Below are 123952 nucleotides of genomic sequence, written 5' to 3'. Positions count from 1 at the left end.
GTGTGACAGAGCTGGCTGCTCTCGCCTTTGCTTCATTTTCAGTTTCTCTAAAGAATTTTTTCCCCTGTTGGGGAAAATGCAGAGCTTAAAAGCTGCTCTTCCTCAGATTTCTCTGAAATTGGATGAATGCTGTTTAGCTAGCATTTTTTAAAGATGCTGGAAACTACAGGGCCCAGGAGACTATAGTGAGCCTTGAATTCAGAATCATTTGGAAGGCTTGCAATTTCTTAGAGCTCATTCTGATTTAAACAAATGAGTCAGTTTTATTCATAGGTCATGATTTTAGTAAAGTATGATGCATATTAGAAATTGTTTTACAGAGATATAAAAATTCAGGTATGGGAATATATCTTCATTTTTGAAATAGTGGAAATACAATAATTAGATTATTTTGTAAGAATAAATGTGTGATATTGTCCAAACCAATTGACTTTTGTGCCACTTGGGTAAAGATTATGAGATTAAATCCATTCTTACAAGATCAGTTTTAGAGATCTGTAAATACATACTAGGTGAGATTTTTTCTCTCTCCAAACATTTCTTTAAATTCATTGTTCAGGCAAGTGAATGAAACACTAGAGAATTTTAATTGTTTAGTCAAATTAAGGGTAGCTCAAGGGTTAAAAAATGCCTTATAAATTATTAATTAAGTGCCCTATTTATGCTAGGAATTACTCTGGTGTGCTATTTAAGCATTCTGTTATCTCTATCTGAATTTTCACATTTTAATGGAAGAGCTCTACAAGGGGGGACCAGTGAGAATCCACAGGGTGGCAGAGAGAGAATAAAGCTCCTCTTGAGGTAACAAGGGCTGGGACAAAAGTTCTGGGCCTCTGTGTTTTGTCTTCTGCAAAGTTGAACTTATCAAAGAGATAAAAGGTAGAACCAAACAAGGCTGTTCTTGTTCTTCCTCCTACTTTTGAGATTATTCATTGCAAGAATTACATGAACGTACTTTTTTTTTTTTACATTTTTTATTTTTTAGGAAACATGTAGAAATAGTGAAAGAGACCATTAGGTAAAGTTTACTGTGTTTTAGTACTGATGCAGGTGACACAACCCTCTCTCCAGCCATGTAGCATTCTTTGGGCTTTGCTGCAGAGCTCAGAGGCAGCAGGACCTGCAGTGTCAGCCCAAGATGAGTTTCATAACCCTCTGTAACAGTGCCACCACACAGCAACTCGACTGCCAGGAAGATAATTTCACAAAATACAGAAAATTGCACAGAAATAGGGCATGATTGTCATTTAAGGGAAATGGTGCAGATAAATCCACTTTAATGGATCTGTTTAGTGTATGCAGAACCTATGTACTTCATTATTTATTCTTTTTGGCTGGCTGATCTTTGGAAGAAGAAATGCAGGACTCTGGTTTTGTGGTTCAGCAACGTCGGATGCACAATCTCTCAGTTTCTTTTAAAGGTAAATAATTGCAGTCTTGGAAAAGTCAGGTCTTATTAATAAACAAGGCAATTCAGACTCTCAGTGCATCTTGGATTTGAGTTAGCTAAATTGTCTGAGCTGTATGAAGTCCCCAGGGGGATTTTCATTTACAGAAAACTGTGCCAGCACATGTAGGGGAAAAAGCTGATGAGGCAGAAATGATCATCACCTGCTGATGGCGAGTGGATGGAAACCAGACTGGCCTCTCAAGAGCTTCAGCAAGATTGTTCTTTTGAAATAAGGCATTCCTTCTAAGAGAAATTATAGAACTGGTCACAAGCCAACATGACATTGGAAAAAACCCGCCAAACAAACCAGCGTGGGCTCTCCCCTGGGCTGCATCTGCTCCATGGGTCTGCTGGAACCAGCTGAGCCCTGCCCCAAGGAGGGCACCCCTGCAGCCCTCCCCTACTGACACCTTCCCTCCTGCACCCAGCACAGAACAGTTCATGTAAAAGCAGGGCTTAGCAAAGATACAATATTCCCAAAATCCACATTTCTTAGCTTTGCTTTTGAATATTTTGTTGCCATTCTGTATCTTACCTGTAGAAAATCAGTCATGTAAGATGCTGTAGATATAGGCAGCTGTAGTACTAAAAGGTCTCTAGTACTCTTTTTTTGTTCCGTTAGGTGAGAAGCTTCATATAATCTTGGGTCATAGCTGCTAACAGAGCATTATCAAAGGGTTATGGGTCTGGAAAAGACTATTAGAAATTCCCACTTTGTATAAGGTGAATTAATTTTTGTGATTCCTGGTGCATGTTTTGCCTGGTTTGTTCTTTAAAAACATTCAGTACTTATAAAAACCTTGCTTTCTTTTGGACTTCTTTCCCATACCAGTGATATGATCACACTCAGGACCTGATGTATTCAGTAGATGCTGCAATGCAAACACAGAGTGGTAAATGTTTAATATTAGCCATTAATAAAGCAGCTTTCTTGCCTGGATTCTTCTTTGACAAGATTGAAGGTGTGTAAAATTCTTCCCTAATGTTTCATCTCTGTTACTGTGATGCAAGTGTTCTGTCCTTTATCCTGTGTGTATTGCTCACATCACTGACATGGGGAAGGGTTTAATCATCCACTTTGTAGCAAGTACCTGAAACAGTTGAGATTCATCATCATTTAACACTATAATTCTACTTGTACTAAATAAATGTCATTCTCGCACTCCTTTTAATAATTCCCTGGTGGTTAGACTTGTGATCAGTGCCATGTGCTCATCTCTCTTTGATGCCCCAAATGACAGTGTTTGTCAGTGACAAGGGATGGAACTGGAGCAGAGTAGCACTGACCATGGGTGCAGGGTGGCAGATGAACTTCTCAGTGTATTGTTTGTTTTCAGCAAAATTGTCCTGAAGTTGTTGTGTTTTTCCATCTTGCCCAGGTTGGCTTCAACAGCAAAGTTACCCAGAAGGGCCTCCCTCTTCTATCACTAATAGTCACCAATGAATCCATTGTCACTGCTGCAGGAATGACCCAAGGGAAATCTCTGGCATGCCTTGTTTGGCTCTTAATGCACTTTGATTATGGCTTTACAACTATCTGGGCAGAGGTGTTACAAAAATTTAATAATTTCTATCTTCAGATAGTATCACAAGAAGGACTCAGAGCAGGTGTGTCCTGTGTCCACATTCCCACATTACCAAGGCACATAACCTATTCTAAAGGAATATTAAGTTGTTTTCTTGTGGCAAAGATGGAGCAGTAATCAAAAGGCAATATTGTTCTCTTCCAGAAGCCGAGGGTCAAAGAAAGTCAATGAAAGCTGCAGGGATGCTGTGAAGACAGCAGGTCTGCTTTCTGGCTGAGGGAGAGATGATGCAGTGCTTCCTCTCTGTAGGTCACTGGGGAAAAGGGGAACAACTTCCCTTTCTGCACCCAGGCATGACTGGAGTTGTTAGCTGGGCAGGGAAGGGGGGAACAGAAAAGGGGAACCTTCAGCTGCAGGAGTCAAGGCTGCTGTGGATGTGATTTGGGTGTCATTATAACCACAAAGCCCACGGGTGCAGCTGAGGTGGTCTCCCAGATTCCCAAACAGCTCCCTAAGCCCAGGAGAGCCCTTCTATTTGAGCTGGGTTGGTTTGCAGTGGTCAGGGTAGGGGGGCATCCTGTGCTCAGTCACACCCCTGATCTTATCACATCCTCCTTTGGCTGCAGCTAATCAAACACAGCCAGGCTGCTCTGAGGCTTTTCAGCAAAGCCACATGAGGAAAGCTCCCAGGAGCTCAGGCTTTCCCTAAACTGTGCTGAGAGAGCATTCCAGTTTCAGATTAGTTTACCTGGTTTGGGAACTGGCATGCTGCATTCTGAAATTCTGTCTGGGTTTTGAAAATGGAAACACCTGAGCACTATGGATTAAATGATGGCCAGCCTGCTGATACATTGCTCTGAAAGACTGTCTGGAACAATTGTGGGTTCATAGAGGAAAAAAAAAATAAGCTGGCATTTTTCTTTTCAGAAGTAGATCACAAAATTCTGGCCAGTGGCTTGTGAAAATTCCTACCCAATTCTTACAGTTTTTGAGTTCTGTACTATGGGTTAAAATATAATAAGATTAAATTTCATAGGTTTCTGGTTTTAAATTTAGAGGGTTTTTTATGATTTTCGATTACTGGTGTTAGTAATACTCTACAACTTTTTGCCTACATCCAAAGGCAAGTGTGTCTCTGCCAGCTGGGGCAGCTCCACCTAAGCCTGTTGTGCAGGATCATATCGATTAATAAATGTCTCCAGTGCAAATATTCCTCAGTGGTGGTGCAGACCTACAAGTCTGTTTTCTCCTTTCACAAATGAGTCAGATTTTATTTTGTGACACTTGAAACTAGTGACTGCTTCTCCTTGCTGATCTGATGTAACCAGTGAGATTTCTTACAAGAGTTGTTCTGAAATGGCTCATGCTCACATACTTAATTCAATATTCTGAAGAATGAGAACTTATTTGACCTATGGATTTTTTTTTTTTTAAATCAAGTATGGAAAGAAAAATCAAGAGGAGTAAATAGTTACATAGGGAGCTTGAATTCACTTGATATATTGTGTTTTATCACACGAATTATTTGCACTTCAGAATGGATGTAGATCTGGTATAGTGAAGGGTATAGCCATATACATAGCATTTTAGAATCTCCTGTTTTTTCTTAAGTGATGGACAATTATTTTCCAGAGAGGGCATGAACTCTGAAAGCTGGTGTCTGCAAAGTATTCTGGTGTCAGCTTCTCTTAATAAAAAGAGAGAAAATTCAAACAGAATCAAAAATGGAAAAGTACTGTGGGTGGGGAGATGGATTACACATAAATTAATGTGTACTTTCAGGCTGTTTTGTCATTGATGAGATATTTTTCAATACCTGTCGATGGCTTAATATCATATAAAAACATACATTTAATGGTGATGGGATAAAACAGGAAAAGAAAACTCCACTTTCAGGAAGGTCACAGAACCTCTGGGCTGGCACAGTAACACCTGGAGAGAAGGGAGAAGCTTGCAGTGACAATTCTGTAATCAGTTCATTATTTTCTGAACATACATTGTGATTTTTTTTCAGTGATTTTAAGGCTAAATTTAAAAGGTTCTACCCTGCTTAATGTGGTGCCTTATTGTCATATGACAGTGAGTCTGAGAGCTGACTGAAAAAAATTAAATGTGATAATTAAAACATTGTGATATAAAGTCATTCCAAAACCAGAAGTTTTGCATCAAAGAAACAGAAGATCAATTTTTCAGAAACTTTTGCTGTCATCTGCTGAAAATACACACTAACACTCTGTCTGTAAATGTCTCAGAAGGGACAAGGCTGAGCATGCTGGGGACTGCTCCATTGTGGTTTCATTCTTGAAAACTATTTGTCGTGTGACTGCAACTCACACTTCTAGTCATCCCAGAGTAGGGGAATTCATGCCAGGGAATGTTACCTTTTGTCTGTAGAACAATTCTGTTAAAAAAAAAAAAAATCCATGTTTTAAGAGTCTTTGTTGCCCCTGGAGCAGTTGAAAAGTGATGCTGCCTTATTTATGTCACTCTTATTTATGCCACTCTTATTTATGTCATTCTTATTTATGCCACTCTTATTTATGTCACTCTTTTCCAGGGAGGGGAACACAGCTCTAGTGTTTGTGTTGAGTGAGTTTTTTTTTGTAGCCTGCCACCAGATGGAGTTATTTTCCTAAAGAAGTTCGTCCTATCTCTTAAGGAAAGCCCGAGGGTAGTCAGTATTGCTTCCTTGTTTTGTCACTTAAAATCATCTATTGTCAATGACCTGTTACTGGACTTTTATTAATTATTGTATTTGTTTGTTTTGCTTTGTTTTTTCTTTTTCTTGTGTTTGTTTTGTTTTGTTTTTTGTTTGTTCGTGTGCTTGTTGGTTTTTGTTTTTTTTTTTTGGGGGGGGGTGAACTTCGATTTTTAAAATTCTTTTGAGGGAGCTGCAAAAGCCAGGCTGACACTTACATAACTTCCTATATAACAAAGCTAGGATTTTAAAAGATTAATTTTACTTCGTGTCTCAGTTCAACTGGGAAAAAGAGGGGAAAGTCCGTGTAAAGTGCATTTGTATTTAAGCTGATCCTTGATCCTGGAAATTTTAATGACAGAAAAAGTGAGCAGATAGAAGCAGTCTCCCAGGCTGAAATGCATTGAAATGTAGATACACAACAGGTAACAGGAAGTGAGTCCGGTTGACCAAGTCTCCATTCATTCGGGTTTTGGTGGACAGTGAGCAGCATGTGCCGCTCTGCTGGCAGTGTCTCGGGTCACAGCCTGGGCAGTGTCGCCAGGGTCCAGCAGCCGCGCCCAGCCCAGCAGAGCCGTGCTGGCGGCCCCGCAGCATTCCCGGCACCTGGCTGAGGGGTTAAAGCTCGGCTCATCCTCTGCCAGCCTTGGGCCCAGCTCTCTGGGCACAGAGCCCGCTGTGCGGAGCTTTTGTGGCTGAAGAAACCACCGGGCTGATTTCTCTGAGGAAATAATTCTCTGGAGCCGCTGAAGGCTCCCGGCCCTTGAGCAGGTTTGGAGGGAATATCGCTGATGCCATCCACGATCTCTGATCGAGGACATTAAACCCGGCGTGCATTCAGATGGCTGATGCTGCTCCATCTCCCTGAGTCCTGCAGTTTCTCACTTCCCTGCTTTGAGGGTCAGATGCTCTGAAGCCAATTTACATCAATTCCTGGCACTGTTTTTAAAGGAAGCAAGAGGGAACAGCGTGGAGTCTCACTTTCTGCCAACAACAGGAAGCTCACGCTCTTTGTCAGGGAGTTTGCTCCAGCCATCCCTTCTCTTGGGCCAACACATTTCTGGAGCGCGGGTTTGGTTTTCCACAGAGCCCCGCTCAGCAAATCCGTGGAAAGGCGGCGCGGACGGGCGGGGCAGAGCCCGATGCCGCTGCTGCAATTCCCTTCTCCCAAGGGAGGGTTTGGCACAGAGCCCGAGGAGAGGGAAATGGTGACAACACCCTGTCTGTCTGTCTGTCCCGCGGGCCTGAGCGCTGGAATCCCGCTCAGGGTGGTGGACATGGGGAACACACGGGGAAGAGCTGCACTCTTGGATCATGTACTGAATATTCCTGCCTAAAGCAGGCCAAGGTACCCCGGGGGATCCAGAAATTTGTTGTGTAGATTTCCGAGATGATCACAGAACAATCCAAAATCCCTATTTCATTTCTTTCTCCTAATACACAATTAAAATTGAAACTGATATAAGACTACCATAAAAAAAAACAAACCTTAAATCCCTTCTCTGTAATATTCATCTTTGGGGCAGCTCTTTCCAGGCTCACTTTTTGTGATTGCATGTGATGATTGTACTATTATTTATATTGTTTTTTTTTCCTTATCACTGCTGCAAAACTTTTTAGAAAGCTCACTGCAGAAGCCATACCTGCCTTCATCCCTCCCTGTGTTTTCCTGCTGCAGAGGCAGGCTTAGTCTAAACACAAGAAGTGCAATTTCCTGAAGAATTATTTTTTAAATTTTAATACCTCCCCCCCAAAGTACATTTTTTATCTTGTGTAAATTTCTCTCCATCTCTCTGCTGCCACCAAACCTCCTGGCATTTGTTTCTTCTAGTCTTTTTCTTTCTAACTTCATGCTAGCAGACTTGTCAGGGCATCCTGTGGGGCTGGGTGTCTCCAGCCTCTCCCTCTTCCCCCTGCCCTGGAAGCTTTAACTTGCTTAGCACCGATGCAGCCCTGGGCTGGAGAAGAACCACGGTCCTGCTACAATATTCATGACACAAAATTATGGAAGTAGCACCAGACTTTGTAGCAAAAGCACACAGCAGAGATAGATGTGGAAACGAGGGGGTTTGAGTCGAATATTTCCCTGATTGCAAAGGAAATTAGGCAAGCAGTTTATACAGGAGAAGCAGAACCAAAAGGAAAGCTCTTTGCTTTCCCCCTCGGCACACAGTGTTTCTTCAGAGAAGCTGCGGTGATCCTGCAGAATTAGACAAGGAGGGTGTAACAAGTTCTTCCCTATTTTCTGGAAATCCTACCCTCTTTCCACAGCTTATCTGAAGTTTCTATTTTGCACGTTCCTATTTGTGCAAAGTTTGGGCGAGCCTCATCTTTTCAGTTGCAAATGAGTCTCTAACTAAAGCCCTCATAGGCTGACTTTCAAATTTTTTTTTTTAATTTTTTAAATTTTGTTGTTGTTGTTGTTTATTTTTTGTTTCTTCCGTGGCATTGGGAGGGCAAATGGGGTAATTTTGTGTTGTGTTTTTGAAGGCTTAGAAAAGCATCCCAACTTGTTAAATCAGTTGGTCACCATAAAAGAGGTGTTTGAGAACATTACATATCTGTAGAAAAACTGAGAGAGGGCCCACAGGGCTGTACACCAGACAGAGAGCCCCTGTCCCAGCATTATTTTCCATTTTTATCTGCATCATTTAAAGACATTTGCAAAGCAAAAGCTAACTTCAACAACTAATCATGGAACAGGTTACGTGTCTTGGTATGTTTGGTCAAAATATTCAGTGAATTTAGGCAATTTAAGATGTTTTCATTAACAAATAAGTGGAAGGAAAACTGGCAGCTCTTGTTTAAATAACATAAATTATTGAATATTTTGAATGAGACACATATGTAGTATTGACACATATAGTACATGTGCACAAACACACATTCTTTAATGTAATGTAAAGCCTGACTTCTTAGTCTTGTGGCCTTTTTTCAATTCTTATCTGTTAGTGTAAGGGTCTACAAGTGGGGTTTACTGTTCACCTAAGAGGAAGCCTAATCTGTGGCTGGAGAATACACAAGTATTAGGAGACCTGTTTCCCAATCCCAATGTTGTCAAAACCCTATTGCACGAGCTTGCATAAGGAATTCAGGGAGCACTTTGTCCTTCAATTTCACTTCAGGGAAGGGATGGATATAGTTGCTTCACACTGGTGCTGCTGTTTACAACCTTTCAGAAAAAGTATCTTGAATTTTGGAAACTATAGAATAAATTTGAAGATAACAGGAAGAAATTGTATCAACTTTTGGTTCAAAGTAATTTCCATTCCATAATCTTAGGCACACAGACATGCACTCATCTCAAAGTCAACAGAGCTACACACCTGCTGTATTGGAAACAAAAATGGATATTCTTCAGAACTCTGTATCTCCAGAGAACAGGATAGTAATAAAATATTTTTTTAAAATTAATGACAGCATCAAGTGAATTATTTAAAAGGACTTAAGCCACACAATTATCTTTTTTTCAGGTATTGAAGACAAAAAGGAAGTGTGAATGTATGGTGGGAACACCTGTGGTGGCTGCCTGGATTTGGCAGGGGTGGGGGGTAGGGAGTTGTCACTAAGATACAAATGGAAGAATAGTTTTAGTTCAAAAATTGATTTCAGGTTTAAGGATAATCAGGAGAAGAGGACAACTCTCCCATAGTATAGTAGGCACTATAATAGGCATGCAGCCATTAAGAAAAGTGGATTTTTTTTTCCCCTGAAATGCACTAGCTTTGGCTTTTCTTAATTCTGTGGTAATAACCCTTATGGTAGAGAGTAATTTCTTCAATGCTGAACTTGATATGTTAATTTTTCCACCCAATCTTCTACTACCCTTCATTTCCCTTCTGGTCTGCCTATCACTTCTGGTACATTTCCTCCTACCTTCAGTGACCAATGAGCTATCAAGAAGTATTATTGAAACTCAGGCAGATGCCTGTAGTCTCCTTCTCCTGGCTTGGACTTTGGAATTTTGTTGAAAATTATTAATTTTAGATGACTTGTTCTATTAACACATGCATTTCATTGTTTTCCTAAAACCATTACAGTTTTTCTTTCTCTTCTCTTTCTGCTGATCAGGATCCCAGCTTTGTTTAAAGGTCAATTAAATGTGATGGAGCTGTGGCTCAGGGAGAAGCAGCTGCAGGGTCTGTTGGTGCTGGGTGATCCTCAGGAATCTGAGTATTCTCACTTACTCAGTTTTACCCAGGTCCCTGCAGAAGAAATTCTCTTGTCAGGTACTATCATGATATCATAATATAATTACAATATACCCTACAAAACTGGCTGATGTCTCAGCCTCGATTACAGAGAGGTGGCAAGACAGATGTTTCCAAAGCAGAAGTAACCATTCTAATTTGTACCAATACTTAATGAGTCCAAAAACCCCCTCCGTACATGTGAGTGCTCAGCACAATTCCCATGTGCATTTGCTAGACTATGCAAATAAAACACCATCTCTATTATTAGCTAGGAACTAAGTGACTGAATGCAAAGCAAAAATATAGAGTTTGTGAATGTTTCAGAGCTGGACTCGGGGAGTAAATCACTTATGTGCTGTGCTAAAACAAAACAAAACAAAAAAGTAAAATTTATGTAACAGGGCTTTGGTTATTGCTCAGAAATAAGTTTTTGGCAAGTATTTGCACCCTCTTCTTTTTCTTCAACACAATGGAGAGTACGTCTATATTCTCTCCAATGGCTGCACTGAAGAATCTCTATAAGGTGATAAAGGTATATTTTTGTACACTGCAACTATCAGGGAAATAAACCTGGAGTGTTTGAATCCAGATTTGAACAACTCTTAACATTAAGAGCTCTGTGGTTCTTCCTTCTGATTTATATGACATATTAAGACTGTAGTTTCTTTAATCCTTGTCAATGCAACAGGGACGCAATGAAGTAAAAGCTGTAATCAAATTGCTATTACTATCTCCTTTGAAAAGAAAATAGGGAGGAATAGAAAAAGAAAACTCCCTCTTTTACTTGTAGTATGCATTCATCTATGTTTTAAACTGGTCCCTCAATACTCAGGTTATTTTCCCAGTTGTTTTGGTAAAGTGCATGCAGGGCTGGCAGTTGCAAAGGCTCTGATGTGTTGGTGAGGCTTTGCAGACAGAGGGTCTCCTATCCCTGCTCCCCCAGGCACATGATCTTTCCCCAGGAAGGGATGCCAGACTCCTCTGGGACCCTTGGCTCTGTTCTTAGTGATAAGGAGATTACAGGAGATGTTAGCCCAGGTTTGTGGTATCCTGTATTCAGGCTCTATGAGTTTTGGTGCATGAAAATAGAGGAGATGAGCTCAAGGTCAGTTCTGCTGCTTGTTGAAATGTTCATGGACTTCAGATTGAAGAATCAGAGCATGCTGAAACTGGTCACTAAAATGTCAACTGATTGAGCAGAGATCAGGGTTTTAGCCCTGAAAGCTTCAGTGGAGACCTGAGGACTCCCACCAGAGGTATCCCTAGAAGAGAGCTGAGAGCAAACCCCAGGCAAGCAGTAGGGTCACATTTAAGATTTAATCTGGTTGAACCTTGAGTGGGAAACAAGAAGTGAAAACTGTCAACTGTGCCCAGATCCATTCAGATCACTTCTAGGGACAGTTTTGATACCAAATTATCCTTGTTATGCAAAGTTCCTCACCAACCGGCTGGTTCCCAGTTATGCATGGGGAGAAGCAGTGGCCACATCTGCTTCCCGTTTTGCCGTTTCGGAGACGAGCCATCTGTTTGGCCTCATCCCGAACAGCCTGCTTGGGGCTGATTAACTTCCTCACCCCCACCAGCTCCTGGCTCACTGTCTGCTGCAAGGTGTAGATTTTTTTTCTACTTTTTTGCTTTTTTTTCTTCTCTAACTGCTCATAAACCAGAACCTTCACTTCTCTCCCTAGGGACAGGAAGGCGTTGGTTTGTGTGATTTGCAGCCGCACCAGCGGCAGGAACAGCAGCAGCTGCTCTCTGTCATTCACGTTTCATACGTGTGGTCAGGACAGACAAAACCAGGAATTGTTCCATGTCCTGGGATGGCTTTAAAGCAGTGAGACCTTTCTCTATATGAAAAGTAAAAATTAAAAACAAAAAGAAAATAATAATAAATGCAGCAGAAATCTTGCTGCAGTTAACAGGGATCTGTTCATTTGGCAAGAGTGGAGTTTAAGTCATACTTGTGCAGCCTTTTATGTTTAAGTGTGATTGACTCCTGCTGTCTGAAGACCAGCATTGGATTTCTCACTTCCATCTATCCTATTTTCAGTGAAACTTTGCAAATTTTTGTCCCTTCCTGTTTTCTGCATGCCCATCTTCTGGCCATTACAGCAGGATTTCAGAAATGCAGCATGTCTGCTGCTGCCAGTGGCTGCAGTTCAGCAGCCCTGAAAAGTCAAAGTCTGTGTGGCCAAAATAAACAAGTATCAAAATTTAGAAATTGGGATAATGGATGTCTTGTTAAGATTAAGCATTCTATTGCCTTCTACAGGCCAGGCCTGAGGAATTTTTGTCTTTCATGATATGTTTTGGCCAGCATTTGTTCTCACATACAATTTTCCTTCCAGACAAGAAGCTTCCTGTGTTTCATGCTGGTGGACACAGCCTGGCTGGCCCATAGCAGGGAAGGATGTCCTGGAGATCTGACCCACAAGACAGGCATGAACAGTTTGTTCAGAAATCAAATATTTTGATTTTCCAGCTGCAACATTTTCAGTTTCCAAATTGTCGGTGCTGCTGAAACATGAAGCTTTCAGTGAAACCTTTTCCTTTCTTTTTGACCATCTCACAAGCTGACAAAAGCAGTGTGATATCCTCAGTGTATTGGCAAAGTCAGGAGCATTTCTAACTCCTTTTTCCCAAGTAAGATGTTGAGTGATTCACACACACACAGACACACACACAAACACACACACAGTATCAAAAAGTCAGAAAATTGTTACATTATCAGATCCACGTGCTCCGGGTCTGGCTCTGAGTTCTCATTTTGGTATCTCTAAAATATTTGTGTGTCTTTTAGTGTATTTCTTGATTTAAAAAACATTGCTTGTTGAGCAGAGGTTAATGCTGTTTTGGTGTTTTGATGCCAATGTATGGATTGGGAAGTCGCTTTGGGCACTTGAGGCTGGAAATAATCACCCGTGGTAGGTGCAGGTTTTGTCTCTGTGACAATTTGTATCTTGGCAGCTGCCACAGTTTCTGATGTAAGTTAATCAAGCTATGGGAGTAGGAAAAAATATAAATGTGTTGATTTGAAGGAAGTCTTTGAAATGTAACAGATAAGAGACCCAGAACAGATTTTTAGGTACACAAACTTGCATTTAAATCTGTGGATGTCTCTAGCTCAAGGATTTAATAACACTGATTGAGAATATTAAATTTGGTCTAATTTTGTGTTTATTATTATTATTATTAAACAGATCATATTTGTTTTGGAGAAAAGTCACCAGCTGAAACAGAAGTCTGTAGTTTGTTTCATTTGCTGAGAACCAGCTATGATGGGGAACAAAGAAATTAGTATGCTAGTTCCTTCTTATATTATGTAGTCATAGTTTATGATGAAACTATACCACAAAAACTTAAGGAACTTAGGGAATATTTAGATTTTGGGAACCTGTAAAAGAATTAATTGTAATACTACTAGGATTTGTTTTGGGGTTGTTTTTCATTTTTTAAAAATCTCATTTTGTTCATAGTAATAGAGTTTAACAAATGGAAATATTTCTGAAATTTTATAAATGGTTCTTTTTCTGAGCAAAACACTGATTCTTGTTTGCATTAAATATGTGATGTGAAATTTACTGTGCTGGAATCCGAAGGAAACAGGAACACCCACAGAGAAATCACCTTTGTTATGGCAATAGTAGAAATAATTTCTCAGTGTTTTATTTTGAATTACCATGGCTCTACATGCAGAAGTAATTGTGTTCTGTAATGACTCCATCTGGTTGGTGGGAGGGAAGGGTGCAAGGAGAGGGCTGGAGGGGAAACACTTCTAGAAGTCAGCTGCTTGCAGGACCTGCGTGTTTGGGATGGGCAGGGACACTCTGGATAGCAGCAGCCAGCTCAGGGCCTGATCCTCACTGGAGCTGGCTGAGCAAGGCTGCCTCACCTAGGGCACAGCCTGGCTGTTTTGGCCGTGGAGTTTGGGTTGCAAGGCCAGCATGCATGGACTCTCCCTGGTGTGGGGACAGCACAGATGGGCTCCTCATGGGGCTCTACCTGCACCTCTCACTCTGTGTCCCCTCCCGCACTGTCACCACCCACAGACACAGAGCCGTGCCCAACGCCTCCTTCACCCACGAGTGACAAAAATATTTTGGGGCTTGGGGTTTTTATCTTGTTCTCTTGTCTCAAAAGATACATCTCAGCTTGCAGACATAATTCAATAACATTTCCAATTTTTATGAAATTGCTTTTTTTTTAAATACAATATTCTCAAAGAAAATGAAGTTACAATATAAAACCACAGAAAAAAAAAAAGTGTAAATACAACTTTTTCTATTCAAAAAGGCAGTGTCTGGGGAAGGAATGGGAAGCAATTATTTTTTACTTTTAAAAAACAGATATAAACTTAAAACCACTTACATATTTACTCCTTTTAAAGGTCAACTAAGCCATATCAGGGTATTGCACCATAGCAAAAAAGAGAAAAAAGAAGATTACACTAAACTTTTCTGAGGGCACAGTTTGTTTCAATGCACACATACACAACATTCTATTTTCATGCCATCCTTGCATATGTTCATAAATAAAATTACTGAAACACTTGTTTCTAAACAAAATGAAGATGACTTTGTGCAAAAGAGAAAAAACACTGGAAAAAGAAAACCTAAAAAAGCCCTTAGTGAACAGGGAATGCCATTTGCTCTGCCTTTAGACTATGCCCTGATACACTGTGTCTTAATATACTTACTTATACTACTGTACTTTTTATTATACAACATCAACATATTCTGTTATAGTATAAATAAGAAAACTCCAGAGCCAGGAAACAAACCCACTGTGAGTGACAGTGCATCAATGTCATACAAACCATTTTAGATATATATACACATACAAATGTATATAAAATATTAATGATGCACAAAGCCGCAGAGAGGGCATGTGCACGTCAACAAGAGGAGAGACACAGGGACTCAGACACGTGTGTGTGTGTGTGCACAGAGATGTGGTGAAGGTAGCAAATCTACCCAGGAATCAGAAATCACCTTTCAAAGCTGTGTTTGAGGCACACTCGAACTCTGCTGGAGCTGTGCTTGTTTACACGGTTTGTGAATGTGGCTTTACTTGTGTTGGTAAAAGCAAAGAAACAAAATCACCTGAGTGAGCTGCTGTCTCCCTCCCCTCTATAGCTGGGACAGCCTTAAAATCAAGGGTGGAAAAAATTTTGACATGGGGTGCATAGTGACCCAAACCTAAGAAGAACAGGAAGGAGCTCTAAGAGCAATAAAAGCAGAACATTTCTGTAAAGCCAATGTCTGATCTCACACAGGACATTGCAGCAGGGCTGGGAAATTACTTTGTCCCCTCTTGTTTGGCATCAGTTAAAATAGGATATGGGTAAGAACAACTCAATGTATCCCTACCAGCTGTGAAAAATGAACCCATTCCAACTGTACTTAAAGGTAAAAAAATTAAAGGAAACTCATCCAAGTTACCCCCTACAAAGTCCTTTTCAGATCAATCCTATACAAAATATTTGGCAACACCTTGTTGCCAGGTATAGTCTGTCTTGAAGCTGAGTGTGTAGCAGGCATTGATGATGAGACCATGGCTGGGACATGAAAGTGGCCAGGGATTCCTTGTGCCCACCCCTCGTGCAGCCTCTTGGGCTGGGAGGTAACAAGCAGTAACTCTCAGCTGAGTTATAATGCAGGAGTAGAGGGCATCAATAAAGACCCTCGAGGCAACTGAGTTCTGATGTGGGAATAGATCACCTTGGGGTCTGTAGTTCACGTTGCTCATTTTTGGGGATAACTTGTACTACTAATGTGTGTGTTTTCCCTGCTGTGGATGCGTGCACTGGTCTGTGGGCATTCCTACACAGCATTCACCTCTGCTGACAAAGTCACTGCATTGCCAGGCTCTCCTGCATGTTCAGTGTAAAAACACCACCATGCCCACGTGTCCAGTGAAGCAAGAGCCTCACAGCTGGCAGGAACCTCAAGCCAAGGCTTGAGGCTGTGCAAGCACACATTTGTGATTCATTTTTTCATCAGTGTCCTTCCTCAGCTTCAATGTTGTTGCTCCTGACCTACACCTGCAAAAGTGAAAGCAGAAGAAGGAACTCGGCATGCCTGTAACAGTATGTGTATATGGGAAATGCTTATCAAATATAGCTGCAAAAGTAGTATCAGGCCACACTGGCCCAGGGACCAGCACTTCATGGTCCCATCTAACCTGTTTTATAGTAAATACGTGTGCTTGCATGCACCTGTGAGTGGAAAATGTGTAAATGTATGACAAGACTGCTAGTCTTGTTGGGTATTTGACTGTGTTTTCTGCAAAATATCCATCCTTATATAGAGTGGAAGCATTCATATATTAAGTTAATAAGATGGGTTATTTTTATGAATGTTGCCCAGGATATATTGCAGCACCAATAACAGGTTTTTATGCAGCTGCAAAAATTTTATTTTTGCTCAGTCTTAAAGCATGAGGGTGTTCAGGGACAAAAATGAAATATTTGGAAGAGAAAGCTAAGTAGAAGTTTAAAATAGAGATTTTTTTTTAATTTTTTTTTTTTTATCAGATGTGTTTGGAGTTAAAATCTATTTGTCATAGAAGTTTGGATTCTAATTGAAGCTACAGCACCTGCAGCAAAACCCACCATGGAAAAAGATTTTGGTGGACTTTTCTGTAGTCTGCAAAGTGCTGTAACCTCTGATCTCCATTCTGCAAAACCCAACATTTTTATATCTTAAGAGCAGTTCCACTGAAGTAAAAGCAACTCAAAGCACTTAGTGAAATGACTGGTTGGATAGGAAGTAAAGGCTCTCCACACTTTTGTGGGCCTTGGTCCCTCATTAAATGGCAAATGCCAGGAAAAAAGAAGACGGCTGCAAATTTTGACTGGCTGGTTTAATTAATCTCAGTGATTTAAAAATAATCAAGTGCAACACTTATGAGTAGAGCCACAAAATTTACAAGAGGATATCTTCTGTGTAAGCAAAATGGGATTTTTTTTGTATCTAGGAGAGGGACATTTGGATATTTTCCAGACAGTTTGAAAAGATAAAAAATGTGTTTAAGGAGACTCCCCACACATATACTTATCTACTTTCTCAACTGTACATCATACTTTTCTAAATAACTAAAGCTTTAAAGAGAAAGAAAAATTAAATACATTGTAACTTTTATATGCAGAGAAAGGAGGGGTTGCTTAACAAAAAGTGGGGTTTATTGGATAGGAAGAGAAAATGTTTATTCAAAGAAAAGCCAACAATACCCTGTTTCTATACATTAAATGCAATTCATACTTCACAGAATATATTACAAGGGTGTTTCTTCTATCTTTTGCATTTCTGCTTACCTGCCTAGTGACATAAACAAGGCATGCTGTGCTATCAATAGCAGTAGTACCCTTGCAGGTGGAAATGTTCTAATTCTTACCACCAAAGCAACTCAGAACCCTCTGGCTGAGGGGGGAACCTCATCCCACCCTAGCTCTCCATGAAGTTCTCTGAGATGGGTCCCTCCATCTTTAGTTGAGTTCAATGTTCTCAAAAGAGTCAAATAATTCCAGAAATCAAAAAACCACACATCTGGTAGAAGAGCCCTATGCTCAAGGTGTTAAGAGAGAAAGCCTGGCCACTGCTGCCTATTGTGTCCTCGTTGTGTGGAGCATTCTGCACGTGGTTAAGAGTTCTGGCAAGGGGGGCTTGCAAGAAGCATCAATTCAGGGAAGGGCTTTCAGCTATGTGACTACAAAAGCTCTACTTACATTACTAAAGGATTTTGGTGATCAAACATTTTCAGTAAAAACTCATTTTAGAAAACTGAGTTGCAATGCATGCTACCAAAACAAAATCCCTGTTCTTGTGGGAGAACATTGCTGAACTTCTGATTCTCGTGTGACTTTTACTGTCCAGCTGACTTTTGCTTTGTTGCTTTCACGGCTCGTGCAGCTTCAATAATGCAGCCATTGAAGCTTGGTATGTGGCAGTGTTTTAACCCATGTGGAAACGGTGCTCCCCTCGAGTTATGTGGGAAGAGAATTCGTACCTGTCCTGGCTGTGGTAGCCACACATGTTGCATTCAAAAGGATCACGGAACCCGTGGCAGCCCATATGGATTGTATACATCACATGATCCAAGAAAAGGACTCGACAGTGTTCACACTTGTAAACTCTTACTTGCTCCCCGTTGCTGCTGATCACTTTGAAAGCATCCTGGGAATTGTCAGTACCTGCTCTCAAGACATCGTATTGCCTGTTTTCTTCTTTTATAGAGATGCCGTTTCTTGCATGGGCACCTATGTGGTTTGTCAGGTAGATCAAACCACTGCGCTCCTCATTATTGCTCTCTGTATCTGTTGAGTCTTGGCAGCTGTTGCTGGGAGAGACATCTCGTTCAGAGGAGACAGACTTGGCTTTGGAAAGCAGCAATAAGTTTTCCACTGCACTGTCCTGAGGGAGGTTGGAGCGAATCTGATTGTCCCCGAGAGGTTTGTGGAGCTGATACATGGGGCTGATGACAGGCACCACCTCAGAGCCACCCGGAGGAGTCTGGACGAGGGGACGCAGGGACTCTGCCCCCAGGTAACTGATGGCATTGTTGATGGCCTGGTCGATCACGTGTGTCTGCATGAGTTCGTTCTCCTTCTCGTAGTTGAGGCTGGCATCGTATGGAAGATCCGGCAAACATTTGTCACCTGCAGTGAAACACAGTGAGGGGTTAGAGGGCCAATTTCTACATGATTAAGGAAATGAATTACGTGGATTAATAAAACAGAGAAGAAGGGAGTTGAATGAATCCACCTCTGAAATCCACCTAAGGTATTTACAGTTCTCTAATACAGCTGCTCAGAAAAGTGGTAGGTTGACAGTCTGTTAGTATGCACTAGACTCACGGGAGCTACAGATCCAGTGCTTTGTCATGCCTTTCTCATTTCTCACTGGTGTCCCCTCATCTGCCTCCTACAGTGAGCAGAGGCACTGCCTCTGTGGCTGGTGAAGCCGGTGTGCCCGCACAGCCACAGCGAGCTTGGTCTGATGCTTCAGAGCATGAAGCACATTATCAATATTTTTACCTAAAGTATTACATTCTTCTACTGGAAATTTTATGGTTTATGGTTTAGTTTCAGACCTTCAGTTTCTTAGAAATAATCCACATCAGCAATGTGGTCATATATATGGCATTTTGGAGAAAAATCAACAAAAACTTTATTTTTCGTATTGCTACCATCACCACACACCTACCGTAAGCCATGTCAGACACATTACCAATAGCTACCCATATTCCTAAATATTTTGTGTCAAAGAGTTGTGTGTACAGGAGCAATCTAGAATCACATTAAAAAATTTAAGTACATTTGTAGTTGGAGCATATTTTTCCTACAAGGTAGAAGGCCCTATCTAGAGAAAGATTACTTGTTAATTGTAAGTTTGATTGTGACGGGATGCCAAAAGTAAGGGGTAAATCTATACATTTCTTCTGTTAATCACTGCACTAATGTATATTTAGATAGATACCCCAGTACTGAATGCTGAGTTTCACTATAATTTTGTCCAAATTACTGGACAGATAGCAAAACATAGAAGGCAAAAGTTAGGAGTGGAAAAAAACTATTTAAATGCACAGATGCTGATTTTATGAACTTGAGAAGTCTTCTCTAACAATGTAAACCATCAAAGTTATTACCAGGGGCTTAATAAATTCACGTAAATCTAAAGAGGTAAAAGATTTTCACAGGCTCCTATGGTCTACCAATAATATATTGTTGATAGTCTGGATGGATTTTCTAGCTCTTCAGATCTTGGGAAACACTAAAAGCCACAAACATTTCTGTGAGATGCTGTCACCATTTCCTGAACAACATGAAATTTACTGGAAGGTCTTGGAAAGTCCTAATTTGTAGGAAGAAATGATAACAGAAGCATGAAAATTTTACCAGAAGATCTGCACATTAATTTATCAACAATTTGCCCCCCAGTTTCTATTCAAATTGACCATTCAAAGTCAGTGAGGAGACCAAAAACCTTCTAGCATGACACTTTTGCAATGATGGAGGCTAAAGTGTAGGAAATCTTGCGGTCTACATTTCCCACAAGATATGGTTTCATACCAGTTCCATGCTCTGCAAGCAGAGAAAGAAATACCCTGATCATTGCATAAGTTCCTATGGGAGATGTAGGGTACAGACACCTTCTAGCTGCTATGCTACACAAGCTTCCAGTTCCTCTTGTTGTCTTACCCAATCATTCTGCCAATTCAAGCTGCATTCTTTTTTTATCCTTTAGAATGTTATACTTTTCAGGCAGAATTGCCTAAGATTCAAAATAGGCATTGTAAAAGACTCTTGAATTAAATACAGAAAATCTCTCCTAACATGAATGCATGCACTTTATTCAAGGACAAAAAAAATGAAACAAATATCATTCATATTCCATGGACACTGCACACAATTGAAAAATGGGACTGGTCTTCAATATAAGCAAATTTTGGGCATCAAGAAGGCATGATTTAAATATGTTTTTTGGGTAGTATCTGCTTTATGTAGCATAACTAGTTGGTAGTTGTGCTGAGAGGATCAAGTGTTCATAAGAAAAATTTGTTTCCAAGCAAAGTGTCTGAATCAGACACAAAGTTAGGGTAGGCAGGTACCATTTCTATACCTGAGCAATGCAGTAATACTTGCACTCATTAAAAATAATAGCTCATTTCTGTGCTTATTAGAGCATAAGTAAATTAAACTCCTAATGGTTTGATGCACTTCAAGGTTTGCACTACTCAGAATTCTGCAGCAGGTACTTAAACAGTAAAAATTCACTCAGTGCATGTGGGCATCTTTCCTCTTAGTATTTTTTAATCCCATTCTTGGCTGCCTATTCTTTTAAACATTAGAACCATATGTCAACTTTTCATGCAGTTCTCACTATCTGGTTTGGATGGCCCAGTTCTTTTGGGTTTGGAACTATTCCAGTTTGGAATACAGAGAGAATTTTACAGGTAACTGGATGTATTTGTTGAACAACATAATTTTTGAAAAGTAATTAATTTAGTCTTGAGAAAAACTAGTGAAGCAGAAGACTCTCCATGCCTTAGGTGAAGGATGCCATTTGCTCCTTCGTCCTGTATTTCAGCACAGGTTTTGGGATGACATGATAATCTACAGGAACAATAAACATGTTTTAGCATCCAAGAGCTCTTCTCACCAGTCAGCACAGCCTTGCATTAATCAGCATTGTATGAAGCAGCAGATGAGGATTGGAAAGGAAAGGATTTGGGAGCATTTTCTTGTTAGAGAAGTTATTCCTTTTGAAGATTAACAAATTTCTAGAAATATATGCTGTCAGTAGGTTGTCTTCTACACTGTACCCTGAAAAACTGACAGGAAACTCAGCCCTCCTAAAACTCATAGTTAAACTGGCTGTCTTTACCATTTCTCAGGGTGAACAAAGAAAAAGAGAGTGAAATAGCCAGTCCACACCCAAGGATACTTGCTACTACCTTTTAAATTTTAGCACTTCTGGTCTTCCTGGAACTTTCATAGAATTAGTATCATGCCTAATGCAAGCAGTTACTAGAATGTCTAAACTAGTCTGGTTGGCCTTACATATATATTATAGTTGATATACTTTTGGTATCTATTTCTACTACTGCCCTTTAATTAGGATAAGCATTTCTTATCTTTGACTACCTCCCAGAATTGTTGTATTTGGACTTGAAAAAAGCCTTGGAATTTAATTTAAAACCTTTTGGTACACCTCCTGGCATAGATGAAACTCCCCTTTCCTCATATAGGAAATACTAATTTTACTTTCACCCCTGTGTCCTTGTTGAAGAAAGTATATTTACATTTTCTGGCAAATATAAACTGGTCCTTTTTTTGTCTCAACTTTTGACTGAATGTGCATTTTGCTTAAGAGACTTTATTCTAATTGTCTCATATAGAATTACATTTTTTTAAATGCATAGAGAATTAAAAAAAGAACCTAACTAAATATAGGTACATGCTGTCCTCTGATCTCCCATATTTTTATTTATTGAAGACTAAACTTACATAGCTGACAAAATATTGTCTGTGGATCTCACAAAACTGATGTAATCTCTACTTAGCATGGGCCTAATAAGCAGAAAAATATGGGTAGCCTACATTTTTATAGGCTTAATGTAAAATGTTTCATTGTTAAGAGAAGAACTGCTATGTGCAAATAGGCATTAAGTTTTTGCATTGTTCATAGAATATACACAAAGGGCCCTTCACTTAGGTACTGTTTTCAGACATATCAATCTGGGCTGTAAAAATGAACAGATTTTATCAAAGGGTGAAAAATATTACCCAGTCTATGTTAAACTATTCACAAATGCTTTGAGAAACACCAATATGCCCAGATCTGAATGTCATTCAAGAATTCAATAAAATAACTCTGAAAGTGGTCAAATGCTATCCCAACAGAAACATCTATTCCTATCTTCAGGTTCTTAAGGCAACTTGAAAAACTTGTCCAGATTTTGTAATGATCTGGTCCATAAGCTTTTAAAAAGGCAGGAAAAATACTTAAAACTGATCTCCAGATGTGAAAAATTAAACATGCAGAAATTTATGCTGGAGATGTTTAGTTATTTTTTCTCCCAATACATCTCTGTATCTGCTTCTATAGAGATACACATTGTTAATTTAACAACACAAGTAAAATGGTAAAAGTTATTAGCAAAAAGTAAAAATGCTGTAATTTTTTTAGGGAGCTTTGTGTTATTTTATTTTTAGGAGACAGCAAACGTTTAACTCTTACCAACAAATTTCTGAGGCATAGAGCTCTTACGTTTGGCGACGTTACTTGCTAGTCTATCCAGCACGAGGGCTCTTTCTGACCCTATCTTGCACAGGTCTTCAGCCATTTCACTCTGGTTATTTTCATCTTTTATGACTGAAATCAAATGACATCAGAAGGGTTAGGCAGGTTCCATTTTAATGGAACTGTTGTCTTAGGTTATTGTTTGTCAGTCAATGTCTTTTAGCTCCCAAGCAGCTGGATGCAGGAGCTCAGCATATGAGACACAGGACAGTTCTGACTCTCCGTAACAAATTCCCTCACACTGATTAATCTATGTACATGCTCATGTTTTCCTCATTTAGGACACAAAAATGTGATAGCAACTGCAAGGTTTCTGCCTGTAAGTCACATAATCACTCCACCCTTGTTCTACAGCCACTCTGCATTTCTGTGAATAAATGAGGTCCTAATTTCATTCTGGACACAAAGCAGTTCATCTTTCCACTGTCCCACTAAAACCCCCCTCAATGTCCTTCTGCCCCTCTCCCAGTGAAACCCCCTGTATGATAATTGCTTCCTCAGCAGGAAAAATGGATAAACTTCTCAATAACAGAAGTGGAAGATGTATTTGCAAGCTACACCAACCCTTGTTTCCAGCCCCTTCTATCCCATAGAAAATATTTCAATACTTCCTTGATGCTATTCTAAACTTTAACAATTTTAATTGATAAAATCACACCTTCAGTGGAACACTGATTTCCAATACTCAAACCTGTTTCCCAACCTCCTGCTGCTGCTGAGAGTCTGTAGAATTAGGAGCTTAACTGTGAGGCTCTAGGGAAAGGAGACTATTTCACTTTCAGTATATTTTACTTCAGTACTTTCCTGCAGAAACAAAAGGGATGTATGAAAATGCACTGTCAAAACAATGACTGTGAAAATGGTATGGAAAGGTATTTCTGACTTCCAGCATTTAAGAGGAAAGTGAATGCACAGATAATAGTACAACTGTTTTGCTGGGGGCAGGGGGGGGGGGGTTCTTTGTGGGGTTTGGGGTTTTTTGTTTGTTTGTCAAGGGAGATAAAGGGGTTAATTTTATTTTTATCTGCTACCAAGATATGGACATTTTCCCTGAACTGTTGAGTTGCTATTAAAGGAAGACGCAAAAGATTATTTTTATACTTTGATTCTTTGAGCTGCTTCAATTGAGTGCCCCACTCTGCTATATTTTTCCTTCTGTGCCTGCTGAGAATTTGTTTTATCACTGGATTTACTGGTTTACAGGATCCATTACTCTGGTAACTGGGTGTTTCTCAATAGCTGAGAACACATTGTTGTGATCCAATGTTATTCTGACAATATTCCACAGCCATAAAAGTATGATTGTGAAAATTTTGTTTTTCCTGAAATATATGGAATCAGGCCTGATGGATAACTGTGAGGAGTAAGTCAAATGCCCTATTCAACTGCGCCCTGCAACTTAACTGAGAAGTATACAACTGGTTCTTGATCCTGCTGCAGCAGTGCATACTGCAGTGACAATGATAATGACAATGAAAATGTCAATGCCAGTTACATGGAGTTTCATGGAATTATGTTCCAGCCCCATAAGACACTAAAAACCGTGACTAATGCAGGAAAAGAGAAGAATTTAGTCATGAGGGTGCAGAGTAAAGAGTGTTTATGGTACACAGCCACCACTGAACAAGCACACCACCAGCATCTTGTGCTGACCAAGGTTTCCAGGTACCACCTCAGGAAGAGAATTACAGAGAATGTTTTAAAGCAGACATTCAACAGGGACACAAAAGACTGAATATTTAGTGAAATTTGAAATGATCAAGAAATACATGTTTAGGATATAATAACATCCTTTTCTCATCAGTTCAAGTGAGGGTGAGTCATGTATTCAACAGTTAAACTTTCAAACTTCTAAAACTGTTATTGAAAAAGAGGGTAAATTGAATCATGTACTAATCTCCAGTGCTTGCAACTGAAACCTTCTGAAGTTTGCAACCAAATGAGTAACCGTGTCTCTAAAATTTGGTGTCTGAGAACTTAAAAAAAAAAAAAATTTACAATTTCAAACAAAAATTCCCAGTGACTGAAGGACTATAATTGACCCTTTAAAAACTTTGTAAACTAATTCTCCTTCTGTTTTATTTAAGCCTCTAAGACTTCAGCATACTTCCACTCAACTCAGATGCAAAACTCCAGGTAATATTTCTGAGAAGAACTTCACATGGACAGTGAGATTATAGTCCTCTAAAATAAGAATTTTACTATTAAATTCATCAGGTTCCAATTTCATGTAATATTTCCTTCTCTTAAAGAGAGAAAACAAAAGTTAAAATGTAAGTACAATCTCCTGCTCCTTGTCATACTCCCTTTTACTCTCTTTCCCTTATTTCTTTCTCAATTACATTAGTTAGATTTACAAGCTGATGGAAAGCTTCTACAAGCTTAGGTTCTTTCTAATGACATTTTTCTATGCATACTGCCAAAAGTATTTTAAAAATACTGTAAAAAGCAATCTTGCAGTGGTAGAATGTAAAATCAGATACTCTAGCAGACATCTTTGTACCAGCTTTTTTGAGGCTGGGGGGAAAAGGGGTCCAAATAATGGCTCTAACAGATCCACATCACACCTTGAAATAGTTTAAGAACAGTGATATTATAGCTACTTGCATTTCTAGATATCACAGAATACAGTAAAATTCACAGGACATCCACTCATTCTCAACTGTTCTTTCTACATTTTCATAATGCAAAATACTAGGAAAAATGCAAGAAATTTTCATTTTTTAAGAATTGTATAGAATTGATTTGTTAACTGGGGACTGAATTTCTTTAAGAGTGAAGTCTTTGGCTGAATATGAGCTTTAAACACTTCAGTTAATTAAATTTTTTTCTAATTTGCAAAAGCAGTCCTATTATGTTAAATGTGGAATATACAATTCAAGAAGAATATACAAGAAGAAATATATATATTTTAATGTACATACAAGAAGTGATTCTTTCAAAGCATTAATTAATTCCTCATGTTTTAATCCCACTGAGTTATTAGATATTTAGTTGTAAGCTAGCACAAGCTCTCCTGTGAGGATTTGATGTAAACAAGGGTCAGTCTCTAAAACAGTTTCATTTTCTATTAAAGTTTATGATTCCTGACTTGAGTTTCATCTTATTAAGACTTTCATAGTAGCTCAGCTACTCATTCACATAGATTTTCAAATTCAATGTGCAGGCACTTAAATCCATGTGCCAGACACTGAAGACTGAAATCTCAAACCAGAATACTTGCTTCTAAATCCTGTCACCTCTTTGAGAATTAAGTATTGCTGCCTACTGTATATTATTACATTGAGGTTTTCTATTCATGTATTCTGCAGCCCCTCAATAAAATTAGAAGGGGCACTGCTCTAACATGCTGACTGCAGAAGCATCTCAGTTGTATTCACTGCTATCATTATGTGCATATACTTTACATTATTTGATAGCATGTAAAAACATATCAGGCTCTGTACAGATATAAAATATTAAATGAAGCATCATTGCAAAGAGGGCAGAGAGAACTTTCCATTTTTGCCATTTGACAAGCTAAATACACTGACAGGATTAAAAAGAAATTGAACTTACTGGCTGTGTTTAAACTCCATCAGAGAAGCTGGATCTTCTCCATCTAAAACTGCACGTGCAAGAGGACTTTGTATGGCTAATTACTGTGTTCAATCCAATACAGATCTTCTGGATCTTTGTTAAAACAAATAATCCAAGCCCCAATGTCTGCTTGCTTTCTTTCTGGGCATTTTGACATTCTCCAATAAATGGACTTTACCTTCATCATTACACTAATCTCAGCACAGGTCTTTACCTCCCACCCCCCAGTTTTCTTTCAAGGGAAAGCTTGGGAAGAAAGTTGTCAACAAATTTTTAGCTGTTCTGGATTGTCTCAAGTCAAACTTCCTAAATTAAGTATCTCTGGCTTTATGTCCTCTTGCTTGGCAGAGATCAAAGCCAGATAGCTCATCCTTTTTAGATTAGTTAGTCCCAGTGGTCAAGTAAGCCCTTTAAGCCATGCCTGGGAAGGGGAGAAGATGTGCAGCCCTATCTAGAACACTGGAATTAACTCTTTATTAAAAATGCATCCAGAAATGTATTGCAATACAGGCCTCCAAGAGAAGGCAGAGAGGTGATGTAGCCATATTGTATTGAGATGACAAACTGATGTTTTCCAGGCCTTGCAAATGTTTTTTTCTGCATGTTTGAATTGCACTTTGGCTTTTTATTGGCGGTAAACAAAGTGAAAAAACCAGCAAAATATTTATCAAATAAAGACTTAATCCAGACACAGTATCATATGTATAGGAGATACGTGTGATTCTCCAAAGCAAAAGTTGCCACAAATGGTACTACTGATTCTTTTGCACTCCATTTTCTGCATTTATGACAAGGCAGCTGTATTCCCCATATGGACACTTTTATTACCTGGATAGATGCTGCTTGAGAGATTCATGGTTTGAAGGTAGTTATGGCAGCGTTCTTTATGTTCTTCCAAAGAGCTGCGCTGCTTGTAACTGCGACCACAGTATCCACACTTATGGGGCTTGCCAACTGGAGAAAAAACAATTTATTATGAGATTTAGATGAAAGCATTCAACAGCATATTGACAATGATAAGGACAGGAGACAAAAAGACCGTCCCAAAAATAAAGCCATGCTGTGGTGAAGGAAGATGTCAATTTCAAAATCTAAATGAAAAACAACTAATGGAAAATTGGTTGTATATCTTTACATCAACAGGCCAATTCTATGGGTGCTGCAAACTGATTTTAGTTGATTCAGATCAGATAAAGACTGTGACATTAAATCTTTAAAAACAACATCTACACAGGTTATAAACTGAGACACCCTCAAAAGTCTGGGAGCAGTTTCTTTAGTGTCCAGTCTCACAGAGACTGCCAGTGGATGAACTGGTGGTGTAGGTAGAGACTTGCATGGCTGGAGGTCAATTCTGGTGTAAAGAGAACCAGCTCAACTCTTTTAAGACAATCTTAGATTTTGCATGTTTTCTGCTTCTGGAAATTCAAGATAAATAGCACGAAAATTTATTTTCTATATTATACCAATTCAGATCTAGCCAGTTATAGGAATTTTTCATCAACAATACTTTTCTGTGTAATGGACATGAATTTTGACAAGACTATCATTTTATATGTGATTTCACAATTTTAGGTAGTTACACAGTTTAATTTTTGAATTTTATTTACAAATTCTTAGGTGAAAATCAGATTCAGAAATCCAATTAGTTTTTTAATGTATCGGTATCAATTAGCCAATTGCTTGAACTAACCATTATAATTTGGGCATTGTGCCTTTAACTATGGAATCCTCACAGTTTGCTGAGAGTGTCTAGGTGAGATTTCATATACATATACATATATATATATATATATATATATATACACATGAAAAGATATATTTCAAATTGTCCATCCATGAAAATCAATAACAAGGGAGAGGGAGGAAAAATACTATTTAAAATATGTGTCTTCCTCAATCAGGCTGGGAAAAAACAGGACAAACGGAATTACTTTCAAAATCTGGGATCAACTCTAAGGATCTTATTATTCAATACATGTGGTAGACAGGAATTTCCCTAATTTTTTGGAGCACAAAAAGATCATTTTCAGAGCTCTCCTTCCGCCACTCAGAACCCAAAACCAACTTTCCCAAGTAATGTTACCAGTGTCAATTCCAGCAACGTGTATGGGAGGTCTCCCATCCAAATAGCAATTTGCATTTGCAGCTTAGCTTGGGAAACTAGATGAGATGGCACTCTGCTTTTAAAGGCACTTTAAATGTGCTAAATTGGTTTTATTTCACAGAAGGAATGCGACTATGGCTTCTGTCAAACAATGAGAGGTTCATGGTAATGGGAAAGAGCAGCTATTCAAAAGTATGTATTCATATCTCCATATTACTGTTGAGACAGATACTGAAAAACTCCATGAGAGACTTCTTTTTGTGGAAGATTATTATCTTTCTTTCTCTCACCCTCTGCCTTCTCCCCACTCTCTCTTTCAAAGTGCTTGTTATAACAAAGTACAACAAATAACTCTTGCTAAATGCTGTAGGCAGTGTTCACTCCTTAGGCTGAAGATGAATACAAGACTGTGTTTCAACTTTATATTATCTCTAACCCTAAAACATTCATCAACTTAAGTCATGTTCGTACTTCCATGAAATGTATTACTCACACGAGGCTTGTAAGAAACTCTAATACAGAAACTTTGAATCAGCCAAGAAGTATGGGAAAAAAACTCAGCTCTTCTGGTGAAAGGTCGTGAGTGTGATGTGTGTTTAGTCATTTCTTTGCTGCTAACACACTGTGGCCAGCTCACAGCTTGGTTAACCCCAAGATGGGGCTACTCAGCTCCTCAGGGTGAGAAGAGCTCTCAGGATTGGTGGCCACCCCCATCTCCTCAGTGGGTTTGGTGATAAGCAGCCCTGGTTATTCCCAAACCTTCACTTACCTGAGTGAGTCCTCAGGTGTCCCGTGAGGGCATCCCTGCGGCGGCAAGCGTAGTTACACAGGTGACACTTGAAGGGCTTTTCACCTGAGTGCAGCTTTATGTGGCGCAGGAGGTTGCCCTTCTGGGTAAAGGAGGCTCCACATTGATTGCACTGGAAAGGGCGTTCTCCTTTGGGAAGAAGGAGAAAATATGTGAGAACAAAAAAATCTTATGCAGTAACAAGAGAAAGATTTCAGGGAGAAAGTTGTTTTCTTACTGCTGCTCTGTGACTTCCACCAGCTGCAGGTTTGATATAACATGAGGCTTTCAGACTAAACCTGCCAGTTTCTTAATGCTTCACTGGCTGGGTCAATTTGATCTGAAAATCTAATTTTTTTTTTCTAAATCAGAATGGCACATCACAATGCAAATTCAAACTCATTTAAATAAAGTGACTGCAACATTTTGTGTTGAAGAGCCACTCTTCCTGATCAGCAGTTTTGGAATAAACCAATATCCAATTTTGCATGTTGTGGCATTTGGTGGGGTTTTTAATGTGGCTTTTTTCAAAGGGTCTTTAAAATATGCCACTGAAGCAGCAAAATAAAAAGGAAACTCATTAAAAATGCATTTCAGGATCACAAGTTCATTTCAGCGTTACATTCTTATATTTAAATGAAAGGCACTTCATTATAACAGTTATAATAACTTCTTTTCATTTACATTTTCCCTGTATTTTCCCTTTCAATTTCTTCTCCATTACCTGTCTGTCCCTAAGCAGCCAAATCAGGAAAGAGACAGAGAAAAGAGAGAAAGCTAGAGAGTAAAATCACAGAAGTTAAGACAGTGCAAAGGAAGCCCTGCACTTCCATGCCTAAGTCCCAGCCCTTTTCTGGGTAAGGTACAAACAGAGGAGCTGCACAAACAGGCTCTGATCGTTTACACTTTGGACAGACGTAGAAAAACTTGAAGAGAAATGGCCTTGATTTGTCAAAACTGTGCTTGTTATCAAGGAAGTGAATCAAAGCCTTTGCAAAAATTAATATGCCCGTTGTTTTGCTTTTTAGTGTTGTTTAAAATCAATATGATATTTTATTAGTTTGGGATTTTTTTTGTTTTGTTTGTTTTGTTTTGTTTTTAAATTTAAATGGATGAGGCCTTTTCTGAAATCCATGGGAAACAAAATACATTTCCAGTTGTACCAGATAGGAATAAAAGAAAAATTATACATAAGAACATTCTATCAGCAAGAACTGCTTCTGCATGCCTGTTTCAGCCCTCAGCTAAGTCAGACTAGCCTTTAAAATGCATTTGCTAAATTTTAGTTCTCTTAGGCATCAGCTCAATCTATTGTAGCAATTATAGTGCATCAACATTAGAAAAAGCCCAAAGATGACCCATTCAAAGTTTTGCTTTTTCTGGTGTAACAGTAAGATTGTGTTGAAGATTTCAGTGCTGAAGTTAAGATACTGTAAGAAAAAAAAAATTTTCTTCCTTCTCTCTCACTTAAACATCATTTTGCACGCTTACTATGACCTTTTATGTGCATATATGTGCAGCATGATCATTTTTGACTTTTGGGTAATGCAGCAGGACAGCTGAGGATCAATTAGACAGCAGCACTGTCACAACCCAAAAATATGAAAACTCTTCTCTCAGGGCTGACAGCTTTAGTGTTCAGCAAACAGCAAAATGGATGCTCTTTATGAAAATACATTTTCTTTGGTCAGTTTCAAGAAGAGCAGCACAGTGCCTGTCAGTCCAAAAGAGCTCACTTTCTTTGTCCATCAAGTAGCTCCATTCATCTAAACTATACCCACATCTGGTTCAGCTGGGGTGGTGTCCAAAAATGCCAGCATAAGCCCTACAGGAACTGGCAATGTACTTCATAAGCTATGCATGGAATGGTTTAGGGAGAAAAGAAAACAGGTGAGTGTCTCTCTACGTAACTTCTTAGTCTTTCTAAATCTTTGGGGTTACTCAGTGCAGAAAGTGTTTTTCAGAAATGGACTGAAACAGTAAATGGAAGAAGTCAGTTCAGCAAGAGTGACACATTCAGAAGAAATAGTTAATTCTTACTAAACAGACTTTCTAGCATTCATTGCTGTTCTTTTTACTCGGAGGACTATAAGAAGACAAGACAAGAATGATAAAAGTACTCCAGGAATGAAATGTAAAGCAAAGTAAGAATGCAATGTATCTCTAACCTACAGTTCTCCCAATTATAGAGAAATTTTGCACTGGGTGGAAAAGACAGATGGAACATTTCAAATGAGACTGCTGCATACCAAATACTTCTACAGAACTTAGAGTGGGATCAGATGATTCAGGGAAGCCTGAACCCATGTTGCTGTAGAAGGGAAACAACATCACCAAAAGACCCTGAAGCTACGTCTAGCTTGGGCTGGCCCTTAGGAATTCCTCCTTTATGAGCCCAGCAAAACTCCCAGACCTGCCAGGATGCACACAGACATTGATGGAAGGTTACTGGATGTGGTGATACCTCCAAAAATGACTATGGAACAGGAAGGAAAGAAAAAATACATAATGACTCTTTTTCTAAACAGTCTAAACAGTGCTATTTTCTCCATGTCTCCATGTAGCCATGGCCAAATATAGGACCAGGAACAAAAACTGCAATGGGACCCTGAATTCAATCAACTATTATCATTGCAGTGATTTGAAATGGAGAAGCTTGGACCCTGGACCACTTATTTAGTGAAGAATACTTATCATCTTAATTCAAATATTTCCAATTTCTGAAACAATGGCAAGATCACCTAACACTCAGAGACCTGGAGAGCTCTCTTTCTAAACAAATTTAAGACATTCCAAGTAACAAGACGTGAGTGAACTAACTGGTGACTTAACTTAGTGTACATATAAGGAGAAATATATACACCTATGCACACACATACATAGATATGCATGTATATGCAGATACATTCACAGTGAACAAGAGAAGCCTGAATATACCCTGGGGTTTCAACACCAGGGAGCAGAAATTTCTTTCTCCTTTCAAGATCTCCTTTTTTTTAAACGCCAAACAAGACAGTGGCAAGCTGGAAAAAATGAATGTGCTGAAAGGGGAGTGAGAAGAATTGGGTATCTGCGAGTTGGGATTTGCTCTGCAGATTTAAGCAACAGGTGAGGTGCTAAGAAGCAGTAAGTGCTGTACAGCTGCCTGCAGACAGAAGAGGGCAGAAATATCAGGTGCTGCTCTGCATATCTGCTCTTGGCAGGTGTATTCATTAAAACAATTACGTCTTTTATCAGGTCAGGCAGTCATTTTATTTTGGCACTTTAGTGTGCTAGAGTTTTGTTCACTTATCAAATATTTATTTAAGAAAACCTCACTGCATATGCAGGTTTTACATGAATTAGCAGCAAAGTAATTAATTTGTGAGGCTTATTCCTTCACCAGGCATTTATTGAAATGGGCTTCGGTATAGTCAGTTAAATGTCTGTAATAGTATATCCACTTCAACTTTAATTTTCACAGCACAGCTGAAAGGAAAAGCAGTCACCACTGTTTCCCCATGATGTCCCTTTAATTTAAACTACCAGCTCTGAACTTCCACTCTTTGGCCAGCCCCTGAAAACCCACCTGAGCTCATTCAAAGAGGCTGCTCAGGAGAGGAACTGAGGATGAGGAAGGAGGGAAGGCAAAGGCATTCTTCCCATGGAAGGAACAAAACTTCATACCTTTTAGTTTTATTGAGTGTAAAAGAAGGGGGACATCCTGAACAGAGAGTCTCTTTGTGAGGTGCTTCCACTGTAGGTTTGAACCACATTCCCTTATTAAAAAGAGGGTCTAGCTGGCTAAGGAAGAACTCTGCAAAGGGTGGAGAAATCTTCAAGTGACAATCCTTGTGTGGTAGCACCCCAAAGACCCTTGCAAGCAAATTGGTCCCTCTGCCAGGCACAAGGTTCAGGAAGCTGAAGGTCTGTGCTGGAGAAACAACCTGGCATGCAGTGAGGTGGCCCCTGGGGATATTGTCATAGGGACCAGGCTCATGCTCCAAGACAGCAGGCTGGGTACCAAGGAGTTCATGAGAAAATGAGGCAGCTGTGCCCACCACCTCCCTTAAAGTCAGGTGTGTCCTCACCCAGGCCATTCAGCCCTGATGCAAACACTGCCATGGACCCTTAGGGATCTGAAAAAGCTCCTCTGATTCAGCAACAGTGGGGCAGTTTTCAACAAAAGAGCAGTCTGCTTAAACAAGCACAAAGACTTCTACCTCTAATTGCATTTCAAGTTGCAACATACTGCTTCAACCACTACAGCATCCTCTTCAGCCCATGGGTCTGTTTAAAAGGCCTCATGAACAAGTAATTTTACATGTTCATTTTATCAATTTTTAAAGGACCATTAAGAAAGGAAAAGGAAAAAGGAAAAGAAAAGAAAAGAAAAGAAAAGAAAAGAAAAGAAAAGAAAAGAAAAGAAAAGAAAAGAAAAGAAAAGAAAAGAAAAGAAAAGAAAAGAAAAGAAAAGAAAAGAAAAGAAAAGAAAAGAAAAGAAAAGAGAAAACAAAATCAACAAGCACTTTGTTATATCTAGAAAGTAGGCTACAGCCTCTCTTCTGAGTACTAGTTGTGGCTTTTCCAATAATGATCTGCTCTTCCCTGAAAGAGGGATTTATCACATAGAATTGAAGAGTATTTTGAATGTAACAGCATTGTTTCTGAACGTGACTAGCCCATGTTACACTAATAGATCACACCCTTCCATAGCTTGAACAGTCACAGTTACTGTGACAGAAAGTAACACTAAGGGCAATGGAGCACACTCTGGGGTTTTTAATGGATCTTCTCCATTGAACTCTGAAAGCACTTTGTTAATCTTACTCCATTTAGTAATTCTGGGAAAGTTATTTAAGCAAGACTGTGAGGATATGGAGGAAGTATGTATTTATGTGTTTATTGACACAATTATTTCAGTCAAATGTAACTATATGACAAATCATTATTACCTTAAAATATTTTAAAATTCCCTGTCATTGAAATATTCACGTAAAAATGCCAAATTCCCAATTTATTTTCAAAGCAACCTTTGTGAAGCAACAGTACAGTTCAGTTTTTCTCTTTTAACTATGAATGACATTAGATTGGAAGCCTAATTTTTAGACATCTTATATGAAGTAAGGTGAGACTCACTCTTTACTTTTTCATTTCTTTCAGCCTCTTCATTTTTGGCCCTCTTTGACTCTAATCAGAATTATAAAATTGAGGCAAGAACATTCACAGCACTGTATAATGAAATCCCTATGGAACACATAATCCTTAAATGTCTCTTGTAGTGTCCTGGTGGAAATACTTTAGTGCACATTTGACTTGTGACAATACTTCTTTTTACTTCATGAAACTCTTGACATGAAATGTAAGTATTTTTTGACTAAGTCTGTCAATACAGTTCTCTTAATATGTATTTTTCCAATCACTTTCATATTCACTAATCCATAATCAGCTTCGCTGTTTTGTTGGAAATGCTACAACTGGGTTAATTTCAGAGTTAGCTACAAATGTTTTTTTTATCTGCAGTTCTTAAAAATTTATTGGAAATTAAACTATACTTCTTTACTTTTCTTTTAAATTTGATTTTTCAAATTTTTTTTTTTTTCCAAACCAAATGAACAGCACAATTTCTAGCCCAATAGATGGACTTCCATGAAGAAGCCGCAATTCCTGTGCAGGCCAAAAGGATGTACCAAAATAACTGAGTTCCAAAGGCTCACCAATGCTGCATTACCTTACAAGAGGCACATGTGCATGATATAGAAAATAAATCTTAGTTATTAATATGTGGCCAGTTCTTGTCAACTACAGGAAAAACTATGGCAGGCCTTACCAGTGTGGCTTCGTTTGTGAACCATGAGCACATTGGGACCGATGCAAATTATCCCACAGATATCACATTTTAGCTTTCCGTTAGGAAGTCGAATGCCTCCAACTCCTGACAAAGCCTTGCTGCCTGGGCCATTGTGTGAGCCATTCATTTTCTCTCCTGTGGCATCAAGCATTCGTAAATCCTCTGCACATTCTTCCCCATTCATTTCACAGGCACGCCCATTCTCTTCATCACTCTGAGTCTCTATTTTAATATTACCAGCTGAAAGAAACAATACAGGATGCCACTCAGTTTGGTTACAGAACAAATAATGTGGCAAAGAAACAATCACATGAAAGGGGTTAACTTCTAAACAGCAGGTACAGTATCACTAAATAACAAATGCTACAACCTTAACTACAATTCTATGGGCAATATGATGAGTTTGTAACACATGGAGCAATGAACAGTGAATATCAGTAGAACAAATACAAGGCATCCAGGGAGCTGGGAACCCAAATAATGTTACAAGTCTGTTTCTAGGTCGCTTTGAGAGTTTTGTGTTTATAGCTTTCATTCTGACAATCAGGCTAATTTGAACGAAACTTAAAATAAATCCACTTCATATGGATTTGTCCAAAACAATTGTGAAAGCAAGTAATTCCACTCAATGGATAAAAATGAACAGAAAATGCAACATTCTCCACTAGGCAGGAAGATTCCAAGCACTGTACTGAATCCAAATTTTTGGTTTGTAGTTCTAATAGGTAAGCAACAACAATGGGAAAGCAGAGTACAAACACTGATAAAGAAAGCAGGGTAGGGAAGGATAGAAGGAAGAATTTAAAGAAATTATAAGAGTGACAGTTGTGTTTCTAGGACAGCAGGATTGGGATTGCTGAGCAATAGGATATGATTAGAATCAGAAGCTATGATTAAAAATCATTCAAATAACAAAACTGGGAAAACTGTTATGACTTTATTGGATAAATAATTTTCATTTTAATCCCATAGATTACAGCTGCTTGCAGCCAGAAGAAGAATTTAGGTGTAAATTTGCCATAACCTCACAACATAGAGGCTAGCAAATTTCATCTGACATGCACACAGCAAACTTTAAGGAAAAGGGTCAAGATTCAGACAAGTTCATGCCAGTATTCATTCCTCTTCTCTCCCTAAAATTGAATTGCGTTTTGTGTAGGAAAAAAATATCTTTGCTCTTATTTCCCTCTTTTCTAATCTGGTGATTTTGGTGAAAAAATACTTCGTCATTAGGCTGAAAAAGAGAATTTCATTGCTCAAAATCTTACTTTCCATACAGCAAAAATCCCTCTACTTTTATCTGACCCCATCCCATAAAAAGAAGGAATTTACTTCAGTGGCTAGCTAAGAATATGAGGGATCTGTTTCATCCAATAAAGTCCAGGTCTTTTCCTTCTGTGTAACAACATTTTTGTGGTAGCGTCATTCAAAAGTGATGGTGTAGCAATGTGATAACAATAAGCTACTGGCAGTAATTACCTCAAGAGACCAAAAGACATTGATACGCCTTTGAAATGGAGAGGATTGACAAGCTCTTGTCTGATACATTCTGCAACCTCACAAGTGTCTCAAAAGGACTGCATGGATGTAACTGACAAGAGTATCTGACTCAAAATTCTACTGGGAAACATAAGCCTAAAGGTGTCAACATTTATGAATACAGCTTGACTGGACACCTCTTAAAAAGTCTAGCAATCAATGTATTTTAATGATTTTTCCATTATTGCACTTTTAATAGAAATCATATGCAAAACAGAAAAAAAGCATATCACAAATAGCAGTTATCTTTTAAAATGCATGTTTTAAAAAGGGGAATAATTTAGTGATAGACAAAAAAAGTCAATGACCAAACCATGACTTAAAAAGATGGCATGAAAGGTTAAACAGAAGTGAATCTGCAAATGTAATAGGTACAACCTCATACTGCTGTTTTCACATGGCAAATGGAAGCAATAGAATATTTGGCTTGAGTATATGACAAGATTTTCCACAATTTATGGGTAATTTTCTTCCTTTCAGTTATTTTTTATTTATTTATTTATTTATTTATTTATTTATACTAAACAGTGAAAACAGTGATAGGTTCCTTGCCTGCCAGGGATTTGGAGAAGGTGGCTTTTGAAGCAGATTTTCTGTTATTTTAAAACAAAATACAAAAGAACATAACAAAAATAGCAGACTACTTAAGTGCATGCAAACACATTACTGAGAAATGAAATGACACAAACAAAAATCATAAAAGTAGGAACTAGATGGAAATGCTCTTTAGTGAACTGAGTTTCAGTATACTTACTGGAAAAGGATTTGGGAATTATTGCATGAAAGTCCCTAAAGCCTTCCGCCTCGTATGCAGCTGCAATAAAGAAGGCAAACAGGATGCTGGTTTGTGGTACTGCTAGCAGTAAATGTAAAAGAAGATGGCACTATTGCTATAAGAAAAATACCTAGGAGAAAGACAAAACTATCATCACAGAAGCAACATAAGCAGTTTAGGTTGAAGGAGGAACAGGAGAAGGACAGCTGGCAGGGGAATCCTGACTTGTCTAGAACAATTCCCATTTGCGAAAATGCCCTTTTCTTCCAAAGCAGCCAACAAGTTTTATCATGTTATCTGGAAGCATAATGTGCTCTTGGGTATTCCCCTTGCTTAAGCATTAATTCCTGCTGAAGTCAAGAGGAACTTTTGCCTATGTGTCTCAAAAGGGTCAATGCAGGCTCCTACAGTGCAGCTTCCTCCAAAATTTTTTAGTCAATATGCCCCCTTTCTGTGATAGAAATTGTCACAGAAAAATTGCACATCCCTGTTTCTAGTCTCTGCATTTATAAAAAGTGAAATTGTGTTGTCTTCTTCTCATGCCTGATGGTTTTATGCAATGGAAGAAGAGGGAGATCAGGTTTACATGTATATGCATTTATTATTGTGTATATTGGCATATTTTTGGTTTGTATTTCTAAGGGCTGTTCTCAAATTGTGTTTACAAAAAACAGATGCTGATACAGGTAATGCTGGAGTTCATTACTTGACATAAGCAATGACAGGGATATTGATCCAGTCAGTATTCACTGAAGCTCTCTATAGCTGTGTCCTGGACTGCTGCAGCTGTACTGCTCAATGAATGTTCCCGTGCAGACCAGGTAGTATTTCTTGCAAATCTGTCTGCAATATGAGAACTAGTGGAAAGGGCCCCACTGATACAGGAACACAACAGAGAAATCACTTCAGTAGAAATGCTAAGGATTTTTATTAAATCTGAATAATAGGGAAGGCAGGGTATACTTTTTTTCTTTTTTTTTTTTCCCCCCACATGGAGACTTCAACTGGAAATAAGACTTCTACTTTTGTGAGAGTGATTCTTGTCCAACTCTTGTTATAGTAGAGAAATCACTTATGGAGCAACAATGATGTGAAAAATACCTGTAAACAGAATTTTTAATGTGCACTGATTAAGAATATACTCAGATTTTGTACCAGTTTCTGAAACTGTTACCCAATACAGTTTTTGTAGAAATAATTTCTGTGGACATCCATAGTTATGTGCACACATATGCAGACATTAATTAGCTTTAAAATAACTCATGGTATTAATTTCTCATTGGCCTTGTAACACCACTAGGAAATTTCTCATTAATTAATTTACTTCACTTTGGTTGGAGGTGACCTTAAAAGGCTCTGTATTTTATTCCCTTTGTACACATTATCCCAATTCAGGGGTGTTTAATACAAACTCTTTTTTCTATGGAAGGAGTGTAGAGTTCTTTGATGTCACTGAACTGACAACTTTCCCCCACTCTTTTTTTACCTTTCCAGAGTGTGGAAAAAGTACCCAAAAGCAGGACACTGGCTGAGTCTCTTGTGCTCTCTTATGTTTGCTGGGAATTTCACTTGGGATTTTCTGAAGAGCATTTAAAATTAATGTTAAAACATCTGTTCAGTATTCTATGGCTAAAGGTGATTTACGCAAGTCTTATAAAAAAAATTGGTATGTCGAAGTGGAGAGAGGTGATGATATAGTTTATCACTGAAGAGCAGCATTGCTGGCTCCACATCAGACTTGGGCTGGGGCAGTCAGGAAAGCAGGTATGAGAGCACACAATGTCATACTTCCCTGGAAAGAGCTGAGCAACATGGACATGGAAGGGAGGTGTTTTGCAATGAGTGAAAGTGTTAACAGTAAGCAGAAAGGAGAAAACACACAGACCTCCTGGGAAACTGGACGTAGAAGGTGGCTTTCGAAGGACAGAGAAATAGGCAGCTGGAAAAAAGATGCATGGGAACAGTTAGTAACTTGCTTTCAATCCACTGCCAATTTACCTTCACTTTTAACCATGGGACTCCCTCCCATCGGTAAAATCCTTTCAGTTTTGTGAGACTTTGGCAATGGCATAGGTCTAAGTACCTGGGCCATAATTCCATTTGGAAAGGGGCATTCACCTCCCAAGACACATTGTTCTCCAGTGGGATTTTTGAGGAAGTAAAATGAATAAGACCTGGCTGTCAAAGGTATTTAAAAAGTAAAAGATAAAGACAAATCACACTGCTTCTGAGACAAACAATAGTTCCCTTAATCCCTTTGATTTTTAATGGGATTTGACCTTTTATCCCAGTAAGTACTAAACCGTATCTTGTGGCATATACCTGCCTTTAAAACCTTATCCTTTACACTTTCTTTGAAAATAACATTGATAATTTAGTTTTGTGTCATGCAATGTCTTGTTTGTACTTTGCAGCCCAGAGCAGAGAAAGATCTCTCTTAAAGTGTCTACAAACAGTTTGGGTGCATGTAATTTTTTGTTTTCATGTCTCACTTGTTATTCCAAGACAAGTCAAAAGTATTTTGTTGACCTTAGTTGATGCTTAAATGATAGCTTTAAAATCCAAGAGTTTTCATAAAGGCACCATAACTATTCAACCAGCAATCATATCTGACTGATTTGAACAGTACCTTATCACTGTAACGGTGAGAAGAAAAGCTTTAACACCATCCTTTTTAACAAATGATAGAAAATGTTTCAAAAAAAGGTAGAATAAGATGAAGAAACCCTACTGATCAAAATAAATCACCTCAGCATATCAACACATGTCAACAAATGCAGACAGGATCTCCTCTTGTTTACATAGGTACTCATAAAACAGAATATTGTCAGCAACTCCACCTGTTATTTCTGATACAAGACATAACAGCTATTCTGTTTTGTAACAGCATTTGAAAATTTTAGCACTTGGCTTTATGCACTGCACTGAAACCCTTCCCCCCATCCTTTTTACATCATGGTCATTTACTGTGGTGTCAGTTCTGTTCTCACCCCACAAAGAGCACTGCAGGTGGAGGATACCATTCTCAGAAATGAAAGTTGTTTTTCCACAGAATATTGAAGGAGTCATTATACACCAGCCAGACTTGACAACAAACAACGCAGACCAATTCTTTAACTTAAATTATGTTTCCATTAATAGTATATTTCCCTTATGAGCTCTGAAGTGACAAGAAGAATTGTGTGGGTGTGAAAAATGACAACAAAAGATCTGAGCAGAGGAACCATAATGCAATGCCTTGAGCTCTTCTTCAGTATCATTCAGATGACACAATAAAACACAGATGGGATCGATCAAACTAACTGGTTATTTAGCTACAGAAAAAGCAGATGCACCCAAGTGCCCTTCAAAATTACTTTTCTGCTCTCTCCTTTCTACATATAGTACTGCATTGGTCAGTTAATCAATTGTCTATGGTGTCTCTCTGTGTAAAATGCTGAAAGTTAGAGGGCATTTTCAAAGAGAAACAAAAATAACAGGAGGAAGAGTAGTGGCAGGAACTGCTGGGACACACCTGCAGGTAGAGAGGCTGGTGCTGACGGATAAGGAGATCCTCCCTGCAGGGTCCATGCTGCTTCCTTTGACTCCAAGTGCCAATCAGCCCTTGGCAGCCAATTTCTTCCCTACTCTAATTCTGGCTTTCAATCAAATGGATATTATTCCAGAAAACCAGGCGTTCACAGATAAGCTATCTCCCATGGGACAACTGGTGTGAGGAGCTCCACCCGTGTCATCACCCATGACTGCTACTTCTCCCTGCTGCTGTCTGGGGGAGGTGCCCAACCCATGTGCCAGCACACACACACACACACAGCACACACAGCCTGTCCTCAGCAGAGGCAAGCAGGGAACTGTGCATCACTGCATTGCAAAGCACATCAACATGTTTTTCTAGGAGCTGCGATGAAATCAAACTGTAGGAAATCAAACAAGTGAACAAAACAGCCAACAAAGTATGTCCTTTCTAGGTACAAAAAGAGACTTTTCCTCCATTGTGCATTCTCCCACTAGTGCCCTGTTAGTTACCTACAGGAATTTTCTAAAGGACCAGTAAAGACACATTGGTTAAAGACAGATTCAAACACTACCCACAAATATACTCTTCAAGATATGTGCCTTTTATATACCTTTCTAAATTTATGTTTCAGTAGGAAATGATCTGTAACCAAACCAAGGGGCTGGTCTAGTTCATATTTCTTGTCTTTGTTGTGACACTTCCTGGTACATTTTGTACTGGATTCAAGTTGTTTTTCCAAAGACAGTTAACTACCTGGATGCTCAGAGTTCATCATCTGATCTACACGTAAAATTAAATTTTAAATGCAAGAGAAAGAGCACTGTAAGAAAATGCCGTACTAAACTCTCAAGTTCTACATGTATGTGTAATCCATGCTTCCTATATTGGAAATGCACTGCATCTTTTACTGGCTGCATGATGGAAAAACAAAGGGAACTGAAGAAGGTTTGCTGGTTCCAGACTTTATTGACACTTATCTGCTTTGAGAACTAAGCTGGGAACACTTTCAAACTGGAGACAAAAATTTGCTGACAAATGATAGTAAGAACAGCACTTTTCATCCTCAATTTTTTTGTCTCTTCTGCTTTCAGCAGATTTTTTTTAATATGGGCTTTAAATGATGAGGGAGTAGTAAGTGGGCCCTTAGCAGGAATTTTTTAAAAAGCAAAGTAACCTCAAGTAACAACACACAACAGTGAGATAAAAGCACTACCTTACTTGAAAGCATTCTCAACTCACAGGTGTGTCTGTGAATATACATACTTATGTGCTGAGACTGGAACCTCTGAAGCTGCATAGTTTCCAAAAAGAATACAGCTGCAGTTATTGTGGCTTATGCTCTTCCCCACACAGCAACAGCTATCCAAGAAAAGCAAAGCCTCAGATATATACATTTACAAGACATTTGCCTTCTCTAATCCTTCCACAAAGCATGCTTTAGTGAAAGACATGAGTGTTAACCAATCCTCAACTAATGCAACAAAATTCTAGCTAAAGGCCACCACACGTGACAGCTGGGAGAACACAGAGTATGCACCTGCAAAGATTAGTGTTTTGGAGAAGATGAATGACTACATTGAGATTCAACAGACAGATCAGAAGCTCCACAAAGTGGAAGAGATAGCCAGGCTCTCCTTTGAAGCCATGCTGTCAATGGCTGGAAGTTGTCCTTATCTGGGAGTTATTGTGGGCATCCCTTAACAAGGTAAAGGGCTTAAAAAGTGCAGAAACACTATTAAAACCAGACAAGGTGATCAGTTACATACAAATAATGTGAACTGAAATTAGAGGGGGAATTTTAAGCTGGCTTGACCAAGAGAAAAGACTGTGAAATCTGAACATGCACAGAGGGTATTGGTCAGGTATCAGATGAAGGCAAGAGTCATTGCCCTGAAGAACAAAACTACCACTTGGGAGCAATGAAGTGCCCTTGGTTCTGTGGTTCAGGGAAAGGCAGGGAGGTGAGCTATTTTGTATATTGCTTCAGAGAACCTAAATTTGCTTTGCCCTGCATGCAAAGTTAGCCCTTCTTTGCAAACCCTCCCCTTTCCATGTACCAGATCAGTGAGCTGCTTCCACATCCTTATTTTTGTGCCTGGAGTGGCACAGAGCTACCCTGGCTCAGGGTCAGACCCTTGCAAGTCCATCCATGTTAGCAAGTCCGTGCTGTGCCTTCACTGTCAGTGAACAGACCAAGGACTTTTCTAGGGACCATTCAGCTGCCATGATGATGCCTTGAGCAACACTTTACCCAAATGCACATAGTTCCCCATAGCTGTCAAAGGGTCAGTCGATCTAAATTTAGATCAAGCAGCTGTGTTTAGGTTTGGGGAGGTGCCTTTGGGTGCCGTGCCAAAGCTGTGCACTGTCAATGTCCTCTTTTGAGAAGAGGTCAGAGGATGAAATGGAGAGGAACCCAGTTATTTCAGCACTTCGGAGGGAATATACAAAGAAAATTTTATTATCTTGCCTACTCTAATTGCTGAGCAGAGTCTTCTGTGCCCTCCTTATCTGTCACAGGGGGAAAAACCCCAGGGATATTGAAAGTTTATTTTAGACTAAAGCAAATAAAATACAGTCATCACTTTATGAGTGATAAAGTAGATGTTCTCTCTGAGAATCATGCAAACAAGTTGATGCTGAGCTTGAGTTGAAGACTGCTTTAGCTTTGTTAACCCTCAGTTATTGTTCCAGATACTATTGAAGATTCTTCTTTTTTGTTTTCAGAAATTTTATGAGAAAGTCTTGCAATCTAAACTGCTGTATATTTGATTAGAGTGTGCTCAACATTCCAGAAAAAGGAAATCCTAATCTACATCTTCTGGGGAAAAGGAAAAAAAAAAAATTCTGCAGAAATTTAAAATAAATTCTCTGAATATGGACATACCTGATAGCTCCTGAGGGAAAAAAATGCCAGGACAATTTAAATTCTTTCCCACTGTGTATCACAGACAATACTTTGCTACAGGGACCAGTGTTCTCTCTCCGGCAATCAGTCCTCTATGTTGAAATGGCAAGAAACCCCAAATGATCCTGGCAGACTCTCAAGTACTCAGAGATTTGGATTATTCTGAAAGTCTACAAACTCAGTTTAGTACACATTTTTAAGAGACTTCTTGTCTTTCCTTACTTGACCATTTTTCATGCTTGCAGTTTTCTTGCTTTTATGTCAGGAAAAGCACACCTACTCCTTCATGAACAGAATCTATCCTTAACCACATATGATAAGTCACCCCTGACATTGCAGGCCTCCTCTGTGAGGCACACAACAATTGCAAAGTTGCATAGTGTTTTCTTGGGTCTTTGAGGGCAGTGCTAAGAGAAAAACATGTATTTCACTAGCTTTCTGCAAAAGCTGAAGGAGATAATATTTTTAAAAGACCTGTTTCTCAGAAAGATATAGAGAGTCAGAAGTTAAGACAAAATAATTTTATATATAAAAGATATTACAGCATCCTATCTAAAATTCCTAACTCTGATCTGCAATCACACCTCAGCTGTGATTTGAAACCACTGAATTTAGGAATCCCTATTACTGTCCTGAAGCATGTCTCCAAAACCAGAATGCTGCAGAGTTGAAGTTTAGCTGAGTTTCTGGTGCAGGTATCACCATGCTTCCAGAAGAGAGAGGCAATCCACTCAGTTGTAACTTCTTAAACATCTGAACAATTCTTCAGCAATATCTAAGGCTAGTGACTGTGAAAGGTGTTTTAAAATTATTTTACCTCTGTTGAATTAGTAATCTGACATTTGAAACTCACTGGAAACACAGTAAAGATCACAATCTTCAGACAGTCACAATCAGCATGCTGGGTATCTTACATGAAAACACATTTTCTTAACTTGGATAGAACAAAAATTCCAAGCCAACACCTTGCTGGCAGAACTTCAAGGGACAAGTCTTTCAAAAATAGTGTTTAAACTTAATAGTCTTCAATGGCTCCAATCACTCAACTAAACTGTGACAATGACCCCAAAACTATTATGAACAGCAGAAACTTATGTAACTCAGACCACAGAAATTATCCCATCAAACCCCCTATTTCTGGATGAGGTATAGAACAGAATAATCCATGATGGTCAAAGTAGTGTTCAAACACTCTTCCAGTAATTTCAATAGGCCTACCAATTATATTTGTCTATCAGCAAAAGATTTTTACAAAAAGCAACTAATGTTTTGAGGCACCCCAACTTCAGATACTAATGAAACTAGATTATCAGAAAACAGATCACCCTGGAAATGGCCGATCCACTAAGAAAATAGACCACTGTCTCAAGCTCCGTGTCTGAATCTTGGGCTTCCATTTATCTCAGAAAATTCCTCTGTTTAGCATGCAGGCAGGCATTGGTTACCTCCTCACAAACTGCTTGTTATAACCTGTAAGTTGATCAGTGGTGCAGTAGTTAACAAAAAGGACATATATTGGCATTTAAAATTCCAGAGATGGTTCAACTATTGCTTTCCAATCTGTAGCAGAGGGAGACTATGAAATCCTTGGTCCACTGCAGCATCACACAGACTGGAAGCAACTGTATGGTAGAGGAGAGCAATTTTGAAGTATCAGAATTATCTGGGACCTCAAAACTCTTTGACTTTAATGATATTCAGATTTTTAAAACAACCTGAGCTTACTGTGGTGGGGGCTGGGGGGAGTGGAAAAAGTAAACCCACAGTGAGAATGCTGTGGAATTTGAGTCCAATTGCCATAGCTGAGAAGCTATTACAGCTTCCCCTATGTCTCCTTGGCTTAAAACAGGAAACCTTTACCTACTGTTCCTCTAACTCCTGCCACAAAGAGCAGCCTGGACATATTTCCTCCCTACCCACAGTTGTTTATCTCCTTAGCATCTGTCCTACACAAGTTGCTATAATGTCATTTTAAATCACCCAAGTTGGAAGGTTTCTAGGAGACCACAGACATTAAAAAGGGAAGGGAAGGGAAGGGAAGGGAAGGGAAGGGAAGGGAAGGGAAGGGAAGGGAAGGGAAGGGAAGGGAAGGGAAGGGAAGGGAAGGGAAGGGAAGGGAAGGGAAGGGAAGGGAAGGGAAGGGAAGGGAAGGGAAGGGAAGGGAAGGGAAGGGAAGGGAAGGGAAGGGAAGGGAAGGGAAGGGAAGGGAAGGGAAGGGAAGGGAAGGGAAGGGAAGGGAAGGGAAGGAGGAAGGGAAGGGAAGGGAAGGGAAGGGAAGGGAAGGGAAGGGAAGGGAAGGGAAGGGAAGCTCTTACTAATGGGTGCCCTAGGAAACAGATAGAGAAAGTCCCTGGAAGTCCTTGGGAGTGAGTTTTTCCAGCTGCCTGATATCTGAAGAGAGCTACAGTACTTCATTTTCAACCACGTTATCTTCCAAAGGTTTACTTCACATATAGACATGGACCCTAAGAGTAGTTTTTCTTTTGAGGTTCTATTATTTATTGTTGTTTTGAAAGGACAGCTTTAAGAACTGTGCACAATACAGGTCTAGATCTTCCAACTCCTCTGTTGCAGCAGTACTGGGGAGGCCCCTACACTGGTACTGCCTGCATCTCTCCTGTGCATTCAAGGACACGGTAATGATTTAGTTTGGGATTATCTTTAACTGTGTGCAAAGCTATTATCTCAAATTACCAAGCTGAAAACTTTCTTTTTTGTCATTTCTCTTCCCTATTTATAAATCTCTCCCTTCCTTCACCAGCTACCAACTCCTGCCTCTCCACTCAGATCCGTTTCTTTGCGTTCCTGGAGGTGAAACAAAAGAGATGCAGTTGTGACACTGCAGTTTATGTCACATTGTAACATTTCCACATCCTCCTCACTCTGTTATAAAAGTATTCTAAGAGGAAGAAGGGTAAATAATGAAATATAGGAAAACAGGAAAAGAGGAAGCAGCCAAGAGACAGCAGCCCAACTGAAATGCTAAGAATTATGGAGAAGTGACAGAAAGGGAAGCATAGACCAGGAATTATACTTAGTGGCTTAGCAGAAAAAAAAAAAACAAAAAAAAAAGCAAAAACAACAAAAAAAAACTAGCATAAAAAAATAGAGAGATTTAGCCCTTTTTGCTTCTCCACTAATCTTCCAGGTTACTATTTCTCTCTGACATTCACCCACATGGCTTGAAGACTGGCACCAAACTGTGGTGCTCTTGTGCAGCTGGACTCCTCCAAACCTGAACTAACTAGCAGGCAATTTCTTACCTTCATAAGAAAAGCACTATTAGGCAATGGTCTTCTTTGCTGAAGGGGAGACAGAGTGATGGAAGAATACAGAAGGAAATTGACTAAAGCAAAGTAGGGATTGCCTAACTAGGCAATCCTGCCTGGCTGGCAGTGGATGGAGCAGACAACTTAGGAAGTCCTTCCACTGAGATCATGTGCCCCACTTGCTCAGAATGAAACTTGGCTGGAGCAGAAAGCTCCAGATTCACATGAAGGATTTTCTCTTCTTCTTTTCCAGGCAAAATCGATACAAAACAGAACATGGACTGCTTTAAGAACAGAGTAGCAACACCAGCTTTTTACACTCTTCAATTTCTTGGGGACTTTTCAGCAAGAATTTGTCTGATAAAGAGCTAAGTAGAAAGCAAAAATGTGAAAAATGATCCTCTATAAATGTCACAACACTAATAGTTATGCACCATTTTTGAGTCAAGCTCCAGTTTTTGTCTTATCTGGAATCTCTGTTGGAGACCTGCACTGCTTATCCTGTCCTCCAGCTGTGGCTGCTCTCCCAGTTCCCCACAGCTACAGCATCTGTGCCTCCAGTCTACAAGGGCAGAGGTTATACAGAGGTTATACAGCAAGGGCTGACAGTGGCCAAGCTGTGCAATGCCCAGTCCATTCATGTGAGAGGAACTAGGACCACTGTGAAAGTTTCGCCTAGCTTGTCATATCCTACCTACTATAGAGATGGGCTTCTGTTTATTTCAGATTTGAGGGACATGACTTGCTTTCTTCTGGCTTTACTGGTCCTGGTCTGGTTTTGACTTCAATGGAGCCCCTCCTGATATGGTTCAGCATTTTCAAGGATAAAATTCAGTCATTCAGCAGTTCCAGAAAAATAATATTTTGTTAAATCAAATGAGAATTGTAAAAGAGAACATAGATATGGATGTTCTCCATGGAAATGGATGTAATTTTTCTATTTGACTTTGGATGAGAAATGTAGAACAAGAGAGACATAAATGGAATAATTTCTATGCCAATCTAGTCATAATATTACTTACTGTTAAACCAGAACAGTTGGAAACAGCTAAGCATTGTTCTCCACTGCAACCCTAGCCACAGGGAAAGGCACAAGTAGTTTGGTTAAGGAACAATACCACAAGGGGATTTTTATGCTGATGTCAACATGGAAAAAAGAGAACCTTAAATAGCAATAGAAATGGGCAATACTTGATCCAGAACTATTCTCAGTTTCTCACCAATTATTAATAGTATCTATTCTCTAATATTCCTCATTCTCACACTCAGTGTTCTAATGCTTCAACCTACAGGGTATTTGATAACAAACAAAATGTAACAGCCTGAAATGAGGGCAAGGCACTGGATGCAGACTGAGGAAATCTAGGCTTAATTCCTAGCTTAGCCACAGACTTCCTGTGTGGCCATGGGAAAGGCATTTAATCCATCATGTGCCCTTACTTCCCTATCTGCACATTTTTCAATTCTTTTTAAATGGGGATAAGACAGTTGGGGTTTTTCCATTTTTTTTTTTTTTTTTTTTTTTTTAATGGGGAATTCAAAAGCCATTTTGCTGCTTAGAGTGATTCCTATACTCAGGTACATGCCTCTTAAGTGTCCTAACACATAAAGCTGAAATCTGACCACCCTCCTGGTATGTGTTCCACAGAAGACTCAGGACCATAGAGCAGGCAGAAGTTGTAGCTCAAAAATATGTGTAACTTAGGTATTTGTGAAAATGTTATTCATAGTCTGTGATGCATCCTACAGAATTATACAAAGGTAAAATTACTGTCCAGTCTTATAAACCTTGGTTCTACCCACAAAATACTGGATATCAAATGCTTGGAGCCTTCAGCCAGCTCCCTCTTATCCAGGATTGTTCAAGGCCAGAAAGCAAACTTGTTCCTCAGACTGATGCAGAAGGAGGAAAGAAATTTATTTTTCCTCAGCTGACCTTTTCCCATGCTATCACTGTGTAACAAAGATGAAAAATCCCAAAGGCAACTACCTCAAGGAGAGAAAAAAGTATAAGTTATTTATTAGCCAAAGCAGTTTTTAATTATCCTCCACACTGAAGCCAGCATGGAAAATAATCAGTGGTCTGAGAAAGGAGAGAAGAGAGGGGCTCAGCCTGTACCTCTGGTGTGGGAAATGACCTAAAACTGAAAACTGTGTCATCTTCAGTTCAGCTACATAGCTCTTCTTATACATGTTCAGTTATGAGGTGCGAAATCTCACTCCAAAACCAAATTGCTAGAGTACTTTTTCTTAAACGCAAAGGATCTTTAGAAACATCATAAAGAAAAGTCTGGGCCAGAGTATGGATTTGATATCCTGAAATTTGGGCTTATGTCCCTACTTTATCTTCAGCTGCCCAGCCTCACAAGAGCAGCCTCACTCACTTCTGTCACATCAGCACCAGGCTGGAATTTCATTCGTTGTGGTGGTACAACCCAGGATTTCTGCCTTTCAAAATCAGAGCTTGGAATCAGCTCTCCCCTTTTTCCAGAAGTCCAAGCGATACAGTAGATTGCTCCTCTGTACTAAGATTTAGACTAATTAGAAGTCAGGAAACTAATTCTTTTCTGATTCCCTGAGTGACTTAATAATTCATTGACAATATTTATTTCATTCCCTCATGTGTGATCACCAAATCCTTAATTTATTTACTTTTACATGCTTTATATTTGTCATTCTTATTTTTCAAGCTAAAGAGATGCGGTTTAAAACAAAGTTGAGTACTTTGAACCAAACCAATCCCACTGTACCCTGGAGAAGAACACACAAGAACACTGTTTAGCTGCATCTGTTACACAAACAAATTTGCTTTCTGATCTCCAGAATACTGTATATGGTTTAGCTTGCACAGCACAATTGATTACATTTCATTCTGCCCTACCTTACCTTGGCTAAGAATTGTAAAGCTTAATTAATCAATTATGTATATATATAGCCTTAATGAGACTGTAAACTCTATGGGGTGTTCTGTTGGTGTTTGTGCAGTGTTTAGAGTAACAGAGGTTCTTTTCCAGGAGCCCTGTGCCACAGCGTAAAACCAGAGACAAAAAACTCCCAAATTGGAAAAAAATGGCAGTAGAAAAACCCCAAGCTTAATTCACTCTCTTTCTCAGTCTTACACCAACAGCAAGAGCTAGCGGACACACAAATATATGCAAGTAGCACAAGATCTGTGCTGTGAAAACTGATGCCAGGCATTCAGAGGGTGATCAACGCTTGGTCTCCTGTAAGGGTTAATGATCTATTTAGACTATCATTGTTGGCATTTCCTGCCATCTCAGCATTTATGGAATATTTGAAAGTGTCTAGCAGGCAAAGTTTCTGTCAAACTTCCTCTCTGCTCCTAGTTGCATGCCCTAACCAGCATTCTTGGAAGAATCCTTTTAAAAGCATCTGCCTAGTTTATGTTTAAAGTGCTTTTCAAATATTCCAAAGAAAAAGATATTGCATTGCATTTTTACCAAATCTGATGGATGCTCAGGGTAGAAACACACAAATGCATGTCCTAATGTGCTGTAATATATTAGGAAACCTTCTTTCCCTTGAACTACCAAGTTGCAGCTCCTTGTTGCTACCAAGCCAGAGAGAGTACATCAGGAGTGCCCAACCCAGGATCCATAAAGCACCTAAATTTCATATTAACACCCAGAAAGTGTGGTAGGACTAAGTGTGAGGCAAATGGAAAGCTTGAAAAACCTTCCTAATTAAAAAGCAAAACAGTTTTACAGAAGTTGATACTTCTTATTAGCTAAAATAAACTTTGGTATCTACCATGGCTGTGTTGCACTGGGGAGCATAGTGAGGTGGAGAAAGGAAATTAAATCCTGCTAACTTCATCATCTAAAACACATATATCCAGAAATAGACTTTAGTCATACAGGCTGAGCCAGGTAAGTCTGTCAGAGGCTGAGGAAAGTGTGCAGATTTGGTTTTCAGAAAATCAGCCTTTACCTGGTAAACTGGTCAGCAGCTGGAGACAAAAATCTGGCACTGATGAAAGATACTTTATCCATTTAGAAGAAAGAAAAAGTCAAATTTGAGTCCAAAGTGACTTGTCCAACACAAAACCACAAAATTGTAATGGCTGATTATTTCTGAGCACATAAAACACTCAAATCCCAATATACTACTTGAAGGCCTTTGGACTCCTGGAAACTGTTAGTCATCAGGATTGTCACTTGTATTAGAGTAGTTCTAAGAGCTCTCCTTGCCACCTGGATAAATGAAGTACGGCTCATCCATAGCTTCAAATTCCTTTACCTCAAAGTCATCCTGGAGTCCCAGGAAAGCTGATGTGAATCACAGGTTCACACCTTCAGGATAAGGGGCTTCTCGAGAAGAGAAGAAGAAGAGAACGTTAGAAGTTTCATTTTCTATTGTTGTCTGTTTTATCAAATGAACATGCAGTGCCTGTCAGTAGGGCAGGATGGTGGCATGCTGCAGCAAACCTTCCCAGCAAGTCTGCTGAAACTAGCTTCTGCTGATGCAAATGTGCTATTTGCTAGAGCTGCCCATGGCTATCTGATTAACTCCCATCCTATGCCTGAACGTGAAAAACACAACCCACAGCCCAGAATGTGAGGATCACTCTGTTCTCAGGAAGTAGGCAACTATTTGTGCTCTGTCTCACTGAAGGCAAAAAAGAGGGGTGAAAAAAACCACCATTGCAGAGAAAACATGAGTTCTCACACAGGAAGGCAGGGGACTGCATTGTGCTCAACTAGCCTGGTCTTTGCGAGGAGTTATACTTTGAACTTACCTGAAGCTCCCCAAGATGTGCATAAGAAGTTTCCCTGAATACAAATTGCTTTCTGGGACAGAAGAGAAGAGAGGCCCATCACTACCTTTATTACAGTAGCAGTTTTAACTGTGCTTTTGTATTTGTTAGCTTAGTTAGCTACTGAAACATCTCTAAGAAAATTATCAAGTTATGCATGCATAAGCTTTTAGTGGAAAGCTGTATCTCAAATGAAAGATACAAGATACTATATCTTCATTTTCCATTAGATTATTTCAATATGTAACCATCTGTCCCTCTGCTGTATTATATGCCCCCTGAAGTTTCACTATGCAGTACTCAATTTGGTACAGGACTGCAAAAGAATCTTCTGGAGAAAAACATTCTACGAATGTTTCCCTGTCTGTCCATTACAGACTTTACTTATATGACACTGCAAGGAACTACGTTAACACAACAGCTGAATGCAAGGAGGAATAGCACTTATAGCCAGAGGAGAGAATCCTGAGGACCCATGTACCCCTCACTGCTAAGCCAGTAGGGGCAGGCAGGAGAGCCTTTTCAGGCAAAAAATGCTGTCAGGAAGATTTGGGGCTGTTTCTCTGTGTGTTTCTCTCTCTCCTTTCTCTATCTCCCTCTATCTTCATTAACTCCTTGGTGGATCTTCTAGTACCATGACATTCACAGCTGCCTTGGCCCAGCAGCTTTATGCAGCTACAAAAGCCACAATGGGTACAAACGGATCTTCCTCAGCTGTTACCCACTTCCCAAATGGAATTTACAGTTAAGTTTCTTATAGGGATACAGACAAGCTAGCAGGAACTAACCTTTTCCTCTTTTAGGTTTGAAGAAAATATTTTTATGGCATGTGTTTATGTTGCAGAGTGTGTGTTTGCTCTGTCTTAAGAAGAAGGAAAAGCTCAGATTTCAAGATAAATGTTCTTTTGCATATGTGTACTGTTTTTACAGAGACATAAACATAGAGGAACTTGGTTTTGCAGGCACATAATTTTGTGTGTTGACAGACATATTTGTATGTACATATGTGTATATGTGTACATAAAGACATTCTAAAAGAGAGAATATGGAACAAATGGCTCCCGATGGCTGGAAAAGACATTGCCATTTCAAATTTCAAAGGCAGTATTAAAGAGAAAAATGTATTATAAAAAGCTTTAGAAATAACAAAACATATTTGCATTGTCTTCTAAACATCAAGATCTGTATCATGCACGGTATAAATTTGTCTCTTGCTTTCAACACAGGAAAGAGCATTATTATTAATGCTTATACTGTACAGCAAATGTACAGACTCATTAATGTGTAATTACAGAATAAATAATATCAGACTTCTCTAGTCTGTTTTGCAAGGAGAAAAAGAATTCCACTTAGCACATAATAAGCCCATGATAGGATACCAATTTTACTAGGATCTACTAGCAATGTAGTAGCAAGATAAAACAAATGTGATACTACAACAGAGGTAATGCCTCATTACCATTATTTCTCCCTCATATATATAATGTGTTGGGCTCCAAAGCCACTGAAGCCTTTTGCTAGCACAATTATCATTTCTCATTTTTACTTCTACTTGCCATTATGTGGACAAATGGGCAGGAAACTCAACCCCTCCCCAGAAAAGCCTAGTTCCCATTTGACTTCTTGATAAATTGTTGTAGATCCACACCTGCAGCAGACAAAGTGTCATTGGGGCTTCCCCACCTCCCCTCCACTGTCCAGTCACAAGAGGTGCCAGTTACAAAATTAGTTGGATTCTGGGAGGAGGAAGCACCCCTGACTCAGAAAGGGGTGACTTCAGAAAGGAAGGTGCCATATCAATGCAGAGGAGATGTTCTCACCTCTTTGCTCATGGCTTCAATCTGGGAAAACTGAGAGGAGTGCTCTGCTTTGGAAAGACAGAGACATTCACAGCCTGAATTGTGAGTAACAGCCAGCTGGAGGTCAGAGTGCAGAGGGTTCATGAACAGTTTGACACTTCCTCAGTCTCATTGCTGCTTTTGCTTTGCAAACCTGGACACAAAGCCCAACAACCCCTCAATAAGGCAAACATATTTTTCATAGTGAATTCTATAGGTGCACGTGCTGTTTTCCCCTGAAAATAAATTTTCATATGGAAAGATGTATCTGAAATGCAGATGCAGCATGTGTTCCCCTGCTTGCAGTCCCCATTTTGGTGCTAGTGAAACCATCCCACTTCAATGCCAACCACTGCCACCACTTCCGAGCATTGCAACACATATTCACAGCAGGAAAAAACAGGTTCCATAACTTGGCCCATTTAATGCTGAGGTGCTCAGTACTGCAAATGAGAAGGGATGGATCTCCCTCCAAAACCCCCTAAGCCACTATTAAAAATCAGAACACAAAACTCTTAGCGTAGACAAAAACCCCCAAAACTCAAAAACCACCAAAGATTTGGGAAGTTCAAATCCATAGCAGGGATGTTGGCTGATCACAGCTTCTTACAAACACAGGATGCTTTTAAATGATGAAATATGAAGAATGAATATTTCCTCTTCTATTAATTGCAACACAAGCTGAACGTGTCACCAACTTTAGTTTAAACTCACCTTTTCATTGCATTAAACATTTCTGTTGTTACTTAATCAACAGGGAAGGCAAAATAATGTGCAGATACTCTGCTATATGAAGGAATTAGCAATTTATTCTAAAAATTTCAATTATTATTTATTTTTTTAAGGAAGTGTCAGGGAACAAGCAAGTTTCATATTGTTCCATGAAATAATCTAGAAGTTACTGAAAACTCTGGTAAGAGCCACTTCCTTAGAAGTAACATTTCCAGGGTAAAAAAAATGGTTCATGTGAAAGTTCTCCTTACACTTCAGTTTCTTCTCCTTTTTTCCCCTCTTCTTTTTTTTTTTTTCTTTTTTTTTTTCTTTTCCCTTTTCTTTTTTCTTTTTTTTTTTTTTTTTTTTTTTTTCTGTCTTTAAACTCTGATATGTGGCTTCGGAGAGTGGAAGTCAATTCATGCCATCATATTTTTCCATTTTTCCTACAATTATTGCACTTTCCAAGCAAGATAATTTCAGACTATCTTTTGGGGAGGAGAAACAAGGGAAAGGAATGTGGAAAACAAAGAGAAAAACATGTGCCTTAGCATTTTTCTTGGATCAGGCCGTTTTGGTTGAAATTGAGAAAAATTCTTTGCTTGCTCTGCCATTTTTTTTTTTTTGCAATCCTTCAATCAGGTTATTAATCCAATTTTTAAGTATATGTTAGGATTGGCATCTCATTTACATCAATAGAGTGCCAGTTTCTCACTTCCAAATATCCTATTTGGTGCCTGTGGTGTCACTATGGCTAATGGTGAAATGATAACTTAGATACCTTTTGGGATCTTTTTATGTAGGTAATATAGACACCTAAATGTTTCTGAGAAACATGACCCTAAACTGCAATACAAGAACTGGGCATTTTTCCTAACTTCAAAATGTGTAAAAAACAAAGAAAGAAGCACACACCAGGGTTAATTTACTAGGAATTATGTTCCTGCGTGTGCACCTTTACAATACAGAATCCATCTATGGGTGAGGGGGGAAGCGAGGGAGGGAGGGAGGCAGTGGCAGGATGTCTCACATTGCAGATTGAGGTCTAGCCTGCTTTTGGGCTGCTGCTCTGCTCACTTGTTCAGGGAGGCAGCTGGATGAAGCATGGCAGCTTGCAATAAGCTGTCTCTGGAAGCCAAAATCCTGGGATGTAGCTGATCCACCTTCACAAGTTAACTGCTTGTTGTGGTCCCACACCTTCACCATAAATGACATGCTGAGGGTAAGCCTGTGCTGGTGGCTATGTCACACCTACCTACTGCCTGGCAGGCAAAGCCTTTTCCTGAGAGATCCTCTGAAGCTTCAAGAAACCTCACATAGTGAAGCTCAAAGGAAAATGTTTGGGAGCAAAGCTCTGTCCTGCTGCAATGAGTGGTGTTCACTCCTGGCTTTAGAACTACAGCTCTAAAAAGGAGCTTTTCCATCCCCTCTGTTTATCATAAAGGGCTTATTTTACTTTGGGGAAAACTGTGGAGGCATGGCCACACTGCAGGTCCTTCCTTGCAAATCTCAAGTGTGGTGGATCAAGCCAGAGTGACACTGTGTTTGCACATTTTACTGTAGGACAGAGCCTGGGAAGGTCATGTCTGAGGGGAGAGCATAGCTGCAGCTTCCCTGCAGCCAGAAATCATCAGGGAGACACTGTAGCAGGAGTTGAAATTACAGACATTTGAGGAGTGGCTGAACAAAACCAAGAGAGCAGCTGGTTCTTAAAGAGCACCTCTGTAGAGGCAAGCAGTTCCAGCACTGTGCCTCAGTCTAACGATCAAGTTTTCTGTAAGGGTCCAGTCCTGAAGAGCAATCGGGATGAAAAAAAACTTGCATGAGGTAAAAAGAAAGCCTATAAGAAGCAGCAAGCAAAAATTAACACAGAACAGAGGGGTGGCAAGTGTGGACAGGCCAATCCAACCTTTTGATGAAGAAATCATTCCCTTAAAAAAACCTGAATTTTTGCAAGCTGCAGTTACAGATGTCCTCCCCAGCTTAAAATATGCCCATCTTCCACCCAGAGTGTTTCTGAGTTGAGCTGCAGCCACTACTGAGATCCTGCTAGATAAATTTAACTCCCCAGCTAGAATGGGGCTTATCTCTGAGGCACATCTCTCCTGCTCAGATAGAGAACTTCCTCTCACTGCAGTTTAGATCAGCAGACTCAACCTCTGTACCTAAAGCCATGAAGCTAAACACACTGCAGCTCTCCCTATTCAAGCAATGCTCATCACTCTCAAACACTAAAGAAACAATACTTGCACAATTCCCAGGCTTTTCCCAACTTTTGTACTGATGTTCTCTTCTGAAAACACAGCTTTACCCAGCAGGTGCTCATGAAATAGGCTGCAGCTCCACAAGCTGCACAACTCCGGACAAATTGGAGGAAAATCCCATAGCCCCCTCATCTCCTGCGATTCATATTGCCACACAGTGGCAACACAAATCATACTGTTGTTATACTTCTGAGTAAAAAAAAAAATCACCAAAAAACTAAATAAAAATCATTGTAAAAGTACAACTCTTTTTAGGATCAGTTCTGTTCTCAAGGATCTGATTTTGTCATGTGCATCAAGAGGGCAGATTTTTGTCTGATCTGGCCTTGCATGGGTTGAGCGAACTGAGCTCATACTGTAACACAGTCTAGGCTGGGGCTGTGGCAGCTGTTTTCCAGGCTGGGTCACTCTTACCTCCACAAATTTTTTACAAGTTTATTCTGAAAATGTTCACCCTCCATTACTTGCAGCAAGTGTTTTAAAATTTCATAGAGGAATTCACCTTCAGTAATAGGGCATTTTTCCATTTGCCTTAGTGCACATTTTTCTGAGTCCTAAGTCATTACATAGACCAGAGCTTGTCCCTGGCACAACAGGAAATTCCCAATGGCTCCATATACCTGGCTCTTCTGCACCTTACTCTAGCACACCGTTTCACACTATGCCCATGCAAACCACACCTTTGAAGACTAGAATACCACTTATATCATGTATGGCATATTTAAGGGCATTCATGAAATTTGCACATGCCTTCTTCAACTAAACCACTCCCATGCCCCTCTATACAAATCCCCATAAGAGTTTTGCAGACAAAATTAAAATAATCCTGATAAAAATATCTCCTGCATTCTCCTTAAAAGAAAATATACATCATACTGGCAGGCTCTCAGAGCATACACTACCAGTGCATACTGGGGAATGTTACTTTGGGGTTAGAAACAGGGGCTTCAGACCAAACAAGAGGGGAGATTCCTGACTTCCCTATTTTTAAAAGTTCCTAAAATATTTCAGCTTCAAGTTTTTCAATTCCTTCAGAAGCCTCCTCAGTTGGACTTTCAAGCTTTGTTTCATTGTGGAGGGTTGAAGATAATTTTTAAAGCTCCATAGATCATCTCAAAACAAATTTTCTCTCATCTCTCATTAGGACTACATCAGGTGAGACAGTGATTATCACCAATTATTTATAGAGGCTCATCAGCTTCTACACACTTCCATACCTATGAGCAGCAGAGATGTCCATCTGAACCTGAGCAAATAAAACATATTACACAGCCCTCTAGGTTACTTCAGGTATCAGAATTTAGTTCTCTGAATGTCCAAATGCCACATTTTAATATTCATTCACAAGACACTGCCTTCCTAGCCACTGAACACCCACAAGGAGAAGTGTACAAAGATGTTTATAACTCCAGCATTCTTTTTCTTCAGCCCCTTTCCCTGGCCATCAGAATTACCAGGGCAGCAGTGAGCTGGACCTGTCTGAACCACAGGAACGATTTTGCAAGCTGGGGTGGGGCACTTCCCCTTTTGTCTTTCCTCGCTTTTCCACTCTGTCTGCAGCCTTTCCACACTTTTACTCTGTCTCCACCCAACTGTGTGTGAGTTGCAGTAGATTTATGTAATGGCAATGGTTGTGGTTGCCTGGTGGCCCCTCAGCAATGCTTGTGCCCATGTTCTCAAGTGGTTGAGCTCCTTTTAAGGAAATAAAGCAAGAAAGCTGCTCTAAGAGGGGACACTTGCCTGCATCAGTAAGTAGCTTTTCATGCAGGTTACAACCTCTGAATGCTCATGGCTGGGAGGGAAGACCCCAGGGTGATAAGGTTGTGCCGGGGTCCCAGTGATGCCAGGCACTGAAGCCTGCAACTACACAGGCTTCTGCTTCCATTAACTGAGTTGTGGGAGGGATGCAATGTCATCACTTGGTATTTCCCACTGGGAGAGAAAAATGTAAAAAAAAAATATTCCTTTTAGTCTCTCTTCCCATACTTATTTATTTTAAACAAGTAGACTTTATAACTTCATATGAATCTTGTCTGTTTTCTACTGATGTCTATGAACAACCTGACTGGTTACTTTGGGTATACTCTGTCATTTGAATGACGGTTTCAACCCAATTTAGTGATGAATTCTCCCACCTCTTAAAAAGAAGAAGATCTCTCTATATAGTATTTATTCCAGGCCCAGACTGTAATCTGTGATTCCAGTGGTAACATTTGACTTCTGTCTTAGAAGTTCATGGTCTTCTGCAGCACCAGACAGCTGTGCAGAAATGGTGAGCCCACAGCCTCTTTCTGAGGCTACTAACACTGTGAGATGGCTTTTTTTTTAATCTAGTGATGGCCATGTATGGAATGGGCAATTATGGATAAAGGAAGGCACTCCCTATATTTATAGACAAATGCCGCCACAGCAACAAATGGCTCTTTCTCCATGAAGTAGGGTCTGATCTACATCTCACTGAGTCATTACCTTCCCACACATGGCTTGAATTAGGATAAAGTCTCAGAGCACAAGCAGGCCTAAATTGCAACTGTTTGCCAGACCCAGGATGTTCAGTACGGATCATCTCCAAAAGGTGCACACAACGTTTAACCTGAAACTTACAGAGACTGAGAATTTCCAATGATATTCCCAATGGGGTACCATGGGAACTAGGGCCATTCAAAGCAGGCTGCAAAGCACTAATTCTTAATGGAATGGACTTTCAGTGGAATTTGTATTTCTAAATAACTCACACCGAGATTTCAAAAGGATTTGTAGGAGAGATGATAAAACAGAGACTCTAGAGCTTAAACAGGTGTGAAAATCTCACATTTTGCTGAAAATGTTCACTGTATTTTTCATAGAGAAACTATCTGTAGAGCACATGGATGAAAAGAATAAGAATATAATAAAATGTTTTAGGTGCCAGACCAGCCTCAGAAGTAAATTTGGGGTGAAGAACAGGACAAGGAAGGAAGACGATCTAGTGAACAGAGCAGCAGAAATTAAGTATGCAGAAGGAAGCTGCTCAACACATAGTGGCTTTCTAGGGGTTGCAACATTAAAATCATAGTAAGCTCATCAAGGAAATAAAGAACATTGATGGTGACCAGAACATCACTTCCAATATGTTTCTGCTTTGCTGTGCTGCTTGGGGTTATTACTAGAAGCTGTTGATGACTTTACTTCTGTAAATTACCATGAAATAACCTTTCACACCCATTGATCAATTTTGCATTTGTCAGAAGAAACACATATTTTGGGCATCCCCCCTGCCTGGGGACACAATTCAAAACATACATTTCACAATCCCCTAGTTACCTCCTTTATGAAATTCGCACCCTCTCTATTTAAAATTGTCCTTTTAAATGATAATTCAAAAACTGAAGACATCCAATAAAATCTGGCAAACACCTTCCTTCTCAGTGCAGGAGAAATATTTCAAATGTTTCTATTAGCTCTGTGGCACCACATTAAAGTCTCAGTACAGGTTTGGGAGAAGCACAATAGGAAGATTTTAGAAAACACATGGAGGAGTAAAGCCTATATTTTTTTTTTCTAAAAATAACTTATTTCCTATAATATTTGACCTTTGAAATGCTAAACTGATGAAAAAGTTAATTAAACTTTTGACTCTGGGGTTAAAAATTATTTCATTAAATGTTGCCACAAATCCAAACTTTCTATCTCCCAGGCTGATTAAAATTAAAGACAGATTTCTCACCTAATTTCACTAGAATGAGGTAAATATGTATTCTTTTTATTTAAAAAACTTGCAATTACCATTGTTATCTCTATAACTCTACATGTACAAAAATGTCTTCAGAATGTAGAGACCCTCTTCATTAAATGTCTGACTCAAGTTCCTTGGTGTTTGCTGTATGGATAGCTGATCTCTCAGAGTGTTACAGGTTAAGCGGAATGTACTGTAAATCCTATGTTGAAATAAATCCAAATGCTAGGGGATTCCCTTTTGATGAAGAGAACAGATAGGACATTAGGAAAGTCACACAGAGAGACATTGTTGCCTAGCCATATCTGCTTCTGCAGGGCCTGTTGGTTACCACAGGCCACAGTCCAGCTCCCACCTGCCAGATGCACACAGATAATGTCAGTGGCTCTTTACAATGCTCTCCTCTCTGTCTTTCAATCTTCAAAATACTTTTTCAGATCATTCTTGTCTACCTAAGTTTAGTGATAAATAGCAGTGAGAAACAGATCTTGGGACTTGGCAATGACAGCGTTGTACTCAACACCAAGCCTATCCACACTGCTATGCCACTCCCTACGTAGGAAGACAGCCCCCTTCACCCCTAATATACTTATAGGATCATATAGGCCAAACACCACTCCTAAGGTGTTATTTTATTCCTAAGAGATTTTCTTTTGATGAAGATCCAGAATGTGCACAGCAATCATAGGGCTCCTGATATACCTGGGGCATGTGTTGATATCCTCTTTGCAAAAAGGGAGAATTAGTTTTTTTAGTATACTATTTTCAGAGAGCTAGCAAAAAGGAGCAATAGAAGAGGTAAAGGTATATGCAGCTTTATAGAAAAGACAAACATTGCAAGCACTGGCATTGATACCTACAGATCATCCATAAAGCATAGTATTGTGAATTGCCTTTGTTTCTTGTTGACTATGTGAATGTCTTACTAGAAGATGTAACCCTTATAAACAAAAGAACTGTGGGTAGAGAAAGTGCTGTAGAAAAATTGGTAAGGTCATAGAAAAACAAATTTATTGATGAGTAATGAGAATAACAGATGGAACTTATCATATTTAGAATATGTGTACATATTGATATATGACTGAGCTGTTGGCAGAATCATTACATCATCAGCGAATATAAAGTTCAAATTTGCTGGATCTGCACAGTATTTGTGTGTATATTAAAGAAAATTCAACACAATTAAAAATCTTGTTTGAGTTTGAACAATTAAAAATTTTAATTTTTGACTCAAGGCTTAAATATTCTGTAAGGTTAGTTACTGTGTGAGGAAGGAGACACAACTCTTTTACTGAGTTGATGGACAAGCAGTTAATGAAAGACTTTTTCCAAAGATCTTTGAACTGAAAAATAAAGCCCTTAGTAAGTGATTAGATTACTAAAAAAGCATTTTAAATACATTTTTTAAAATTAAGTATGTCAATATGCACGTAGGTGCTGAAATTTTTGCCCACATTTTTGATAAGAGGGGATCAAATGATAAATAAAATGAAGATACATAAGATGATGCACTCACTGCTAACTAGTGCTGGAGTTTGGGAGAAGGTTCTATTTCTAATGTTGACACCATCCTGCTTTATTATGTCAAATTAGTTCTGTCCCTCCCTTTCCACCTAGTGTCCTTCACTGGATTTCCTTAAACAATAAATTTTTAAAGGGACTTGCAATCTTTCTGTAAATCGTCCCCCCCGACCATTAATAATGCAAGAATGTAAGAGTAATGAGCAATACTTTTATTTGTGAGTAAATATTTGTACTTTGATAGTCATCCCTTTACAGTAATATTTTCATCATATAGGGCATCAATCACAGCATTCTGGGAGTCAGCATGCTTTTTTTTCCTCTCTTTTATTTTTTTCCCCTACTAGTAAATAGTCATGGTACTCAAGTAATATTTAGTCTTTTTATTGCACTATGAGGGAGCCAGTGCATACAGTAGTCAGCAGCATTGCTAGTCCTCATTGTGAGTCTGGGATCCTCAAGAATAATCAGCATTTTGCACAATCATCTCTAGACAACAATTTTAACCCAACAGATTTTATCAATTGTGGACTTTTATCTGAAAGACAGGTGTTTTCTAAAGTTCTCCCAGGTAAAAGATCAAGGATAAATGAAGATCAGGTAATGGAATCACAAATATATAAATATTGTGTATGTTCTAATATGTATTTCTGAAGAAATCTGAATAGTAGATAACACAACAGCATTCAAGATAGCATTCAAATTAATAATATTAATGATAATAATAATAAAAATAAATACCTGAGCATTTATTGAATTTTTATCAAATCTGACTCAATATAATTTTGCTGTGGAACCACATATTTAATTTCCTACACAGAATGAAAACTGTCTTTCCTGGGGAGATTTTCATGCAACAGTCATGCTTTAAAAAGAAGATAAATAGTAGGATCTTCATAAGTTCTCTGTGGATGAAGATGCCTTTCTTAAAGAAAAGGTTGCACAAAAAACATTATGCACCTGAAGAAGACAAAGTGCACAAAGAAAAGCGCAAAAGCACAGGACCTGCTTGTTTACCAGCTTGTGAAAGAGTAATATAACATTATTGCTATATCATCTACTAGTATTTCTTATCAGAGTGTATTTGTCATCTTACCCAAGATTCTGTCATTCTTAGAACTCTGCTGACCTCCAGTACTAGTTGAAAGGTCCTCTGGTATAGGCATAGGTTCATCTGGATCATCGGGGACATCACTAGTTGGAGGACTTTCCTTTCCTAATAGTGAGGAAAGCATCAGTTAGCTATCAGAGTAGACTCATTTTCAAGTAATACAGTAAGAGGAACCACAAACCAAATAAAACTTGAAAAAAACCCCAAACACTACTAAAGCATGATATTCTCGGGAACAAACCCTACTCTTTTGCAGAGAAAATTTCTTAGGAGTACAAAGGAATTATACTTTTTAAAAGAATGCATGCCAATGTCTCTGACAAAATTACTGAGTTTGGATACACAGTTATTAACCCTACCATTTTGGACATTTGTGAGATATGTATGTTTTCTAGTTGCTATACTCAGAAGATCCAAAATAGCCAGCACAGAATGACAGATTACAAAGGTTATCAAATGGATATTCTTTGTATTAACTCTTCTTTCTTCCGCAAGTTCTCCCTGAGTACACATCTGGATTTGCTTCAAAGACATAATGAAATCTAACTCACAGGTATTCTGGGGCTCCAAAAGAAGTACCACAAAAATAAAGTTTTATCTCCAACTAAAAATTCAGGTACAATACCAGCAAGCTTCACTAATACCCACAGATCAAGCTTTGGCTGGTCCTTGTGCTACAACTAGTGAAGTGTCCATAGGTACCAGGACCTCTTAAATATGTACAATTAGCAGAATTCAGTAAACACACTTTGAGGATTTTATTGTCTTCAATTTGCAGATAAGAAACAAACCCAAATATCTTGGAACAATCGCTGAGCATGAGTTTTTTTTTTTTTTAGGTGAACCATCTCAAATTGCAGCCACAGGACTCCAGGGTATTGAAGAAATAGTTCTGCACTGCCAGGGGTTCTAACTAGATGATTTAATAAGGTCTCCCCCTCATACCCAGTTTCTGTGCAATATTTTCAAATGGATAAAATCACAACTACTGGATGTCAGTGCAAGAGCAAAGGCTGATTGCATAAATGGACAAGTGGGAATATGAATTTTACAGCAAAGGATAATAAAAGCAGGAAGTAAGTTCATTGAAAAAATTGGTTTTGCCATTCATTATTTAGCTCCTTATTTACTTATTTCTTCAGATTTCTGGAATGTAGGGAACTTACAGAACTGACAGCAACTTTCCATTGCAAGTCCTAAACTGCCAAGCTGAGATTTCTCTTACAGGTAAGATGCAAAAGTGAGGAGAGACTGCTGGAATATTTCAGTTTGCTCAACATATTTTGCCCCACACAAAACAAAAACCAAATAACCCCAGAGCTGTAATTGGAGGGCAAGCAGCAGCCTGAAAGCTCTCTTCATATTATATGTAAATTAAGGAAATTTGTTAGAAAGTAACAGTAATTCAAAGCTACTTCCAGGAATCAAACTGTTATCCCAGTTACAACAATGCATGTTGATACTTTGACTGAGTCTAGGCTGAGAAGAACAATTATCCTGAAAACCGGAAGATTTTGGGCTACAAACTAATATCAACTCATAATAACAGAACTGTGGGATAACAGATAACAGACAAAATAATATCTTTATAAGTGTATTATTAAGCATCCTACAATATGTAGTCTAAGTAGGATACTTTAAAGTCAGAGCAGTCTTTTTGGAATGAAAACCTGCTAGCAGAAGAGTACATTTGCAGTGGTGAACTCCTTTGTTCATTAAATGGGTATCCATCTTTTCTACTTGTTAAATTAATAGCAGCTTGCCCAAGCAGTATGAATTGGACTTGTCTCATGGGCTTGGTGGGGTAGAAGCTGGAGATCAGGTCTGCTTCCCTCTGTGAAGGAGACTGCAGTTAAGAAAACTTAGTAAACTTGTCTTTAATAATCCTTTAAATATAATTTGATTTCTTCTTATTACACATGACTGAGAAATCCCTACATGTAAAAAGACAGGGCAAAAATAGTGGATTTAAAATAGATCAGTTTATTGAGGTCCATGTCTTGGATTCTAGAGCATTGTATTTGTATCTCATGCCTTAACTCCATCTACATCATTACAGCATGGTGAGTTCATTACTGCATGGCAATCTTACATATACAATCTCACTAACATTCTTTTTTCGTTGAATTTAGAAATGGAAGGGGGAGTGGGGAAATATGGGAATGCTTTACATTTTAATTGTAAACAGACATGCCCAGAACAACAACTGGTGAAAGGAAAAGGAGGTGAATCCCACCCCAATTCCTAGTGGCTAGTAGTGGAGAACATCATACAAATATCACATAATGGAGCAAAGCAGCATAAGAAGTGAGATTTAAAAATAGAATCTTATCTTGCGGTGGAGGGGGCGTTTTTCAGGTTTATAAAATTAATTATTCTAAAGAGACGCCTTAGATATAGAATTGAAGTTCTGTTTCTGGTACTGATTCGTATTGCTCTTTGGTTAAGTCATAAATAGAAAGAATTGCAACTGCAGGCTATATCAAATATTCCTTCATTTCAATCTGCAAGATGGTCATGGATTTTCAACACTGCCATTTCTGTGTATCAGTAGTCAGAGAAGAGCCTAACCTATCAGTGATGTCTGGCAAGACCCTCAGCTTCTCTCTATTTGAGTTTCCTTATCTCTGCCCTAGAAATATCTTGAATCCATGAGGAAAGAGGAGAAGGGGAAAAAACTACCCAGTTCAACAAGGTTTTAGTATCCTTTATTTCTGTCAGAGTCCTTAGCCTAGTATTCCTTTAACAATACACCCAGTTCTGAGAGGGATTCAGTTCATGTCAGAATGCTGCTGCTGATGCTACGATTGTTGAAAAGAAAGCCAGGGTAGGATGTCTTATAGAAATCTCATTCACCAACCTTTCACAAACTAGTGTTGAGGGTGTGTCTAATATTGAGGGTTTCTTCTTCCTGCTTTTGCAGAGTGCGGCACAGCCTGATTTGTTCTAGGAGATCTCTTAATGTTAGATGTGGAAACATTTGTACTGTTTTTTCACCTTCCTTAACTGTTAGGCCCCAGAACTGAGGAAAAGAAAAAAAAAAAAAAAAAAAAAAAAAAAAAAAAAAAAAAAGAGGAAAAAAAAAAGAAAAAAAAAAAAAAGAAAAGAAAAAAAAGAAAAAAAAAAGCAGGAAAAATACTGCTTGTTAAGTGAGATATTATCTGTGTTTTCTGACTCTCTTGTACGGGTGCCGGATACCATTTGGTTAAATGTATGTCAGTTCTCTCCTCATTTCAGAACTGCAACTGCTTGTCTCATGAAATATCACTTTCAGGAGAAAAATAAAAAGTGTGAACTCTGTGCTAGTCACACAGTATTTCAGTTCCTCTAGGAGTCAGCCATGCCTGGATTCCCCAAGGCAGGAATGCCTGTGTGCACACAGGGCTTGGCTCACTCACACTAGTTTTATACTCTCCTGGCCCGGCTGGCTGCTGCCACACCTGAGTCAGTTGCAGCTGCATAAAGGACAGGGCTGCAAAACACCACATTTGAGCTGGTGCGACTGTTCTAGACTGTTTCTAGACTGTTTCTTCTTTATTTCTGTGTTGAAAAACAAACCAAAAATCTCTAAAGAAACCCACCAAATCAAATTTATTTTTAAATTTATATAATTTAACACAAAACAGGAGAAATAAATAAGAGTTTTACAGTTGACAGGGCAATCTCACATTCCTGAAACTGTGCAGTTGTTTAACTCGTTGGCAGCCTGTATAGCAGAGCTCCCCAATCATGCAAGGAAGCATCCCAGAAGTATATAGAAACCCAGGAGAGTACAACGGGAAAAATTCCTTTCTGTGTTTGCCAGCCTATGAGAAAGAAGTAGGTAACATCCTTGTACCTTCAGATCCTCTACTTGTGAGGTCTAGTAAGAGCTGACAAAGAGCCAGTATCTGTGGAAGCTAAACTGACAAATGCTCCTTTCCAGAAGGTGAGTTCCCACATAACTCTGACCATAAATGAAAGTAAATTAGGAAGTTCTTTCTTTGGTTATTTGTTCATAAATTCAGCTGACAATCCAATACGAGTCACAGCCTTTGCTCACAGAAAGTACCAGATGCTCAGTGGCAGAAATGGCAGGAAGACTTCAAGGCAGACTTTCTTTAATCAGTTTGTGTGGGTCTCCCTCTTATCAAATGTAACTTTCTTTTTCAAGAAAACCTTCTCTCATCACAGAATAGTACTATTGCATATGCTAGAAAAACTAAAAGGCACAGCAAAATACTGCAGTACTTCAACTACAGAAAGTTTTGAGAACCAAAAATTTGATATACATCTATTATGTATGTATTTACGTATATACAAGCATTCAAAATGACAAAACTCCTTGTAAGTTTTCCCTCTGAAGGGGAGAGGAAGACTACATGGAATGCAAAGTGTTTGCTCTACCAATCCAATCGTTGACTCAAGGCAGCGTCTCCCCTGCTGCTACTCTTCATGTCAAAAGACAAACAAGCAATGCTTGTAAGAAGTAGCAGGTGTGAAGCTCAAATTTGCACCGTTGCAAAGAATACCACAACAGTTAGGTGGGGGCATCCAGGGTAGCTGTGCTGATGCAGAGGAAGAGGAGGTCAGCATTCCTGCCCAAAAGAGCTCACACAAGAAGGGAAGGGTTCCTGCAGCAGGCAGAGGAGCTCGACTCAAAGGTGGAGCCTCTCACTGCTCTAAGCAGATCCAAAGTGAATAAATTACTAAAACCCCACTGCTTTTTCTGCTAAGGCCACAAATGCTCCAGGAACCACATGCACAGGACAGATTTTATGTCATTTACAAATTGGTTCAACATGCAAAAAAACAGTGATGTGGAACTTTATCCAGTTACAATTCCAAATTTGTTACCTGAGGAGTGAGTGCAACATGTCTGCACAGGGCTAACTAGGAATGGCTTCCCTATAATAAACATAACTGGTAATCTGTTGGCATGGAAGATTATTATACTATTGTTCTGTCAGACAGAAAATGTTTGATTTTTATTTCTCAGATGACATTGAAAGTTCTGGGTTCCAATTTTTTACAAAACTTTAAAAAAAAATTTAGAAAGGAGGCAGAAAAATAACAAAAGAGAGAGAGAAAGAAAACTGTACTTGTGTATTTCAGGAAAACCCAGTGGCAAGCCACCCACAGACACTGTGCCCAGACCTTTACCAGCTACCTCCTGTAGCTGGACCTCCCCAGGTCCTGGGGCAGCAGTGCCCAAGAGCTGCCTCTGAAGCAAGAGCTGCTCACCCAGGTGTCTGGTGAGTGGGCTCAGTGACAGGGCTGTGTCCCAGGCTGAACACTAAAAGTGAAAACCGAGAGCCATCAACCGTTGCAGCTGCCAACATATTAGGGAAACTGGGAAAGACACTAACTTGGCCTTTTGCAACTGTGGAGGCATAAAAATATGAATATGTATTATCTCACTAAGCCAATTTTTTAAGGAAAAATTTCCAAGGAAGTCAAGAATACCTCCAAGGAATATCAATATGGGGTAAGACTGCAAAATCCTATTCATGCAACTATGGGGCAAGTTTTAGAAACCCAAATTGTCTGTCATTTAAGCATATTTCAAAATATCATCTTGGAAAAAAAAAAATTACAAGCATAAAGTCTTGTGTCAATCAGTTCTCATTTTCTTTTCTCTTCTTGTTCTTTTTACCCCCCCCCCCCATTTTTTCCCCTTTCTGTTTTTAAACATGTGTAAGTAAAACTGAATGCTTTGGAAAAAAGTCAAATAACTCTATATGGTAAATACAGTTTGTTTGTTTTTCATTAGTATTTGCCCCCTCTCACCTGGTGAACTTTGTTTGTTCTATATTTTGTAACAATCAGAATTTTGCTCCCAAAAGAAATGGTGTAAATGTGCACCTGACCATGCTTTAGGGATACACTACCACAGGTTTAATGCAAAATTACATCTGTGCTTTTATAATCCCTTGACTTTTTTATTTACATAGTCCCTTTTAAAAAATCCATGCACCACTGGGCTTGATATCAAGTGATATCATTAATTATATCACAATTCCCACTTTAGTTTTAAAAAAGACCCAAAGCAATTATATTGACAACAAGAAAAAATTGTACTTTGCTAGAAAGATGAGCAGGAATTTAGTATTTTCTTTGTAGAAGTAAGGACCTCACCTGAAACCTGGGACATATCTTGAGCCTCATCTGTTTCCATTTTCCTCAAGTTATCTGAGAAGAGAGGAAGAGCCTTATGTTAATGTAAAATAACACACATATACACACACAGAAAAAGAAAAAAAAAAGCCACCTCACACACATAGAAGGGAAAAGAAAGGGAAAGGAAAAAAAAAACCTTTGCTATTTAACTATAAGATTATCTGGGAAGAATAATGTATTTTTTCTCTTTATTTCCTCCCTGCATACTTGCTGGAGTATCAGACTGGCACAGACCTTGATCCTTTGAAAAACAGCATTACAAAGATTTATAAAAATATCATTACAAGCACAGGAGGACCAAATTTGTTATTTATTGTTAATTTCCTACTGCATAATAACCCAAAATGCAAACTGACTGCAACAAAATTAAGCAGAAAATTAAATGGCCCTGGGTCATTGTAGGCACAGAATTCATTCTCTTGGTTGATCCATAGTTATGTTCTTTCTAATTTACTGAGCATGCATCGATGAACCTTGAGTCAGCTTGGTGACACACGTACAATCAGCAATCAAAAAACGAAGCAATTTGCTGAAGAATGTCTCATTTACCCAGGCAGGGCTGCATATCTGAGCAGCAACAGCCACTACCTCCATTAATAATGAATACACCTCCAGCCACAGCAGATGGGCAGAGCAGCAGCTCCAGGCTTTGGCCCCTTGCTTGCCCAGGAGCCTTGCTCTCAGATCACACCAGCCTGGCGCTGTGCAGGGGAAAAGCACAGCTCCCGAAAATAGCGAAACAAGCCCAGGAGGGAGAAGGAACCCGTGCCTTCCTGTTTTGCTGACAGATGGCTGGCTCCACAGCATGGTAAGTGATACCAGGAAGCTCCTGCCCTCTGCTTGCGACACACCATCTTCTGAGGAGCCAGAGACCAGTGACCACAAGCACCAGGGAGAAGCGTGTGGAGAGTTAGTGGGGTAGAAACAAAACTCAGGTTCTCAATCAGAAGAGGACCCTGCAGGTCCCAGGGCTCGAGTTCTGGCTACAGACAGCTGGTGGCCCCTTGGATAACAGATGTGCTGTGGAGCAGGTAGTCCCCTCACAACTTGGTCCGCACCTTGAAGTATGGCACGTGCAGCTGAGGTAGCCTCAGGTGGGGAGGGGACAAAGACCCTGCAAGCTCTTTGTTCAGCAATGGAATGTTAGGTCACGTCCTACCAAGCAGAGAAGCTGTTCTTTGCTGCTCCTTGTAACTGACATGCTAGCACTGTCAAGCCTGCTTCCTGGAATTAAACAAGCATTTTCTTGAGGGATGGAAGCAGAGGAGGATGTAGTTTGAATATTTGGGAAAGGCTTCAACTTTATCCTAACCTTTTCAGACCAACTTCCATGGTTATTCTTTCCCCAAAACAGGTCTTCAACCTGCTCTCCAAAAATTTGCAATGTAACAGCTATTACTGTATTTAATAGTTTCATAAATCTCATGGTCTACCCACTTCTGAATGTCAACAGTATATCTCAGATCCAATATATTGCTGCCCCCCCACCTTCCAACTTAGAAATCCTGGCTTTTCTCACCAGGCCCATGCTAGAATTGCAAAAAGAGGGTGTGCAAGGTGCAGGGCCACAGACAGACAGGATGTTGAACAGATTAGGGTCTATGCAGTTTGCAAAAACATTGGGTATTCCTACACAGCATTCTGGCTGTTGCACATGTACCATAACTCTATTTAATATCCAATACTGATCTGTCTTGCTTTATTCTGCACCTAAACTTTAATTCCAGACAAGCAATTTGTTTAATGTCTATATATAGTTATCAGAAATTACTACAGGCATGCAAAATGCAAAAAGCCACCTTCCACTCAACAATTTGCATCAGTTCCTATGGGACTGAAGAACTTTCAATAGGTCTATTTTTAATAAAACAGTCAGTGGGAAAGCAGCTTCTCTTGCAGGAGGGAAAACCCTATAATTGTAAGCCTGCTCACTTACTGGAAGCATAGTGTATTTACAGCAGGTGGTAAGGTACAAGTGCCTTACTTCTCCTGAAAGAATAAAGGAACACAACACAAAAAAAAAGAAATGTGAATGCATTTTACTACTGCCTTCTAGGGTCACCCAGCTACTATTTATCAGTTGATTACTACATGTTTTTCTGAGGACAATGACCCCTAATCAACCAAAGAAACCACCCCAATAATATACCCTTCAGAAAGGGGTCATACTCAGGAAGGGCCCTTTTTCCTACTGCACCTGCCTTCTCGCTTCAGCAGGGGCTTCAGCAGTACTGCGAGTGCCAAGGGGAGAAGGTGCAAAGAAGAAAGTTTTTTTCTACTTCTATATTCCTGAATTTGCCTGCCTTTGTCATGACCAGCCTTACACTCAACATTAATTCAACTTAAGCTTGTCAGGTGTACTTCTTCCTGCTTCTTGCTGTCATCAAGCAGAATTCTGCTGGAAAACACTTCCCAATGGAGAAGACCCATTTCCTGATTTCTTAAATGAAGAGCTAAACTACAGGACTGATTTTGGTTTTTTGTTTGTTTGTTTGGTTGGTTTTTTTGTGGAAGAGTCTTAGCTTGCTTTCTGTGAGGTTGGATGACTGCCTGTCCTGAAACACACCCTCAGATTTCACACTGATGGCATCAGGGTTTATCCTTGAATTAGGGGACTTCAAGACATTTGGCAGAGCTAATCCATTTTGCAGGGATGAAACATGGAGAAGAAATAGAGTTGGTGTGGTGGGAAAGTGATGATGGAAATATTTTTTTTCTTCCCAATAATTACTTAGAAAAACTAAACATGATTCCTAAGTGTAGATTAAGATCCTCAAGCACTACACAAATTAATAAGAGTGAAAAGAAAGAGCTTTAAAAAATCCTCAGGGGTGTTTGGAATCCCTCCCAGAGGAAGACTATACTCTTATTGTAACTGTAAATACTAATGAAACCCCAGATAACATCAGCTTAGGCCCTGTATCAGCAAAGAATATATGACATGACATCTGGCACCCCATCTCAGTTCTGCAATTGGCCACGTGTAGGTTTTGGCTCTGATTCTGCTAAAAGGTTTGTTACACTAGACTTGAGCATAACAGGTCTTGGGCTAAATTTTTAGTGCTAAGAGTAGAATTTACCCTTTTGCCTTTGGTACAGTAAATCTATGAATAGGAAGCCATGCCACAATTTTTCTCCTTTTCCTCTGCAGAAACCTGAATTGTCACTGGCTGGAAAATCAGAGATCCTATGTATGGATACGAGAATTTGCACTAAAGCATCTCTTTGTTATCAATTTGAAAACCAATAAACTTTTACAATGATTTATATAAAAGGACAATGTTTTAGTAATGCTTCTGACATAAAACCCTAAAATTATGGTCTGTTTTGGTTTGTCACAAAAAAGATGTTATTTTTCTTTGTTTAAGTTTGTTACTAGAATAGGAACTGTGTATGGCTTCATTGTCTTCAATTCACATCTCCTTAAGTTATCAGCTAATTTAGGAGCCCAAAAATGAAAAGATGGGCACCTGACTAAAACAATCTTGCTCTCAAAGCTGAATTTGTCTCACTCTCAATGACAGCAGGAAAGGGATTAGCACCTAGGTCATTATAGATAATGCTTCTGTTTAGGAATACAAATAGCTTCAAAGTCTGGACCATTGCTACAAGAGCTACAAAACAGACAAAATCCCTTTCAAAATAGATAAAATTAGTTCTTCATGGCTGTTCAGATAAAGAATTCTAACCTTTCCTCTTCAGACTATGAATATCAGATTCAGAGATAAAGTTCCTACAATCCTTTGGAAAAAGAATCAAATTTTGCAACTTTAAATTACCTGATAATCAACACACAACCCTTCTGAAAGGTTATGTTGAGTTTGTTTTAAATAAGGAAGCATCAAAGTGACTATGATCACACAGAAATTTTGGATTAAAGTTAGTCAGCATTTATCTCAAAGAAAATTAATTTCATTCACATGTCACAAATTTCCCTCCTTGTAACTTTTTATTCAATATAACTCATGCTATGTCATAATAATATATCAAAATACACTCCATGAATCACTGGAAGTATTGCTCCATTTATACCTGATGTTAATTACAACCAGAAGTAGATTTAGGACCTTTTAGAATTCCAGGTGTAAATAGAAAGAAGTCATTGCAAGGTCATGATTTTCTAATCTTTCAGAATACAGCAAATTAATTACTGGTAAATCTTGGTTTATTATTTTATCTCCCAGCAAATTCAAAAGTAAACCTCCTTGTCAAGAAAATGAATGCTTAGCATTTATACAAGGCTTCATCAGTTGATATAAAGCATGTGTAAGCATGTGTCAGTTCTCTTAGGATATTAAAAGATCGCAAGATTGGACCATTGATGTGATTCAATGGAATGACCTGATCCAATGGTAAAGACTAGCTATCCTTTTTTGTCCCTTGTGTTTCCTGAGCTAGGTATGTACTGACTTCTCTGGGACAAGATTGTGCTCCACACTCACCACAATGGAATCTCATGGTAAGGAAGAGAAATCAGAAGTGCTGATATTTGCGGAGCCACTTTGGTTTTACACCAGCACATCTGAACTCAGAGCTGTCCTTCCATCTACAGAGAGCTCTACCTCTGGTGCTGCAAGGACTCCACAAACATACACCACATCCAGCAGCATGTTTCCTGACAATTCTTAGGTGTAGCGGTGCTGAGCAGACAGAAAGCTGCCTGAAGGAACACTTCTGTCTTGAGTGCAGCCCACAGCGGCAGGTACATTTCCATGAAACCTCAAAGCAGAAAATAAGCCCTCACAAAGTCTTGAGGGGAGGGGAAATAAACTTTCTACTAGGGACCAGGTGCTCTCTAGGTGCTTTTGCAAATATAAAAAGTGAGGAGAACATGCATTCCTCAGTGATGGCAGCTCTGGATTAACAAGTAAAGAGGCAAACCCCAGCTTTATTTCCACAGCCGCCTTGGGGAAAAGCCTGACTGTGCATCCCTCACTTCAGTAAGCTGCCCCACGGCAGGAAAGGGACAGCTCACACTGATCACTGGAGCAGCTGGCTCTAGTGGAGGGCTGCTGTGTGAGCACCTCTCCTCTTTGTGGTCTCTGACATGTCTCATTGGCTCCTCATCGCACAATTTAGCAAACTAAAACTCCAAACTAACACCCAAAACCATAAAACCCCAATCCACTTTTAAACCTAAACTGAAGTGTAACTCCTAAAATGAGTCCTAGATTTAGCCACTCAAGACACATAAAGAGAAATTTAATAAATAAATTAATAAAAGGAAAGGAGGTTGCAACCTGAAAAAAACACAGTAAACTCCTATAGCCCTTAGCATATCAGACAGGAGAATTTGCACATTAAAAACAGGTTAAGAGTGGTATATGTGTCATCTTGTGATAGGTTCCAATATCATCAGTCTTCTGGGGTTTAAGCTGGGAGTTGAATCTGCCCTGCAGAGCAATAGTACAACTGAATTTCTAATTGCACCAGAGGGTCTTGGACCTAATAGAACCAAGCCTCTTGCATCCATGGAAGTCAAGGAATAGGTAACAACTAAGAGAAAAGGTGAATAAAGACACCTTTGTAAAAGGATTAAGTTTCATTTTAAGCCAAGGAGCTAATATACATACATATATATATATATATATATATATATATAAACGGACTTGTAACTTCATGTACAAATGTGCTAAATGTGGTTAAACATGCAACAGGAAGAATGTTAAACATGGAAAAAAGGTAATCTGTATTGTATAACCAATCTTTGAATACTTCAAGAAAACTGCTAGAATTCTACAAACTCATTTTAATTAAAAGCATTCAATATCTCAGCAAGCAGCTGATAATTAGCTTTATTATTGTAATTTAATATGCTACACTTCACAATCTCTGTGAATGACTCTACTTTAGAATCATTTTAATTCTATTTTTAATTTCCGCCTCATCACACAGCTCAATGTAAATAATAACTACCAAGGTGAGGGGTGGTCCTTTCTGAAAACTGAGAGTCGTAATGAGCACTTCAATGTCCTTCCACTTCTGTTCAAAAAAAATAAAACAAATATCTCCAGGTCTTTTAAGGGACTGCATTAAAACCGACAAAAGGTTAAAACTAAGTGGATCAATTTCTTTCCCTCTGCAATAATTCTGTATTCAGCATTTTCTGCATAGTCAAGGGAGATGTTTAGTTTATTCAGTCATTTCTCTATTCCTGCCTAGTGTAAATGCTGGTTAACTACACGAATTGACAATACAATTATGAGCATACAGTGTAATTTCAATGGAGAGCTCCTGTCTGCAAAATGAAGGAAGCACTGTAATTCAACACACAAGATTAAGAAAAGAACTCTGCTAACAGTGCAGATGTGAAACATTTAAATGTCTGGCACATGTAAAATTAATTTCAGTGTTAGGGAACAATTGTGAGGGTGTAAAAAAAAGTTGTCTCAAAGATCCTACATGATTCTCAGTTCTTTGGGAATTCTTTTTTCAAATCACTGACAAATGATAAAAAGTGCATCTTGTATCATATATGTGTTTTCCATATGTGCTTTTCCTACCCTTTTCTGTGCTTGAGCTACATTCATGCAACAATTCATTGCTAAATGAGAAAATTAAAAAAAATATTATTTACTGACTTTGTGTACAAATTACTGAACTTGGTATCATTGCAAATATGGAAAAGGTTCTTCCTTTAAGTTTTTGAATCGCAGCCAGAGTCATTATAAATTGCTTCCACAATATGAGAAAAATATGAAGGTAATTTTCCTAATTAAGGGCAAGCTTTATTAACTCATTAAGCCTTGTCACCTTTATTCACTAAAAATCAAGCAGAAAAGTGGAATAAATTCACCAGGACAAAGAAAACACACACACTTCCATCTTATAAATAAACCAACTATAAAAGGTGAGGGGTGTAAATTAAGGCATTCAATCTAGGAACACAGCATATTCTCAAGTGGCCAAATAGACCTCTTGGATATTCTTCCAGAGCTCTCACTCAAGTGGAAGCATACAGCAGAAGAAGGACTGTACTTTTTGTTTATATCGATTTATCTGATTAAAAAAGCGTAGGATGTCCTCACCACAGTGTATCTAAATATGCAATAGAGAAAACATAAAAGCACCTCTTTATGTTGAGAACTGTTATTGCCAAGTATACTGTACAATATATCAGTAGTCAATTTGTCTGAATTACAGAAGCTTTCAGTAACTCTGCTTCATGATCACAGAATTGCTTCCTAATTTCCCTTCAAACTGTTCAGGCTGTTACGGATTATTAAAGGACATTACCAGCTTGAATAAGCATATTAGAGATTGGTGTGATTTTTTTTTTTTTTTTACTCTTAAATAAACCTAAAAATAATTCCTAAAATTAAAGCAAATTAGCAAGTTCCTCCACAGTATATATTTTAGTTAACTTGTTGTCCTTTTGCAAATAGTTTAGGTCAAATACATTATGGTCAATTCCAGCTTTATGCTGCGATTGCTCTGCTGTTCTCTGTGAGTAGAAACAAGCAGAAGAAATGAAGCAATTCAGGGAGGAATCTGATGTCTCTTACAGAGCAAGTTTCTCTTTCACTGAGAAAGCCAGAGCAAGTGAGATCAGAAGAAGAAATGTAAATCTTTCATATGAAATAAGCAAAATAAGCAGGAGAAGTGGACAGTTCCCATGGCTTAAAAAATATTATTTCAGTGTGACTGTTCATCTAAATCTGCAGTCTGAACAGCCTTTGGAAGCATTTATACAGGAAGCATGGCTGTGCCATGCAGCTCCCAAACCATGGTCCTATCCCCAAGAATTTGCAATGCTACAAACAAAGCTAAGAACATGCATGTATCCTTTTAGAGCTAGGACCTACTTTTGCAGCCACCACTCTGTTGGTAGTAACCTGCTTAGTTCAAAAACCCCTGTTATCCCTTCTCCGTCACCACCTTAAAGCATGGAGGAAGCTGTGTTCTGAAGGAGAAGGGTGAGGCAAAAGTTGTCAGGTTTTTAATAAAGATGCATTGCAACATACCTTAAGGGATACACATAATTCTGTTTAAATTTAGAAAGGAAACAAAACTTTCGTTGAGTTGAAGTTAGGTTTATGTATAGATTAATGTAGGGACAATAAGTCACGGTTGACTTTGGAGGAAAGAAGTTTTCCAGGTGAGGTCAATCCACTTTGCTGGATTGCCACTAGAGAGAGAGAAAACTCCTGCAGCTACTTTGGATGAGTGGAAGTTTAAACTCCTCCCGTTTAAAAAATGTCATAAAATTGACAAGACTGAGGCTGTCTGCCTTGCTTCAGATGGCGTTCACACTCATCTCTAAACACTTTTCCATTTCCGTGTTGGGGGGGGGGGGGAGCAAAAATTATCTTTAGACTACAGAAAAAATACCAGTGAAGAATAGGTCTTTTCCTCTTTTGACTTTTGCATTGAGTTGCAAGCATTTAAACAGGCTTCCCAAAGAATTATAGTCCCAGCAAACACTGATGAAAGTCCTTATCTTCCACTTCTCAACTGGCATAAGGTATTCCCAATGTTCTTTTTTTTGAGTAATTTTATACTTGCAAGAAAAGTGGTATTTGTCACTTGGGAGGGGAATTCCAGAGGAGCCAGCAGCGCATCCTGCTTTACTCTCATAAGGATGACATTTTCCAAAGATTCTGTTACTGCTACACTAAATTCTACCATTTGACTGTGATTTTTTTTTTTTGTCTAATTCTATTACTTTTAATAATAGGAGAAAGGAATGACTAGTCAAAATGTAATGAAGTACATATGTGAATCTTGACCAGAAAAACAAAAATTACTATGGACCCAGCTCTTCCTGCACATAAAACAAGAGAAAAAAAATAAAATTCCCACAAGCCTTCAATGGAAATTTTTCCTGACAAAGAGCCACACAATTAGGCTGTGATCCACAACTTTCAATATCTTCTGGACTTTTAAACAGAACATTGCCAAAAATGATCTGTCTGAACAGCATACAATTCATTATGCCCTTGCTTTCTGTTGCTGAAATACAGACTGGACCCATTTCCTTGTTTTCTGCAAAATTGTGGTGTTAGTATAAGAAGTACCTAAGCTCAAATAAAATACGTCTGGAAATGTTTTTGGCTTCATTTTGGAGTTATCCAATTTTAATGATGAGAAATAAGTTTTTGCATTGTTGTAAAACTCTATGGATTGGTTATCCAGTTACACTTTTGCATCGCTATGCAGTGGAAGCAGCAAGCAGACCAGGTTTTTGGTATTAAGGTACACAAGGGAAAGGAAAACTGCTACAATAATGCTGAGATGGAGACTATTGCATTTTTTAATGGTACACTGAATGCAACACAAATGACAAAGGTGTTGTTCGTGTTTATAAAAGGGAACAAGCAACCAGATCATTCCTGGAGGGAGTACTGGCAGCTGGGATGGAAAGTCTGAGATATATGATAAGTTTGTGTCCCTAATACAACTCAGGAGTATGGGACCAAATAACAACGCACCAAGGCACTTTGCTCACTTGTAGTTAAGTAGCCACCCTGAGAAATACACAGCTGGGACAAAGCTGATGATGCACATAGGATCACTGCTTAAGCTTCTCTAGTTACTAGGAGCATGAAAGGCAAAGAGAAAAGAGTCCTCTGCCCTGTTTTCCCATCATTACATTGGTCCAGAGATACTAGTGATTCTTCTTCAAATACTAGGATCCATCCCTCCTTCCTAACTGAATTAGGACAGTCGGTACAATTTCATACTATGCTTCTGTGTTCCTGTCATTTCCCCTGGAAGCCATACCCAGTGGATGGAGGACTCTTGCAAGGATCAGTGCATTAGGTCTGAGGTCCTGGATGCTGGGGATGTCCAGCACTGGACTTCCATTGACTTTAGTCTGGGCAGTCTTCTCACTCAGGGGATAAACCTGATTTCTCCTTGGCTTTTATCTTAAATTTACCTTATAAATTTCTATTTATATTTTTTTCATAAACTCACAATATAACATGTTCTGAGTTTCACCTATTTTACTCAAAAAGAAAACAAAAAAGCAAAATAGCACATAGGTAGTCACCAATATTAAGATATGTGAGAAAAATCTTTAAGATTGGAAGCAAGTCTGGGATAATAGAAACATGAACTACGTAAAGTGCAGAGCTCTGCAGTATTTTGGACACTTCCCCCCTGTAATTCTGCTACAAACAGCTATCATAAGGACATGAACTGTTTTAAGAGTTCTTCATCTTGCACATGGTCTGCACTTGCTTTCTCATGTATCCAGGCTTCAGTTTCAAAGGCTTTGATAAAGAAGTAAAGCAAAGAGCCATATAACTGAAACTTAGTGGAGTTTTGCTAAGGATTGAGGGGGTGGGGACATAAGGAGTTCTAAACAGTGCATCTTGTGGTTTTTATTTGGTTTTTTGACCAACAGGAGTTAAAATCAAAGCATAGTATGCCAGTATTATAATGAACTCTATGCATGGAAGCAATGAAACCTTTTAGAAAAGAAACACTGTATCTACTGTTACATTAACCCATGAACCAGGCATTTTCATGGTAACATGGACAAATCCATTATCACTTTTTGAACTTATATTTTCCATCAGTAAAGAAGAGAACAAAGAACAAACAAAGTTACCTGAGTGCAAACATTTTGTTTGGAAAATTCAGAAGCTAAAGGCATCACATCCTTCAGTTTTGTATTTCACTAAAGCTTCAAACACCTCAAACTATGCAATTTACTAGCAAGGTAAGAGAGCAGTGCCAAAAGCCACTCAGAACATGCTCCTGCTCAGCTGATTGAGATAAAGTATTTCCAAGTATTTGAAAGGAATTTGTCTAAATGCAGCCTATTAATATGCTCCTTCTTTACATTTCAATGATAATTTATAACATTTAACAGAGAGTCATACTCCATAGTACTGCAGAGTGCACGAGTTACAACTGATGTGAGCAGTCAACTGAAACTAACAAAGCGTGTCTTTTAAAGGGTTTGGACCTTACAATGCATTACAGCTTCGAATTTTAAAGCAAAACTATTAAAGTCCAGAAAATCGGTTGTTAATGAGAATGCACAAAATATCATCAGGATTATATACCCGTTTTATTTAATTTAGGTAGGGTTTGAACATCTGGACAGTAAATGCATATTGATATAACCTTGGGAGCATCTAGATATTAGAAAGAAAAATGCATACTCAAGAAGTTCTAAATCCTGACTTCTAACCTCCACACAAAGTCCTTGAAAATACTTTTTGCACTAAGATTCAGTGAAAGAAAAAAAAAAAAAAAAAAGCAAAGAAAAAAAAAGAAGAAAGAAAGAAAAAATAAAAAGAAATAACATTATATTCCTCTACAATAATTTACATAGTTTAACTCAGTGGCCATACAGGTCTAAAAATTCTTGCATCCCACAAAACATCACTTTTTGGAGGTAATTTGCAATCATACACTACAAAAATTTCTGACACAATATTACTAGCTTTTAACAATTTTGGAAGCAGAATGCTTTGCACAATGTCTGGCAGCGTTACCATACCTTCTAAACCAAGGTAGAAAAGCAATCCAAGAAGTAATCAGGCTTCTTGAAGCACAAAATTAAAAGTTTCCTTAGAACCGACTGCTGCAGTAGGAACTTATTTCTTCACACACACAGTTTCTAGCTACACACATCTTCAGCAACGACAACAGAGCGAAACCGTCCCTTCACAGAGAGGATAACTTTGCGGAGCAGGCTGAAAAAACCCTCCAGCTGTGACAGGCTGTATGGCAAGGAGGAAAACTTCTGGTGCCCCCGATATTCGGAAGTCAACTACTTCTCCAACGCCGTTCCCCTCAAGCTCACTGGGGCTGCTAACTTTCCTAATAATTCTTCAGACCTCCGTACCTGCCTCCCTCCCGCAAACTACAAGCGCAAGCCCTCGAAACGCGGGTTTTGACTGAACCTAAGTGCTGTAACTGACTCGAGAAGAACACAGACCAATCCGCATTTGAATCAATGAATACCCTTTCTCGGCCAGCTCCTCATCTCTGAAATTTTAAGGAAGCACACTAAAACGCCTGGGTTACACCCGAGCTGTATGTTCGGCTCAATGTTTTCAAATTAAAAAAAAAAAGAAAAAGAAAAAAAAAAAAGAAAAGAAAAGAAAAGAAAAGAAGTGTGTGGGACGGGGAGAAGTGGGGGGAAAGGGATGGGATGATATTGGATGGGATGACCGGGCTCCGCAGTTTCCCACTTAACGTGCCCGGCAACTTCTCCGCGGCAGCCCCGGTTCCGCGCGGCCCCTCCTCACCCGCGCACCGCAGCGCCCGGGGCTGACCCCGCGCTCGCCCCGGGGGCTGGGGCTGCTGCCCGCCCGGGACCCCCCGCCCCGCGGTACCTGCTACGCCGGGGCCGGGGCGGGCGGCAGCTGTGGCGGCGCGGCTGGCGCCGCTCCATGTGCCGGCGCTGCCCCGCGGGCGGCGGCTCCGCGCCCGGTCCCTCCCCCGCCGCTCCCGCCCGCCCTCCGCCCGCTCCGCACCCGCGCACGCCCCCGCCCCGCGGTGCCGGTGCTTGGGACGGCGGCGGGCGAGCGGCGGCCCCGGGGCCGAGGGACATTGACCTGCTGAGGTACCTGTTAGCGGGGCGCCCCGCCGGCTGCGCGCAGCGGGAAGCGCGGGCGAGCGGCCGGGCTCCGCGCCGCCCCACGGGCTCTGCCGCTGCCGGGCTAGTGCGGTGTCGGGACTCGGGTGTCCCCGCACGGCAGGCAGCGACCGGGCACAGCCATACGGCCGAGAGTCACAGGCCGTCAGCTGCAGACATCCACCTCCAGAGCTAAGGGGTCAGATCATCCTTCTTTACTTCAACCTAGTCTTTCGCATCCTGTGCAAAACGTGTCCCGCGCTTTTTGTGCACTTGAATTTAACCGCCGGACCAGAGCTCAATTAACTTACTTAAAATCAGTGGCAAAGAGTCGCTGAAATCCGGACCTTACTCTTCCCGAGTCCGGAGGGCACGGCAAACCTGATGGAAATTACTCACGCTTAAGAATCAAGCACATTTACACTCTGTGGAGGATGAGGGTCTCATTTTTTTTGCTGTGCTTCAGTTCCTTATCCTCAAGATGTGGGCAACAAATGCTTCCTTTCTCAGATCCTACCTTTATCTTTGCTCCCATATAACAAAAGTTTAGGCATAGCTTTATGCATGTGTATAATCTCATGGATTTAAACTGGACAATAAAAAAAACCAAAAAACAAAACGTTAAGCATGTAGGCATTGGAAAGATCAGAAGCTTAGAATGCAAGCTCTTTAAAACAAACTGTTTACTCCTTCCTAAAAGTTTTTACCATATAACAAAATTAGGTCTCCGAGGGTAAGTTGGGAGTTTTTTTAGAGCAGAAATGGCAAGACTGTACCCGGGATTTATTTCAGGCACTCCTTCTCTCAGAGAAGCTCTGCAGATGTGACTGCTGTGTGCTTCACAAACTGGGGTAGTATCTGGGTGTGTGTGACATGAGCCAGGTAGGCCTGGTGCTTTTTGAGTTTTCACACTGCATCTTTAAAGAGATGCAGAACCCTCTTTTATTGTAACTTACAAGTAGACTTTATGGATCTGATAGGGTTGAAACTCAGAGGCAAATTCTCCTCATATTTATTCCAGAAGAACCCCATGTCATCCAGCAGGTTTGCATACAGGGAATAAAGACCTTTTGACGAGTAGAACACCTGGCACTCCCAGGTAGTAAAAAGGAAGAAGGAGATTTACAAAAGATCCCCAAAAAGATGCCACCATGTGCCTTGCAGTTCGTACTTTTCTCCAGCAAATCACAAAGAGCTCATCCTCAGCAGGACCGGGAATACAGACAGGAAGAGCTTCACCAGACACCTTCAAAAGCAGAAGCTGGTTAACTCAAGGGAACTCAGCAACTTTCCACAGACATGTGGGTTTGGATATTTCAAACTAAAAGGACTGACACTCCACTGGGGAATGGCTCTTTCAGGAGCCATTTGCTGCTCTCCTGTGCTCCAGATGCCACAGGGCCCATGTACTCCAGGACACCAAGGGGGAACTGATTTGGCATATATTTTTAAAGGCAGATTTTACCCTGCACAGTCCATGTCCCATTAAATACTTGACAAAGTTTTTTAGGTCAAAATTGATTTGGTAGACTATTATCAGAATAGGTGTGAGCTGAGCCTCTTAAGATAAAATCTTATGTGATGTGACCTTCTGTAATTCACTGTGTTTAGGTTTGTTAACAGCTCGTAGGAGCTCTCTATACTTAGTAGATGTTGTGGAAAATCCTATTACCACTGGCACCCTGGAGAGCACCTGAACCAGCAGCACAGCCACAGCAGCCCTGAGCTCACTGGTGCCAGGCTGCTGTCAGGTACAGCAAGTTCATTGCTGGGAGAGCAGCAGTGGCCAGTGTGAAGAGACGTTCGCTGTCCCTGTGATATCCCCCAAGCCCAGAGCGGCTTCAAACAAATCAGTTAAGGAATAATTGGAGTTATACACTCAGGTTTGCTGTGTTTCCAATGACATTACTGGTAATTTAGGATGAGCCAAAGTGGGCTGTATAGAGAGAGAAATATAAAGCAAAGAGAAAAAAAATAAAATATATATATATTATATTAGATTCATGTAATTCACTGCCAGCTAAATCTTATGGCAGATAAAATCTGCCAAAGAGGTTTTTCTATTGCTGGATTTATTGTGGGAAGCATCTAACAAGACTGCACAATGAATGGTTTCTTTCAGATTTATTTTAAAATACAAATAGTAATTTGTATTGCAGGAGGTATTATGTTTCTACTGCTGTGTATTACCACTTCCCACTTATTGCTTTCCTGCAGTAGTCTTACCAACCTGAATCCTCAAAATGGACAGCATGCCATATTCATGCTGCTTCAGCCCATTACCAGGCAGGTGCTGATGATTAAATACAAATGTACAACAGGAAAGATTTGCAAATTGACAATCGATAAAAAAGTGTTAAGCATAGAGCATGCATATTAAGTGCAACAGTTGGAGTGTGCCAGGCAGGTGTTTCTCCTGGCTTTCAGTCACAACATTTTTATTTTAGTTCTAGTTATTCCGAGGGTTTGCTTGTGAGATCCTGAATTGATTGAGTGAGTTCTCATGCTGTTTGTAATACAGAAGTTCTGATCAAGATGAGGATGGTGAAGATTTATCAGAAGCACAGTGAATTTTCAGAGGCACAAAAGGAATGGATAATGTATTTTACAGCCAGAAATCTCCCATGCTTTCTACAATGCTAAGTGTGACCAGCTCGTTTCACAGTCCTTATCATAGCTAGTTCCCTCATCCTGAGAAATCCCTCATTGGACTATTTTCCTCTCAGATGGCTCTTCATATTTTGGAATGCCGGAAATGCTTAAAAATTTTATGGATCTCACTAAACAGTTGATTGCCAGGTATTTGAATATTACTTAGGAAATACAGATTACTGGTCCAATTGCACATAATGCCTAACATTTCATAGACATTTGCTTAGGATCCTTGATCCATTAAACTGTAGTCTCAGATTTTTTAGCTTTAGAAAATAGCTCTGTCACCACTCAGCAAAGATCTAATGCTTTTACCTCAGAAGCATCTCAAAATTCCACATGTTCCTCTCCTTACAAATCACAGGAAATACCACCTGTGCCATAGATGTAAAAATAGACAATATTCCTACCAAGACTGTCTTTTTTTCACATCAATCTGTTAATGCAATTTTCCTCTCTGCATTTCTGTTCTGACTCAGGCATTGTTGCAACATACCTTTCTCCCAGTTTACACTGGCTTCCCACTGTCCTTTACTTGGTCTCTCCCATAATTCAAGTGTCTCATTTATGTATAAGCATTTGAGGCTTTTTTTCCACATAAGTTCTTTCACCAGCTGACCTCCCTGAACTCAACTACAACTTTCTCTCTGCAGGCTGTGTATTTTCTGCTAATTTCTACCATACTACTGTTTAGTCACCTGCGTAAGATTTGAAAGTCCCTCTCGTATGGTTTTCTGTACCTCAGCCTCCACTCTTTCTTTGCAAGGTGCTCACTGAGAGGCCAGAGAATCTCTTAGTGCCTTATACATACTAACACAAACATGAGATAAATAATTGCTGTAATAATGCAAGGAAATGTGGATGACATGTGAGATTTTAATCTGCATGTAGGTGAAGGAAGAAAATAACAGTTTATCATCAGTGGTTTTGTTAACTTCTTTCCTTTTTAGGAGTAGTGCATGGGAAGAGAGGGGGGTTTGTTTGTGGATTTTTTGTTTGTTTTCTTTTTTTTTTTTTATTGTAGAATAATGTTTTACAGTAAGGAAACATAATAGGCTGAAGATGACTACAGACATTTCTGGCATCAAGGAGAGGTGCATATTGTATGGCTGTTGACAAACTGATGTGTAACTGTTAAATTGAATCACAGCTGCTCTTCAGCCAGGAGAATCTCAAGTTTTCATGTATTTGCAATTGTAGTGGAATCAAATGCTCTGGTTATGTGCATATGCACACATTCACATACACATGCACAAAACACTTGGGAAGGGGCTTACCAGAGACATCATCAGTCCCACCATTCTATCATAGAACTTCAAAAAAGCATCCCTTCTAAAGATTCCAGCTCATAGCTGCATCTGAACCAAAGCTAGAAACAAACTCAAGACAAATTCAGGAGGTCTCATTTACACCCAACTTTTTATCTCCTTGTTTTGCTGGTTGACCTCAGGTATTTTCTCTCAGTTGGCTTTGGTAACCTGAAGAATCTATTGGAAGTACAATTGGCCTTTGGGCCTGCCTACAGGATAAGTATGATGGAGATAGGAACCAACCACATCACCACTCCATTTCATAGGATAGACACACTCTAGTTACTGCTGTTTATCTTTAGGCAGTGCATAGAGGTGCTAGGTAATAGGTGGCACTTTATCACAAGCTGTTGTCTTCTCAGGCAACATGAATTGCCCAGTCTGTTGAGCAAGACAGGGCATTCTTGATTACAGGCTAATCAGTTTTGTCAGGGACTTGGTTACATACAGTAATACCTTGGTGTCAGGGGAGGAGAGCAGAACACAATTTCCTTTTGGAATAGGAAAGTTCTGTCTGCAGAAGACAAAAAGACTGCTGTCACCAATAGTACTCTCAGGTAGGATAAAACTAGACTAGTAGGAACCACACATCTTGCTTCAAAGACTACCCAGCAATGACTCTGCATATAAAACATGGTAGGTAGGATTTAGTCTAACGTAACTAAAACCAAAATTCAGTCTCTGTTTTGAAATACCCGCTATGGCCTACAGAAAAAAATCTTGCTGCTTCAGCTATTTTAAATGAAAAGTTTGGGTTTTTGCTCTTTTTTTACAGTTAACTTTACATAGAACATACATAAAATTCAACTAATTTACATCTGGAGACAGCTACTGAAGTCCAATAATTGCTCTGGATTTCTAACAAAATTAAGAACAGAAATGCTTTATTGAGAATACAAATGAAAATTATTTGATATTTCTTTGTCCTAAAATGCCTCAGAAGAGGACCTCAGTAATTTATGCAGTATTGCATATCTAGTAGTATGTTTCTAGTACGTATCTTCAAGGTTTCCAGAACTCTTTGATCAGACATGAGGGAAAACATGCAGAGTCCAACAGAGGGCACGAAAGGCAATGGAGGGACTAGAACACCTCTTCTGTGAGGAAAGACTGGGAGAGCTGGGACTGTCCAAACTCAGGAATAGACAGCCCAAAGTAATCTTCTTTTCTGAATACATGATGGGAGAAGGGGAGGAGAAGCAGCCAGATTCTCATCAATGGTAGGACAAGAGACAATGGATGAGGGAAATTTCACCTGAATGCAAAGAAGTACCTGTTTTGACTCCGAGTGTGTTCAAACATTTGATCATACTTACCAGAGAGGTTGTGAAGTGTCCATCTGGAGCAGAAAGCAATGCAGAGTTGTGTTAATGAACTGACGTAATGACCATAGAGATTTGCTTTCTCATTTTTTTTTTAATCCACCTCCCAAAGTCTCTTGTCTGTTTTTTTCAAGTCACAAATCTCTAATGAAGTCAGATTAGAAAGTTTCAGAAGTATGCTACGCTCAATTTGCAGAAAGAGTAAGCTGTTAACAGCACTTTTAATATTTGAAGGATTGATTCAACATCACTGCTCACAAAATCTTCTGTAACAAGTCCTGATTTTTTAAGTTAATTTACTACTGATATATATTTAGTGAAGATCTCTGAACAATTACATTGCCTGCTGTTTCAACATTCAATTGTTTTATTTGATTATGTTAATCATATGATTGTTTCTGAACTGTCCAAAAATGGCAAGAATACACCTTTTAGTGAATCTTGTTCTCATTTTGTGACAGATTTTCTTTCACTGAACATTTGTATTAACAAAGTTCAATTCAGCTTTATAAGAAGCACACTCATTTGGCCCTAGAAAAGAACACTGGTGTCTGTGAGATCTACCATCTTCTACAGTCCCCACCTTGCTCAGGAGAGTGTTCCTGTGCATAATTAGTGATGTATTATAACTTCTGATACTTGCTGTACCTATATAAAATATATTGAGTCTAGAGAAACAAGCTCATTTTAAGGAAGCTTATCTTCATGCCTTCCTATTCCAATGTATTTCAATACAGCTGAGAGAGTACATCTCTCTGGGTTCTTTTATTTATAGTTAGTGATGGCAGGTTATGTGGTCAGAGTGCCATTGTGGTACGAGTACCATTGTGATCTCTATCACTTGTTCAAAATCTTTTTATTTAGCTGCAGTTAAGAGTTTCTGTTAAGGAATCCAAGAGGGAGCTGTCTTCTATTACTAATAGATAAAGCAAGCTCTGGAGATCACTGCTGCATTCCAAGCAAAAGGTCTGGATAGCATTCACTGCGCAGTTTTAAGTAAGCCATTCAGTCTCTGTACCACAGCTCCTTGGAAAAAATGGCAATGTTAACACTTCTTTATTTCACAAGGGTATTCAGGGGACACCATAAACATTTTGAGAATTTCAGAAAGTGTGGTAAAGAATTTTTTATAAGGGTGTGTCTGCACAGCAGGCTGAACCTTCTCTGCCTTCACATTGAGCTGGCCAGATGACAAGTCAGCTGTGAGCTTGTGATAGATTAACCTTGGCTGGCTGCCAGGTGCCCACCAAGCTAATTCCATACTCCCCTTCCGCAGCAGGACAGGAGTAGAAAATACCATGAGAAAGGTTATGGGTCAAGGTAAGGGCCCAGATCTCACTCACTGAGTACATGATGGGGAAGCAGACTCAGCTTGGGGAAGTGAATTTATTTTATAGCCAATTAACAACACAGAAGGATAGGAAAAAAACCCCAAAAACCTCCCAAAACCAAACTAAAGTCCACCTCCCTCCATATCTTTCTTCTCAGGCTCAGCTTCAGTTTCTGTGTCCTCTCCCTGAGTGGAGCAGAAGGTTCAGGAATGAGGTTTGTGGTCAGTTCATAACACTTAATTTTTGCTGTTCCTTTTTCATCACACTATTCTCCTGCTCCAGTGAAGAGTCCCTTCCATGAGAGTGACTTCATGTACTACTCCAACAGTACATGAACCCATGGGATCCTTCCCATGGGTTGCAGTCTTTCAGGAGGGGATTATATCAGGTTTGATACCCTGTGGGTGACTATTCCTGCCAGAAAACCTGCTCAATGTGTGCTCCTTTCTCTGGACTGAATTTCATATCCTGCTAGGAGCCTGCATGGGCTCTCCATGAGATGCAACAACTTCTTTTGGGGCACATCCACCTGCTGTGGCATTGGGTCCTCCATGATTTTCAGGGTGGATATCTGCTCCACTGAGATTCTCCTTGGGCTCCAAGGCACAACCTGCTTTGCCATGATCTTCTCCCAAGGCTGTTGGGAAACCTCTGCTCCAGCACCTGGATCACCACTTCTTCCTCCTTCACTGGTCTTGCTATTTGCTCACAGCTGCAGAAGCTTTTTTACATACAATTCCCCAGAGCTGCCACCAGCACTGCTGATGGCCTTGGCTCTGGCTGGCTGGAACTGGATCTGTCTGACAAGGGGCAGCAGCTCACAGAAGGCGTGCCTGCAGCTTCCCCTCCCTACCAAAGCCATTCCATGTATACTCTGGTGGTAGCTCGAAGATACCAGCACAGCTGGCTGACTCCCAGTGTACAGCTGCTTACTCCAGTGGATGCACTGCAGAGGTAGGGAACATTGCATCTCTTCCCTTCATGCAAGGGCAGGGATGCCTGTTTGGCAGATAAGCTGTATTTTACACCTGGGCTTCTAGAAAGCTGTACTTCAGATTATTTTTGTTATTTGCATTACCTGAAAACAGGCAGATGCTGTTCAGGGTCTAGGAGTCCATCACATGTGGCAGTGTGTAACAGTTCATGACCTATATTTAGTCAGATAACAGATAACCAACAGCTACACACAGCTCAGGGAACTCAAGGAGGAGGAGAGATCCTATCAAGCAAATAAATAGGCCAGGGTCTGAAGTGCAGCCTTACTGTAGTTACTATCAGGTTTTGTATTATTTGTATAGTTTCTCTTATCCCACAGATAAAAACAGGTTCAAAGGAGAAAATGAGTTAGCTGGGATAGAACATACTTCCCAGCCCTACAGGAAGAAAATTATGAACTTGAAATGAAAACAAGCAGGCTGGGGGGAGTGGTCAGGGACACAAGACCCTTCCAGCAGAAGTATAGTGCATATTAGATTAAACCAAACATGGAGAGCCTGGAGTAGATAAAAAAACCCCAAACCATGTGCTAAAGCAATGATGTTCCCAGCATTTTGAATGCACATGAACAGGAGAAGACAGGTTCGTCTCTGACAAGGGTGAGACACAAGGTGATGAGAATTTAAACATGAATTTCAGCTACAGGCAGATTTAGGAGGAACATCACCTGGGCAAAGCCATGCAGAAAGGATCCATAGCTTTTGAGCCTGTTCCTTAGATGATGATATAATAAAGGCTTTTGAAGGGAGGGTTGCCTTGCTTATGCTGGTCTCAAGCAACATGTATCATACATTGTTATTATGATGGTGATCCAGTTGAGAATACATATGAAGGTGTAACTGTCACAGCAGCTCTTTGTCCCATGCCTGTCCCTTCACTGGGTGTGTCCTTTTTAGAGAGTGCCCCAGGAGACTCAAGATGGAGATGGGTGATATTAGGGTGAAATTAACCATAAAGAAAACATTTAAATAAAAATGATTAACCCAGTGTTAGAGCTATTATGGGACAGAAAAGAAATGTCAGAGGAAAAAAATGTGTACCATGACTGCCCCATTACACTATAATTAGTTTATCTTTGTGTAATTTATGCTTAGCTCTATGTCAATGAATTCCAGACAGAATAAGCTCCTGGCCTACAGCAAGGCTGAAAGAAAGAGGAGCTCTAGATAGCAAAGAATTTTTAAAGGTATTCTCTGAACTCAGATGTGTCCCATCCTTGGAAATTAAAAGGAAACAGCTCCTTTTTGCACAATTTTATATTGTGCAATTTATATTTATATAATTACAAGCTAGGCACCTAAATATCTTCAAATATCTATGCTTAGATTTCCAATTTTACCTTGGTACAGGTAAAGACTTTTAGGAGGAATTTGGAGCATTTCTCGCTGCTTATATTATATAATCAGTCTAGCGTCACTTGATAGGCATCAGCTGAGTTTAATGAAAAGTATTATTTATCTCAAGGGAGGTGAACAATTATTCTTTTTTCTGGTTCTCTAACTCCTTCTTCCCTTTAGAGACTAATATTTGACTAGAAAAATAATCATTAAGAGAGTTTATTCTGTTAGATGGAGATCTAGCCCAGTTACCTGACTTAATGACACAAACATCCAGTAATATGTATATATTGATGCCTTGAAGTGAATACCAGGATGTTTTGTCCTGCAAGGTAAATATTGATCAACATGTACAGTGTATTTTTCCTTTGGATCATATGCCTGTTTCTTCTTAAATCAATAAGTACTTATTCTTACATAGAGGAAAAGTTTGTCTCATAATTGGACAAAATTGGGTATATAGCAAATGAGAACATTTTTCTTGCTTAGCTCCAACTGTCGTAGGGATCAAAGTTCTAAAAAAAATAGCCAGACCGAACATATAAAAGGCTGCTTATGAGGTTAAAAAAATACTATCATTCACATCTTCCGAGCCAGTATAGCACACATCCACATATATGACCCAGTTTTTTAGTCAGAGAGCAATGGTGCTTGCTGAAGTCAGATGAAGCAGTCAATATTCCACATTAATTTCTCTCATTTTTTGTTATTTTTAACTTCTTGGAGTATTTCTCTGTGTGTATGTTTAAACAGCAGCTACAATTTTCCAGGGAATCCTGGGACCTGTTTTGTGATCTTCAAGCTCTGCATCCTAACTGTTGCTTGCAATTGATGGTTGCAATGGATAGACTGACTTTGAAATAAGAAAGGAGATGAGAATTTCACCATTATTTCAGAACCACAGAATTTTCAGAATCTGCAGTTTCATATTTTTTCCTCTATTTTAGAAATACTTGTAGAAACAATTTACTACAAAAGCTTTTCCTGACTTTGCTGTTCTTGTGGTTGCCACTACAGGTTAATATTAGTTGAAAACAAAACAAAACAAAACAAAAAAGAAAACAAACAAACAAGAATAAAATCAAAACTCTCCACTCTTAAACATAACTAGATTCTAAAGTTCAGTAAGGCAAAAAGGCAAACTAGCCAGCTATGAAAGTGCTAGTTTGGTCTACTCTAAATGAGATTTTTTTCTTGTAGATCTCAGACAGAAAATGGTAATATTTCAAAGAAAAATTAATCAGGAAACAAAGTTAAGAATTCTATTTAAATATACAAAACTGACAAAATTAACTCCCTTTACGGGTATTCTCTCAGTGTCTTTTCTTCCATGAAGAATTCAGAACATGAAGAAATACCAGAAGCATTGTCATATTTGGAAAATTTAAGAATAGATATGCTTTTTAAAAATAAAGTAACTTCAGATTATTAATTATATTAAGGCAAAGCAAGAAAAAAATCATTAACATGCCCAGCTTTTATCTTATGAATAAATGCATTACTAAATAATGTAATAAAATGCTACTTGCACCCTCTTAAGAACTGTAGTTAGGGTTCTTATTTCTGTTCTCCTGCAGAAATAATTAAGCAAAGTCACAACCTGTCTGCTGAGCTTGGATTTTGAGAAAGAGTTTGAAATTGAGGAATATTTTCAATCTCCAGTATTGCCAGGTGAAAATATCTTCCAGTTCATCAGATACATTTATACCACTACATATTGAAATTTGTATCCCTCAAGTGAATTGAGATCTCAATGTATTTTCAGAATAGTTTTAATTGACTGCCCTGTGGCAAATTAAGGGATTCTTGTTAGGACTAGTTTGCCATAAGATTGCTATTTTGCCTAGAGGAGGGCCAGTACACAGTGGCATGGGTTTCCAAAATTCAATTAGACCATTTGGGGAGAAGTAGTGTCCAAAAATTCTTTTTCCAGGGAATTGCTAAGTATAATGCACACCTTCTAGCACTTGCCAGCCCATTTTATACACTGGATTTCTGAGCTCTGTGAGACTGCTCAGGGCTAAGCAATATACACATGCAGTCTGCCACAGACAAGGGAGATGTAGATCGAGTGGGGGAAATGTTGGCTGCTGCTGATGCAGTGTAGGAAGAGGGACCCATCCAGCAGCCCCTAGTGTGAGTGGAAGAAGCACACAACTGGCAGCCCTGAAGGTAAGTCCAAAACACTGAGGGAATTGTGCTTTCTTTACTTATTCTAAGGCAACAGTAGCACTTGGTCACCATTGTGTACAGCTGTTTGATCAAAGTACTGCAAGCAGTGTGTGCACAAAAATGCTTATATTGAATCCTTATATTAATAATGAAGTATCAGTTAGCTTCAATTTTACTTCACCGTGTTATTTCTGCTCACAATTTGCAAAGGTGTAACAATTGCAAATTGGCTTGATGTGACCTCTAAGCTCCCAATAGACCACTTTTCTTCCTTCATGTCCCGAAACTTCCCTTCACCACTCCCAAGGCACAGGAATTTTGAAATTATTTTCCTTTAATTCTTCCAGTTTCCCCAGTAACACTGTCCATCAAATCTTCCCTCAATCTCCCTCACACCCATTCTTACTTCCTTCATTACTTGTGCTAATCCATCTCCCCTGTTCCTTTGCCAATTCTACAACAGGCTCTCCCATCCTTGACTTCCCTTGCCTGGCTAGTTACCTCCTACATTTCCCCTTCATATCTGAACACATTGAGTGTACTGTCTGCAACCACTGATAAGATTTCCTGTATTCCATTTCCACCCTAAGAGTGTCTAATCTGGTTTCTGCACCTTTTACTCCACTGAAATTGGGAACAGCTGAACTTAGTCAGATCAGAGGACCATCAAACACAATATTCTCTCCTACACAGTAGTCAAGACAGCTGCCTGTGAAGCATAATCAGTATGGGCAAGGATAAAGAGATATTCTTCTCACCACCCCCAGCTGCTCTAGTCAAAATCTCTAGTGATCACTTTACAACCAATTTAACATCCAGAACTTGTTATTATTTTCCTTCTTGCCCTGTCTGCATTCTTTAAGTTATCTCCCTTTGTCTTGATGGCTTCAAAACCAGTGCTGACTTTAGGTTTTCCTCCTAGTTTCGTTACGATCTTTGGAAGTCCCATTTGTTCTTTAACCTTTTTTGTTTTTTGGGCAGACTTCTGGGATCCATACTAGATCTCTTTATCCCACACACCTCCTCCAAAATAAGATGTAATCTGCTTTTCCAGTTAAAGTTTTAGCTAACAATTCCGTATTGACAGACTAGTTTCTGGAATTTTCTGTTCAAACTGAAAATTCAGCCTTCTCTAACATGCCTTTCAGAATATTTCTCTAAGCCCAAGTTCAACAGTGCCAAACCAGATGTCACTTCTCTCCCTTGGGTTCTGACCACTACCTCCTTCTGAATAATAGTATGCAAAATCAGCATCCTGCCTCTTTTCTCACATTGTCACCCAAAACCCTCATCCTGAACTCAGAACTCTCTCATTTTTTACATGTTCAGTCTATTTCAAACACTTGAAAACTATTTCTATACATCCAACAGTTGTTAACATCTAACTCTGAGTTCTCATCTCCTTGTGTCTTGACTACCGCAATATTCTTTCTCATAAATTATTTCTCATTATGACAAGCTCTAGTCATGGTCATTCAGAATATGGATAGAAGGTTGATTAAGTTTGCCTGCCTCTTTAACCAAATGGAATATTTTCCTAGATAACTTCACCCACAATTCATTCCATCACTTAAAAAAAATTTAATCTGAGAGGTATTTTGAGTCCTTTCTGACCTATAATCTTTATTGCCTATCAACATCTAAGCTCTGATATTCAACTTTGTGACTTGCACCTTGTCTCCACCACTGAGCAATTTCTTTTTCAAACAAGAATCTTTGCTCACACCTGTGTTGATCCTCACTGAGACCAGCTCCTGATCTACCATTTCCCTTGTTGTTTTGAAGTTCTCATTCTCTGGCCTTGAGGAAACCAGAATTAAGGTTTCTTAAAATTAAAAACAACAGCCTGTTTTTAATAGGCATAGAAAGACTGACATTTATATGTGTTATATAGTGGGAAAGGCTTCATTTGGACTACAAAATAGTTGTTTGAAGAATAAACTGGAAGTTATTTCTAATCCTAAGAAATCAGTGAATATGAGTACTTTCAACACCAGTGTAGCCTTACTTCTCTTTTAAGATAATTATTTCCAACACTTATAGACATAGAGTCAGCATTTTAAAAGCCCTCAGTACAGAACAGTGGCAATAAATGCAACAACAAAAAATTCTTGATTTTGCAGGTTTTTTTTCTTAGGTAATATGTATATTACCTTCCCAAGAAAGTGAAATGCTAAACATTTTATACTAATATGGAAAACAAATTATATGAAGTCCTCTTCTTTATTTTTTCTTTATTTTTTCTTTTTTTTTTTTTTTTTTTCTATTGATGAGGATGCTACTTAGTAGTTAGAAGGAGGATAAATCTCAAGGCAATCAAGAAAAACATGAATTATGGTGAACACTGCTTGGGACAGAAGATGAAGCCTGCAGATCCTTGTCCCACCACTGCAAGAATCACTTCAGTAGGATGAGAGAAGCCAATGCTATCTTGATTAATTCAGTGTGTAGAGTTTTGAGGGGGTTGCTTTTCTTGAAGCACAAACACAAAACACAAGATAGAGGAAATCATATCATTACCAACATGAGTCTGTGGTTTGGAAAGATGAGCGGTTGACTTCTGGCAGCTGCAAGGAATGATGGGGACTCAGATAGTGCCAGCCTGTCAAATTCTCCATGTGCTTTTTTTTGCAACACTTCCCCCCTGCCCCCTACCCCATTTTTTTTAATGCAGTAAGCATGCTGTCCAAAAAAAATGAATTACATAGGTATCTTCTCACTCAGCTATCAAATCCTTCTCTTCCAATCTACTAAATAAAGAGAGGGACTGCTGCTTTCATGAAAAAAAAATTTAAAAAATCGTTTTCATGCAAGCCCATACTAGAGAATCAGGAAGGTATTCATTTTATTTTGTGTATCTAGACAGTGATTTTAATGTTATGCAAATGGAGCAGGCAATTCCTAATCTATCCTGAAATGTATGTGTCAGAGCTCTTGTGTAGTGCAGGTTACTGATGATAAAAACAAGATGTGTTTTTATACAAGGAAGGCACATGATTACCAGCTTTAGAATTTTTTCTTTCATTACAAATTTAAAATAGGACAAGTCAGTGCAATGGAAACTGAGGAGTACCACCACAGAAAAAGCTAGTGTCTTTTCAGAGTCAAGTTTGACAAGCATTGTTTGCCTCTCCCCTTGAAACCTGAACAGTAGATATAGTAGCAGTCTCAGACTAAAATTGTTTAAGAAGGAAAGCTTCTATTAATCCTTAGTGCACCAGTGTTCCTCATTTTTTTCTTCTTTTTTTCTTTTTCATGCAAAAAGGAAACTTATCTCGTCTAAAGAATGTCTCCAAACACTCAGTTAAGTTGAGGTTGTCATGATAAGGCAATCTTCACATCAGAAGGCTTTTTCAGAGAGGAAGAAGAAGCTCAGACACAGGCAGGGTCCAAGCTTCAGACCCAACTGTCAAGGAAGCTGATGCACAAAAGGTCTTAAACTAGCATTTATGTTGCTGTTATATGCTTAGATAACTTAGTCGAACAAGTCAGACTCAAATCAAGACTCCTCTCCCACCTCAATCTGGAAGCCCCTCAATTTATGTTTCCCCAGTGAAGTCAGCACTCTGTTTTTCCTTCCCCAAGCCAGCAGTTAAAGACCATGGACACACTGTACATCCACAGAGATATCCCTTCTCTGCCTGAGCAATCTCAGATTTACTTGTGCACCCTGCTGGTTGAATCCCTACATCTCCTGTGCGCTGCTATGGAGTCAGGAAAAGTGCTTGGCTACAGGAATTGGCTTCAAGCCTCTTCCTCACTTGAGTAAAGCTGTGAGGATTTAATAGGCAAGACAGAGACAGCATTACCCTAAATGACAAATACATCAGCAGCTCCATCAAATGACCATGTTCTCTTACTACAGTACAGGCTCTTCTCCACAGGTAGATGGGAAACTTAAACCTCCATCTCCTAGAGCTGTAACAGGGACAATCAGATAAAAATCTGTGTGGGGAGAACAGGAAGCTGGGTGAGAGGAGGTGCTTTTGCTGTGTTTTATCAGAAAGAAAAGCAGACATTGTAGTTAAAACCAAACTATCAAAGCTGATTTCAGGGTTGTGACTATCAAATATCAGGTTGTGTTTCCCACCTGAAACAGGTGAAGAAAAGAACCATAAAACAGCCAGTAGCAGAGCTGAGTTGTTTCCCTCGTCATGCAATGACCTCGGTGGATTTGGTTTTCAGAAGTTTAGCAACACTGGCAGAACTGTCTGTGGCTTATGCACTCAAGTGACACTACAGCTCCCCCTTAAACTAAGGTTGATTAACCTCTAAGTCAATTTAGAAAGCTTCCAAAGGGCTCTGACAACATCAAAGACAATATGATGGTGTTTTCCTTACTCCTGGGAATTAGGCAGCACGTCACAGAGACTTTCCCTAAATGGCAGCAGTCTAGGGAAATTCTCAAATCATAATTTTTAACTCAACACTGAAACTTTTGCGTCAGAGAGAATATCCAAAGAGGCCAAGAAAGGCCCAGGATCCAGATGCAGACCTCAAATCTCATTTCTAACCACGTGAAAAATATGCATTCAATTCAAAGCCTGCTTTGTCATGAGATAAACTGGGAGAAAATGCACAACAATTTCAATATAGACAAGGCTTCACTTGTAAGCAATGCCAGTCGAAGGATTATCCTCTTGTAAGAATCAAAGGTAATTTTATTGTGTACAGTGTTTCTACTACACAGTACAGTATATAAGCAGAGAAGATTTGGTTAAAGTCATAGGGGATGGTAATACTTATCACCCAAGACTGACTAGAACACAACCCAAGAAAAAACAGAAGAAACAAGCTGCAGGAATAAGGATCTGGAGCACAAAAACAAGGAAACCACCTCAATTTCTGCAAATTGCTTCATGTATCTTACATGCAGACAAGCCATCAGTTGGGTTTGCAAAGCAGTCCTCAGTCAAATTAAGTTGTTTTTTTCTTTTTTTTCCCTTTTTTTTCCTGTAAGTGAATGGAAATGTTAATTTCAGAACAGAGCCTCCTCATTTAAGTCAACTTGAATCCCTAGTTTTCTTCAATCATCCTTCACAACTTAAACTGGATTTATGTATCCAGTTTTTTACTGGATACATAAACTAACTACTTATACTAACTACTAGCTACCATATAGTAGAATAATTTGAAAGAAAAGGTTTTCATTAAAATAAGGGAACACATGGCTTCCCTTTTACATCGACACCTCACATTAACTAAAGTTTCCTGGCCAAACTGCGGTGACTTTTGAAAGCTTAGTATTCCAGATACATCTAGGGCACAAGGCTCACCATCCTAAAAGTGACAAAGAAAACATAAATATAAGTCCATGTTTGAAAATGAGTCTTATTAGACAATTTCTATTGCTATTTATGGTGGCAGAAAAGTTAGGGATAAAATAGGAAATCTGAAAAAATATGTATTTACAGAATAAGAGTGAAAATGTTGGTGAGCAGAAATCTGCAAAGACTCACTAAAATCAGCTGGCACTGGGTAAGAAATCTGTAGGTCCCATGTTATTACAAGAATATATACTTCATTAGCCCAATACCACACCAAAATTAAGTGCACCACATGGACAAATAGGGTATTTGATCTTCTCATGTTCTGTTTTAGTGAAAAGACATCTCTCTGTTTGACCAGAGATGAGGGTTTCAGTCTCAGGACAAAATAAGAAACTGTATTAATATGTATATGTAAACAAGGAGACACCCTGATTATACTGATGGTACTTTGAAAAATAGGAGCAAAGAGGAAAAATCAAACAACCTCCTCCAACCCTGAAGTTCAGACTTTATTGTAGAGACAAAAGAAAGACATTTTCACTTCCTCAGAATAATCATGACTATTTCAAAATCAACACTTAAAATATTTACTCAACATTCATAATGTTTTAAACAAGTTTTATGCATGGCCAAATAGTATGCAGACATTTGCAAAACGATTTGTCAACATTGCCTCTGAGGTGTGTTTTAATGAAAATGTGAAATTTAAAAAAAAAATAAATGCTTAAATGCAAGCTCTCCAGTGCAGTCAATAATAAATAAAGCTGAGCAAAAATATTAAATTTGAATTCAAATGAGCTGTAAATACATAATATCTATCAGGAGTCTGTGAAAGTGATTTAGTAAAATAAGCAATATTCTACTGCAATATGTTAAAAAATTAGCTGTTTGAGGGATGCTAAGCATCTGGAGCCTGTTGTATGGGCTGTATACCAGGGAAGGCTTTGTTCATCTTATGGTGGATGCAATGGAGTTATCAGAAATACAAGCATTTATCTAAGTAATTGCATAGGAGAAAACATTAAGAGCTTGGCACATGTTAAAAATTACTCCCAATTAAAATGTTATTTAATAAACTGGCCCATTTTATAACTCATGGATTAAAAAAAAATTAATAAGTGACTGCTAAACAAGTAATTATAAGGGTAATAAAGCTATCCGTTCTGATTAGGGAAAATATTCATTTCATGACCATCCAGTGATCCATTTTCTACCACAGCTGTCAAAAGAGGCAATATGCAACCATTTAGAGATGGTATGATTGTTGCTGTGCTTATGTAATACTGCTATGACGTTTTATATCACTAAAAATGCTTTCAGACTCATTCTTGGGGTAATTATAGATCAGCTTGTTTATACATTAACTGCTCTTGAGTCTTCCCTCTTAAGTCACAAATAAATTGGTGCAATTCAGCAGTTTGAGTTGTGAAGCACAGCGTGGATTTATAGTTTTCTGCCTCCTGTCAGCATTGCTCAAAGCAGAGAGAACTCTGAGCCAGGCTGTGGGCAAAGTGCTTTGCCCCTGCTCTCTGACTCCAGCCAATGAAGTCTTGGTAGAAGGGTCCAAACTTATGAGATGCTGATCACCCACACTTCTCACTGCTGGCTGATGAAACTTGTCATCCCTGCAGGCACCCCTGAAATGCACTCCAACAGGCTGAGACAGGAAAAATTGGTGCAGGAAATAAAAAGTTCCAGAACAGGTTTAATGCCACGTAAATGAACAGATTTTCAGCCTAGGCAGAGAGCAGAGAGCTACCCCTAGTTTAAGACCGTTTCCCTTTAACTTTTGATGTTCAGGGAAACCTACATATGTAGCTGTCTGCTCATTTCTTGTTTTTAGCTCTGTCAGGCAAAGGAGACCTGGGTACAGTGGGAAAATCCTGTCTAGGTTTGGACTACTTCAGTTGTTGGGAAGACTAACTTCATTCACAAGAGGAATTGCTTCCCCAGCAATTTTTAAAATAGATGGTGAGCCCTTTGTCTTACATGGGTGGAAAACAGGCAAGGCATGAAAGTCAATTCCCCCTCAAAAATAGATATTTTTCTTTTTCCCCAAAGAATATATGGCCCACAAAAATGTGCTATCAATTATTCTCTATGTCTCCCTTTCTTTTTCCAATAATTTCATTGTGCTTTGTGATATAACACAGGTGAGCTCCATGGACACTGAACATCAATACTATACTCCTAAGGAGGAATTGTCATTGTCCTTCCCCGAGAGAGTGTCATGGAAACAAGGTGTGTTGCAGTGGGAGGCTATTTTTCAGTGTGGATGGTGCAGTAGCCCCAAAAAGTCCCTTGCCAGCAGCAGAGTTTAGCTGGTAGCGTATCAGGAAGCTCCTTACAGAGGAAGATGGTGCTGTGGTGCTTGGTGTGATAAGCAGCAAAGGGAACAATTATGCTTTGTGAGCCAGAAGCCTTGCTGGCTTTCTTCCTTGATACTTGATATTCACATCTTTGCATGGCATCAACCAGAGGATTAAGAGATAAAGGCTGAACATTTATTATCTCACTCATCAAAACTAGTGTTTTTTAAAAAAATCATGCACAAGGCTCCATTTCAGCTGAGAGCCACGAGTCCAATGAGTGATCCATACTTCTGGAAAAAGTTGAGTGAACGCTCAGAGTCAGAGAGGATTGTTGGGAAGTCACTGTAGAATTTTCATTTAAAAACAAAGACTTAAAAGGACAAAGGTTCAAACAAAGTAAAAATTCTGGAAATAAATAATTTGTTGAAGGTTTAATCCTGCAGTCCTAACCATCTTGGCTAGTAGGAACAGGAAGGCAAAAAGAAAATTAAAAGGTAGAAGGTGAAGTCCTAAAATGCTATGCCATCTATTTTTATTTGATATACAAATAATAGCATCTATGTTTGGTTCAAAATATGGATGCCACATAAGGAAAATTTGTTTTTCAGCTAAATTTTAGAGAAGATTGTTAGTCCTGCTGCCACACTTAAAAGGGAGATGGCTAGTATTCAACGTTTTTGTTGTGAACTACAAGAAAAAGGAAAGAAATTCTTAACTATATAATGCAGGAGATGAATTCTCAGAATTTGCAACCTCTTAACCAATGTCCTGATTCCCAGTATTAGATAGCATTTAGGAACTGACTCTAAGATTATACTCATATGAATGATTTTTTTGTGTGTTTGGGGCCCTACCTGTGTTCCCTCACTGTCTGCACCCTCAGTTCTGCCATTCTGAAAAAGTATTGTGAAGATCAGCAGCATATGAAAGGAACACAAGCATTTAACAGTAAGATGCAAGAAACTGCTAGTTGCCCACACTTTAAAAAACTTTGAGTTATTTCAGATGCATTTGAGAAGCACTGTCCCTTAAAAACCATTTAAGACGGAACAACTTAAAAAAGAATTACCAAAATGCAGTAGTTAATCTCGAGAAATGTAAACAATACAGTACTCCACATCATATCCTGTGGGGTGGGCTGGAAAAACAAAAGTATCTAAATTCTTTTTTTTTTGGCATTTTTCTTTTGAAGGAAAGATACTCCCAGTGAAAAATAAAGTCCCAAGCACTACTCAAGAGAGGATGAGCGCAGGTGTTCCATTTCTCACTCTGATGAGAGAACAGGACAAAAATAATATTCTCCCTTTTACAAGAGGATTGCTTGTTCCTACTTTTTTGCCATTGTAAACCTGAAAGACTGACCTGCTTTCATTGAGAATTTTCATTTGAGAATTTTAATTATTGTTTAGAACATACTGTATTTTGCCAGGTAAGATTATAATAAGAAATGTAGACCCTATTTCCAGGAGCATCTTGGAAACTAAAGTAATTATTTCTCTAAATAGACTTCAGTTCTCAATTGCATATCAGCAGCAGCTGCTCACTGTTCAATACAATCGGTGTCCTAGCCAAAGATCCTGCTTATACAGGTCAAAAGGAGCAAGAGGCATTCTTTATTCAGTTCTCCTCTGTTCCCATCATTGCACTAGGCTAGTGTACTTTTATGGGGAAAAGTATGGGCAGCTAGAGACCTTCTCCTCAGCCTCCTTATTGCCATAGTATTTCCCATCCACTGAAGCACTAGATGTTCCAGATGAGACAGAAAACTCCAATGTACAGAAATTTCTTGTTCTGCCGTCTCTGCTCTTAGACCAAATCATCCCAAACTCATCATCCCAAAATGTCTCTTTAGGAACCAACAGTGCATTGACAAATGGAAGCTGCCCTGGTTGCAAGGGCTGGATGTACTTAAAAGAACGTTTCTATCATCCATGTTCCTCTTGACATTAATGTCCCTCAGTTAAGGCCCCATGCCTTGAACCAATGCAGATGTCACGTGCAGATTATGAGTGGAATCCTGCAAATTTTACAATCATAAGGCAGGCAAACTGTTTATGTTGAATATGGTGCTTAATTTTAAAAAAATAATAGTGCTTGAAGGCAAGTGACACATGATATAATACTGTTATATGGTGTCATCTATGGAATATAATTTTTTTTTCCCTGGGATTCTGTTTGGAAAAACAATCAAGATCCTAAGTCATTCTCCACATTCCCACACAAGTGTCTAGTCACTCCCTTTGATAAGAATCATAAGGGAAAAGGTATGTCTTAAACAAAAAGCATGGACTTACACTAGCAAGTATAACTCAGCTTCTCCCTGAAGGTAACTTAAAAGAAGGAGAATTTGGGGAGTTTAGTAGAATACTGTAAATGAGGTTATATTTAACTTCCACATACTAGTAATTCAGGAACCATTGCTGATTAATAGATATTCTTCACATTACTGATGAAATACAGTTTTTTTCTAGCTATGGGTACATCAGCTTCTTGCTCATTAGAGTAATATTTGATATTCACATATTAATTTTTTAAAACATTTTTACACAAAGTGTAAAATCTTCAGTAGCTCCCTGGAAGCTAACTGGAAGTTAAATAAACACTGTAGCAATTCTGCAGTAAATGCTGCTAGGATTGGTGCCTGAAAAGCAGGATATCCTGTAACTGCATTTGACCACTGCAGTGACCACTGGTAGAATCAGACACCTGAGAAATTCAGGATTTGGGTGCATTACATTAACTTGAACCCAGAGTTAAAAAGCAGACTAGGTTCTTCTGTTAGATACCTGAACATTTGCATGGATCCTTACTCAGCATTGTCAGAGGCACCAACAAAACTTCTCTTAAAATCAAGTCATAGAAGAAACAAGCCTTACTGTGCAGAAAGTCCAGCTAACAATTTCATCTTTATGGGTCAAGAGATTGCAAAAAAAGCCCTAAAAGCCATTAGCTCAGTCCAGACAAAAAGAGAAGCATTGGTAATGGAGCAAATGGATGTCAACAAATGGCATCTGTGCAACAATCCCAATTTAGTATATTCATTATGGAACAAATAATGAAACATGGAGGAAAAAATGCCTGAAAAAAAGGCAGGATTGGAATTGGCAAAGAAAATCTAACTACTTCACAGTCTGCACTGGAATCCCTGCAGAATAAACTGTCAAACCTGAAAAGAAAATGCATCACTGAACTCAGAATACTTTCATCAGACAGAAAGTGTTGACATTGACTGTGGACCTGCATTGACCCAAACCCACTAATTATTGAAAAGAAGCCACTAATTGTTCCATTGGTGAGGTACTTACTTGTGTCTCCTCTCTTACCCCAAAAAAGATGACCAGTTGAGATAGGATGATGAGATACTGAGTGTTGCTGGGTGACTGAAAAACAGATGGGGGAAGGATAGATTCAGGCAATAATTTTGGAGGTCCTGTCCTTGGCCTCAGAAGTGATGATTACATCAGGTTGGTACCTATGAGAAAGCTGTAAAGAGGTCTCTGTGCTGTGGATCCATACAGGTGCAACCCACACATTTAAAACCAAAGGTTAAGATTCAGGGTAATGCTAGGTCAACCCCAGATAGCAGTGCTGGCAGACACTCTGAGGAGGGCAGGTTTTCCCAGCAGTGGAACAGAGGGCTGTGGAAAAGGAGAGTGGGTGTATCGTCTTGCGAGAACATAACTTTGTCTCTTTGAGGGCCCGGGATAGACATCGTGACCTGGTGGGAGAGGAGAGTCAGAACAGTTCAGAAATGGTGACATTTCCAAGACCTATGTCTGCTGTGTAGAGGGAGCTGTGTGTTGTATGGCAGGGGAGGAGCCATGCTTGGAAGGTAATTGAGTCTCCAGGGTGAAGAGGGACCTTTCTCAGCAAGTTTAAGACCAGATGTCAGCTTGGCTTTATATTTATGTATGGAAATACACCTGACACGAGTGAGCAAACCTGTCTCTTGATCTCACATAAAGAATGTGTTTAAACTGCTGACAAAGCAATGAGACACCCACCATGATTACAGAAGACCTTGCAGCTCCTCTAAATCTGATGCTTAAAACCCACCCTGGGAAGAAATTCATAGAGTTGTTTCTTTGTAACACCTAGTGAGTTATAGGTTTTCTCGTGTCCCCAGGACAACCAGCAGCACCCCTGACTTCGAAAAGAGTAATATCCAAGAGCAGTAGCTCAGTCCAAATGCATACAAATGCATCTATAGCCCTAAAAACTGTTGTAGGTAATATCTGCTGCTTTTCAGTGTGTAACACAGTAATGGAAGGAGGAGATGTATTCCACTGGGGAGGGAGGGAGTATTTGAAAAAGAACCGATGTCAAGTAATGTAAAAAGAAGCTGTGAATGTCAAATTGTCTATGATTGCCAACAGGCATGCAACACATCTTCTGTAAAGTGCTTGGGTAACAGGAAAAGAGAGGACATTATGTTATCATCAGGAAATAGGAGATAGTGAAATAGATGCCAAATAAAGAATGTGAGTTGCAGCCTAATAAAATAGTTCCCCTTTTCTACCCCTCTTTTTTCTTTTCTAATTCTGAAACCTAGTGCTTTGTCCAATACACATCTCCATTTTCATTTCATTGGGTTTTAAACAAAAAACTCCCCAATGATTATACCCATCACTTGTATTCTATTGAAATATGAAGGAATATAAACTTTGCTTATTTGACATGCTAAACCTGAGTAAGATTCCTTGAGCTGAAAGTGGGTACTGCCCAGCCCAGTGGAGCTTGGTTCATTTAAAAACTCACAAATGTTCATTGACTTTTAAAACCAGCAAAGGAAAGTTTTTCACATAAGAGAACTTATGTCCAATCCCTCACTTAGCTCTACTTCCGTGTACAAAAGCATTTCCCCATTGTAAAATTAGATGATGGATATTTGTTCCTTACAGAAGGAATCTTTGCCTGAGGAAAAAAATATTTTTGAAAAGTGCATGCCAAGTTACAACTGCTCTAATCCTTTTTCAGTGGTCATGGTGAACCATCAGACTTAACATAAAATCTAAATGGAGGGTAAATTGCAGGTCCCATTCAAAGCCCTGTAAGATTTCCCCAGTAATTTCACTGTTTAATATGTCTTTAATTAAAACTCCCTATCTAAAGAAATATTAACACACCACTCATTTTCCCCCAAAGTGGATAATTTGTCCATTTGTCCCTGAGCTTCCAAGGCTGGGAGATGCTTGGAGCAGGCTCTCCTCTTTTACACCTGTTTGTGGAAAACTCAGCCCTTCAAGCTAGATCTCAGTGCAAGTAAGAGTCAATCATTAGTGCAGATAGACACTTCCAATTAAAAAAACCTTCTTCATTAAAAAGAAAATAAAAAACAATCCAAACCCCAAGAAAACAAAAAACAAAACAAAAATCAAAAACAAAAACAACAATCCACCGAACTGTTTTTAAAAAAGCCAGTTGGAATTTTTGTCTTTCTTTATTACCAGATTTCAATTTGAGGGGAAGAAACTTCTGGGACTTGAGGAATATTGTCTGCTTAACTATATAGATTATAACAATAATACCAAATACAAGGGAAAGACAAATCTAGTAATGACAAATATTTCAGCCATGGGAAATTTCCTATCATAAATCACTGGAATGCATGACTCTTCCTACATAATTTCTGCCCAACCTATTTGGAGATTGTCCCACTACACACTCTGCCAGCTCACAAAGGGGAGCTGCAAACACATTCACAATTTCCTCTGGTATCTTTCAGTCCCACCTTTCCCCTCAGCTTCATTTAGACAGCTCAAACTTTTCATTTAAAGTGAAATCCCCAGCCCACCTCCACATGAGTATTAACAACACCTATTTTTGCACCAGCTCTTTCCCTTGCACCCCCACTGAGACGTTTGCTGGATGTGACGGCTGAAGCTGCCCCATGTCTTCCCAGTGCCTCCCAGGTTCAGGATGCACCAGCTCACTCCCACGTGGCTCATTTCCTCCCACATCTCGGTTTCAGCACCTCCCACTGACCTCCCCAGGAGAGTAAGAACACTTGACTATAATATAGTAAGGCACTGAAATATTTCTCACATAATCTGTGTAGAAGGTGGGAGAAGAGAACATTAAGAATTGCATCCTGCTTGGAAGGGAGCACATTCAGGCTTGCCTCAAAAAATGTACTTTGGAATATACCCTCATCTGCTGTAAACTTGTAAACTTGAGCCATTAGCATCTCTGACTTGTCTTTTAATTTTGGACACAGTATTTTTGAATCCCCACAGGGAAATAGTAGTCATAACAAAAACTATATATTACTCTAAATTTGATTCTAAACATAAATTACTGTAGGTGTCATATAATTAATGCCAATTCTTACTATACTACTCAACTTCAGACCTTCTTGAAAGAGAAACTGTTTCCCTTCTGGGGAACTGAGAGAAAATGCAGAATAATCAGCCAAAAAAAATCCCACCACAAAGAAAAATCTTTTAAAAACAGATTTCAAAATGTGAAATTTTTCCTCTGTCTTGTGTTTTGTTTTTCAGGCATTCTTCTCACCATGATCTAAATGATCTCCATTATCTAAATATTCACAATAAATGAACAATTTCAACATAAATAATTAAAATTCTTAATAATTCAGCAGCCGGAATTCACATTATTTTCCTTTTTTAAACTACTTTTCCCAAAATTATTTTTTTGGTTTTATAAATCCTCAGCTGCACTGGAAATAGCCTTGGTTAACAGACATAACTACTAAACTGCTGTTCTCATACACCACACATGTTTCCAAAATAAAGAACTGCAGCAGTTGTTTGCAGCACCCTGGCAGGTATGTGGCACTGCTGGAGTTGGTTCCTCACCCTTAACTAACTTGGCAATATTGGTAATTTTGGCAGTGATGGGTTTCTCAGCCCAAAAATGCCCTCATTGAAAAAGAGTTCTGCACTGACTTGGCTGAATCTTTTGCCATCTGAGAGTCTTCTGCATTACACATGGGCCTTTAAGCCCCCTGCATCCATAGACACTTATGTGAGGTGATACTAAGGAATAAGTAGCCTTAAACTTGGATTCTGAGAGTTCCTAAACACTGGCCATATGTAGCTTGAGACTATGCCTTTGCCTCTGAATTCAACTATTTTTCCTGAAAGTAAAAGCTTACACAGTGTCCTGCAGACAGAGGCATTCAGGCACAGACTTTCTCTGGAACACAGATACAGTCTGAGTGTGGGAACAAGGACCTTGGCAGCATCCCCTCACTGAGCTGTGTCACAAAGGTGAGTTAATACACAGGTTATGAAGAATCGTCCTTAAAAATCCAACCCTTCAACTTTTGACTACAATAGTGTTCTGATTTATTTAGGAATGAATGCAAGCTATAAGACATCACTCTGGGTCAAAAATAAACTTTTAAAGAAATAAAAAGAAAAAATAATCTAATCAAAAATCATGATCAACTATCTCCTTATAAGCTGATCTTAATCAGAGTTGAGTCACACCAAGTATAAACTAATCTCCAGGAAACAAGCACCCCTTATATTCTTGCTATGGAAATTCTTTGCAAGCAACACCTATTTTTGGCCTCTTTAAGTGTCACACAGAGACAGCATGAAACAGTAGGAAAAGCAAAAAATCAACAGTGAGGCATCAGCCAAAGTGATGTTCTGGATTACCACCACATTATTCTTCAAATAGATATTCTTCCAACAAGATAAAATTTTCTTGAGTTCTCCATCAGTTCTTTGATTCTGCTTGTGCAGCACAGGTGAAGCCACAAGAGCTCCATCTCCAATTTTTTTTCCTTGGAGAATTCCCCTCGTGGGGATCCTCCACAGCTGAGGAAAGGGCAGCAGCTTTTTCTGCTTCTACGGTAGCTTTAATACCTCCTGCACTGGATTGAATGCTACAAGGCATAGTGGGAAATAATGGACCGGAGAGATAGGGAGGAAGCGTCTTTGGGAGAAAGCAGAACAGAAGCTTTTCAGGATGAGAGAATGAAAAGGGCAGGTAGCAGATCACTAGAGGAGAAAATACACTCTACCTTTAGGTCTTTAGATGATAAAAACAAAGTGCAGAAGCCACGCAGCTGTAACTAACAGTTTTCAAAGCAGAGACACATAAGGAAAAAAAAATAAATTAAAAAACCTCAGGCTTTAGCTGATACTCAGATCAGTTCCTGACAGCTAGCAGAATTAGAAGCACTTCAAGAACCTCAATAGACTCACATATTTAAAGGAATAATACTGAAATGCTCCATGATGGCCAAAGAACTAAATAAAAAATACATTTTCCATAGGAAGAGAAGATCAAGGGTATGGTTCAATAAACTCCATTATAGCCATACACCTGAGGAATTAGCCACAGGTCAGATTTGAAAATCAGTGTTTAATAATTTTTCTCAAAATAAATTATGGCAAGAGGACATGGATGTACCTACAAAACAATCTTACTCCCCTCTGAAAAAAAAACAAAAACAAACAAACCCAAATGTTAAATCACTATGCTGTAGTTTTAAACTAAATTAATATTTTTGTGTCTCTCCTGCTTATGGAGAGGAGGGCTATGATTGCCCATTGTCTTGTGTCTTGTAGGCTCCATGAAAACCAAATGCAGAGGAGACTGGGTGCACCGCTGTGAGTGTGAAACTCTTCCATCAGAGACTCTCCTGTGCTTGGGTATTTCCTGTAGTGTCATGCAGCTCTGTAGTGTCATAAGGTTATGCTACAGTTATATATCTTGTACACACTCGTGGGAGAGTATGCATTTTTTTATTTTGGATTAAAATTGTGCTCCAATGAATTTGCTGTACAAGTTTCTTCCAGTTTCAATGGAGATAGTTTTTATGAGGTATTTTGTGGTCTTTCTAATTTCTAGCTGTCCAAGTCTTCAGGGATGTGCAATATAGGCTAATTTTAATTCTTCCTTTCCAAAGTCAGACTTTGGGGGCACGTGCAAAGAAAAGTCAATACACAAAACTAAACTGCCTTTAGTGTTAAGCCTCACTAGATGTGTGAATTTTGCCTTAGTTTCCCCAAAAATAAGGTTAGGCTCTACTGATGAAAAGCCCTGTAAAAACAGCAAGGAATTGTTAGTATTGCTATATACTAATTAACCCTTCAGGGAACTGTAAGAAAAAGCATAAAAAGTGGCATAGCTTCTCATCTCCCAGCTGGACAGGGTTGAGGCCCTTTGGAAGGGCAGTACAGGAAGCCTTTGGGATAGATTCAAAAGAGGCACTGGGACACACAAATCCAGCATGTATGTGCTACTGGTATCCATTCCACTCAACACCAAACTCTAACCCTACTGATACTTCTGTTTCTTCCAGGCAAACCCCTGATCTCCAGGCACATCTTACGACGGCTAGAGTCCAGATCCCTCTCAGCAGCTATGCACTTATTCCTGCCAGTCCATGGTGGGATTCATATTACTTTATGTCAGCAGCTTTTCATACAGCCAGTCCTATACGAAAGCACAAATGGCTGTAGTAGGCTCATTTTGCACATTGAATAAATTAAATAAATTACTCAGCTAGAATACAGAAAATACAAGTTTAGATCCTACTCTGAGACATGCAGAGCAAGCACTTTGAATCCACTGCCCAGGTCTGCTGAGGAGACAGTTTCCCTGGGTGTGATCTAGAGGAAGAATGAGTGACATTTGCAAAGTGATCATTGCTCATGGTTTCCATACCTGCCTTGCCGTGGTTTAACTTACAAGAAAAAGAGAAGATTTTATTAAACTCTTGAAGAAGGAGCATGGGATAGTTTCACCATCTGTTTCCATCTGAAGAAATTTGACGAAGTTACATCAATACTACTTTGACCTGGGTCTTTTCTACAGTGCTGCTTTGGCATCCATTTCAGTAAATTCCCTAGTAAAAGACAAGTAGACTACACAAGCATTTGAAAATTATTGATAAGCTATTTAATATGTGAGGAAGTGGGAAATCAGGAAGCAAGGCACAGCTGATGGAGGACTCCATAGAACTGCTTTTCAACTTGAACACAGCTCAAAATTTCAAGGCACATTGTGTGTTCACTCAGTGCAGTATTTTTCTATATGACATCTCACATTACTGAAGCTGGAGTCAATTTGGATGTGTGGAAGTAACTGGAGGTTTGCAGCATGGGTGGTCATATGCTGCATGGGGGCAGTATCACTTCTGCTGGACAAAATCAGAGAGCAGTGTTGAATGTTGCATCATCTGGGACTGACTATCTAGGTACTAATGACTGCTTAATGGGCATTTCCTAGATTTTTAGGGCATTTGCTGTTAGGAAATCTGAACAAAAGTAACTTTCAGTTAGCATGTTATTTTTTATTTAAAAAGCCTCACAGTAAAAACCTTAACAAATAAATTGTTATAGACATTTACAAAATTCTTTGCAGGGACAGTCTTTATCTCTTTGTTTCTGTGAAGAAATAAAAAAGAAAGAAAAATATGATCATTTACCTAACCCGTCAGTTTGCCTTAAAAAGCACAAAACAGCTGAAAGAATAACTTTATACCTGTTTCTGACTGCCTTCTCTGTGTCTCTATCAGTTCCTTTGACAACATTCAAAGTTTGATCAATCCCTTTTCTACCTCACCACAAGTGAGCAAGCTTTTAGAATTGGAGGCAAACAAACATGTCTCTTATGACCAGTGATCAGATTTGTTCCTCAAAATTGTCAGTACTTCCCAACACGGGCTGATCAGCTTTGGCAAGTGTGGAATCATTTGCCTTCCCAAAAGCCATTTCTGGCCATCCTTTGATTGTGACTGTAATTGATGACAATCCAATCCCATGTGCTCTGGTATAATCTTGCTTGGGCAGGGAGGTTTGACATTATAATCCACTGTAGCTCATTCCATCCTGACCTATTCTGTGATTGCTTCTGATAGTAATGTATACATTTTTCTGAAGAAAAAGAGTGGCACTTCTAGATTGTTTTGTGTGCAGTTAGTAAATGAGTCAGCAGCTTCTTGTAAAACAGTAGTAACTTCAAGTATGCTGAATCACAGTTTCAAGGTTCTCTAAGGTTCTCTTATCTGCACAGACAACACATTTTCTGCTTGTTTCAGCAGAGAGGCTATTATTCTGAGACTGAAAAAAGGGGGTTGAGGTCTCATGTCTTATTCTGAGATCAGCATTTAACTGTTTCAGTGCTTTGCATCTGCATCTTCTCATGAAAGCTTTAATATATTCTTCTAAGTAATGGCTAAAATCTTCCAGAGGTAAATGGACAGCCCACCCAAACTGCTAATTCCATGTTGTCACAAGCTTTGTTAGTGAGTGTGGGCAGGGAAAAAAAGAAACTGTGAAAAAGAAACAGAATGCTGAATATATATTAAAAATAGATAATTCTTCGAACATTAAGCATTGTTTTTTTTTCTGGAATTAGATTTCCTATTCTTCAAATGTTCTACTCCTGCAAAACCCAGCCTCTCCTATGCCATCTTGACCTTCCCATGTGTCTCTCTGTCACTGTCCCCTCCACTTGCTCTCTTCCCACATTCTTTGCACACTTAGCTGAGACAGTGGCAGTGTATTCAGTGGCTGCCTCTGGGTGAAACTTCTTGGCAGCCTGGCAATAAGCACAGGTTTCCTGGTCACCTGCCCTCTGCCATTAGTTGGGTCAGGGGTCATCTGTTTTTTCTCAGTGCAGACTCTGTCCTACATACAGGCATGAATTCCCTGAAATGGCTGGTAGGAACTTAATATATCTTGTGATCCCTACATCAGATCAACTTTAGCTGAAAGTCACCACACAGTTTGCCTGCTGCTAAAGGTGGTGTAGGAGCACAGCCCCATAACCCTCATGTTCTTAATAAAGAAGCCAAGAATAAAGGAATATTCATTATAAACTCACTGCAATGAGGAACATGGTAAATGGAGAAAAATTATATTAAAGTTCAGCAAATTTGTTAATCTTACATTGGTTAAACATACACTTCACAGTCTTTCTCAATTTCCCTGATTTTCCTGACAAGATAGGGGCAACATAACTCTACAGGAACCAAAAGTAATAAGTGCTTAGACTCGTTCTTCCCCAATCCCTCTACAAACTGGCCTGTTCCAGATGAAAACAAATCCAGTTTTTTTTCACCCTATGGTGGGATTTCATTATATCACATTTTGTCCTTTATAAGCCAAACCCTCTTTGTGTTGTAACCACTGGCAGGAGTGACTTCACTGGGAGAAAGAGGTTCTTACATCCATTCTGCCAAGTGAGTTCAGAGTTGGGGTTGTGAAGTTGCTCTCAACACCAGGGCTTATTTCCAAACTTGTGAAATCAATCCCATACAATTTTCCCACAAGCTCATGTGTGGAAAGCACAAACGTATTTCCCTATAGAGGTAAAAGTATGCAATCACCCTATCTGCTTTAAAGATATAATAAAGTCTGCACTTTAACATTCATTCTATAGTCCAGTGCTTTGGTATTAATAATTTTGTTACTTGCTTTTTACTCAGGGATTACTTCGGTAAAATCTTTCCTTCATATCCTCAAAGGAAATCAGAATAAACTATTGCCAAATGCCACATTTCCCATTGGGAAACAGCATTCTCAGCCATCTGAACATTTGGTGTACCACTGAACAGCAAGGCTGTGCTGCAGATAGTATTTATAGTACATTTTATGAGACCAAAATTTGTCAGTTAAACCACTAGAAACTAATAAGTGGGCCTAGTGTCATTTGAGTTGTCAACAGGATATAAGCTGATGTAAGAGGAACACCTACATTTTTAGGCTTCTTTTCACAAATAAATGTACATTTGATAGTCATGCTTGACTTTTAGGGATGTTTCAAGTAAGGAATATAGTAATTTCCTCCATTGTAGCAGTAATGACCATCAGACCACTAAAAGACACTCAGTCTATAGTCATGCCTAATTCTTGAATATGATCTTGCTGAGAAACTTCTGTTTTACAGTAAACATTCTTACATACTCTAGTTTTTTTTTCCAGGGAGAGAGCTAGCAATAGAAGAATCCCAACACTGAATATGATGGAAAGGGTGAATGCTAAATCAGAAGAAGGAAATATTGTTTCATTTAATAAACAGAAATCCCCTCTGAACTAACTCACATTTTAAAATTAATTAAAGCCAATGAATGCATTGTCCAAAGTAGTATGAAATTGCATTTGTGTATATGTATACATGCACATATTTATATATAATATATATATGTGTATAACAATAGCAAAGCCTTCTTTCAATAAAATAAATTCTCACTTGATGAGATTCCATTCTTTTTCCCTTCACCTCTCCCCAAATCATATGGTGTGGGAGAAACTACTTTACACAGTTGCTTTGAAGAGGTATATAAGTGTCCTCATTGCCCTTCTATCATAAATACAGAGTACCAAGAAACTATGGATGTGATAGAAGTCCACAAGGGTTGAATCTGCCAGTTTCCAATCAAGTACTCTGAGAATAGATATGAATCTACTTTTTTGTTGATTCTACGTGTGGTTATCATTAATACTTATCTGCATGATCAAAGAAAATCAAACTGATTACAAATCCCCAGGATAAAATGCAGTTCAATCAGTTCCTGTAAATTGAAAAATCGCAAATTTTCACTGACAGAACAGCTGACACTCTTGTAAGTCAAAGTTTTTAAAGTTTAACACCAACATTTAAGTGTACTTCATCCCACCATAGAATTACAAGATAAAGTCCAGATGACATCCCAAAATATGTAAATTACTATCTGCTCAGAGAACATGTGCTTTTAAACAAAGGCAGAGATTTCCCTAAAAAGGGAGGCTAAGGAACTTGCCTGTGCACTTATCAAGGAGAAATCTGTGCCTTGTTCTTTTAAGTTTGGAATAGGAAGTATATGTGAAAAATACGGTGGGAAAGATTTTTCTAGAAATATATCAACCTATTTGAAAAAGGAAAGTAGTGAGACTCTCAATTAGTAGAAGAATTTTTAATGATTTCTGCTATTAAAATTTATATTGTGTTCTGATAAAAGTTCCAGCAAGCCTTTTAGTTTTGCCTTTCCTCATTAATTCTCTCATCTTCATCAGAGGGAAAACACTGCACTGCTCAGTATGAGCTCTGAACTTATGTCAAGTTGATCTGAAAAAGACAGGCAGTTTGAAAAAACTTGTATTTAAAACTAGAAAGGGCGAGTTCATCGTCAAGAGACTCTATTCCTATAATTTGCCAAAGCAAAACACACTGACAAAAAAAGAAAAGAAATCCAAATCTCAGAAATTTTAGATTTCTTCCACATTGGAGATAATAATAAAAAAAAAAACAAAACCAAAAACAATCAAAGAAAACACAAAGAGAAGTACATTCTTTCTGACATAGCAGTGTTTCCAGAACACCTGGGATTTTGCAGTGGTATTTATCAGATCCTGTGAGAGTATGGCTGAGAGCAACAGCTGACCTTAAGTCAGAATTGCTGGAAGGACAAAGCCTCTGTAGTAACTCACTGGTCATGTTTGCATTTGCATATGGAGATAGATCCCTCTAGCCTGGACTGGCTTAGCCAAGACAGTTCAGGCTGGCAGTGCTGCAATAGCAGCAGAGACTCCAGCACAGGCTTGCTCTGCCTGCCCCTGGGGCTCCAGGCAGATCCATTCAGCCCACAGCAACTGATGTTTGTCTGACTAGGTTAAAGTGGCACTGGGTACTTGAGCTGCACTGAATCCAGGCAGAGCTGGAGCTGTGATCATGCACAGAGTCCATACAGCTTGCTCTGGGCTTGACTTATTCTGCTTCTAGGGAGAATCTTCTTTATAAAGCACATCTCTGGCCATGGGGCCTCTTTCACCAGACAGATAGCACAACAGAGCTACTATACTGGCTTCAATTCAACCTAGGAATCCTCTGACTCAAAAGGAACTGCTGAGATGCAGGTTTTCTTTGGCACTCTGGTGTACAGGGATGCAAACTCGATTCTATGTGATCCATTCCTGCATCCCCTGTTAAGGCAAGGTGCTTTATCAATGCACCTTTATGGGAGCCCTGTTTAGAAGTTTAGATCAGCTGTGAAGCTGGGTGGCCCTGGACATTTGTGCTCAGCATAAATATGTAATTTTTTCACGGGCAAATGAACACGAGTTATCGCTAAATATTTTTTTTTTGTCCTTTTATATTTCTTGGATTCTCTTTGCCATAAGATGAAACACAGATGCTTTTGTGCTAGTCATCTTGAGACTAGAAGTGCTCATTACTAGATACAAATGACTGATATTTAAATCTGCATGCTATTCCTCATTGTGTACCAATCTGGAATTAGTCACTGTCTGGGATACTTATCCTACATCCACAGACTAGTTTCTGCTTGAAAGCATGAAGTGGGAATCAAGATCTCTCCAAAAAGTACCTGATAGCAGAAGGTACTCCTGTCTCTAGGTGAAGAGTAAGGATATACAGGCAGAAAGCTACATTTGCAGAGCCAAGGCACTGACACGCTCCCCTTGTTACCTAGCAGAGCTCACTGCTCCTACTGGGGAACTCAAATCCTTGCACCATGCATGCAGAGAAGTCTGTGCACAGTATCCCACAAGAATTGTTAGGAGTACACAAAAACTGCCAAGAAGGAGAGTGCAGCTGCAGACCCAGCTAGGAGAGCAGGAGGCATTTTTCCTACAAGGAGAAATCTCTCCCCCTGCCCCAAGAACACAGTAGAGATGTGGACCAGGGATTTGAGACAAGCACCTTGTGAGAAGGAGTGCAACCTTCCTTGTAACTAAATGCTTGCAGGGCTTTACAGAATGCAAGGTTTTTATCATCTGTGAGGTCTTACAGAATCGCAGAATGGGTAAGGGAGAAGAACCACAATAAGTCATCCTGTCCAATCTCCCTCCTCAAGCAGGGTCATCCAACAGCACATTTTACAGGATTGCATCAAGACAGTTCTGGAATATCTCCAGATATTCAACTCAAACCTGCTTCTCTGAAGAAAGTTCCTTGCTGATCAGACATAGGTTTATTTGTATATAAAGCTGTCTTAATTCCATGCTCTTTTTTCAATGGGTTAGGGAAATATTTGTGGGTCAAAAGATTTCTCCCAAACTTGGAGTCTCTGCCTCCAAGCTGGAGAGAAATCTCAGAGGCTACTAAATATTAAATATCTAGTTCTTCTCTTATCAAGTTGTAAACTGTCCACTTGATTTCACCATGGAAATATGTTCACATTCTTTTAGACATCTTCAAACTGAAGACTGTGATGATTCATTTTTTATTTCTTCACTTGTGGGAAACTTCTTTGAAATTATGGCAGATAATCACTGGTAAGTCAAATTGCTGCTGTCAGCAGAAGAGAGTGAACCTAAGTGTGAGTGAATTGCCATATGAAAGGGAAGTAGTAGCAGAAATAGAAAGCAAAGAGGAATTCAGTAATTTTTAAAATACTTTGGTTAGAAGGATGGATTTACTTTAAAAATAAGTAAGTTTTCAGTGGAATAACTATCCTAAGCAATTATCTATCTACTCTCTAGCATCTAGCTACCAATCCACTAGTTTGACTCTTTTTCACTTACTTGCACAGCTTGCAGCAGACTGAATGCTCCAGGGATTTCACTGCCTGAATTCTATGACTTTAGTGAGAAACCAGCACAGCAGTCTTCTTTATCAATTGGTATCATAGTGTGATATTACACCTTTGGCTCTGTTTTCAGTGCAGACATGGTTTAAGTACATTATCTGTCTGCCAGCAAAACAGCCAGTTCCAAACCCACAGAAGTCAGGAACAGCCTTTCTGCTGGTTGGCCGTATCACAATGAAATAAAGTTCTAACAAATAAATCAGAATATTTAACAGCATGTAAGAATGCTAAATTAAGACAGATATTTCTTGAGAAGGCTTTTGTGTAGTCATTTTATAGTCATATCTTTGGAAAAACAGGCCAGGCTTTAGGCCACAGCATTGTAAGTCTGCCTTTCATCCAAGTGAGCTATACATTAGTCACATAGTTTATCTAATCAATTACTATTCCTAACTACAGTACACACCTGAAAGAAAAGAAAACTCAGTTCCTTACAGACTTTCTTGAAAAAGAATACTTAAAAATATCAAGGTAGTATTCAACCTACAGCCCATTCCAGATGTCAGAGTTCAGAATACAGTAAACACGCAAGTTACTCCAGATGTTCACATCAAACAGTACGATTGTTACTGGGGCAGATGCATCCTCTTCCAGTTTTAATCCTTATATGTATGATGTCCTTTTCCTCTACCTCTTGAAGCTAATGTCCAAAGCAGAAACAAACCCCTAAACTCCAAACCAAACTCATGTCTAGCTTCATAGCATTTCAGAGAGCTTAGTGAGGTTGGGGTTGTTCTTATTCCTATTCTTGTTTAGTTTGGGGATTGAGGGGATAGACAACACACTCTCAAAATTTTCAGCATAGCTGTCACTAGGTAATGTGTCTGGGGTTTTCAGGTGGTCGGTGTTTGCTTGACTCTGCAATCACTGGTTATCAATGAATTCAGCAGTAGCAAAATTTCTCCATAGATTTTCTTGGTTTTCTGCAAACCTAAGATCATCTTTTCATAAACCCATGAGAATTTTGCCTTTTCCCTTAGTAGAAAGAAACTTTTACAATGCATGCTTACACACCTATCCTTTCCTAGCTGTTTACACACCCAGACACTTGCTTCTTTTCTTTGAAAAAGTGATATTTGCAGTCTACCCTTTAACTCACATTCACATCTACATCCCCTCCCTTTGCCTCCCCTGTCACCAGTCATTTTACCCTCATCTCCACTTTATTCCCCAGCCACTGTATTTTCAGCCACATCTCCCCCTTTCTCAAAGTCGTCAAAGTTCACCACTTTGGTTGCACTCTTTCTCTCACTGTCAGCATGCTCATTTCCTGCATTTCTTCAAACCTTGAACATCATTTACTGAGTAAGGAATTTACTGTCAAGTAGCTTTGATTCATGTATGAAGGCCACGTCAAATATGGGCACTGATGAATATTCTGCTTTGACAATGGTATGGCAGGGAAAAGCTTGTCAGCCTGGTTGTGGTGGTAATGTCATGAAGGAAAGCAGTAATAAGTAAGTCCCAGTCCTGAGCTTCCCCAGCACTCAGGAAAGCTCTCTTCCCCCAGGCCACCCTGGAGCCTCAATGAGGCCTCCCCTCTCCCTGGCGTTTTCCTCTCCAGCAAAGTCAAAATACCTGGAAAAGTAATTACCTAGCCATTTGGTAAGCCTACCTATGCACATATTTACTGGGAAAAGCAATTAACTTGTAGTGTGATGAAGTTAGGTGCCTGTGTAATTATTCACAGAAGGAGGCCCAGCGCCTGCTGCCTCTCTGGAAATGGCGGCGCTGCCCGACATTTCCTGGTCACGACTGCTGGGGGAGGCTCCCGGGGACAAACACGGCTCATAGCCAAAGAGAAAAACTCAACCCACCCTCTACGATATTAGACATCCTCAGCTATAATAAAACATAATTATTAAATCAAACTCGTTTACTTAACGACAAGAAAACCAGAATTGAAATGAATTTAACTCAGAGAAAGCCTTAAGGAAGAATCCGTTACAGGGTCATTTATTTTTGAGACTAACTTAATAGAAACTTTCATGCAAGCTTTCCGCCAGTACTTCCAGAAAGAGCACCAAACCAACACACAAACCAACATACCTTTGAGCAGCTGGGAGAGCTGTGCTGTTTGGGATGGCGCCTTTGGCCCGCTGTTTCCAGAGGCACGGCGGCTCAGCGCGGAGCCTGAGCTGCCCCACAGGGCAAGGTCACGGGCACCTACAGCGGAGCCCAGGCCTGCGGGTGCAGCGATGGCCAAGCCCCTAAACAGCCGTCAGTGCTCTGACATCACTCCACACCAGCTCCCTGTGGAAGCTCCCTGAGGAGGGAAAGGGATTATCAGCACAGGGCTGGTCACCGCTATCAGCAAAATGGCTGCGCGCAGGAGAGCGGGAGAGCAGGCCAGGCCGCAGTGCCCTGCTCCGGCGGCTGCTGCCCAGCGCCGGGAATGGCGCCGCCAGGGCTGTGGCCTGTCCCAGCACCTCCCGGAGCCCTGGGAGCCCCCTGGGGTGGGATGTAGGGCTGTGGCATGGCAGCAGAGGGCCTGCCATTTCCAGGAGCTCATCCTGCAGCCAGCGTATTTGTTGTGCCCTTATAAAGAAGCAAGATGAGATGCTATCTGCCCTTCTCTCCTGAGTGAGAGGTAACTCGCTTGTAATTTCCAAATCTGCATTTTAAATTCATCTTCCATGCAAAACAGGGCTCCCTTCAGGCATGTCCATGGCTGCCTGCAGTGTGCAGTGACAGGCTCAGTCACATGCAGCTCTAGCCAAAGAGTATCCTGGACCACATTTTTATTTTGTAAGACTGTTTTGTGAACTATATCCTGATGTCTTCTAAACACCTCAGGCCTTCGAAGGCCTCCGGCAGAGACGTGAGGCTCAGATCTCCCAGGGAAATTCCAGGTGGTCTGGTCCCAGTTCTGCACAGGTGTGGGGTATGTCATCTTTCCTTTTCTGACTAAAAACAGTGACATCAAACTGCTCATTCTTTAAGAAAAACAAATAAAAAGGAAGAAAAAAATATAAGAACACCTACCAGTTTAAAAAGCGGTCTCTGATGATATTTCAATGGAAGTTAGGGTTTTTGCTAGATGCCAAAAGGATCATACCATAGCAGGGCATACCCTGCTACATTCTCTCATTAATAAATGTGACAGAAGCTTTATCCCCCTACGTGTCTCTGTCAATGTTGTGCAATAATTTCCACTCTAACCCACTTTTCTCAGTCACCCACCTAAACTGCTTGTGCAAATTTTACTCTTCGGGGTAAAAATTTCCATGCCTATAGCATGAAACTACAATTTTTTGGAATTTTGAGGTAAAACTGTCTTCTGAGAATAAGAGAAAAGGAAAACACACTTCTCTGTGTAAGAAAAACCCAAACAAACCTCACCCCAAAACACTGCTTTTTCATAGCTCTGGGGATGATGCAAAAAAATAATTACAAAAGAGTCTTATAAGAGAGCAGAACATTGCCTATGCTCAAAGGCTGCTGAGTTGGACTTGGCAGCACCATGCATCTGCATGCTTTTAGTAAAACAGGTGAAATGTGGGTTTGTATGCTTTTGCATATATGTAATGCACAAAGCACATACTTTTGATGCTATGTATCCTTTTATATACACATTTATATATACATATAATAAAAATGTGCATGATTACCTGCATGCACTGTTCTCCATACAGATACTGTATATGTTAGTTTGCAAGGTACCTGCTGCAAACCATGTCTTTGGAGGGGAGGAGATGAAGTGCCTGGCAAAGGCACAGCTGGGATGTTTGTCATGCACCAGCCGAGTTCCTGTCTAGACTGCCTAAGGTGGGCAATGGCTCGGAAAGCACTGCCAGGGTCACTGACTGAGGGCCCATTGAATTCTATAGTTTTTCCTCTACTTATTTCTAAAAGTCTTACTATGTGATTTCTTAAAGACTGCAAACATCTACAGGAGGAAGGCCTTGTTGTGTTGGCACAGATGATAAATGTAGCTTCCCCAGCTGCTCATCTCCTCAGATGCCAAGGCCCCACCTTAATCACAGACAAGCCAAGCTCAGGCAAATATATACCAGGCAAAATATTTCCTTTCTTTTCTCAGAGGAAGGAAATTTTATACAAACTGGTGAATCTTTGGCACACTCTGGAAAGTGAAATAATTCCTTTTAAACTATTGTTTTGCTATTTTAATTTCCTAAGAAATTCTGTAGAAGGATTTTGCTAGCAGAAACTTGATCGCAGTTAAAAACTGAGAAATTATTTTACATTGTAAGTGGATCTAATCACTTGGAAAAGAAATAGCTCAAGACAGCATGCCAGCAGGCAATGTCTGCTATAGCCACTGGTGCTCCCTCTTGCTTCCTTGCTGTCACCTGCAGGTAAGCCATGACCTGGAGAGATGTTGACTTCAGTGACGTGCAGTCCCTTCAGAGACATCATATCCGCTGTGCTTCTGCTGTTATTGCCTGACTCTTCTCTGCATTCCGGGGCACCCTGTGAGCACAGTTCTTCCTAAAAACAACTAATGTGAAGTTAAGACTGATGTCATTACTGACATTATGCTCTTTCCATTATACATCGCATATCGTTAGTTGTAACTAAAAATGGCACAGTTTTACATTTAATTTTAGAAATAATACTGAGTCACATAATCCCCTCTTTCTATTTGCAGTTTCTTAGCTTCTCTTCTGCAAATATGAAAATCATGCTTTTGACAAGGCTGTTTCAAGAAAAGACAGAAGTTATTTTTCAAGTAGATTATCTGAAGCACTAACGGTTGGTCTTATTATCCATACTAAAATAATTCTTCATTTGGCTTTAGTGTCTTTTATTTATAAAATAAAGACTAAGAGAAAATGTTATCTGAGCAGAAGTTCTCTGTACCATGGCATCAGATCAAGGGTGGTTAGGAGCCCATGAGTTTACCCCTGTTCCAGGAGAAAGAAAAGATCCCTTGTCCTGACTGTGTCTCTAGTACGGTTTCAGTCAAGGTTCTGATCAGCATAATTCCTAGAACATCATATGATAGGAGCTTCCTATCTTTGGAGAGGGCACTTCAATCCAGAATGAAAAGAGTGTAATAAGAGAATATTTTAAATCAGCATTAGCTCTGTTTGTACAACAGTTGTGCACATACTATTCAAATTCTGTTGACAGATCTGGCATCTTAGAAGTATTTGTCATATAGTTGTCTTGACAGTTTTTTGTATCTTTTGTTCTTTGACTGCACAATCTCATGACAAAATGAAACACAGAAAAATTGTCTTAAACTATTTAGCAAAATTTCAAACAAATAAATAAAAAAAACGAGAAGGCTTATAAAATAACATTGCTCTAATCCTCTGGTTCAAGTATTATTAATATGGAAGCTTAGTGAACAAGCAAAGCTTCTGGACTTCACATGTGAGAGCTTTCCAAGATTAAAAAATTTCATTTTTCAAAAGATTCACCATTTTTGCGCCGTCCTGGTTGTTTGTGCTTTGTGTGTTCTGCTTGCAAGGTACACTTGCTGTATGTTAGAAATAATGCTTTCTCATGAAAAGCAAACAGTTTTATAGAGATTAATTAAATTAATCTAATTCTAAATCACATGAGTTTCAATTAATCAAATGCCCTGCATTAAACATAAATTAATCACCTTATTTAATTGGGATATCCACAACTCTTTCACGGTTCTATCATTCTGAAGCATAATAAGCAATTTGTATTTGTGAATAGGACTAAAGAGTTTCCTGACCACTGGAGTTGAGGTGGAATGGGCTGATAATAAAGCATCTATTAAAATATCACTGGAAAAAGCTCTATAGTTCATACATTGGCTAAGTTAATCTCTATAGATTTTTTAATGCTGCTGCTGGAAGGCTGGTGTTGGAGGGTGAAAGAATGCAACCTTCTTTTCTGTACTTCATGGATCCTTAACCCTTATTTAAAGACAACTTTGGATTTTAGACCACATAACTGCTCTTGTAATTATATCAAACAGTTAAAAAAAAAGCTAGTTAATGATGTTCAACATAAGTAATCATGTTAAATAGTGAAATTTAATTTCTTAAAAACTTAAATCCTCATATCTTTTGGAATGCATTGTACTGTAGGATGTCTGAGTAAATTAAATTCTCCCCTGCACACTAAAACATCAATTTCCTTATGGTAATTATCTGCTAGATTGGATCTGTCAGTCGCAGGGAAGCATGCCTGACATTATACCCTTTTTACAAAAAATGATTACAAAAAATTAAGACGAATGAGTAAAATTAAGGCTGCGGCTGGTAAGCCTATATAAAGCTCTCATAGATCACTTTACATAAGCTACCATTGTACTGGATACTAAGCTTTTAATGACTAGTTGCATAATGAGGTGAAGGCCATTAAAGAACAGCAGGGGTAACTGATCACAGAGATAAGAGCTAAAAATGATTTTCAGCCAACTAGAAGCAATTTATTATACACAAAAACACAGGTCTAAATGAAATGTCTGGATAGATGAGGAACTTTTGAAAATTGACAGGATTTCCTTCCTAGGAAAGTTTTACAAATATGATGGGAGCCTGTCTCCGTCATTTTAGATTCTTTTTCTCTGCTATTCTGTACTGCAGAACTGGGGTAGTGGCTTGGGTTTTTTTTATTTTTAGAGACAGATGGACTGTAGCAATGCATTTCATTAGCCCACTTGAAAGGTAAATTAGAGTAAGAAGTAGCTGATATAAAGGAAATTCATAGCACTCTGCCAGCAAGTGTTATATGGAGGAAGGTTAGTATTGCAAGTCAACTGACACTCTGTCTGTGCAGAAAAAAAACTCATCCATGCTACAGAACTGCCTCTAAGAAAGGTTTAGGGTTGTAAAGTACCATATTGCTCTTAGAACAGTTCAAAAATCAATATTTAAGTAAATTCTCTTATAATGAGCAGTCACTTGGAGACAAAGCATAGAAAGAGCCCAAGTGTCTTGAAGGTAGAATGTCAAATTTTGAGGTAACCTCCTATCATAGGGAAAACCATGTCCCTAATTTAAACAAAAGGAATATGGGGAAGGGCACTTAAAGAGAGGCAGAAATGGCAGGTGCAGGGGAAAACCCGAGTCTGGGCTGTCTGAAGCACTTGGTGTGCAGCCAGTTTAACCCAGACAATGGGAAATACACACATATATATCTATATATATCTACACATAAATATAC

At 39.3% G+C, this 123952-nt stretch overlaps 1 protein-coding gene and 1 long non-coding RNA gene across 21 annotated transcripts; one reads left to right on the top strand and one right to left on the bottom strand.

The window, feature by feature from the left end:
• Positions 1 to 13969: 13969 nt before the first annotated feature.
• Positions 13970 to 109909, bottom strand: IKZF1 (IKAROS family zinc finger 1). Of its 20 annotated transcripts, none has more exons than XM_079300889.1 (10): positions 69627 to 69669; positions 69036 to 69089; positions 62904 to 63023; positions 39173 to 39226; positions 37267 to 37326; positions 34953 to 35213; positions 29126 to 29293; positions 27078 to 27203; positions 22638 to 22742; positions 13970 to 18523 (listed from the first exon to the last, which is right to left on the bottom strand). In XM_079300889.1, exons 1-10 carry the CDS (start codon positions 69640 to 69642, stop codon positions 17820 to 17822), a joined length of 1668 nt encoding a protein of 555 aa, XP_079157015.1. In that variant the 5' UTR covers positions 69643 to 69669; the 3' UTR covers positions 13970 to 17819. The 20 variants fall into 20 exon arrangements, with proteins under 20 accessions (XP_079157015.1, XP_079157002.1, XP_079157008.1 ...); XM_079300882.1 differs by lacking the exon at positions 69627 to 69669 and adding an exon at positions 109840 to 109909 and having other exon boundaries at positions 13971 to 18523; positions 22608 to 22742; XM_079300886.1 differs by lacking the exon at positions 69627 to 69669 and adding an exon at positions 81611 to 81869 and having other exon boundaries at positions 13971 to 18523; positions 22608 to 22742.
• A 9414-nt stretch (positions 109910 to 119323) lies between these two features.
• On the top strand, positions 119324 to 120837 carry LOC306800595. The gene is made up of 3 exons (XR_013773869.1): positions 119324 to 119426; positions 120472 to 120604; positions 120715 to 120837. It is a non-coding gene; the product is annotated as an uncharacterized lncRNA (long non-coding RNA).
• Positions 120838 to 123952: the final 3115 nt, after the last annotated feature.

The sequence above is a fragment of the Erithacus rubecula genome (genome assembly GCF_903797595.1).
Source record: "Erithacus rubecula genome assembly, chromosome: 3".
NCBI lineage: Eukaryota > Metazoa > Chordata > Aves > Passeriformes > Muscicapidae > Erithacus > Erithacus rubecula.
Note: the sequence above shows the minus strand (reverse complement) of the source record. Positions and strands in the feature narration are given on the sequence as shown.

What these genes read in the sequence shown, in the direction of transcription:
- IKZF1 (XM_079300871.1), bottom strand. An exon ending in TACGTCCAGTTTCCCAGGAG is followed by an intron (nt 37,327 to 39,172) that starts GTCTGTGTGTTT and finishes TCTTTATTGCAG; the next exon opens with CTGCATACGAGGCGGAAGGC. An exon ending in CTCAAGCAGCATCTATCCAG is followed by an intron (nt 22,743 to 27,077) that starts GTAATAAAAGTG and finishes ATTTGATTTCAG; the next exon opens with TCATAAAAGATGAAAATAAC.